At 43.6% G+C, this 144,179-nt stretch overlaps 3 protein-coding genes across 11 annotated transcripts in view; 1 reads left to right on the forward strand and 2 right to left on the reverse strand.

The window, feature by feature from the left end:
- Positions 1–30,078: 30,078 nt before the first annotated feature.
- CDCA2 (cell division cycle associated 2) lies at positions 30,079–50,026 on the reverse strand. Of its 8 annotated transcripts, none has more exons than XM_080982363.1 (16): positions 49,794–50,025; positions 49,272–49,445; positions 46,505–46,972; positions 44,389–44,516; positions 43,357–43,471; positions 42,049–42,230; positions 40,684–40,768; positions 39,409–39,596; positions 39,155–39,230; positions 38,806–38,924; positions 38,578–38,641; positions 37,796–37,866; positions 37,211–37,321; positions 36,109–36,289; positions 33,860–34,686; positions 30,079–31,532 (listed from the first exon to the last, which is right to left on the reverse strand). In XM_080982363.1, exons 3-15 carry the CDS (start codon positions 46,893–46,895, stop codon positions 33,887–33,889), a joined length of 2,511 nt encoding a protein of 836 aa, XP_080838489.1. In that variant the 5' UTR covers positions 46,896–46,972; positions 49,272–49,445; positions 49,794–50,025; the 3' UTR covers positions 30,079–31,532; positions 33,860–33,886. The 8 variants fall into 8 exon arrangements, with proteins under 8 accessions (XP_080838489.1, XP_080838486.1, XP_080838488.1 ...); XM_080982360.1 differs by having other exon boundaries at positions 49,272–49,404; positions 49,712–49,830; XM_080982362.1 differs by lacking the exon at positions 49,794–50,025 and adding an exon at positions 49,712–49,727.
- A 353-nt stretch (positions 50,027–50,379) lies between these two features.
- Positions 50,380–71,377, forward strand: KCTD9 (potassium channel tetramerization domain containing 9). 2 transcript variants are annotated; one of them, XM_080982567.1, is made up of 12 exons: positions 50,380–50,531; positions 53,961–54,082; positions 55,918–55,961; positions 56,059–56,155; positions 56,710–56,768; positions 58,291–58,419; positions 61,134–61,201; positions 63,856–63,951; positions 65,129–65,278; positions 66,152–66,257; positions 67,138–67,271; positions 68,246–71,377. In XM_080982567.1, exons 1-12 carry the CDS (start codon positions 50,484–50,486, stop codon positions 68,360–68,362), a joined length of 1,170 nt encoding a protein of 389 aa, XP_080838693.1. In that variant the 5' UTR covers positions 50,380–50,483; the 3' UTR covers positions 68,363–71,377. The 2 variants fall into 2 exon arrangements, with proteins under 2 accessions (XP_080838693.1, XP_080838694.1); XM_080982568.1 differs by lacking the exon at positions 58,291–58,419.
- Positions 71,378–98,577: 27,200 nt separating this feature from the next.
- The window catches only part of DOCK5 (dedicator of cytokinesis 5), a 148,170-nt gene continuing 102,568 nt past the window's right edge, over positions 98,578–144,179 (reverse strand). Inside the window, exons 29-52 of the mRNA XM_080982316.1 lie at positions 142,416–142,510; positions 140,619–140,697; positions 138,805–138,905; positions 135,853–135,911; positions 134,871–135,025; positions 133,045–133,130; positions 132,234–132,390; positions 132,112–132,152; positions 131,866–131,956; positions 130,062–130,181; positions 127,406–127,495; positions 126,370–126,474; positions 125,669–125,810; positions 125,401–125,482; positions 124,658–124,742; positions 123,685–123,771; positions 121,869–122,045; positions 112,613–112,696; positions 111,624–111,761; positions 110,266–110,432; positions 109,075–109,252; positions 106,842–106,980; positions 105,871–105,974; positions 98,578–104,024 (exon numbers count right to left, since the gene is read on the reverse strand). Coding sequence (XP_080838442.1) covers positions 103,923–104,024; positions 105,871–105,974; positions 106,842–106,980; positions 109,075–109,252; positions 110,266–110,432; positions 111,624–111,761; positions 112,613–112,696; positions 121,869–122,045; positions 123,685–123,771; positions 124,658–124,742; positions 125,401–125,482; positions 125,669–125,810; positions 126,370–126,474; positions 127,406–127,495; positions 130,062–130,181; positions 131,866–131,956; positions 132,112–132,152; positions 132,234–132,390; positions 133,045–133,130; positions 134,871–135,025; positions 135,853–135,911; positions 138,805–138,905; positions 140,619–140,697; positions 142,416–142,510 — 2,664 coding nt within the window. The 3' untranslated portion in view covers positions 98,578–103,922. The remainder of the gene's footprint in view (positions 104,025–105,870; positions 105,975–106,841; positions 106,981–109,074; positions 109,253–110,265; positions 110,433–111,623; positions 111,762–112,612; positions 112,697–121,868; positions 122,046–123,684; positions 123,772–124,657; positions 124,743–125,400; positions 125,483–125,668; positions 125,811–126,369; positions 126,475–127,405; positions 127,496–130,061; positions 130,182–131,865; positions 131,957–132,111; positions 132,153–132,233; positions 132,391–133,044; positions 133,131–134,870; positions 135,026–135,852; positions 135,912–138,804; positions 138,906–140,618; positions 140,698–142,415; positions 142,511–144,179) is intronic.

Below are 144,179 nucleotides of genomic sequence, written 5' to 3' on the forward strand. Positions count from 1 at the left end.
CCAGCCAAGCAAAAACACTTGGGGTGTAAAGCAGGGTCAGGGAAGGATGTGACCATGGAGACTTACAGGGGCCAGATGCAGATGTCTGGAGGGCCACATTTGGGCCCCAAGGCTGACATTTCCCACCCCCATTTCAAAAGTATGGGGGGGGGATCCTATGGAAAATGCAACAAAAAGCAGAAGGAAAGCCTTTTCTGTCCCATTGCTTACCTCCCCATGGCTACCTCTTTTTCCCCCTGCATTGCATCATTTTAAAAACTAACAATAAAGGATTGAGCAGAGCTCACCCAGTAACTCCCCCCCCCTCCATTTTCTTTTAACGTACTGTAATTTCTCAGGGAAACACTTTGTGAAAAGTAAGCCATATATCGCAGCCCAGGAATATGTAACCCTCTTTCCCGCAGCCATGCAAAACATCTGTGACCTTGTGCAAAGGTCATCTGTGTAGTCATGTTTCTCTTTACTTTTAAAGAAATGTCAGGCCATTTTTTACACAAGACTTATGACAGGGTGCTGTTTATTGTATCACAAAGCCACTATAACTCCGCCATAAGGAAACGGCTATTATTTGGAGAATATATATCTTTCTGACTAGCAGTAAAGATGAAAATTAAGAAGAGTCTTTTTCACTGAGGTCAAGAGTGTCTCCTTTAATAATTCTGACATCTTCTGCGGAGCTACAAGCAGATTTGTTCCTCTGGGCCCTGGTCAAACCAATTAAAACTTCAGGACTCTTAACAATAAGGGATGGGTCCCAATCAAATCCCTTACATTAAACTCTGACCTGCACAAACTTTCCAAGGTTTGAAATAAGAAAGCAGATCTAAGCTGCCTAGCCTGTGTTGGGTGGTTGAAGTTTCCAGGACAAAAAACAGGTATCTGAATTCCTCTAAATGTTAAGATGAAGATGACATCCCTCTTGCACTCATGTCTGAATGTCAGATCTAAACGTTCACATGACTGTTATCCAAATAAAACTGGGTTTGGATCAGATGCAGGTCATGTTGAACGCAGAATAAAAATCTGGATCCATAGGCGACTGTCATTGATTAGCTTTGATCTAGAAAGACAAATGTTTGACACTTGAAGTCTGCCACCAAATATTCAGCTGGCTCTTTCAAATCACTGTTGGATTATTTGCTTCTGTGCATTACCACCAATAATTCACTGATGAAAGTAAGGAATCTCGTTATAACACAATTTCACACTAAGGGAAATGAACACAGGATGCCCATAGATCCATCGAGTCCAATAATTTCCAGAGCAGAGGTGGGGAACCTCAGGCCTCAGGGCCAAACTTGGCCCTCTGGACTTCTCTATCTGGCCCTTGGGACTCCCCCCAGGCCACACACCCTCCTAAGCTGTGGCCCTGCTATGCACCTTCCTGGAGTGGCTCCTGGATGGAGGATAGAGGATAGAGAGGGATGTGCCTGAGTGTGCGTAGAAACTAGCCTACTGTACAAAGCTAAGATCTGCATTCATCAATCTGCCGGCTTTTGCCTCTGGCTCCTCCCACCACGGGCATGTGGGGGCCCCAGAAATTTGTCCAGAAGGGATTGTGTCTGTTAGGCTGCAAAAGCTTCCCCAGCCCTAATCTGCATTGACTCTCCAGTATTTCAGGCAGGCGTCTTTCCCACCTGTCAGGGAATTGGAGGCAGAGAAGGGGGAGAGAATGGGAATTTACCGAGAGAAACCTTCGTTAATTAGCAGCTGTTCTTCCTCGGACGAGGAAGGTGACGAAAGGCTGTCAGGAGGCAATGAATCTGAGAGGGGGGAGGCACTTCCGGGGCCAAGCCACTCTCATAAGAGAGGAAGGAAGGGGATTGGGCTTAGGAAGTGGTTATGCTGGGGAAGACCGAAAGCTCCCTCAGTCGAGGCAACTGACTCGCCATGACAGAGACGGACTTTCAGAGTTGATTGTAAATAGCAAGAAAGAACCAATAAACTTTGTAAATATGGCTGGATTCCCGGACTCTTATCTCTGCTAGCACTCACAACTCATCTGTGACACCACCCCCAGCAGGAGATGTGGGGACTGAACCTGGGACCTTCTGCTTGACAAGTTGCTGCTCCAGCACTGAGCTAGACCTTCCTCCTGCTGAGCTGCTCCCCTTTGGTGACAGAGCTGCCAGGAAGGAGAGGCTCGCTCCCAGTGCTTGATTGCCCTGCATTTGAATCATCTGAATTTTGGTTCAGCCAGAGTCCCCATCACGCATTATGCACATGAAATGAGCTCCACGGCTGGGCTGGCTGGTGCTGATGGGAGCTGTAGTCCAAAAGGCACCAGGCTGGGGGAAGATGCCTTATCCATTTTCTTCAAAGGACCTTGCAGGGAGTCCCTTTGGGTCATGACATGTATTACTTCATACATTTCAACATGTGGCACCTGGGGCCCCTCCTACTGATTCCCCAGGACCCCTGTCCCAAAGTTCTGCCCTGTTGCTGCCTCCTTACAGGGCCATTCTACATTTTTTACATTTTTCCACACTGTAACTCAATGTAGTGTACAAGGGTTTCTGGAACAGTCACTTTCCAGACCACATCTGGACCTGCTTAGTTTCAGCAAGGTGACTGCATCGTCTGCCTTTAAACCACCTGTGGCAAACCAATGGGCCTCCAGATGTTGAACTCCAGCTCCCATTATCCCTGGCTGTTTGCCACGTTGGCTAAGCCTAATGGGAGCTGGAGTCTAACAATATCTGGAGGTTCACAGGTTCCCTACCACTCCTTTAAAGCTTAGGCATGGCTTGTTCTTAGCTGGTTCTGGCCAGACAGCTGGGTGAGCACTTGCCATAGACGCTTTAGAGAAAGGATCTCCTGCTTTGGCAGTGCATGAACTAGATTATCCATTGGGCGAATTCCAGCCCTGTGATTCTATTATACCTAATAATGTTGGCACATTTCTATAATTTAGCTTTCATATCTGTGTGTGTGAAGATGGAAGACTAGAGTGCAGCTAGCATATGCTATGCTCTCCATTGAGGGCAATTATTAATTTCCCAATGGACATCCTTTTTTTTTTTTTTTTACAGCGAATGACAGAGTGTGGGTTTCTTTATTTGGGGGTTGGGGGAGAGAGAGCCAGTTATTGCTCATTCCTTTTATTTAAGGCACAAGTTGACGTCTTTATCAAAACACACCTGCTGTTTCAGGAATTGCCCAATGCCTGGCAGAAGCTTGCCACAGGAGACTCAAAGTGGGCCAGGCAGGATGGCGGGGGATTCAGAATGAGGAAGGATGGTTTGACTTCATGGAGGAGAGTCCACTGTTTGAAGGGCTTCACATCCAAGTTCAGTTTAAAAATAAAGAATCCTAAGAAAGGAGATCAGAGGTCTTGGTGTTGGAGTGGCCATAACAGCCCTCTTGGATCAGGCGAGTGGCCCATCTAGTCCATCATCCTTTTCTCACAGTGGCCAAGCAGATGCCTGTGAGAAGATTCCTGTCCATCAGCCAGCTATTAGGCAAATGAGGTCATAATCTCAGGTGGTGGATCTTAGGAAGTATCCACCTGGCTGTTCATTCAACAACACCCTCCAGGGTGAAGAACAGAGCTGGATATGCCACATGACTTGTCTTGAGTCCCACATGACTTGTCCTAGCCTCATCACCATCCTCCATCAGTCCCATTGCTTGGGATTCCGCTGCCAGTCCTGTCAGCTTCTGCAGACGGAATTGGAAAGGAGCACCATCATGCTCTTTGCCTTGGGCAGCAAAATGTGTTGGACCAGCCTTGCCATCAGCAGTTAGCATCTGGACAGCAGACTATGCAGAGACACAGTCTGATCACCATCTTCCCCACCCTGCATTGCCTTTTATTTAAATTATAATTATAATTTCTAAATTTGCATCTATACAGATCGATCAACACATGCAAAATGTTTGCAAATCTCTGCTATCTTTGTTCTGTTTTTTTGACAATGCATATGTGGTACCCAACACATGAGTGTCTATCTTTTAGACAGAATGGCTGGTCCTTTGGGAAAGTGATGGCAAAATATGCTGGAAAGTGTGGGATGAATGAACGATTAATAGGAATATGTGTAAACACCCCTAAGCAAATCAGGACTAATGTAGGATATAGAATCATAGAATCTTAGAGTTGGAAGGGACCCCAGTGGTCATCTAATCCAACCCCCTGCAGTGCAGAAATCTTAGCTAAAGCGTCCATGATACATAGCCATCCAACCTCTGTTTAAAAACCTCCAAGAAAGGAGAGTCCACCATCTCTCATGGGCGTCTGTTCCACTGCAGAACACCTCTTACTGTCAGAAAGTTCTTCCTGAAGTTTACTCGGAATCTCTTTTCTTGTAACTTGAAGCCATTGGTTCGAGTCCTACCCTCCAGAGCAGGAGAAAACAAGCTTGCTTCCTCTTCCATGTGACAGCCCTTAAGATATTTGAAGATGGTTATCATATCTCCTCTCAGTCTCCTCTTTTCCAGGCTAAACATACCCAGCTCCTTCAAGCGTTCCTCGTAAGGTTAGTTTCCAGATCCTTGAGCATCTTGGTTGCCCTCTTCTGCACACCTTCCAGCTTGTCAACATCCTTCTTAAATTGTGGTGCCCAGAATCGGACACAGGATTCCAGGTGTGCTCTGACCAAGGCAGAATAGAGTGATACTATTACTTCCTTTGATTTGGACACTATATTTCTGTTGATGCAGCCTAGAATAGTGTTAGCTTTTTTTGCTGCTGCATCACACTCCTGACTCATGTTTAAGCTTGTGGTCCACCAAGACCCCTAGATCCTTTTCACATCCCTAGTTCCTTTTCACTCCTAGATCCTGTTCCTTTTATATGCTCATTGTCATATAAATGCCTTGTGAAAAAATCAGAACAAATTTTCTTTAAGGGCCACCCATGACATAAACTTTCTGCAAATCAGGATGAATGCTGAATAAGCAGGTCCTCACCAGGAGCCCTTATACAAGTCCAGAAGCTTCTTTCGCCTCTTGTATTTTTAAGCGGCATCTCACTGCATAAAAGGTCAGAGCAGCCACTAGCGGAAGTTAATTTGAGGCACCATATAGCAGTGGAAACAGGGAGGGGGAGACAATTTGGGGATCTTCATCCAATTTTCCAACCCAAATTAGATTAAGAACTTTCATAATTAGTTTTTACTCCAGAGACTTCTAAGAAGAAATTAAGGAACTGGAAGAGCCACAAACTGCTTTCCCTTTTTCATTAATATTTTCTCCCAAATGCAGGCCAAATAAATCTAGCACAAGACAGAAGAATCTTTTAAACTAATTGACTGGATAGTGTTTGGTTTAGTTCACACCATCCATTCTGCACTCATTGTTCCTCTTTAACCTTTAGTTATCGTGTGGGGGTGCATATCTTTTGCCAAAAAAACCCCTTTTCTTTCTAAAGATCAGTTCTATTTTTCTAGAAAAAGAGGTACTGGAACTCACCATGAACACCTCCCTTGTTCTCTTAGAATGGCAATGGCACCCACCTGAGAGGTGCTGGAACTGAGTTCCTGTGAGTTCACCCTGGGGGGGAAGCCCCACTAAAGATGAAACATGGCTGGTTAGTTGGGTGGGTGTCTTCTGTTGCTGCTTGGGGGTGATCCACACCTCAAAATCCCGGTGCAGCCTACTCCAACCTTTCCCAAGCTAGCACCTTCCAGATAGTGTTAGATTACCACTCCCATCAGCCCCAGTCAGCATGGTAAATGGTCAAGGATGATGGGAACTGTAGTCCAAAATATCTGGAAGGTTCAAAATTGGAGAAGGTTGGCCTATACCACAGTTGGGGACCCTTGGCCCTCCAGATGTTGTTTTCTCTAACTCCCATCAGCCCCAGCCAGCCTGGCTAATAGTCAGGGGCGACAGGAGTCCAGCAACATCTGGAGGGCAACAGGTTTTCCATCCCTAGCTTGCAGTGTTACTAGTGGCCTATTTATTTCACTTGGAAGGTCTTGCAGACCCTCCAGTATTTCACTGATAAAAACAGGGACACACTTCTAATACTCCTATGGCCAAAACCTCTATTACATATTGCTGAAGCAGATGGAGATCTTCAGAGATGGGGAACTTGTGCCCTTCCAAATGTTGCTGGACTGTGCATGTAGAGCACAGGTGGAAAACCCTTGTTTAACCTGAGGACCACATTCCTTTCTAGTCTAGATGAACCAATGGTCTGACTGTCAGGCACCTTCCTGTGTATCTTCCTGTTCCCCTGCCCTCTGCGGCCTGGTTTTCCTGGGTGGTGACGATGAAACTCCAAGAAAACAGTTGGATTCATAGAGTCAAGATGGAGATACAGCATCTATTCAGCAAGTTCAGAGCAAGGAGGTTGCTTGCCAGGCCCTATTCTATATTCTGTTGAGACTTATTTGCTTCAGCTAAATAAGCCACTCAGATCTCTGTGTGAGGGGGAAGAGGCCCAACATCTGCTTTTACAACTGAAAAACAGAGTTATAGTTTAAAAACCTACCGCCTCCTTACACACAACCCCCATGACCCTGGCATCAATGGGACTACTCATGATTAAATGATTTCAGGGCTGCAGTCAGCATATTGGAAGGACACACAGACACACACATTTCACTGGTGAGAATGACTAAGTTCCTGTCAGTTTCCAAAAGCAACAAACAAACAGAAGAATGCAAAAGAAAAGAAGAGGAAAGTTTGCTGCAACAGATTAAAGTCCACCTGCTGGAGGCAGGAAATGAATTAGATTCTTCTCTTGGAAAAGGTTCTTTTACAGAAGGGTTGATGATGTCATACATTTCCTCTGTTTGCTTTACAGTAGCAAATCTAGCTCACCCCTCCAGCTTAGAGTCTGGGCCTTTTTTCTGTTCTTTCTTTTCAAATTTTTCAGGCGTCAAATAAGAAAAAAGAAAGCAAAGCAAAGCAAAGAAAAACTTCCCTCTCCCCCTTTTGTGGATTCATGTGTTATAGTTATTCCTCCTGCATCTCCTTTATAATTCCAGTTTTTACTAATCCTTGGTTATTTCTTATTTCAATTTTTAGTTACAAGTTTCACATCAATCCTGCTAATTAATTTAGTCGGTTACAATAATTTTTCAAATACATTATATACTTTCCCCATTCTTTATTAAAAGTTAACTCTTCCTGATTTCTAATTCTTCCTGTGAGTTTTGCCATTTTGGCACAGTCCATTAATTTTATCTGCCACTCTTCCTTGGATGGGACTGTGTCTTCTTTCCATCTCTGGGCTAGTAGCATCCAGGCAGCAGTGGTCGCATACATAAAGAGTTATTTCTGATCTGTCAGTATCTCTGCACCTAATATTCCTATATATTTTCTTCAAAAAATATATTTTTAGCATTTTTAAAACTAATTGTAAGTCATTTCCCAGAAGGCTTTTACACATCCACCACATGTGATAAAAGGGGCTCTCTTTCTCCTTACCTTTCCAGCATACATTTGATTTTGATTTATACACTTTAGCTAATTTACTAGGAGTTAAATACCACCAATACATCATTTTTGTATCCTTTTCTTTCCAAGTATAGAATGCTGTAAATTTTAAATCTACAGTCCATAACCTCTCCCACGCTGCTGTTTCTATGTTAAAGTCTCTTGCCCAGCGTATCATCACTGACTTGACCTGCTCATCTTTTCTTTGCCATTCCAATAATAGTTTGTACATTTTGGAAATTAATTTATTTTTATTTTCTAGAAACTCTTTTTCAAATTGGGATGTTTTATTCAAAAAACACTCTTTTTATCCAACTTAAATACTTCATTAAGGTTACTGGTCCTTTTATATCTTCAAACCTCCTTAATTTACCTCTTGATGTACTTCCATTAATAAATCTTGATAAGTCGTTTCTCATATTTCTTGTTTTCACGATATTGCCTCTGTTGGGGAGAGTCACCATATTATTTTTTGTTCTAATAAGTTTTTATATTTATCCCATATTTATCCCATACTTCATTTTTGTTCTAATAAGTTTTTATATTTATCCCATATTTATCCCATACTTCATATACCGTTTTCCTTATAACATGATTCAAAAAGTCTTTATGGGCTTTAACCTTGTCATATTACAAATATGTGTGCTGATCAAATCTATTATCTTGTCCTTCTAGATCCAAAACATCAGTATTTTCTAACGTTTTCCATTCTTTTAACTAGCAGACAGTGTGCCTCATAATGTAATCTCAAGTCTGGCAGGGAAAATCCGCCTCTCTCTTAGATCTATCTATCATCTATCTATCTATCTATCTATCTATCTATCTATCTATCATCATCTATCTATATCTATCTATCTATCTATCTATCTATCTATCTATCATCTATCATCTATCTATCATCAACAATTCATATTTTATTCTTGGCTTCTTTCATTGCCAAACCTATGCAAATTCCACAGTGACCCCATCATGCTCAGTCTATAGAGAGGTGCATGAAACACGTCACAGAGGCAACAGGCAGATTTTATACCCATGAGAAATGTGAGGGCTACATCAGAGGCCGAGAAGCAAGGCAGTGGTTGATGTCCCAGAACAGATCAAAGCAAAACTTGAAGGAACTTGTTAACTGATGCCATTACTTTCTAATGTTGTATGCTTAGTAGGATACGTTTTATGCAGAGAAACTAAGAATTTTATATCATTACCTGACATTTTCAGATGATAAAATTAAAATTCTTCGTTTTTTCAAGAGCAGTTTATGTGCTCTTCATTCAAACATAGATTTGCAAATCTAAATATTGTCCTATCACAAAAAATTGAATTCTTCACAGTCCAAAACACATTGTTAAGACAACTCTCTGAAGAAATTTGCAAAAATTTAGTTTCACCCCTTAAAGTGGCATGCCCAGTTAGGGAATGTTTCTTTCTTCATTTGTTCTGCATTTTGCAGCCTTCCTGTGTGCCACTATTTCAGTTAAAGATTTAGGGATGACATCATGAGGTAATTCTGCCTGTTGGGGCTTTTTCAGATCAGGAATCACAGGCAGCCAAGGAGGCTGCAGGAGGGAAGAACACAGACTCACCACCCTGGGCCACTTTGCAACAGTTAAGTTCAGCTCAAAATGCTGCGGTGAAGGAAATTCTGACGAAATTATCAAGACATGCTTGGGAAAAATCTGAAGTGCCCAGAGAATGAGGTGGGGCTGGGGAAATGGAAACCTTTTTCACACAGTCTGCATCTCTGTTGGAATTGTTTTTAGACGTTTAAATGGCTTTTTCCACTTGTGTGTGTGCTGCCCTGGGCTCCTTTGGGAGGAAGGGCAGGATATAAATTTAATAAATAAAACAATAAATAAAGCTTTTGAGAAACTGTGAGACAGGTTTTGGCACAGAATGACTTCTAGTAATACGCAAAGTAGGTCCCATAAGCCTGGTGCCTATAAATAGTGAAAACATTCTCCAAATTTAGCCAGACTCGCAACATCCACACACAAACGGAGAGTATCGACTGGCTTGCGAAACCTCAAGGTTTGCAGAAATACAACAACAAACATCCCTTGAGAACTTTCCCCCAGTCCATGAGGGAACATAAAAGCCCCGTGAGAACTGAGCACGCTCAGTGGCCATAACAACGATGAGTGTCCATTGGGGACTGAGGGTGATGGAACAGAAGTGAATATCCTCAAGATGGGGGTGTGACTAGCTGGCTGGGACCCTAGGCAGGCCCTCACCACTCTGCAACAATTCATTGCGGTGTCTCACTTGTAATGTTGCTACTGGTTATTTTAATTCTTTGGAACATCAGCAATAGCTTACCCTGCATGGACCAAGAATGCTGCAAAGTAAGAGCTGCACACAGCACGATTCCTTGTTTGCTAGAACAGATTACAGCCCCACAAAGAAGCGCCTGCTTCCCTCCATTTAACAAGCCATTTTTCCTTAATAAACCATCCCTAGCATTAAATTTCAGGCCCAGTGTTTTTGTGGATCTACGGGCTATTTCCAAGCCCAGCCATTACCAGTGAATGCGGTGACATTAATATGAGTAAATGCAGGAAAAAGGATGAAATAAAACATATCCTATTGAAGGAAATGAGAGCTCCTTAAGAAAGGAAAACACACATAGGAAAGATGTGGGCATATCAGAATACAAATGGGACACAGGGGAGTTCCAAATTCCAGAAGCATGATGTTATTGAAGTGTTTGATACCAGAATAAGCACCTGCAGATATGAATTACATCCTTGTTCAGGACTGGAGTCCTGACATCTCAGGAACTGCTTATGTTATATTTCAGACCCCGCTGCCAAGTGCACTGGGATCAAATAAATCAATCAAAGTTACAATAGGCGCTATCTGACGGACTCACAAATCCTAGAATGAGCCACCTTTGTCCTAAACAATGGTGGGCAGATCTGTGGATATGGGGATGCTGTCAGAAACTGTAGCACAGCAGTGGCCAACATGGTGCCCTCCAGATGCTGTTGAACTACAGCTCCCATAAGTCCCTGCTGGCATGGCCAATGGTCAGGGATGGTGGGAGGTGCAACCCAACTAGCTGCAGTCTAGGGGTCACCATGTGGGCTGTACAGGGATGTGCAAGGCACACACACCCCAATCTAGTGAGAAGCTTTAAACAGCATTATCTGAACATGCTTGGAAGACTCCTGAAAATGGCTTATCCTCATAAAAGGTTCCTGGTTGGGGGGGGGCGGGAATGGTCCTAAGCACATTTGGTCAAATTTATCTCTGGGGAACTTTGGGCTATGAAGAAAGCTGGGCAAAGACTTGTACAAGTGGTGCAAGTCTTGCTTCAAGTGAACACATAATCATGCCTTCTATGTGGTACTGTTGCTGCAAAGATGGACTATTGCCAAACAGTCCTTTTTGTCCCTCTACCTACAACTGGTGCCTGAAGCTTCCATCTCCCAAGGTGACCACTGAGAGTAAGTTTGCAATGTTTGTTTAGATTAAGCATAGCATTAATGAGACCAATACCCAGGCTAATGCATTGTTTCCATTTTGAACTTCATACTTGCTATTCCTTCACACACACAACCTACACACACATATATATCTGAACTTATTTGTTAACTAAGATACTTGATGGTCAAGCAAAAATCACATACAGTGGTACCTTGGGTTACAGATGCTTCAGGTTACAAACGCTTCAGGTTACAGACTCCTCTAACCTGGAAGTAGTACCTCGGGTTAAGAACTTTGCTTCAGGATGAGAACAGAAATTGCCCGCCGGTGGCACGGCGGCAGCAGAAGGCCCCATTAGCTAAAGTGGTGCTTCAGGTTAAGAACAGTTTCAAGTTAAGAACGGACCTCTGGAATGAATTAAGTTCTTAACCCGAGGTGCCACTGTATTCTGATTGTGGGAAATTTGTGACAGACAGAGTTGTGAGATTTGCAGTGGTTGCCCAAAAACTGAAGAGAAATTTTTTAATATGGCAAATTGCAAAAAATTAATTAGATGATTTAATTTGAATAGTTAATTGGATGATTTCAATGTATTAATTTCTTTAACCATTTGTATTTTATTATTTTTAAACTTTTTTTAATTGTTGTTATCATTGTATATTTTAATGCAAAGATATATTTTGGTTGACGCTGGTCTTTAACATTATATTAGCATATATATATTTTCTGTGGTTGATGTGATCATGGTGGTTGAAACAACAACAAACAATACTACTTTTGAATAACTGCTTGACTGAATTTCTGGGTTATACTGGTTTCTGCACACGCTCAAGGGATGGTTAACCTCCCAGGTGGCCTAGACTATACTTCTGGTTGTCAAAGAGCAGGAATAGCAGAGGAGAAACAGGCTGAAGTCACCCTGTGGGAGTCTAGGTTTTCAGATGGCTGTTTCTGTACTCTAGTGGACTAAGGCAGTGTGAATCCCAACCCCTTGCCCTAAGTGGCCCGTAAGAGGGTGGTGGCAGCAAAAAGAGAGGACTAGGAGGAGTTTTCTAGGGAGAGATTTACGAAGTGTGAGAGCCACTACCAATAAGTCCACTTACCCCCTTTTAGGGGTGTGATGGCTTTGTGGGACGACCCCCCCCCCGATGATTCAGGACTGTGTGTCGGGGACCTGTTGCTGTCCAAGTGTGAGCTTTGGCTTGAAATTCTGCTCTGCATCAGTCTGCTGAATTGGCCAATGGCGGGGCTCTCTGGGGGCAGGCTTGAGGGAACACTCAGGCTTCCCTCAGGTCTGGCCCCAGGAGATTTAAATTCAGCCCCACACCAGTCCCTGGCACCCAGCTCTCCCTTGTCGGATGAACCCACCCACCCACCCACCCACTCCTGTAATTTTGCATTTGCTCATTGAATTGATATTGCCAAGGCTGCAGAGGTCGCTGTATTTTCAGGGCTGGGTAGGAATTTGCCTATCAGGCAAATTCGCTATGACCTGGAGGTTTTGCCTACCTCGTAGCAATTGTCACAACTTCAGCGGTTTAGGCATTGGGTAACCTTAGTCTTGGTTGGAGGGGGGGGTTGTACCCTCACTTTCCCCTCCAGAGATAGGGTATCCCGTTAAAGGGATCCATGACAGAGTTGCTTCTGTCCATTTACCCAGATGGGGGACTTGGGCCTCAGCGCTCCCAGAGGCAGCAATCTCTGCAGAGATCCCCCTATTTGATGTAAGTCATAGGAATCCCCACTGCCGGGCTGACCCTGATATCATTTCCGGCAGATGGGCCAGAAATAAATGCTTACTCAATGCCTATGCCAAGCCACTTCATCTGCAGTCAATAAAGTTGTGGCCTGATTTGATCTCATCCAACTGTGTGGTCTCGTTTATCTGGTAGCTCATCTGAGCGGGGGGGCAGGGGTATGTGGCCTGCAAGGCATTGAGAGTTGGCAGTGGAACAGGTGACGCTCCTCTCACTCACTATTATGTGGGTGGCAGGGAGTCATTTCCTAGTCTTTCCATTTCATCTTGATGATTCCATAAGACTTTGAATTTAAAATGGTTGTCGTTTTCTGAACTCTTTAAACAAGATGACTCATCTTGTTATTAGTGTTTCAAGATGATTTGAATTTTAAAAATGATTATTTAACATAGCTTGGATGCAAAATTAAAATCAGAAGTAGCAAACCAACTAAAGGTAAAGATAAAGGACCCCTGAGAGTTAAGTCCAGTCGTGAACGACTCTGGGGTTGCAGCACTCATCTCGCTTTACTGGCCGAGGGAGCTGGCGTTTGTCCACAATTGCCCAAACTGGCACCATCAAGGCAATGCTATCTGCGCTTCAATCTGCAGTTCTATAACCCTTGGAATAGAGGTGGAAGGATTTCCAATTTCAAGTATCTTAGTTTCTCATTTTCCCAATCTTAAATTCATTTCTCTTGAATTCAAAATTACAGTTCATTAACCAATGCTTACAAGAATGCATTTATTAGGGGGAAAGGTGCATAAAAATGAAGATATTACTGAAAATAATCTCTTTGTTTTCATGCACACTTTCCTGTAATAAATGCATTTTATGTAACACTTTTCTCTTTTAAAAAAAGTGCATTTTTGTAAGAACTGGTTGGCTGGAGAGCCGCATCCCAAAATTTCAATAAGTGCTAATTACAAAGGATAGTTATGTATCTATTCCCATATTGTTTCAGAAAGTGTAGGTTTGAGATACAGTGGTACCTCTGGTTACATATGCTTCAGGTTACATACGCTTCAGGTTACAGACTCCGCTAACCCAGAAATAGTACCTCGAGTTAAGAACTTTGCTTCAGGATGAGAACAGAAACCGTGCTCTGGCGGCGCGGCGGCAGCAGGAGGCCCCATTAGCTAAAGTGGTGCTTCAGGTTAAGAACAGTTTCAGGTTAAGAACAGACCTCCAGAACGGATTGTTCTTAACCCGAGGTACCACTGTAGTCAACTTTAAATGAGTACTGAATCAAATTTCTCCCCCATCATTACCTAGGGGTAAGTCTTAATGGGACTCCAAGAAGATATTGACAGGCTTGCTATACTGGCTGGCGCTGGTGGGGAGTTGGAACTCCCAAACACTGGGAGGGCACCAGGTTGGGAGGAGGTGTACATTTAGCTACCTATTCCTTTCAATGGATACAACTGTTCTGCAGCCACAAAGAGATGCAAGCAAGGAATCACTCCTTCCAGGGGGGCAAATGAGGAAGCCTTGGTCAGTGAGAGAAAACTCAGTTCATACACTGACAATCTGAAACCAGTAGCAAGTCACTGGATTCAGCCTCTGATGCTCAACAGGATTGTAAGGTACCCTCCAATACATGCATGAGGTTGGCAGGCTTCACGCTTGCAGGCTCTACTTTGTTTTTAGCTAGACACCAAAGCCCTTTCTCATCCTCTCCCTCTGGACCCAGGTCCAAAATGGTGCACCCAGTGGCAGAGTTGATTACCTACTGAATAGGGTTGCCATATGTCCGGTTTCCCCCAGAAATGACTTCTTCTTCAGGCTTAAAATTTATGTCCTGGCGGATTTTTAAATGTGCAGTTTTTTTGTTTGGCGGTGCGTGAGCACTCACCTGCCCATTGGCAGCAAGGGCTCGTGGCCCACAAGCGCTCGTCTGTCCATCAGCATCCTCTAAGCCCCATCCCCACCATCCTCCAAGCCCTGTCCTTGGCACATGAGCGCTTGCCTGCCCATCACCAAGGGGGCTTAGCACTGCGCTTCCCAGAACAGGAAAGTGCAAAGAGGCTGGCTTGCTGGGCCTCGGCACACAGTCCTCTTTCTCTGCTGGGTGGCCCTCTTCCTTCTCACCAAGGCAGGTCACACAACAAGCAGACTCTTCCAGGGGCTTTAGGCACAGCAGCAGCCCAGCCTTCCCCTTGGTGCGAGTTCAGTGTCCAGCAAGGTCCGTTTCAAGCCTTCACAGCTTGTCCTTCATTGTATATAAAGGTTGCGAGAGAGGGAGGGAGGGGAAAAGAGAGGGGGGGGGTTGTGTGTGAAATGGGTTATGGGCAGCCACCACTGAGTTGATTTAAAATGAGAGTCAGCATAGCAATCTGTAGTTAAAAGTAGAGGTCAGCAAATGTGTCCTCTTTTTTGCTCTTCAAAATATGGTAACCCTACTACTGAACCCCTTGCACTCCTACAACATTGAGAATGACTGTGACACACACAAAAAAGTAATGTTCAGTGCTAATCATATTCAGAGTCAACCCATTGATTTTATTGTGTCTACTGTGAATATGACGGCCACCGCCCAGTGTTTTAACCACACCCTATGCTCTTGAAACCGATTCACCAGTTGGTGGGTTGATCTTCTGTTTTGCTAACAGCTACTGGCAAGCACGCGGCTGTTAATAGCGATATTTCAATTTCTCTGTCATTTTGAAATCATTCTGGTAGGATAACCAGTGGGTCCATTGATCTCATATCCTGTTTTACTTCTTTTTTTCACAGAGCCCCAATATGTTGTGATTTTCAGACAGGTCCAGAACATATGAAGCATACAAGCTCCATTAGAGTTGCACCTGCAACATTTTTCTTCAGCCTGGTTTAACCTGGAGTCTTGTTGCTGTTGCTGGCTAGACATCTCTTTCATTAAGCAGATGATGAGTTAATGGCTCAGAATGAGCAGCTGGTGTTTTCTCAGTGGGATCTCATGTTTGGGAGAGATCTAGCTGGAAAGTGAAGTCCATCAGCTTTGAGAAGCTGACTCATCCTTCCCACCCCCAGTTAAAAAGTGGGAGCTGATCTAAGGTCTGCATATCTTTGTTTGAACTAGTTTGGGGGCAGGGACAGTGAGCTAAGGCTGAAAACATCTTAAAAAGTGGGAGCTGATCTAAGGTCTGCATATCTTTGTTTGAACTAGTTTGGGGGCAGGGACAGTGAGCTAAGGCTGAAAACGTCTCTTTAGGGCAAGCACAGCCAAGGTGTGTGTGTGTGTGTGCTCCACATGTGTTTTGACTACAATCCCCATCAACCTTAGTTGCATGGTCAATGGTGAGTGGAGCTGTGGTCCACAACATCTGGAGGGCTTTAGGGAACAAAAGTGATGACATGAACCTGCTAACTGATGGGAGCATTGGTGCTCTCTGCTTATTCTCTACTTCTACAGAGCCGGAAGGGATCTTGGAAGTCATCTAGGCCAACCCCCTGCTTTTTACAAGAGCTGCAATGCAACATACAGGTGCAGCATCCATGCCAGGTGGTCCTCCAGCTTCTGTGTGCAAATAGCCAGTGAAGGAGAGCCCTCCGCCATCATCCCCATGTACATCCTGGCAGTCTGCTCCACAGCTGAACAGCCATTACCATTAGGACTCGCCTTCCCTGCAATTTTCAAATTTGTAAATAGATCAGATATTGCACTGTGTGTCACCTTCTCTCCTCCAAAAGGAAAGGAAACCCTAGTACTCTTGCTACCCTGGAACATGCAGTGAGGGCTCTAGCTAGGCTTTACCCAGGCAGCTGATTAGTTGTAGTGGGAAAGAGGCTTCTGGTCAATTCTTATGAAACCTAAGGCCCCCCTCTGCACTATATGTACATTTGGAGCAGTATCACACCACTTTAAACAGTCGGGGCTCCCCCCAAATAATCCTGTTAAGTGTCATTTGTGAAGAGTGCGGAAAGTTGATGGGTGACTCCCCAATTCCCTCATAGAGTTATAATTCCAAGAGTTCCTTGGGAAGGCAGATTGGTTGTTAAACCACTCTGGGAATTGTAAGGTTTTCAACCTTTGTGAGTCCATGACAAACCACATTCTTTCTGTGGCTCCCCTGTGGGATACAGGGGACTCCCCACTTACACAGGAGTTCTGTTGTGGGCCACCACGTGCATCCCTGGGACGCTCCCCTTCCTTTCTTGGTTTTGAAGGTTGCTGAGGAGCTCTGTCTTGCTAAGCTCTAACCCCTGACTGGCTTCACTGAATGAATGACACCATCAGTCACAACCATCAATTTCAATGGGCCTACACTGAGTAAGATTAACTCTGGATACAACCCAATATAAATGGGTTTTATCCTACTCAGAGAAGAGCCACTGGAGGCCAATGACCCCTGAGTCAGCCACATCCATCAGTTTCAGCAGGTCTCCTCTTAGATTTTACTATTACAGTTTATTGCCCGTCTATTACCCAACTATTTCAATGGGTTTCCCCATTGCCTACAATCCAAGAATAATGAGAATGAAGATGGGCTTTGCCTAGCAAAGTCCTGCACAAGAGTAGAACCCACTGGGGTCAACAGGTTGAGGCTGCACCACTTCCTTCCAATGGGTCTCCTGCCAAGTAGGGCTTACACTGGCCGCAGTCCTGGCAGGAAGACGTTGTCTTGCTGGGTTCAACCATTACCTCACTCTTACCACACAGGCTCCATGAACCTTCCACTTCCCTCCTCTCCTCTTCCTCCTTCCAGGCTCCCCTCATGTCCCCCCTCAGCAGCTGGGATCTTAGAGATGGGCTGCAGAGGCGCAAACTTGGGCAGCATTCTTTTGAAAGTGAGCAGCGTCACATAGCACAGTCATACATCAAAAAGTCAAGAGGTGCATCTCATTTGTCTGTTTGAGTAGGAAGCTTCCAGTTTTGTGTTGGAAGCCATGTTTTTTTCATCAGAGGTGGGAAGGGAGGAGGGAGGGACATGGGCCAGCGCTGCTCACGGTGCCCCTGTCCATCATTCAAGTCACTCCAGGGTGCCACGGCACACTGGTTGAAAACCCAGGAGTTAGGGGAATAGGGGTCTTCTAACAACTCTCAGCACTTTAGTCAAAATCTTAATGGAGGAAAAGGCTTAGGCAGAGATAGGAAAATGGTGGCTTCCAAGATATTACTGGAGTACAGCTGCCATCATCCCTAACCATTGGTAATGCTGGCCGAGGCTGATGGGAGTTGCCTAATTAAACAATTGGACTCTAGAAACACATCCTTCATCTACCACTGTAAATCATCCAGTGGTAGATCCCAATCTATGTTCTACCCAACTCCGCTCCAACACATGTAGCGAAAGTCTTTGTATCATAGTTCCAGCTTTAAATTTTCATGTTAATACAGTATTTCATCAGGGGAAGATGTAGTGTGCAATTTTTCAAATTAGCAAAAAGAAACCCCATGTTTTCTTTCCTGTGGAACCGTTTCACAAATGAGGAGGTGACGTAAGCAAGTTCCAGAACATTTTTCATACATTAGCAGTTCCATAAATCCACTCCAGTCCATTGCTCCTTTGCAGATCTATTTCCACCTCCCTGCTCCAGTTTAAGGGTTTGCAGGGAGAGGAGAGAGGAACTGACACAAAATAAAGAGTAAATTCCATGTTCCCAAGGAATGAACGCAGTGTAATTGTGATTTTGTTAACCATCATTACACACCTTCTGGTGTCAGTCTTACAATTCTATTTCATTTTCACAAGATGTGAGAAGAGGGGGAAACAGTGATGACAACCAAAGGAGTTCAAGTTTCCTTTTAAGAGAGAGAGAGAGAGAGAGAGAGAGAGAGAGAGAGAGAGAGAGAAATACCATCTTCAGCTGCAGTAATGTGAAAGGCTAAATGTGGACAGAATAGTAATATGTAAGCAGTTCCTAAGTTTTCTGAGGGGAATACTTAACAGCAGAAGTATGTTTCCTCAGGAGGACTTCTCCACCATTTGGTCCAATTTCTTACTCTGAGAACTGAACCAGTTCATGATGTAATGCTCAGGGGAAAACATTCCTCTCGAAAGTGTGTCTTCCTAGGGAGAAGGCTGCAGAAAACATCTTAATATTGCTTAAAGGGCTCTGGGTATTTGCTAGCTGGCTGCTTTGCATTTTAGAGCATGCAGTTTTCACTTAGATTTCAGTCAGTGATCTCTCCTGAGTTTTCACAGAGCTGATTTGTCCCTTTTCATCTTCTTTCTCTGGACTTAGTACAAGCCAAATCTATGGTTAAAACATAGAATAAAAGATATGGGTAAGGGTGGGAGAATATGTCAATTCTGGTTTCTCTCAGTTTCTCATTTCCCCCCAATCTTCAGCTCTCCACAATTCTCATAAGAAATTGTCAGCATGCTTACCCTGCCCAAGCCCAAAAAAGTATGAGAACCAAACCACAGCCAACCATCAAAATTTGCACTCCTCTGAATTTTCCAGTGCCGTTCTCTAGCCTAGGAATGTGCACAAAAATACTAATGCTAGGGTAAAGTGTGCATATAAATATATTTATTAGTGAAAATAGCATATATATGCATCTCTTTAGTGAAGACAACATATAAAAATGCGCAATCCTTTCTACAGCATCTCACACCCATCTTTGGATATAGAGCTGCCTCTTCAAATTCTCTGTTTGCTTCCTTCATCCACAGAAGCCCTGTTGTTAGTTTTAGATTGTTCACCCATCACATAGGTGGTCATCCCCTTGCGGTTGTTTTTTAAAGTTGTAGGGTTTCCATGTCAACACTGCTTTATTCCACTATATTAGAAGGAATTACTTTGCAAAAAATTGAAACAAGAAGTTCCATATTAGGGGGGGGGGAAATGCACTAAAATGCTGATGAGTTTTCACATGACTACTTTTTTAATTGCAAAGTGATATGGAAATATGGGGAACTGAACTTAAGATTGGAAAAGTGAGAAACTGAGTGAAAATAATATCTATAATGCATACGGGCATCAGCTCAGCTGATGGACATTAATGAAATCAACAAGCACTACGCCCCAACTCCCCTCAATTTTGGCCAAATCAGGACCTCTGCCATGACCATTTCCAAAGCAACATACAAAAACAAAAACCCCAGCAGCTCTGGTTGCTATCACAAAAAAGCAACAGCAACCTGTCCTACTATACTTGAAGCTTTGCCAACGAGACAATCACTTTTACTTTCATCACACCAGTAAGTGAGATGGATTTGAAGCTTGCAAACCCTGTCAGTTGTCAACTCCTGTGCTAGACAGGCATTTTAAGCAAGTTTTAAGCAATACTCTGGGAGGCCAACCAGCCCTTAGCCAACATTTTCACCAGGATCCCAAGATAGTCAAAGGGAGAACAGTTATAAATAAAAAGAAAAATAGACAACCTTAGGAGAATTTTAATTTTTCTAGTAGTCATTCTTTTCATCTAGTATTATCTCTTCTCCTTCTCCTATGTTGTTTTGGTTTTTAAAACCCTGTGGACTAAGAATGCCTTTTTCTGTCCTCTTAAACAGCCTTTTATGAAGCAAAGGCCTTCCAACTGACTAGAGTGACCAGGTGAGAAGGATGTGTCTCCTGTACCTTAAATATAGGTATAGCTTATTGCACAGGGATGGATTGGGAATAGTTGTTTGTTAAAACTCCTTCCTCCACACAACTGTTCATAATATCATATAGCATAAAACATGCTCACCATAGCCTTCAACCCAAAGATTTCAAAGGTAATGACTTTAAGAGGTAGAGCAGGAGTGCGCCCCACCACTCTCTACATGGTTAGGGGGGTTAGGCTCTCCCTACCACTACAACCACCCATATGGTTGACTGCTTGTATAAGCTAAGCAGCTCCTGATTCCCTGAATTGGCTGGGGCTGGTGGGTAGCACTGTGGGTTAAACCACAGAGCCTAGAGCTTGCCGATCAGAAGGTTGGCAGTTCGAATCCCCGCGACAGGGTGAGCTCCCATTGCTCGGTCCCTGCTCCTGCCAACCTAGCAGTTCGAAAGCATGTCAAGTGCAAGTAGATAAATAGGTACTGCTCCGGCGGGAAGGTAAACGGCGTTTCCATGCGCTGCTCTGGTTTCGCCAGAAGCGGCTTAGTCATGCTAGATACATGACCCAGAAGCTGTACACCGGCTCCCTCGGCCAATAAAGCAAGATGAGCGCTGCAACCCCAGAGTTGGTCACGACTGGACCTAATGGTCAGGAGTCCCTTTACCTTTACCACTACAACCACCCATATAGTTGACTGCTTGTATAAGCTAAGCAGCTCCTGATTCCCTGAATTGGCTGGGTGAAACAAACCACAGCCCACCAGAAAAAAAGAATCACATAGTGCCAAATCCTAAGGTCTCTTTTTCTTAGTTATAGCCATTAGTTTCTGCAGCTATAAACAGAACCACAGCAGCACCTGCTGACATGAAATAAGCATTACAATGTCACTTGAAGTGAAGGGGGGGGGGAATTGCAAATTATCAAGGTATCCGCAGCTATAAAAGGAGGTATTTTGACAGCAAAAAAGAGGAACAGATAACGGCACTCCCCCTCTCAGGTGCCCAGTGCCTTCCACCCTGAGGTGACTGCCTCAATGCACCTCATGAGAGGGCCAATCCTGTGATGCTTAACACTAGTCAACAGAGAAGTCCACACTATTGATGCTGCCACACAGAATGCCCTGCTCCTAGTGGTCAGATACAAGACTTCCAGGAGGTCAAGATGGTGTACAAGGTTCTCCTCTCCTCATAATCTCTACAACCCTGTCAGGTGGGTTAGGTGGGTTAGGTAGGTTAGGCTGTGAGACAGTGAGTAGCCCAAGGCCATTAAGTGGGCTTCATGGCTAAATGGCGATTTGAACCCTGGGCTCCCAGGTCCTAGTCCAATACAGACTCTTCAAGTGTCCCTATTTTCAGGGACAGTCCTGATTTACAGAATCTGCCCTGGTTTCTGATTTGATCCTGGAATGTCCCACTTTTCCTTAGGATGTCTCCATTTTCATCAGAGAAATGTTGGAGGGTATGCCAACATTGTAAATACTACACCACACTGGCTCTCAGTTGTAGAACATGCTGACAATTATTCCACGGATTATAGGATATCAGCTCCCTGCAGTCCCCAAAGTAACCTTGTTCTGTTACAATATTATTAAATGCATTGATTGCATCTAGAATCAAGCATTGTCTTGTACTAGAAAGCTTTGGAGATTGTAGATTGGTGGTGGTAGGGAGATAAATTGCACTGTTAATTTTTTTTACAATTGAACAAGAAGCTATTATTCATCTCAAAAGTGGTCACTCTTTATTACTTTCTGAAATAAGAATTTTCATGATATTCTTAACCATGTGTTTTCTTCAACATTGTTAAGAATTCATTTTTGTTCTCTTTATCTGGAAGCTATATATGAAAAAGAACACTTATGTTGCCGCAGTGACCTTGTAAACTGAACTCATCTAGTGATAAGGAAAATGGAAAACAGGAGCAATTTGCACAAATACTCATCCATTTTAACAAGATTTGACCAGACAAGGGGCTGATGAATTCCATCTAGGCTTCTCATATGTCATGAAAATTCCTTGAAAATTGAAAATTTGAAGTGTAAAAATGGCATGAGGGGGGAATTTTGCCAAATGTATTTTACCTGGATGTGTGGCAATGCCAAAAAAGCTCAACAATTTTGTGGGTGTCAGCAATTTTACTTTTTGAAATATGGCAACCCTAACTCCATCTCTTGTGTCTTTTCACCCTGACTGATCCAACAGGCCAAGTTCATTTTTTTTCTGTTGAATTTTATTGGTGAAATCATCTAGGATTTTTCATATTTTATTCATTCAAGCGGATCTTTCGTAGAAGACAGATTGCTATTTTTTCCACCCTATGTTTTTGGCACAGTATCCATTCTGACAGTTAATGGATTCCCCTCTTTCTTACATTACCTAAAGGCCTTTGAGGCTTTGTGCCAATAAATTTAAACATTATTATCAATAAATACAGTTGTTATGCAATAAAACCTGATGTTGCACTACGTGATGCTTCTTTTGGGGACTGAAAAGTACAAATGTTCACTAAATTGATTTATAAGTGGCAGAAAACAGCAGTTACGACCATCACAAGGAGGGTATTTAAAACCAAACATTTGTGGGATTGGAAAACAGTCCAGGGAAAGCTTCTGTCAAAGGGCTTACTGCAAAGTTTGACTAAATTAAAAGTGGTCTGCAGTTTTTAGCAGTATAGCAGAGTCCCTAAAATTTTAATCTTTGATTCTCCGCTTGATTTTATCACCCATCAGGGAGCAGCATTAAAAATGTATTTTGGCAAAGAGATGCCATTGGATGGGAGGCGCCCATTTTAGGAAGGGGGACAAAGATTATTACGCAGTTTGAAAGCATTCTGAATGTAGGCAGTAGCATAACTAAAGTTGCTCTACCTTATCTTTAAAAAAAAATTCACCTGCATGTTCTAAATATATTAAGCCTACCCACCTTTCCATATTTATTTTGGCTTCAACATCCCAACTGCACATGGGGCTAAAAAATTGTCAACCCAAAACCTAGCTTGAGTGCTGAGCTGTAACTACTGCCAGTTTTGAGTGGAGCGCACATCCAGGTTTTGGGAATACGCTGTGTTTGTTTTGGCAATGATGCAGGGTAGAACAGTTTCCATTCCATCCGAACAGTCAAACGGTTTTGAAATATGGCACAATAAAAGCCATTCATTATATCTGTCTCCTCTGCCTTCCAAAAACAAAAAAATGACTGACCAGTTCCAAATCTGTGCAGGGGGCAGGAAGTTGAGAGTCAAGAGGTCATTGGAAATAACCCAAAACTAACACCAAGTTTTTGTAGGTTTCAGTTAGGGAATATGTTCCATGCCTTCATTTCCATCACACACTGGGTCCCTCTCCCCAACCCCACTCTCCAAAGACTGGTTCAAGTAGTTAATTGCTCGGTTATGCACAATTTACAAGGCTTAATTACAAAACTAATACATTAGCCTTCTTGTCTAAGTGTCAAATACAAAGTTATGCCCTCCCTTAATGCCCAAAGTGCAATCAAATCCTTCTTTGTGCTTTGTAGTAGTTGCAAATTTCACTATCTGGAAGGATGGAGAGTTGCATACAGGGCTTGTCTTGGCACCTGGCATCCTCAGCCACAGTATCCCAGCAGGTGTTTGCCTTGGTCATCCTCTCAGGTACTCCAGTGACCAAGTACATTTCCCAGGTTGTCATAGAGTGATGCTATGTTGGAGATGCTCTGAGGTGTTGTGGGAAATCGCATCTCCGAACTGCTGTCACAGTTCTCCTGTGAGCGCTGCCACTCCATCTGAGCCATTGCTGCCTACTGCTAGATAAGCCTCCCAGGGTTCACAGAGTTCAGGGGAGATAAGAGGGCACTATACCAAGCCCTTCCTTCCAAATCTACAGTCAGGTCTGGTTGTGTGCCCCACCCCACCCTGCCTAAATACTCTAACCAGGGGATGCAAACCTTCTTGGACCCATGGGCACATTTGCAAACCAGAGATACTGTTGTGGATAGTATGCCTATAGAACCTGAAACCAAGCACGGCACCAACCTATTATATTGGGTAAAACAAAGCACTTCTTTCAAGTTGGGACAGCGGATTCTGAAGGTGTTAGGGAAGACCTCTGCGGCCACGGGAACATGTGTGCCTGATAATACCCCATAGCTAATGATTTACACACATTTGCGTAATTTATCTCAGTAGGCATGGAGGGGGCAGAGTTATGAAGGACAAATATCCTGTCCTCATGTAGTTCATTTGTATTGAACATACACAAAGCCATCATCCAGTTTGCAAATGGGAGCATTGTCCACATCTACCCAGGTCAAATAGTCACCACCTCTGCTGAGTTTCAGAAGAAAATGGGGGAAATCATGTTCTTCAACCTATGCATATTTTTTAAGCTAGAAAGTAAACCACAGGGCTGTTGGTAGAGCAGCTGATGCAAAATGCAGCAGCTAGTGAGCTGATAGGAGCAGATGGCTGACAGCATGTGACACCTCCACTAAAACATCTGCATTGGTTGCCCATACGCTACCAGGGTAGGTTCCAGGTTCCTGCATTGCAAAGCCCTGAAGAGGTTACCTGAGCCTTCATATCCCAGCTCAGTCACTGAAGATCATCTGAAAGAGCACTGTCAGTTGTCCCCTGTGTTTCAGAAGTTTGACTAGCTTCAACTAGAAGTCACATATTTAGGATCACAAGTATCATAATGTGGAATACTCTTCCAGCAGAGATTCAGCAGATATCCTTGCTGCTAACTTTCAGGCACCTCGTTTTTTATGCTGACAGGCAAATTCGGTTGTTTAAAAGAGCCACTCAATTTAATGATAATTTTGTATTGTATCTCCGACTTCATTGCACTTGTACAGCATCTCAATATCTTACACGGGAGGGAAGTTAGCAACTATTTTTTTATAAACTTGCCTGGCTTTAAATGAGTACATAAATAGAGGATAAGGCTATCAATGGCTAGTAGCCACAATGGCTCAGTTGTGCCTTCACTGTCGGGGGCAGAATGCCTCTTGCAAGGAATACCAGTTGCAAGGAATCAGAAGTGGGGAAACTGCTATTGCACTCAGTTCATTCTTGCAGGCTTCCCAAAGGCATCTGGGTGGCCACTGTGAGAAAGCACAGAGGAACATCTTCTGTAGGCATCCAACCTAAAGCAGCAACAGCTATTTGGAGTTATTTAGACATAGGCACCAGCTCCGGGGGGGGGCAATGCTATTTGGGCCCCCTCAATTATTATTTTTTGAGGGGCCACCCCCCATTGTTGAGGCTGAATGCAGATCCAGGCACAAAGCAACATGAGGACACTGTACATTGCATGTGCGACGTCTGGACGTTGCGTCGGGCCCCCTCAATGTTCTTTCGAAGATGGTGGCCCCGTATTTAGAGTATTGCTTGTTATGGTTGAACAACCTGGCCAATGCAATAGCTCTAAGATGCAACCTGAACTTCTGTTTCAGCAGCAGTGGGAAACCTTTTGACTCCATGGGCCAGATCCTTATCAAGATCAGCCTTGTGGGTCAAATTTGACAGGTGAGCTGTCTTCACAATGATCTCATGGGCAGTGAGGCACTGCTAAAATAGAAGCAAAAATAGAAGTTTTTATTTCAAGTTTTACCAATCATTGATAATGTTAAATGTTTTAAAGAATGGCAGAAGGCATTGTCTAAATTTATCTGGCAGGGGAAAAACCCTAGAATTAAATATAAATTACTTACAGATATAAAAGAAAGAGGGGGCTTTTCCCTACCAGATTTGAAGATATACTTTGAAGCTGCCGCATTCTGCAGGATTAAGGATAGGATTCAATTAGAGAATGATGATGTGTTAGACTTGGAGGGATTGGATAATCGTTTTGGATGGCATGCATATCTATGGTATGACAAGGTAAAGGCCCACAGTGGTTTTAAGAATCATGTAATTAGAAAGGCATTATACAATGTATGGACTAGATACAAAGATCTCTTAGTAAGAAAAACACCAAAATGGATTTCACCAATGGAAGCACAGGCCCCAAAAAAGTTAAATATGGAAAACAAATGGTTGAGGTCTTCAGATTTGTTGTTAGAGAATCAGGAAGGTTTTAAATTAAAACCATTTGAACAAATTAAAGATAAAGTGAATTGGTTGCAATATTATCAAATTAACGAATTATATAAGATGGATAAGAGAAATGGTTTTGCAACAGAAAAAACCAAATTGGAAACGGAGTTGTTAGATACTAATGATAAGAATATGTCTAAAATGTACAGTTTGTTGTTGGAGTGGCATACAAAGGATGAACAAGTTAAATCGGTTATGATTGATTGGGCAAGGGATGTGGGACATGATAGAATGATGGAGGACTGGGAGAGGCTATGGGGGAAAGGGGTTAAGTTCACTGCATGTACGATGTTAAAGGAAAACATTATGAAGATGATGTATAGATGGTACTTGACCCCTGTAAAACTAGCAAAGATTTATCACAAAAGTGATAACCTTTGTTGGAAATGTAAAGAAAAAGAAGGTACTTTTTTCCATATGTGGTGGACTTGTCCCAAGGTGAAAGACTTCTGGGAGAAGATTTATAACGAACTGAAAAAAATGTTGAAATATACATTTATTAAGAAACCAGAGGCCTTTCTCCTTGGAATAAAAGGTTTAGAATTGCCCAAGAAAGATGTTAAATTATTTTTGTATGCCACATCGGCCGCTCAAATATTACTTGCTAAAAATTGGAAAACACAAGAACTACCAACAGTGGAAGATTGGCAGATGAAGATGATGGACTTTTCGGAGCTAGCTGACCTGACTGGAAGAATCCGCGACCAGAAAGAAGAGGAGTTTCAAGAGGATTGGAGGAAATTTAAGGACTATTTGAACAAATATTGTAATATAAAAAATTTGAAATTACTTGAAAGAAACAAAAAGGCCTAGGATAAGTTATAATTAAATAAATGGGATTTAGAATGTTAAGAAAAGTGAATAAGATGACTATAATTGGAAATTGTTTTAGTTTAATAAGGATATTGGAAAGCTGTTACTTTTAATTTACAAGGAAACTCAGAAGGGAGGGACTTGAGGAAGTCAATTGAGATGTTTAAAAAGTTGGATTTGGGAAGAATTAAGTTTGTTTTTATTGTATATTTGTTTATTGTTCCCCCCTTTTCTTTTCTTTTTCTACTTCCCCCCCTTTTTGTTTTTGTGTATCATTTTGCTTTGTGGTTTGTGTTATTATGATGGAAAACTTAATAAAATTTATTTTAAAAAAATAGAAGCAAAAACATCCTGATTAGGGGTTTACCCCGAATTCTGCCAAACTGAGCAGGAACTAACTCCCTCCTCATTTGCTGGTGTGGGGCGGGGGGGGGGCGTGTTAAATACAGCTGCATTGGATGCACACTCCAGTAACCTCCAGGGAACTGGCCTGTGCAATCAACAGCCAATTAAACCTTACCCCTTTCCATCAGCTGACCTCATCTGCCTAATGGAGTGATGTCAGCCAGTGTGGCTTTATTAATTTGAAAAATGGCCTCACAGACCAACCTGGAACGCCTGGTGGTTCAAGATGCCTGTGGGTAAACTGTTCTCACCCCTGTGTTCAGCCTTGGTAGTTAAGCGCCCACAGCCTGCACCTCAGCCTTGCTCATATCATGGAGCCCTTTCCTCTTCCCCTCTACACCAGCTACAGGTGATTTGTTAAAGGAGTGAATTTTACAGTTGCTTCACACAAGGCAACCCGTTCAGTGATACGTCCAGTGTAAGAAATCTGCATGGAATCAGCAGCAATTTATCACACAAGGATATGCAGGTTTTCAAACTTGCAGTCAACAGGCAGAGTGAAATGGGACAACAGAGCATTTCTTGCCCTGAAAGCATACAAGGAATCTGCTGTATTAAAGTGAGCTGTATTGTCACCACTTTGTGCAACTGTTTGATGGTACTGAAAATGTCAAATATCCCATTAAAAAAGCCAAACCCTGATCTAATTTTAACGCATATAGAGTTATTTTGGCAGACAAGAGGCAAGCTACAGGACAGCTATAAAAACAGCACAATGCTGGCTAATACTGAGGGGTTAGTCCCTACAAAGACAGTCAAACATTGCAACAAGATCAGTCTTTCCCTTCCTCTGATCACATTGCCAGAATTCTGCAGCTGCCTGGGAATTTGCAAGAAAATCAGTGAGCTATTTTTTTTTTTTTATCATCAGGGAAAAAGAACTCTGTTGAGAGAAACCACAGCTCAATGGTAGAGCACATGTTTTGTATGCAGAAGTTCTCAGGCTCAATTCTCAGTATCTCTATTAAAAAAAAATAGCAGGTAGCAAATGATGGAGACAGCAGCAGCTTCCCAGCATCTCAGGTGACGTGGCCAATACTGTGTCAGATAGACAAACTGACTGATTTGGTTTTAGGAAGCTTCCTATCCAAGCCCTTTAACTGGAAATGGCAGGCACTGAGTCTGGTAACCTCCGTACTGAACTATGACACCTCCCACCCTTTAGAAGAAAAATGCAAACTGCAATCAGTATGAGCTTGTCCTCCCATTGAGAAATGCTGCAGTTGAATTATTTCAAGTTTTTCACGATGGTTATCAAAGCAGTTTAACACAAATAAAAGCTGAGCCTGTCCACTCTTAAAACAAAAAGCACTGCACACAAGTCTTTCATATTAAAGACTTTAAAAAAAAATCTACCTATGTAGCAACTACAAAATACATGAATTTAGGATTCAATTCAGGGGTGTGTGTGCCTGTGTGAAGTGGATCAAATATTCCTGCACCCATCCTCCAAGCCACTTTGACAGGTTGGGTGGGTGGGAGATGCTCACTGCCAATCATCTGATTCAACTTCAAAGGAGGAATTGAGCATACACTTTTAATGCACTTCTGACTTACATTCCAGCTGCAATCCTGAATTTGGCATGTATTTCTGTTGCTGTAGTGCAAGGGTTTAGTTTTCCCACCCAGGTGTCATATGACATCATGTGACAGAGAAGCAAAGCCACATGGCAAGCCAAACAGGGCTGATTAAGAAGTGTGCATGCACACAAAAGCTTATACCCAGAACAAACGTAGTTGGTCTCTAAGGTGCTGGACTATTTATTTATTTCGACTGCATCAGACCAACACGGTTACCTACCTGAATCTAGAGCTGATTATGTCCATGAGCCAGAGGTTCCCCACCAATTTAATTGTAAGCCAGGAAGAACTTAACACCTCTGTCCATAAGGACTGTCTCACAATTTATAATTTAATACACAACCCCCGGGGGGGGGGGCTGTTTACTGTAACGTGAATAGATGGATTGTAAAGTACTTGTGGCATAGCGAAAACAGGCTGTGGTTCACACAATGCACACATTTTCTTCTACGAAGACATCACTTCCATGTAGAAAAATAGCTGTGCAGAAAAGGTGGCAAGCAAAGCAGCCCTTTCAAAGTGTTGGACTAGAGCTCATCCTGGCAACTGTTTCAGATTTTCCAAACAGGAGGCAGGTGAGCCCCAGCTCTGCACTCCAACTGGTTGCATGATAACCACTTTAGCCGAGAACTGTGCCAAAGCTACAAAGTATACATTTCTTCACTCCTCAAAAGAACAGTGTTTTGCAGAGGCGTGTGGTCACTGGATGAAGTGTTTTACTTTACACACCGTTCAGAAGTGAGGAGCCCCTTGCCAATTCCTCTTTCCTCTCAAGTACAATGGTCCCAAATACCTCTTTCCCCTATAAGTGCTGAACGAGTCTCAGTTCACTCACTATTTACACTTCCAAGTCCTCAATTTAGATTCAGCCCTGGCTCAGGTTTCAGCTCCTAGCTTTGGATTACTGGAGTTGCAGCAACTACATGCTTGCTCTTAAAAAATTCCCATGAGCAACTTTAACCCTCTTCTGCATAAGCAACCAATTCCTATCAGCATCTGTAACCCAATCCATCACAGAGTAAAATCTGCCTGTTCCTCTCACCCCTCAGATGTTCTTTCTACTTACAAATAGGAAACCGGGGAGAAAAGCAACAGTGTCTATAAAACTGAAGCACACAAAGACAGAATGACAAGGTACTGCAGAACTCCAGATAATAAAAAGACTGGAAAGCAAAACCATTTTAAAAGATGACATTTATTTAATTCTTACCCCATAGTATCAATAAAATGCTCTAGATTGGTTTTTTTGTCTTGATGTTTTTGTAAGCTAACCTCCCCTTCACACAACCAATTAAAGTAAACTGAAACTGCAACCACCTTAAAAAAAACCCAGTCCTGAACAGGCAAAAATCAAAGGAGAGATATAAGAAATCTCTGAAGGCTTTAAGAAATAATTATGTCTGCACTGCTATGACATTTCTGAGCCTCTAGAACCCGAGGTAAACAGTTTCTTGGGCCACAGCTTGAAACAGATCTGCTATGCCTCATCCTCCTGATCTTATCACATGCAAATGGGCATTCAAAGTCACTCTTCTTCCATGGATCTGGAGAAACCAGAAGGTTCCATGAGGCTGAAGTTGGTTCAGGAACAGACAACACATTTTACCTCATCCTTCTGCTGAAATGTATTTGGCATCTTGTGACAGAATTGCAATACCCCTACATTAATCAGTGGGAGAAAAATTGTGCACCTGGATGGTACAGAAGATTGGGGGTTGAGAATCGGGAAGGAGTGGAAAGGAATTGCCATGGATAATCAAATTACCCCCAGACTCTTGCATTTATGTTCATAGGCAAGAAGCATCTATCCTTACCTTTTACAGGATATCCACTACATTTTGCAGTACAACAGCCATGGGGTAAGAACAAGATTGAGGTTCCAATGTATTTTAATGACACATTATGAAAATAAAAACTTCTACAAAAATTTGTTGCACACTTCAAACATAATAAAATCATTTCAGGTGGACATTTTTCTACTTCATGTTTGCGAACAAGAATCAATTTCTACTAAGCCTTTTAAAGTAAAAAAATTAAGCTTATATAGGTTTATATTCTTAATGTAATAATAATGTACAATACAAGAAGAGACACTCCTATGCATAGGTAAAAACACACACAACAGCACAATAAAGAATTCTTAATATTTTGAAGCATTTCATTCTATTTTACAACAAATTCCAATCTATAGCAAAATACAATCCTCCACACAGAAATAACTTTGTCAGGTTCATGTATGGAAAATGAGAAGTATCTGTACAAGACCACATGGGAAGAACAAGAACTGTGACACTGTTCCATGGAAACTACATGAAATAGTGACAGAGTGAATTAAACCATGTACTTATATTTCTCCCATGGAAACCAAAGGGGCTTGAACAGACTTCAAACTGGTTGGATTAGACAATGTAGCAAATTAGTTACAACTAATTTCCATTAATTTTAAAAGAACTAAAGTGAATACTAGTTTAAAATGGATCAGGCCCATAGCATTTTATTTTTTAAAATGTTTCTGATGTGTCTTAAAGATCGAGCTATATAGTACACAAAACAAAAGGCAACCTTATAAAATATGCTCATTTGTAAGTTATGCCATACTGCCCTCTTCTGATACACACAGGATACGGTCTCTGAAAAGAGAAAATGTGATACATTATCATTACTTTGTTTCTAGAAAGAAACATGATGCCCATTTAAAAATTTTAAAATGCTACAGAAGAATAAAATATAAGGAATGAAATTTTGAAAAAACCAAGGAGTCAAGCCATTAGAAAGGGCAATAGGATTCAACTATATAGCATGCTCTGAGTCTTTTCAGCTTTCTTGTTATCCTTGGCTAGCAGGGGTTACAAGGACCTATTGTCTCTTGAGCTGTCAGATGTTGCCACAAAAACCAATAAGGCAAAAGGCACAAAACTGACTAACGCACTCCTAGACAATGATGAAACTGACAAGCAGAGGGTCCTTATGAAGGACTGGACATCAGCACTCCTGGTAAAAGTGAAGGTATTTGCAGAGCTATTCGCTGACAGCACAAATACTGCTTGGAGAGCACTGTAATTACGTCTGGATAACCAAGAGCATGTCTGGAGAGATCAGATTATGAATGGAGCAAGGTTTGGAAGAAACTTCCTGTGAAGTCAGTATCTGTTTGAATTCAAGAGGCCACACTTAAGGTTTTATTTAGATGGCAATGGAAAGCTTTCCCACTTGGTGAGCATGGGACTCTTTTATATCTATTGTGCGAGTGTGCCTTAGGAAGGATCCATCCAAAATGGGATATAGTGTTCTCTGAGTATTTAACAAAACACAGGAATGTGGTTAGAGGACAGGTTAAACATGATCGATTTGTTATCACCCAATTTCCTTTTATCAGACCAGTAATGGGTCCAGCAGTTAAAGTGGTTACGGCACGTGCTGTAGAGGGGAAAATCTTTGGGAAAAGACAGGAGTTAAACTCTACACAAATCTGGAGCGGAGCCCCTAAGACAGTTGGATGGCATATTGTACACCTCCTTCCGGTAACTACTGCAGCCATTTGCCAAAAGGCCTAGGAGCCGCTCCTGAAGCATAGATGGCCACAAGATTGAGCAGGTCTCCTGCTTCAAATACCTGGGGGGGGGGGGTAGTCTTCCATTCTGGGGACTATGCTTGCTGCTGAAATTGCTCAGAGAAGCTCATCAGAAATTCTTAATTTTTAAAAAAACAAGAGGTGTCATTATATACCAGCAGCACTTAAATTATTTGAAGCCAAGCCAATAGCACAACTTCTCTATGGTGCCCAGTTGGGTCCCTTTTCCAATTCTGCACCACTAGAACTTGTGCAATCCAAATTACTAAGGTCAGTCCTTCAAGTCCCAAAATGGGTCTCTAATGCTACTCTGAGACTAGAGACAGGCTTCACAAAAGTGGAGGCTAGAGTGTGGGAGACCATACTCAATTATTGGCTTAAACTATCTTTATTTTCCCGTGGCCTTGCCCCACTAACTATGAACGATGATTTTCAATCCATGTGGAAATAGGAAGTGGCAACTAAAATCTTTTATATATCAACCTTTTTATGCTCTTCCACACCCGCCCAATGCTCCTATCCCTTTTTAGTTTCTTTTAGCTGCTTCTAAATTCTTCTAGACTTTTATATTCACCTTCTGTTTTAATACCTTTTACCTTTCCAAAACACTTTTCAGATTTTAAATGACTGTATCCCACCCTTTTATGCTGGTTGATGACCATAATAAAGATTTGGATTGTAAATACAATGAAGCTTAAGTTCACTAGCCCTCCCAATGCCTTCTTAGCCTAGTCCACTAATGCTTGGCAGTAAGCTCAATTAAACACAGCAGGAGTAAACATGCATAGGATTGCACTGTAAATGTCATAAATGAAACTATGTTGGTTTCAACGCTTCCATCATCGTCTACCATCACTAACCAAGGAGGTCAGCTTTCTGGCTGTGCTCCAGTGTGCAGTCTGAAATTTAGGGACTCCAAAAGCCAACAGTGGGTGGGGTTTACGAGCTTTATGCTGTCACGAACCATATCTTTATATTTCCAATTACTTCTGAAAAGAACCTCCATCTTTGAATTTCCCTATTTTTGTTTTTACATCAACCCACCTCCCTCAAAGTTCTCTCTCATGTTGTTTTTTAATTGTATTTGTATTAGGTTCATTTATAGTAATTTATCACATTATAATTTGAATTCTATGGAACGCTATTTGTAATGCACTATAAAAAATAAAAGCAAGAAAAAATACAATTAAATATAATATAGCATCTAGCATAGTGCATTAGAATTGCTACAACTTGCAGAAAAATTGGTAAGTGGTCCACGAAGACCATCAGCAGTTTTCAAGTGGTCCATGAGGGAAAAGTTTGGGAACCACTGATGTAAATCAACCAGCACATATAAACACTGTTTTAGCTTATATTCACTGAAGTGAAATCATAAATGTTCACCTTTCTAAAGGCACTTTAGTTTGACTCTCAAATAATTTTCTGATTTATGAGATCCTTTTGGTAGCAGCGATCACTTTTGTAGCCAAGGCTTCTTCTTCTGTTTCTCTGGTTGTGCAAGGTGGCATTTTGGTTTTCTTCAAGACTCGGCACACTGATGCTCTTCCTCCTGGATTCAGAAGGGCCCATTGCAACATGGGTTTTCTTCTGCCCTTCCTTCATTGGCAAGAGCATTTGGTCCCTAGTCCCTTGCTTTGGATGAAGTGGCTCCACTTCTGGACAACGGGAGGTGGACTTTCGTTTCCGGGCTTTGCCAGCAGAACCCAGGACAGCTTGGCCTAGGACATTATCATCAGGCATCTGAATCCAGGCAAGCCCATCATTTTCCGCATCTTTAAGCAGTCTCATGCTACGTCTCACCCTTTTTTTATTACTTCTGGTTACACTCCTGAAAGATTCCTCTATAGAACACTGTAAATTATCTAGGAGTTCAGAGTCATTTACTGTCCAAGGAGGCAGTTTGTTCACATTATCTCTAGGAACACTGGGATTGTTTCCAGGTGCTTTAGACTCAAAATCCTCAACACTTGGGAAATAGCAGCTCTTCGGTTTCTCAGGAGAGCTCTTTTCAAGTGGGTTCCAAGGAAGAGTATCTTTCGTATCATTTGTAGCCATGTCAAGAAGCTGCGAGGATGAGCCAGATACATTATCAGGTAAAGCATCTTCCATCACAAGATTGAGGCTGGAATGCAGACAGCTGTTGTCCTTACTACTACTATCTTGTATGTTAGGTTGGTTTTCTGCATTCAGGACACTAGAGCTGGAATCATCTAAGATAAATAAAGTTTCAATTAGAGAAGAAACTTGTTTCTGTTTTAATCATCAGGTGTAATACCAAACGGCTAAGAATACATAAAGTACGGTTAAGGGATCTTACTATTTTGAAGTCAGTGATATGCATTTTGTTCTAATGTTCACAAATCACAGGCATGGTTTTGAACTGCCTCTGGAGGTGACTGCACAAAACCATGCAGTTTTAAACTATGGACAGCACAAACAGTAGCTCTGCATGATGTCTGAACAGTAAAGCGCTTTTCACAGATCTTACTATTTTGAAGTCAGTGATATGCATTTTGTTCTAATGTTCACAAAATGAAGTACTAACAAGAATTTTTTCAATGCGTTATTTCTATCATGCAACAGCAAGTTATCACTCAGCTTTGGAACACATTTTTAAAAGAAAAGCCTGACTAGCTTTTCAGGTACCTTTTAACTGAATAACTTTTCAAAGAAATGCCTGCAGCAAATGATATTATAGTTTGAAGTGTTGTTTATTCTGTTATATTTTACTCCAAGAAAATCCTAAATAGGATTATCCTAAATAGAACCCAGTAAGGCAGACATGTCTGTACAATATAAATAATGTGATCCCATTGAAATCCCAAGGTGAAATTTTGCAGGTAGCTCTTAGAAATATTAAATAATCAACACAATTTTTGAACTTTTTAAACATATTTTTAAATCACTTTTTAAAATTTTCAATTTTGTAACTTACATTTAAAATTTAAAGTAAGTCCACCATGTTACATATTATCCCAATCCAATCCATATTATATTAAAGCCCACAAAATTCTGAAGAGATTGGTGTTTTTAGTTTTGATGTATCTCAATTCTGGGCTGAGCTTTAAGGTTTTGTGTTAAGGTCAAAGTTGTCAATTTTTTGACATTTCAAACCCTCATTAACTCACAAACAGGATGAGATAAAAAATAAAATTTTGAGATGTAAACTTAGTTTTGATCATTCAACAAGTGTACAAAATATTAAGAAAATTGGATGACATGAGATAAAAAAGTTGGATCACTTGATATGGAATGACCCAAAAGTAAAATAGTGGCCAATTTGTGTAGGATTTATTTTTGGTCTTCCAAAAGACTTCCAACTTCTCTCCTGAAATATTCTCTTTGACCAATTTCTCTGCTTACCCTACCTCTTACTTAGCTGCTTTGATGCCACAAAAAAGGGCCAGGCTATTAAATGCTAAATGAGACTTTAGATTCAAATGTCAAGGTCTGCTAGTAATTTTTGGCCTAGCCGTTAAGATTTTAAGTGACACCTTCAGAAGACTGAGCCGTTTCAGAACCTGCTGATAGAAACAAAAAACCCTGCTGTCAGCATGCAAAACTAATTAAAATGAACTCTAAATCAGCTACTAATTACAGAAAACAGAAAAGCAAACAACAGTTTTACATACCGAAGATAGAAACTTCTGACTTTGGTGTGCTTTGATAAGATGACATAAAAGAGAAATCTTCTGTCATCTCCGGAATTGGGCTCAAGAGAGGTTTCTTTGAAACAGTTTGTCGCTCCCCATACAATGCTTTTTCCTTCTTTTTCCTTCTTCTCCTCTTTCCAAAAACCTTGCTTCTGACAGCCTGGTGATATTTAGAAGACACAATGGAACACTCCTTCTCCTGACAGATAATCATTCACCTTTAACTTTTACCTTAAGGGACGTGGGTGGTGCTGTGGTCTAAACCCATGAGTCTTGGGCTTGCCGATCAGAAGGTCGGCAGTTTGAATCCCCGCGACGGGGTGAGCTCCCATTGCTCTGTCCCAGCTCCTGCCAACCTAGCAGTTTGAAAGCGGCGGGAAGGTAAACGTTTCCGTGTGCTGCTCTGGTTTTGGTATTTGGTTGCGCCAGAAGCAGCTTAGTCATGCTGGCCACATGACCCGGAAAAACTGTCTGAGGACAAATGCCAACTCCCTCAGCCTGTAAAGCGAGATGAGCGCCGCAACCCCAGAGTCGTCTGCAACTGGACTTAAGTGTCAGGGGGGCTTTACCTTTTAGTGTACTAGTGACAACTACACTGAACGAGGGTCGACAACACAGCACCCATGAAAATAATTAATAACCATGACACTGAAAATAAAATAAATAACTACCCTTGGAAAGTGAACAATAACATTTGAAGATTCTGCTAGAAACTAGGCTTCTAATTTTTATACTGGGCCACATGTAGGCTGAGCAAACTCCCTTTCCAACATTAATCCTGATTGGATACCAGCTTCCCTCCCTTTCATTCAGAAAGGGCACAGGAGAGAAGAGGGGACAGTGGTGACTAAGTGCACAGTGGCTAAAACATTTTCTTGTTTTCTTTGTGTGTGTAGGAGAATACTGAGAAACACTGGGTTCACGCCTTCACAGCTGGGCTAGGATTCCACCAATGCACGGAATGCTGCTTATAGGACACAATTACAGTAAGTGGCTTAAAAGTCTGTTTTTAAAAACAAACAATCTGTAGCCTATTTTTAAAGCATATGGGAGCGGTTAGTTTTAAACCTGTGTAACTTACTGTTCTCTTTTCAGCCGATTTCGTTGCTGCTTCTGCCTTTTGGAATTTGGTGGATTTTGGGAGGGGTTTTTTTGTAGGGTTAAGAGCCATTTCTTCTGCTTTGTTGATAGACTGGAAGGAAACACCAATTTTTAAAAGTCAAGAGGCTGCTATACTACAAAAATTACATAGGGCAATGTGTATTTAAAAAATGCAAAGTAGTATTAGGCAGCTACAAAACTTAAAAAAAAAATCTCATTTCACTGATAATTTTCTCTGCCAGTTTTTTTCAATTATGCAAGAGATATTAATTTATTACACATTCTAAAAGTAACTAGCATGTACAAAATAGCTGATGGAGGACTGAAAAACATTTCTCTGTAAATTCACAGGTGTGAGTATATCAAATCTAAACAAAGTGTTTTACACATATTTCTCTATGTATACATTTCTAAACTGTTCAACATTAAAATATACCCGAGTGATGTATGATATACAACAAATTATGCAATCATCAAGCACATAATAAAAAAGCAATATATTCACTTACTGCAATGTTAGTTCTTAAGAGAGAGTAACTCTGTGCTGATAAAGGAATAAACCCACCTTCCTTTTAGCAGATGACCTGGTGGTTCTAGTGGAAGTTGCCTGGAATTCCGGAGAACTATTTTTTGTTTCTAAAAATGAGAACAAGACTCAAATTACATCTGCAGGCTTGACACTATAGCTCAGCCACACTGATAGCTTGCTGCATATGCAGCAATGGGCTCCTTCCAAAAGTTTTAACCAGTAATTCAAACCTTTTCCGTTAGAATCCTTCCAGTGCTCATGCATTTATTATACACAAGGACTATGTTCTTAGGCATTTATTTTCTACTGAAAATATCCCAAGTCTATATCAACATGGTAATATACACTCAGGAAGTGTTGCATTTAATATAGGTGGGTCAGAACTAACTGGTGATCTCCAGTGTTTATCAGACTCAAGAGCAGATCAAATGAAATCAATTAATTTCAGTGGATCCATTCTGAGTATGACTTAGCTGGATATTCCCAATAATCTGGCAGCCTCACATTGTTTTTTAGTTTACCGTTCATTGTCGAGACTGTCATGGTGTGGAAAATGCTTCACCCTAGTTGTGTCCCACACCCCATCAGTAATATCTGTAAATGGAAACCTCACGAACCTATCAAATTACATAATTCCTTCACACAACAGTATTGCACCTCTCTGTGAGCCAGCAACATGGCATGAGGTTCATATTTAACATTCTGCAACACAAAACCACAGAGTGGCAACTCTTAAATTGCAGTGGTAATGTGTAATACATGAATTAACTCATAATGGTGAATAATTCAACTGTAAGAATACAGGAACAGAACTTCACCTTCCACATCAGAGTTTACAGCATATTCAGAAGTGGATACATCAGGTGATTGTTGAAGAAGCTCCTGTAATACAAAAGTAAAATTACAAACATGCTTTACAATAAAATGCAAATGTGTACAGTGCTAAATATGGCAAGAGAAGGGTTAATCCAGACAGATATCTGAACATTCCTGCTTCAAATATATAAAAATGGCACAACACAAAAAAAAGTGTGAAGCCAACTTACATTAACATAATCAAAGTTTGGCTGAGACGAGGGCTGCTTGTCAGGACTTTTGATAGAACTTTTTTCTCTTGAACCTGATGCACTGAACATGGCTTCTCTTCGTCTACGTAACGGACAATCTACAAAAAGGTGTCAAATATGTCAGATTCTAGATCATTGCTGCATATATTCATTTCAGCTATTGGTCCGGTACTTCTTTCTGTAATATTACTTGTACAAGATGAACGTTCAAGCTGTGTTGACAGATTCCTAAATAGTTTCATGCAACCAAGTTCAATTCATGTCTAAGGACTTAGGAATAAGTTTGAGTTCATGGTAGAGGAGTGGGAAGAGAGAAAGCATTTCAAACCTATTTGCAGTGTTTCAGAGTTTTTGCAATCTCGGAGCACTTCACTTCCTTCCTCCGTCCTTTTATCAAGATGTCCCTATAAAAGAGTAGTGTTATCAATCTTCAGCTGCTGAATGGGATTTTGTAGGTGGTCTGTTCTGTTTATGAAATCTAAACAAATGTTGACTTTCAAATATGTTTAGGTTTTCCCAATTTTAATGATTTTGCTACACACACAAAGCTTATACTACACAAATGATGGTCATATAACCAACCTTCATGTCTTCTGTGAACGTAGTTACTGGCGTTTTCTTCAAAGCAGAATGAAGAGAATTAGAAGGCAATTGTTCTTTTCGTATGGGGGTAATGGGTGGCTTGTTTCCATCAAATATTTCCAAGCTCTGTTTTTCTGCAAATCTAACTTTCTTACAGCTTTGATTAGATGTAGCATTGCTGCTTAATTCTGCACAGGTAGTTAAAAAAAAAAAAAGTGGGGAGGAGATGAGTAAGCTACAAACTATTTGTATTGCTAAAATATATTCAATAATTCTACTGTGTACATGTGTATGTGGCTATGTGAAAAATTCTCTCTAGGACATGCTAGTAGAACATTGGGCGGGAGGGAAAGAGAGCATGTTTCTTACAAATCTAGTAATATCACATTTGAGTCAACAGCAACACTGAAGTAGTATTTTCATGAAAGGCTACCCAACCCACACCAAAGGATCTTTCTTCACAGCAGTGAAATTGACAAGTTTGATTTTGGTTCAGGGGGACGATATAGATCCAATTCTATGCTTGCCAGAAAGACTTTCCAAGTGGTGTGTGGCAGCATTAAGCCAATGATTTTTCCAGGCCTTCCTGTACTATGTACATTATTGCTAAAATATTGTGAGCATTTGTTATAAAGGATTAAGCCTGCAATCCTATACATGTAAGTGTCACTGAACTAAATGAGACTTTCTTTCCATGCACAAGGGAGCAAGGAAAGATAACTGATTTTTACTTTATCAAGAACAACCATTTTTTTTATGTGAAAACAATACTTAGTGACTTATGATTTTAGCTGGACTAATTTTAGTTTTCAACTACCAACACTGTATCAGACCATCACAAAACAGATGGGAATCATATGTAAAAACATCCCCCCCAGTGGCTTTTTGTTCCATATTTCAAGAACTTCCCAAAATTTTTATAAAACCATCTATTTGATAAGCATAGTTGTTAAGCATCATTTCCTGGTAAGGTACGCTACTATCTTTCAGAACGTCGCTTAATACACTTGCATATTTGATCAGAAATAACAGTTTTAGATTACAATTTAAGAATTACATCCCACCCTTCTTTTTTATGATTATGATTATGATTATTATTGATCAGGGCAGCTTAAAGTAAGCTATTAAACCTTCCACTGCACTATTGCTATTGTCTTGTACAATATATATCAAAGTTACGATTTTAGTTCTATTTTCAAACATCGCATTCAAAAAGAAAACACTTACACGTTTTTGTTTTAATAAAGCCTTAATAACATGGATGTTAGTACTCACCACACCCAGCCTTTGACTTATCTGGAGTTGCTCCTAAAGGGATGCATCCAGATTCCCTAGTATCTGCCTGCAAGACTGGAATAACCTAGGAACAGCAGGGGATATTTGAAATGTCAATTTTTAAAGGACACATCACTTAGTTTACACAAGCCTCTTAGTGTAAACTTGGTTTACCATGCCTCATACCTGGCATTGTTAAGGAATTCTAAGAAACCAAAATTAGGCTTCCCGTTCTGGTCTGTGGCAATGGCAACGCCCCTCCCACTTGTGGGAGAGGTTCTGGGGAGTAACCTGAGGCAGAGTTGCTTTCTGGACCCCCTCAAGGGTATCAAGAGGAAAGAAAAAAGGGGCCACAGTCGGAAAAAGGTTGAGAAACACTGTAGATGACCAAATACTGACAACATTCAAAAGTTTGGGATACAAGCCGCCCAGAGTGGCTGGGGAAACTCAGCCAGATGGGCGTGGTATTAATAAATTATTATCATCATCATCATCATCATCATTATTATACATGCATACCAAAAAATGCCTTAGAAGGAAAATGGGGGTGAAATGGAGGTGGGACACAGACAATGGAGACTGCTGAGGCATCAACCAAACCACTGGTTTTGTCCAAGCATGAGCTGGTTTTCAGCAAAACACATCAAAAGCTGGAAGAGGAGTTATGGAGAAGGCATCATTACCTCCACTCCTGTGAAGAATAATGTGCCTTTTATCTAGCTTCAGTAGGGGAGAGGAGCCAGATCTTGCTGCTTTTGTGGAGTCCACAAAAGGAAAAATGCAGAATTTTCATCCTCTCTGGCAAAAGTCCACAAGAGAAACAGATTACAGCTGCTACAGCGGCAAAACCCATGAGACAGAGAAGGTTCCCCAAAATGCAGGGTCTCAGAAGCTTCTTCACAGCAAACAAAGAAAACTCTCTTTGGCTTTGAGAAGGTAAGAGACAATGCAATTTTTACAAAGCAGCTATCATCTTCTCTGCTCTGAGAAAAATTGTGGTAGAATGGTTTGGAAGAAAACAAGATCTTTTTCTGGCTGGTTTATATTGTGGCTTTCACCCCACCAGAAATTCCAAGTTCAGATAATTGGAATTGAAGCTATCAGTATACAAGTTGAAAAAGAACTTCAGAGATAAATGTTTCTAAAAACATCTGAACACTACTCCAAAATATTTTCTTCTCTTGTCAGTAGAAGTTCAAAGAAAATACTTACTTCCTAGTATTTTATGGGAAATATTGTGAATAGCCTGAGACTCTTGATAGTGCTTTCAATTTTATTTATTTCGAACGAGAGACATAGCTAGAGAGGGAATTTAATGTCACCAGTTTCAACACACACACAAGCAGAGAGAAAGAGAAAGAATACCTTAGAAACAGCAGTAGTGCTGATGAGATGTTTCTGTAATGAAGATACAGTACTGTCAACTTGAATATCAGCTGGGGTTCTTCCTCTACTGACAGATTTCCAGTGTCGATTTTCCTCAAAATCCTTACATTCTGATAGGTCCACTTTAGATTGCTCATGAAGACTTGTTTCAGTTTTCATAGCTGCATTTAATTCATTTATATTATTTATTTAAAAGCATTTCTTTACTGTTTTCCAGGTATATATCATATTTTTCCGTGTATAACACGCTCCCGTGTATAAGATGCCCCCTATTCTTGGGGACTCAAAATTAAGAAAATACACTCAGCACTATCTGTGTATAAGATGACCCCAATTTTTAAACATTAACATAAAAAACCCTAGTCTTATAAATGAAAAAGTACAGTAACCTCCCAAAGTGGTTTACAAGATTTCTGGCAGTTATTTCAAGCAGATGAGATAAAATATTGATGAAGACACTAGATACAGCCTACTGAAAACTATCTAAAAAGTACTATATTAGCCTGAATATAAACCTCATTTTTTTTTCCAAATTCCGACCATGAAAAGCTAAAGTGTGACTTAAATTTGTGACCTTACAAAAATTGGCTTTTATGATATCGCTGCTGAAACACATACGGTAAAAAGAGGGGGGGGGGGAAGCAATGTTTTATTGCCGATTTGTGAGCTTGATACTATTCATTTGCCATTTACGGGTGTAAGCGTCTGTGAAATTATAGCAATTGAAGAGCAATTTGCGATTTTAGTGACTGTACAGTAACTTTTGCAGGCTTGCAAGATCAAAGGCTTAAATTGGCTTGGAGTTACAATTACAGTGGTACCTCGGGCTAAGTACTTAATTCGTTCCGGAGGTCCGTTCTTAACCTGAAACTGTTCTTAACCTGAAGCACCACTTTAGCTAATGGGGCCTCCTGCTGCTGCCATGCCGCCGGAGCACGATTTCTGTTCTCATCCTGAAGCAAATTTCTTAACCTGAAGCACTATTTCTGGGTTAGCAGAGTCTGTAACCTGAAGCGTATGTAACCCGAGGTACCACTGTATACCAACCACAGTGATTTTCAGCCTGTAACCCAATTTTAAGGGAGCAGCTTATATTCAGGTATTGTCTTTTTTTCTTTTTCCCCCTTTAATTTTTAAGGTGCGGCTTATTTGCAGGTGCGGTTTACATTCAGGCCAATATGGTATTCAGTTTGAATTACGGAACTTAAGTTGCTTTCTTGGACTTGTTTGTTACGTTCAATAGCAAATATACATAATATAGGCTGAGCTTCGATTTTCCTTACTTACAGCTGCCAGTTATATGGATTGCACTCTCCTTGGATTCCTCAAGTGGTTTAAAGGAAAACTGGAAGGCAGCTATCTTGTCCTTTAGCCAAGTGTTTCGACATTGAAGAGGACTAGCCTGTTCAAAGATACCAGAAAAAAATCCAAACAATTTCCACCATAAAAACAAATGACTGTCTCACAGAACAGCCTTGCTTTTCTTCCATATCAATCATAAAGGAAATGTCAAGTTTAATTGCACCTAAATTATATTTCCTACATTGATTACCAGTTCTGACAATCCAAAGGTTTTTATCATGTTGCACATGAAGTGTACTTTGCACATTGTTTTCATTGTACTTGTTTTATAATTTTTAAAGTGAATGTAAGTATTTTAAGAAATGGTTATTCAATTATGGCTTCCGCCTGAAGAAGGGTGTGTGTGTCTTATTTGTAACCACCCATGCAATTTAACCCAATTTCCTCTGTCACCCCCTCCAAAAAAAAAAACCACAACAAAACTAATTTAGAAAGGCAAATCATAATTTAATTTTGTTGTGCTTCATTATATCTGACCTGGATATGGTCACTTTTTATTCTCAGATTTTTAAAATCTCTTTGTTTAAACCCATAGGCCACAACAATTCAGTAACATACTTAAAAAATAATATACATGATTTCCGTACAGGAACACTGACCCTCCCTATGCATTAGTGCCTCCAAGACTCAAGGTGACAGTGAGGAGTCCAAGCTCAACTTGGACCTGGGAAGGAGGCACTCCCATTTGTCATCAGACAAAACCCAGCCCTTGGCAGAGGCAGGATGGGTGCTGAGCAAAAGTTTGAGCTGATTATCAAAGCTATGCTTTTGGCCCCTGCTATGGGCATCCATCAAAACTCTATAAAACCCAGCACCCTCTTTGTTTGGTCCCAGAGGAAGCATCTACTTCACAACCATTCAGTCTGTAAGGCAGACTTTAGAAATGGATGTACATTCTTTGCAAACATCTGCAATTAACTGCCTCCATGTCCACATTACAGATTACAACACACCTACCAGAGTATCTTGCTTCTTTATTCTCTTTTGGTGAGCAATGTATTGGATAAGAGAATTATTTTCTGGAGAACCCCGTACTCCAATCGTAGACCGCCGTCTAAATTTTTTTAACAGGTTTTCTGAGTCCCCTAAAACAAAATGCAATCTATATTGAACATTCAATGAATAGAGAAGGAAGCGCAAGTGTCAAATCAGTGGTTCCCACATCTTTCTGTTCCATAGATCACATAAAAATTGCTGAGGGTCTTGGCAGATAAATTCATGCCCCCCCCCCCCGCCCGTTGCAGTAATTTTAATTCCCTATCTTACTTGGTGTCTCTCAACAATATTATGTCAGGGGTGTTGAAGAGGAATGGCTTCTATTGCATCAAGGGGTGGTCATTCAAGGGAGCACCATGCACCTGATTCTATGCAGAGGTAAGCCTAACCAAAATCAGTGGTAGACATGCATAGGGCTGCAGTCTCGGAAGCTTGATCCCATGCACCTTAGATCAAAAGGTAGTCTGTATTTTATATGGTACTTACTTGCAAGCATTGTGGTTCACAGCCTGGAAAACTTCATTGGTTTTATCCCTAATTACCTGGCGTCTCTCAACACCACTCACATTGAGAATTTCCAGGCTGTTGAGGAGGAAAGGAGGCTTCTACTTCTAGGGTGGGGGACATTAAGAATGGAGGGAAGGAAAGGAAGCGTGACGGGTATTAAGAAGGGAATGACAGCACTTGTGATAGAAATGAAGGTCTGTCAAGCCCTCACTTGTCTGACTGGCTCCACACCTGGACAGACCCTTGGCATGCATGCACAAACAGCAAGAGAAAGCACAGGAAAGGCCCTCAGATCTGACATCAATCCTGACAAGAACACTGGCTACCTGCCTTCTGTATCTGGGTAAAATACAGCGAAAGGACAACAGAAATGCTGATTGCTTTGCTATATGGAAGAGAAACAACATATACTGCAAAGCCCAGGCTTAGATAACAATAGAGCAGCACAGCCACTGTCTCTTCAAAGACACGTCACCAGTATAAAGCTCACAAACCACTGCTTTGGGACCCTCTGCTCCAAGTCTTTCGAAGCAACAATGCCGGTGTACTGTACCTTCATTTCCAGAGCCGCTTAAAAGTTGAAGACTGCCTTCTTTACAAGTAAGCAAACATTTTACTCCTTTACATCCTCTTTCAAAAAGCAAAACAAAAAACCCCCAATTTTCTTTATTTATATCTCTACTGAAAAAACAGTAGATAAAATAACACATTACAGAAAAAAATGCAAATTTTTACTGGCCTTGGCAGCCATAACAAAACCAGTCATTCTAGATTCAGGTAGGTAGCCATGTTAGTCTGACGCTGTTGAAATAAATAATAAAAAAATTGTCCAGTAGCACTTTATAGACCAACTAAGTTTGTTCAGGTATAAGCTTTCGTGTGCATGCACACTTCTTCAGATTAATCTGTGATTATCACGGATACTGCTCTTTTTCTGAAGGGGAGGGCTCTTTCCTATGGTATCACCTTGTGTTTGGAGTACTTCCATAACTCTGTTGTGGGAGAAAATTTCAGTGCAATTACAGGAGTAGGTATCACCTGCAACTGGTAGTGGGAAAGGGGCTTGACCCCACTCCAAGGTTTAGTGCAGAAGAGCAGCAAGAGAATCTTTGAGCACATTGGCTCAAATTATTTGTTAGAACATAGGAACCCAGCAAAAGCATGCTCATCATGACAGAGAAGGACGCCCACCATGAGATAACAAGTTTGTTTATAGACTCCTGGCATGTGTGTGCATGCATGCATAAACGCAAAGTTCCAAAGAATTTTTGTGACAAATGCCTGTCACCTGAACCTTTTCAGACCCAGTACCCATCCTTCAACCTAGACATGCATTTATGGATCAATTTTTTAAAGTTCTTACCTTATAACTGAATGGTAGCAGCGCTGCTGTTGCAACCAACCTTAGAGCAGGCCATGGCAAAAACTGGGTCCTGACCCACCAGAAGACAGCCAATGTCCTAACAATTCATGCCTACCATTTACATATTTCTTGTAGTGTAAATGATTCAGAATGCTACATGTACAAGGAACATTGCATAAAAATATTTCTGACCTCCTCAATCCTTACCTTTATTTTGTTTCGTAAATGACTTTGGTGTGATTCCAAAATCAGCTGCTGTAAGAGCAGAAAAGTCTACAGGAGGTGAAGCATAGCTGCTTGATATTCCGTAAGTTGAATCAAAACCATTCTTGTTTGGTGTCAAATAGTCTGTATCCCCCAAGGTGGTGGGGTGATCCTCTACCAGATGGCTTCCTGCATTGCTGTACATGGTAGACATGTCTACTATTAGAGCATCTGATGAACAACTGTCTGCCTTCTTTGTACTGTCAATGCAGTTTTCAAGCCCCAAATGTAGGTTGGTTTGCACATTAGAACATTCAGAAAGCACCTTCCTATTACTCCGAGTTTCCATTGGAAAAGTCTTTACGGCCTTTGATTTATAAGTGATGCAAATCATTCCTTTGCTGGGAACACGGATTCTGTCTCCAAACCACAACTTCTGCACCAAGATACCATTGCAAAGCCGGAGCTCTCCTGTTTTTGAGACAAAAGCAAGATATTAGCCGATTCCATGCTGGAATGAGGACTCAAAATAGTGTCTGATGTGAGAGAGGGCTCAGAGACTGGGGTGGCGGATGAGATTCAGACCTTGATGAGGAACCCGATACAACAACAGATGTCTCTAGCAGAAAAGCCTCATTCAGTGCCCCAACCCAAACAAGTGCCTGTTTGCTTGCCCAATCCCAGGACTCTTAACTGCTTGTCAAGCACCTGCCCCACTCTTCAAAAGGAAGGCCTAGCTGTGAGTGTGCCATGTGTTGGATGCTTAGCCATGTATCTTACCTAGTATTTACCTCTAAATCTTGTAATGTAGTTTGCCTTATGTAGCAATCTGATCTGAGCATTAAAGACTTTGGTAGAACAAGAACTGGAGTTCTTTGTCTGGTGGGTAGGGGTTCAGGATACAGATACATGCATGCCTCTTCAAAAGTCAGTCCAGAATTTAAGGCTTACCCCCCAACCAAATGTGAAAAGAATAGTGGCCTTTATAAATTAAAGCTGTGAATATATGCACACTTCTCTGGGAGTAAGCCCCATTGAATGCATAGAGCTCAGAACTAAAACACACATTCAAAGCACACAATCACAATTCCACATGCATATTACTTACACAGAAATAAATCCCACTGACAACCGTAAGTTTTACTTCAGAGTGAAGATGCAACCTGCAGGCTTACTTTTCTGGGTGCAAACCCCATTTGAATACTGTGGTACTTACTTCAGAGTAATTACATGCTAACCCTTCATCCCCAAGAAGTGTGGAAAGAAAACCAGCTTCTAATACATCTGTTAAAAGCTGCAGTCCTGGGAGTAAGCCCCACTGAGTTTTCTGAATGCTTTAGTTCATAATAAACCTATGCAAGGCTTATAATACATAACTGCAACCCTTGAATTTTGTTTCTTTGTCAGTAAATTCTACTTAAGCTAATGGAAAAATAGAGTCAGAAAAATATAGTTATAGATGGAAATAACTAGAAATAAATGGTAGGATTTTGATGATTTGGGATGTGAAGGGAGAAATGCAAACTGAAGAGGAATTGCTGGGCTGGCCTAGACAAAACCTAGCCAAGCTAGGGCCATTGAGAAAGAAAACACAGCCACTGAAAATGCAAGAGAACTGTCCCGTCCCCCCAAAGTAAGAACAGAGACAGGGGTTTGGAAGGTTGCCAGGGTAACTGTGTGTTTAGAGGTGACAGGAAAAGGGAGCTTGGTAGCAAGGGGTTCTGGGAAGGAGAAAGAAGGTCTGGGATCCATATCTATGCAGGCTGGCTGCAGAGGTGCTGCACTGCTGTGGGGTACCAGCCCCTCTTGAAATGACTATGCTGTAAGATATGGAGTCCCTTCATGCAGACCAAAGATGTAAATAGGTGAATAAACCATATTTCTTAAAGCTACAACAGTCTCTGCCTCAAACTAGGACCAGAGACTCTGGGTGAATGCCTAGAACCCATGGGCTCTTGCCATCATGCGGTGGAGGCACATAACTTTTCTAACAGTACATTGTTGAATGCCACCCTAATCTCCAAGTAGTGCAAGATTCCAGGCGCTTACCCAGGATTTGATTTCCTCAGAATGAGGGACAGCGAAGACTGTGGTGTCTTTAGGATATATGGTTTATTTACGCACACAGGCGGCAACAATTTTGCATTTGAGTTCTGTTCCTAGCACCCACGTGCATTAACAGTGTGCATATAAGTGGAGCCCAGAACAGTGTCCCCTGCCCTGTTCTGCCGCCTTCTATGTCCAAATGGACCCGCCCATCAGCAATCATGCCTCAGTTGGATGTGCCTAAAATGTTTGATGCCTGAGCCTCCAATGGAGGGGCTGATAGCGTTAACACCCTGAGAGGGTCTTGCTTCTCTCATAGCCGCAGCCTTGGATTCCAGCAGAAATCAGGCATGGTGTTGTGTCCCAGCTGCCCAGATCAAAGCCTTGCTTCTAGCTTCTACCTCCCACACACCTCAATTCTGGCCTTTACTCTTTCTAGCTACCAGCGAGTTGAGGTAGGGAGGCCTGCCCATTTGCTATCTGGCAAAGAGTAACTTCCTTTGTTACCTTAATAAACCATACTGGAGAGGGCCATTACCTCCCCAGGAAACTAGAATTGAATCCGTCCTGGATCCAGGAATCAGAAGGGGACTCGGACACACTGCCTAGCTCCCCTCAGTCATAACCAGTGCTTTTCTTCTAGAAAATACGGCGCCGATACTGCATACCACTGAGTACCCCCAGAAAGGGGAAACTGATTAGAACTATATATACATATACATACCATGTATCCGCCAAGAAGCAATACTTCAGGACTATTTTGTTTCTGACCAGATCCCAGAGATCCACCAACCACAGTTTCGAATTAAAGAATCGGGAGCCAGGGAATTTTGTTTGCTGGGAGTCTCACAGTTCTCCTGCGCAGAAATAAACTCCTGGTTACCCCCTTCGCTTGTAGCTATAAAATAGGGGGCGGAAAGTGGGGAGTAGAGAGGATCGTTTAGCTGCTGCCACTGAAACAATTTGGGAATGACACATCTACTGCAATCACCCAGTGGATCCCGATCACCCCAGTAGATCTCGATCTTCCTCCCCTCCCCCCACCCCGCCAAAATTCAAAACTACTCAAGGAGCTCCATTTGAGGCACCATAGCGGAGACGCGTTACTCCAGATTAATTAACTGGAGAGTTAATAAGGGGCACCTGCATTTCCCGTTCCTTTACCTTCACTTCCCCTCAGCTGCTGCCCAGTTCGAGGCAGGCCCAGCTGCCTCAGCGGCGCCTCAGCGGCTCCCCAACGCCCGACCTGCTCTTGCCTCGCGCGCCCCATTCAAACCGACGACCAGGGCGAACCACGTATCCCTCCGCCGTCAACACACACTCTCCGATGCCTTTTCTCTTCCGTCTCGGGTTGCAGCCGCGCTCCAGCCTCAGGCGAGAGGACGTAAGGAGCTGTCTGAGGGTCTCCTCAGCCCACGCAGGCCAGAAACCGTCCGCATCTCGGGAACTATTTTCCGCCCCCCCTCTCCTGACGCGCGGCGGAAGCTTTAAATGCTTAGTAAAGTTAATCGTGAAAAACTAGACACGGCCGTGTTTGCACACCACGTGGTACTAGCTTTGCCAATCGGGAGCCACGTTCGCATCTCCTGTATATGAAAAGCTAAAAATCCGGAGGCCTCCTGCTCAGGGCGTGGTGCCCCGCCCCTCTCGTCCTCTCCCGCCTTTGATAGGTTCCTACTTGAGACTCCGCCCCGCTCGTTCTGAGGAGAGCAGCCGGGGGCCTTTGCCCAGACGAGAAGATCCGCCCATCGCGTCGGCTTTGGTTCCCATTGGATGAAAGAAGGTGAAGACAGGGGAAAAAATTCAGAATGAGTGGCGTGGATTGGTGGGTGGGCGTGCCAGTTGGAGAAGCGCTGCTTCCGGGTTTGTCGCTCGGCTGGCAAGAAGTCCCGGGCGCGGCTTCAGGCGCCTCAGTCCCTCCGGGGTGGGGGAGGCGATGAAGAGAGTCACCCTGTTTGTCAATGGCAGCCCCAGGAATGGAAAGGTGAGTGAGGGGCGCTTTGGTGAGAAGGGGCTTGAATCATGAGGAGATTGACTTTCATTTCCACCATCCCAGTCATGATACAAGGCAGGGCAAGAGGCACGTAAAGCGACAGAGCCAAGTCTCTGCTCCCAAGCAGCTTACAATCGAAAACGGGCAGTGAAGTGGCTAGATCTCAAGGTCTGATTAGAAGTCTACGGGTTTGGGGTCCCCTCCCCCCTTTCCCTACTGTCCTATACCAGTTTACCTGGGAGTAAGACCCATTGGGACTCACTTCTATGTAGACTTTCAATTTTAGTCATCTGATTTATATGGCATCCTTTAGAAACGTTTCTAGGGCGAATTTAATCCCCGCCCCGCCCTGCCCCAAGATAATATACACAGATTAAAATTATACTGAACAGCAGCATTTATTTAATAAAAAATAATAATAGAGGTCACTGAGCAGGATTCCAGCAGTGCCACTTCTGAGAAGACATCTTGGTGATCCTCTTTCTTAGAATGTCACACGGAATAAGTACTGTAAATCCTTTTTTTAAAAAAAAGTTAAGGAATTTATGCCCTGCCTATTTAACTATAAAAGCCTTAAAGCAAGAAGGCTCACCATATATATTTACTGATTAAAATGAAAATAATCATGTAATTATATTCGATAAAATCAATCACCCAAGATTGATCAGCTTGGAAAACTGGCAACAACTCTGTTTGACCCAAATACGTAAAATGAGTATTTGTTAAAGCAAGGCACACGTGTATTAGAATGTAATTTTTTTTTATAGTGTATATTTTTAAAACTCTGAATCTTATTTTGAAAAGAATTAGGCTACCTTGTTCTTGACATTTGATTTTATTGATAATATACACATAAATATATAATATACACATACACAAATTTATGTAAATTGTTTTGAGAATTTTATTATTTAAGGGATATCCAAATAAAATAAATGCAATAAATATATGTGGGGGAGACAAAGGAGAGAGTGAGTGGGTGGGTAGGAAGTAGATAATAATTACTATGGAAAAACAAGCTGGCAGAACGGATTAGACTTTGCTGGGTTGTGGAAAGAGAGCAATAACGTTACCAGGTGAAAGTGCCTAGGGAAGCTGTTGGATTTGAGACTAATAAAAGCCCTGCTGGATCAGACCAAAGGCCTGTCTAGTCCAGCATCCTGTTTTGCACAGTGGCCACACAGATGCTTAGCAACCCCCACCAGCACCTGGAATGGAGAGATCACCCAAAGTTGCTGGGCTTCTTTTGGGAGATAGCCCTGCAGCCCCCATCCCATGTTTCCAGGTGCACCCTCTCACATCTCTGCCTCCAAAGGCTTGCACAGCTGTTTGTTGCAGCAGCCCTGGCTACAAGCATCTCCCTTTGGGGGCAGCTCAGAGACCAGGGATGGCAGCAGCTGACCGGAGGACTCTCAAGGAGAGGAGGAAACACTCCACAAAGGAGGGTGTTCAAAAATGGGTGAGAGGCTGCCAGCTCTGCAGGCAAGGGGTGCCACAGAAAGAACTTGGTTGGTTGAAAACTTCTGCCCTAAAGCAAAAAGGTTTCACCTGGTACTCAAGAGCGAGTCAGAAATTAACAACAGCTTAATATATAATAATTTATTATTTAGACCCCACCCATCTGGCTGGGTTCCCCCAGCCACTCAGGGCGGCTCCCAACAGAATATTAAAAACACGCTAAAACATCAAACATTAAAAACTTCCCTAAACAGGGCTTCCTTCAGTAGCGATTCTGGGTGGAGGGCAGGGATTTCTACATTACCCCCAAGTATGGTGATGGGTTGCAAGTTGTGTCCAAAACAAAAGGTTGAGTAGCTTATTGCCCATCATAATTAAAAATAACACTAATAACATGACATCCTTCCAGTAATTACCGCCATCCTTTCTGAATTGGATGTATGCAAACAGCTGAATTTTCCAGTTTTCTTTTTTTCATGTTAGTAAATTTCACTCGGAGGTTTGTTTGTCTCTGAAACCTGTTCTTTTAAAAAAAATCCTTGATAACTGTACATGTAAATTGGTTCTGAAGACATAGCCATTAGCTGTAGACATAGCCGTTAAAAGCTCTAGGTGGCTTTGGAATTTAGTGAAACATAGGTAAACATGGCATTCCAAAAATGGTTTTATTTATTGCCTTTGGAAATACTGAACAAGTTTAGAGATGGAGCAGATGAGTCATACAGGGCGGAAATTGTTATTTGAAGTAGTTGTCTGTGAAACTAGTAAATACAGTAAAAATGGACCTTGACTGTGTCTCATGGTTTGTAAGGGGAGAGCTAAACCACAAGTCACAGTTAAGATGGCATGCTCAGCCAAACCTTGACTTAGCTAAGCATGGCTTGGCAGTAGAAAGGACCAGGGGGAGCAAAGCAGCTGTGAGCTTTTCTCTGAGCCCACTTGCTTGCATGGTCTGGCAAAGGCATAGTTTGACTGACCATGTCATGTGAATCAGATCAGTCAGTTTTGAAGTTGTAACTTTTTTTGCAGGCAACTATACCCAAGAAAATCACATGCATAAAACTCTTGCTCTCTTAGTAAGCTAAAATTAGTATGCGGTGCCTGCATTCTTTTTGTTTAATGTTTTTAATACTGTATAAGGAAGTGTACACTATTGAGTTGTATCTGGAAACATTTACAAATGTCTTCCTAAAAAAAGCTCAGTTTGTCCTGGCTTTTACTTTTTGAAATACGGTAATGTCAGTACTATAATACAAAGCGGACTTTGTTTTTGTTGTTTTGTCTTAAGTAGTGCAGAAAGTTTGGCTATTGAGCAGAGGCTCAGGTGACTTTTGACATGTTAAAACCTACAATGGCACACACTGTTTTGTTGACTAAACTGAAGACAATCATGGAAAACCTGGTCTATTTTAGGGTTTTGGGTGGGAAAGTCTAAAAAGCTTTCTAATTCAAAATTTTCCAGAAAAGCCACTTTGCTGGCTTTCATTTACAGTATTGGCCGTCATACATCCACAGAGGGACAGAGTAGAAATAGCAGCATTAAGCATAAATTTAGCAGGTGCTCTTCCTGTTGCTGTTTCTGCTCATAATCAACAACAGGCAGCCGAGCTCTGATTAGGAACAAGTACAGGAACCATAAATAATAAACTCTGTGTGTTTGGAGCAAAGCATCTTTTCCCCCTTTTCATTCACTGGAACCCCATGCACCTGTAGCTTGTGTTTTGTGAAGCTGCTGACTATTCAAGATCTTGTTTGAGTTATGAACCTCTGCTTTAGCTGAATGAAAACACATGACAGCTGCATTTGAATGTGCCATAATGCAAATGGTGGTGAGGTTTCTGGCATTTCCCCATCTATGTCTGCTATTCAGGTTGGACAGGGAATTTAGGTTCATAAAACAAAAGTGGGGGCCCTAAAACATTAACCACTGTTGGGCTAAATACTCACCTTCTCTTTTTATAGGTTGTGGCTGTTTATGGGACACTGTCTGATTTGCTGTCTGTAGCCAGTAATAAGCTTGGAATAAAAGCAACCAGTGTGTACAATGGGAGAGGTGGGCTCATTGACGACATTGCTTTGATAAGGTAAGTTGGGCGTGGATTTGATGTTCACATGATTGGAACTTTCTTGCAGAAACTAAAAGGAACCAGCAGCTGCTTGGAGGGAAGGGGGTGACTGTCAACTGTCTGTTAGGATACAGTGACCTCATTGCACTGGAATGTGCCATTGCTTTCTGACCTTCCAAAAGTGGGGTAGCTGCTCATGAGGACCAGTTCAAAACTGCTGGCCAAACTACACCTTGGTTTTGGGGAGCATGTTGTGGATTCCCTCCTTTTCCCTCCTCCATTTCCCGGTTTGGAGGAATCAGAGTTTGTCGTAAAGAGCACAATCTGCCTGTATACCAGAAATAAGCATCCATTTTAAAACAGTTTTCAGTTCTAGTAGGGTGGTGAGCCAGGGTTTGTAGTAATCATAGTTTGCCTGATTCAGAGATTATTGTGGACTCTAATTCAGCATTCGAAATTACCAGGCACTAAGTGCATTTTGCAACTGGATGGAGCTGTGCACTTAGCACCTCCACTTGCCTGGCTGCAGTCAGCTGGTCTGCCGGGCACTGCGGAAGCAAAAGACACCAGGTGATTCACCCAGCAGCAAACTCTGTCTCTTTATATATAATTATTAATATTTACTGTCAGACAAATCACCTGGTCTGCGGAGTAGTGTGGCAGCAAAAAAAAAAAAAAGGGCACACAGACATTTTTTGGCTCCCACAACTCAGGAGCCACATGGCTCCTTACTATCTAACACTGCTCTGATATACTTATTACCTTAAATAGTTATTGTTATGTATTGGTTTTGTCTGATGCCTTCAGAGGCTGGAATTAATTTGTTGGGAAATAGACCTCAAACAAATTCTCATTCAGATTTTCTTGCAAAAATCTGGATCTAACTTGAACTTTCTCCAGTGCCCCCAATTGTGAGTGTTGTTGCATTTTTTGGGTGACTGGATCAAAATGAGGTGTACAAGTATTGGATTGCAAAATTGAACACTTAAGTGTTTACTGAAAGTTAACTTTTAGAAAATACATTCTGCTATCAGTTTTTGAAGACAATTGAAACAACTGTTCCAAATTTGGCATTAACAAAATATTACTCTGCTCATAGAGTAATTGTGGCTTGTATTGCACCATTGACTATGACATGACTGGGTGTGCCCAAATAACTTTTCCTGTGAGCCCAGAAAGCCTGCCTTGTTTGTGGGAAGTAGTTACTTCAGACACACATGCAAAGGAGAGGGAAGAGCTTAACATATTTGAGGGTGGGATCAGAAGTGGATGCTAGGTTTCTAAGAGAGGGTCTACACCTTCAGAAAAGCATCATGGTGCAACCCCCCTAGGACAGTGCCCGAATGCAGGTAGGAAATAGCATGCCAAAATGCTCCCCTGCATCCCTGGCAGGTTAGCTCATGTGCACAGTGAGTTTTTGATGGAACACATTCAGACATGCAGTCCTCTGCCTGCATTCTGTAGTAACACAGTCTTAGAAGGGTTTAACCAAATTATTCATTCATTCCTTTATTTCATAAAATTTATATACCATTTGATCGTAGAAAACCTCAAAGCAGTTTACAAAAAATATTATTACATAAAATTATCTCTAAAATATTTACAACCATACTTTAAAGCATGCATAATTTAAAACATGATGATTATTGTTTTCCATCCTCAATTATTTACTGCCTCTCTGGCACCCAGCTAATTATCCTGGAACAGTTCCTTAGCTTTTAATGCCCCTTAGTTTAAATTTAAAACTTTAGAAATTGAAGTTATGCTTCTGGTCACTGTTGCCCTAAACCGAGTTATTTACTGTCTACTTGCACATGGAAACATTTGACTCTCTTTCTCTCTTCCCATTTCAGGGATGATGATGTCCTCTTTGTATGTGAAGGGGAGCCATTCATTGGTAAGAATCCAGAATTTTGCTCTGTTGCTTTTTGTCTTGTGAAATGGACAAGTTCACGACGGCACTAAAAGTGTTCATGTACATTCCGTGCTTACAGATCCCCAGAATGATGTAAACACTCCTGAAGCATTAACAGGCTCTCACTCAGACTGGATAACTCTCAACGTTGGAGGGCGGTACTTCACAACTACCCGGTAAGAGCCTGTCACTTTGTTGCCACAAGGTTATTTATATTTGCAAAATGCTTCAACGAACTCAATGAGTCAGCAGACAAAATCATTACCAACATTGCAGAAATTTACTCCATCCCACTAAAACTCAGGCTCCAAATTCTAGGCAGTACCTATTGGCTCCAGTCGAATGCCCTTTTAAAGTAAATAAATTGTGCTTGTTGGTTTTCTAAATGATGATTTTGCTATTGGAGCAAAGGGAAGGAACGGCATAGGAAAAATAGGAAGGCCATTGGTTCATCTACCTCACGGTTGTCTGCACAGACTGGCAATGGCTCTCCAGGGCTTCAGCCCTCCCTGGGGATGTGGGGAATTGAATCTACGGCACATGATGTGCAAAGCATAAGCTCATCCACTGAGCTCTGGCCCTCTTCCACAAGGTTTACAGTTAAAAGTACCAAACACAGAGGGAAATATCTCTAGGCAAAGCAAAACAAAAACCTACACAAAACCTGAACATCATTCTAAAAATCAAAGCCTTGAACTTATTTGTTAATACTTCTCCTTTTTTCTCCTAGGACCACATTAGTTAGTAAAGAACCTGATAGCATGCTGGCTCGCATGTTTAAAGATAAAGGTCAGTATGCACTAAAATTCAAAACCCCCCCCCCCATTTTTAACACTTTGTTATGGGAGCCTCTCTCAAAGCAGACAAATAGTTTATCGAAAGGTGCACTGCATAGCTTCATTGGCAGCTGCCCCATTGTATGACAAGTTGGCTGTTTCTGCAAGCAAATAAGCTTTGTGTCTTGTTGTTGGATTATTGTTCATGTTGTGTGATTCTCCATTTTTGCTTCTTCCCTGTATTAGTGAGAAGAAGAACCTAAGAAGCCAGATTCAAGCCTGGCTTCCTCTAACAAATGAACTTGAATTTTTTCCCTGTACAGCAAGAGAAAAAGATGCCTAATTAATCAGTCTTACAATACAGAGGAATAATCAGGATTGCAATCTTAATTATGCTTTAAATCACCGTCTTGAATTCAGGTTGGCAAGACAAAGGTTAATTGCCCCCCTTGAGTCATTGTGACATCAATTGATTGACAAGTGGGCAGTCCCACCCACCCTTCAAAAATGGCCCACAGGGGCTGTGGGAGCTCAGGATCCGGCCCACCAGGTGGATTCTGTTTCACACCCCTGTACTATAGGAAAGCTCAGAGCAGTATTTGAAGTTAGCCCAGGCGCCAGGTAGAGGGCCTTCTCGGTAGTGGCCCCCTCCCTGTGCAACACCCTCCCTTCAGATGTCGAGGAGATAAACAACTATCTGACTTAGAAGACATCTGAAGGCAGTCCTGTCTTAGGAAAGTTTTTAAGGACTGATGTTTTTACTATGTTGCTAGATATGTTGTATGTTTCCCCACCCAGAATGGCTGGGGAAACCCAGCCAGATGGGTGGGGATTTATTTATTTATTTATTTTGCAACTGGTGCAGGTCCCATTGTGACCCTGTGGTGAGCTCTGGATGCCAGGTTGGCAACTGAGGAAAGCAGAATGTCACTTAGAGAAGTGTCTGAAATATTTTCCTTGAAGCTTGAATTAGTTTTATTCTGGATTGTTTTATTTGATGTTTTAGTGTGTTGTAAATCGTGTTGTGATTTTTTCTTTAAAATATAAAGTGGTATAGAAATGGAATAATAATAATAATTATTATTATTAATAATAATAACAATAATAATATCACATCGGGCAAGGGGGAATGGCGCCTAGACATTCCATTGTGGCAACCATAGCCCAGGTTTATATAGCTGAGTTTCCAACACGGCGTCAGAGACTTCTCTGGAACCCTTAGTCCAGAATTTGAACTCTGGTCTAGCTGAAAGGCCATGACTGTAATCTGTATCTCACCAATTCTCTTTTAAGTAGGATGGAACTGTTAGAACAGCCCCTGTATTTGGTCTTTGGCTTGCTTTTTCCTTTGTGACATTTTGAGTTGAAACTCTTAAGAGGACTTTTGAAAATTGCTCCCTCTCCCAAGCTGTCTGTTTTTAAATAACTTCCTTGAGCTAGTGCACAACTGGGTTATTACAATAATAAATCTGATTTTTGAAGGCTTTCTCTTTTTGTGCACTGAATTTTTGTGTGATATTTCCTGTTGGAAACAGATGCCTGGGGGAATAAGCAAGATCACCGGGGAGCCTTCCTAGTCGACCGTAGTCCTGAGTACTTTGAACCAATTTTGAACTTTTTGCGTCATGGACAGCTTATTGTAAATGAAGGCATTAATTTGTTAGGTATGTATTATTGGGGTACCAGTCATGTTATCATTTTGTTGTTGTTTGCTGCCGAACTCTTATTCTTAGATGAGCCTAAAGAGGCTAGTGGATGGTGCTGTAAAAAAACTAATTGTTGCTTAGTTTGGTTTTTCTTAGCAGGGGTGGGGAGGAGCGCATCCTGCAGACTTAAGAGCCAAACATATATGGGATTCTGAAGATTGATTATTGAAGTATTAAAACAAAATGGAACAAAAATAAATTGCAGCTGAGAGAGGTGGACTCTACTCAGAGGAGATCCATTGAAATTAGTAGACCAAAGTTACCAGTGTCTACCTATTGTTAGTGGGTCTACTCTGTGTAGGACTAGCATATTAGAATGCAAACATCCTGCCACTGAGGGAAGGGTTGCTTATCCTCTTTTCCCCTCACACTGTTTTCACACTCCAAATGCCGCTCCTGAAGCTGTTAAATCATTTGGGTGGGAGTGTGGAGAGGTCTCTTTCCCAGTGGTCTCCTGGCAGCTTTGGAGGAGAAAGGGAAGAAAGCCAATCTTCTTTCTTTCTTTTTTGAAGGAAAATAATGATAGAAAAAAGGGGTCAAGTCTTCTTCCCTGACCTAATTCAGGGCCACTTTGGTTAATTCTTAGCTTTAAAAAAGAAGAAACATGTCAGAATATATTATCGTAGAGCTCACACTTTACATCCTAGCTCTTAATTGATTGGAGCTAGAGAAACTATAACTAACACAGAATACATTCTCAGTATAGTATGTCAAAACTCCCCTTGGCTCAAGTGGGACAAATACTTCACCCTAAATATACTTGTTGCTGTCAGCTTATTAAAGGCTGGAATAATCGCCGTTTTATTAATCAGAAGTGTGTGAGAGGAATTTGGGGACATTGCATCCTGTGCTCTTAAATTTTATTCACCTCTTTGCATCCCCCATGGAAAAAAACGGTACTTGTTTTGGAAGCATACGCTTCCGAAATTGGATAACCATGGGGCCCTTTGGGCTGGAAATCTAATTCTCCTTTCCTCCATCCCCAGTTACATCCAATATAAGATGTGTACGACCGACAGTTTTATTGGTGTGTGCTGCTCATAGGAGAGAGAGTTTAAAACTTTTAAGCAACCTCATTCTCTTGCCAAGAGAAGAGGTAACCTCAACGGGTGTGAAGCTGAAATACGCAGTCTGAGTTGCTGCAGTCACAGGACTGGACTGGGCCCTGTGCACACGTAATAGTCCAGTGCTTTGGCTGCAGAGAGACCGGAGTTCAAATCCTCACCCAGCCATGAAGCTATTCTGTGCCATTATGAGCTCAACAGAAGAAAGGGGGATAGAATTGTGTATAATAATGATGATGATGTTGATCTAATCAGGATTTCACCTAATCACAGCTAATGAACCTTTGCAGGATTTTGTGTGCTCGCTGTCTCTCACTCACTCACACCCCTCTGCTGCCCAGGTTTAACCCCCTTATAATTTCAGTTAGTACTGATTAGAAATACTGTAGGGTTTTGGTTGTTTCTTTACATTTTACTACTTATGACACTTCTTTTAAGAGTAATAGTTAAAATAACAATTTAAAAACACCTGCCCCACACCAATGGTGGTGGGTATGGGTGTTGTTTAAGTTAACGCTAACCATGGTGTGTTGTTGACCAGTTTTGAAACTGTCTTCAAACCCATATTTCAAGTCCTGCTTAACTGCAACTATGGTTAATGCTCATAATGGTTAAAATGGGTAGAAACATCTTCCCACTGGTGCGAGGGCTCCGTTACTGGATGCTGTGCAGCGTGCATGTTAGCGGGAGCCCATTTGCTGATCAAGTGGGGCGTTGCTTGTACTGACATAAGCTAGTTAGAGATTAGATTCCGTTTGACTTCCGAGGTACTGCATAGATTGCCTTGAGACATATACAGTGGTACCTCTGGTTACACACACTTCAGATTACAGACTCTGCTAAACCAGAAATATTACCTTGGGTTAAGAACTTTGCTTCACTTTGGGGAAGAAGAGGAATTTGTGCACAATCTTGTGACTGGCTCCTGCAACCCCGTTTAAGGGAACAGGATGCTGAGCATGTCTGAAACTACATGGTATGTCATTTCTGTGCAGGTTTTCACCATTTTTTTTTAGCTGTTTTTATTATACAACCTTGGTTGTTGAACGCCTTGGTACTCGTATGTTTTGGCTCCCGAACGGCATGAACTTGGAAGTGAGCGTTCTGGTTTGCAACCATTCTTTGGAAGCCGAATGTCCAGTGAGGCTTTCACAGCTTCCGATTGGCTGCAGGACCTTCCTGCAGCCAATCAGAAGCCACACCTTGGTTTCCGAATATTTTGGAAGTCGGACAGACTTCCGGAGCGGATTCCGTTCGACTTCTGAGGTACTGCATAGATTGCCTGGAGACATATACAGTGGTACCTTGGGTTACATACGCTTCAGATTACAGACTCCACGAACCCAGAAATATTACCTTGGGTTAAGAACTTTTCTTCAGGATGAGAACAGAAATCGTGCAGTGGCAGCACAGCGGCAGCAGGAGGCCCCATTAGCTAAAGTGGTGCTTCAGGTTATGAACAGTTTCAGGTTCAGAACGGACCTCCAGAATGAATTAAGTTCTTAACTTGAGATACCACTGTATGTGGAAGGTAATTAATTAAGAATAATGATAATCGTAATTTATAGCAAGGATACCGTACATTCATGTTCTTTTCTCTTGTGCTAGGGGTCTTAGAAGAAGCCAGGTTTTTTGGGGTTGACTCACTGATTGAACACCTAGAAGCAGCTATTAAGGTAATTACAGTTTTTGCAACCACCTCATTTTCTTGCCCAGTAAAAATGTCAGTGATATTGGGCTGAACTTTCTATTCATGTCTACTCAGAAGCAAGCATTATAAAGGCTGGAAATTAACTGGAGCACATCTCACTGAAAACAACAGAAATTCTGGGTAGACACATAGGATTGCACTGTAAGGGGGGTTTCTACACTCAGATAATTTGCTTATTAGAAAAATGTTGAAATAACTATGTGGTATGTTAGATTAATATAGACATTTTATTATTATTATTATTTCTCTTGGATTACAAAACAGCTGTAAAATAAATGTGCTAAATCACAATCCATATGCATCAGAAATTTTCTCCCACTTCAGAATTTTTCCAAAATCCCAACATCACTGAAAACTCTTTTTTTAAAAAAAATGATATTTATTGAAAATTTTTGAATTACAAAAGAAAACAAAGAAGAAAAAGAGAAATAAAAAACAAAGAAAAAACAAACCATAGTCAAACAATACAGATTGATAGAAATCAAAATCGAAAAATATCACAACACGCTCAAAAAACAAAAATATACCACAAACATTTAAAAACAAATCCAATATTCTCAAATCCTTAACTGTCATTACCTTCTTTCTTTGACCTCCTCCTCCTCCCTTTTTTTTGTATCCTGGTTATTAATTGTCGCAGCAAATCCTTTCCATATTTCATAATATTCTGTCATTACTTTACCTTAATCTATTTTAATCTTACCTTACTATAAAAACCTTAAAGCTTAAAACTTAAATCTTATTTTTACCAATTTCTCATAACCATAATATTCTTACATAATTCTTTAAACATTTTTGCTAAAGCCAAATAATTTTGTTCCAACATTTTCCTAACATTCATCAATTTTATAAAACAATCCTAATAAAACAACAACAACAAAAAAACCAATCCAATCTTCATCCAGCGTCTCTTCCTCCTGGTCCCGGGTTTTGTCAGCCCTTTCTATCTCATCAATCTAGCGCATTAACCTGGCAATCTTATGTCCGAGGCCCTTAAGTCACTTCCATGTCCCTTCCACAGCTCTTCTTCATATTTATAGCTGTATTTTCCTTTATCTCCTGCTCCTTTCACTCTTGGGAACTCCAGCTTGACAATGCTTTTGACCCTTCTCGACAAATCAGCCCCTTTTCCATAGTCCAGACTAAGCTCCCTGTGGTATTTAAGAACATGTTTCAAAATCCCTCCAAAATTAAGAGCCCCCACAACCCCAAACTTCTCACGGCCCATTGCCAGACTTGAAAAGTCCAAACCTCCCTGCATAGGGGGGTCTATCCAACCCCCCATTTCCAAACCAAACCAAACCAAACTTTATCTTTCCAAATCTGGCTTTTTCCAAGTTCATTTGTCAAATCCAAGAATTCATGTTCCTGCTGGGCCACAGCTCCCTCGATCTCTGGCGCCCAAGATTCAGAAACATCCTCTTCCCTCATCTGTTCTGTCAGGGCACACTCCTGATCTGATTCCTGGGTGGGCTCTACATAATTTCCCACTGCCTGTCCAAAATTTCTGATCGCATCAGTCATAAAATCCGTCTTCTAATGTAGCTGTTCCAGTAGGGCACTTGTTTTACAGAAAGCACACAACAGAGCTTCTGAATACATTGTCCTGCAAGGTCAGAAGTCTATTCCCACGATCGTAATCTGTGACAGCTGCAAGCTCCCCGATTCAGAGTTGGTTACAGTTTCACAGGCTCCCTCTAGGGGAAGAACTTCTGTTTGTTCTTTTCTTTTAAAGACAGATCTAACAACAAAATTTCCTTTTTCAAATATTTTGTCAATATTTGTTCCTTTAAAATGCGAAGGGGAACAATGGAGTCACTATGTTTCTCTTCTTTTAGCTATCTGTCTCTGGTCAATGAGCTTCAAAAAACATCAGTCCTGACACACACCCCCACTCCAGGATCAAGACAGTGGAAAGTTACTTTGCTTTACACTCACTTCTGCAGGTTTAAACAGTCCGGGGGAAAAAAATCCCCCCTCTTTTCCTGCTTCCGAAGGGGGTTCAACAATTTAAAATGATGGAAAGTTAATCCTTTACAAGCGATTTTCAGAACTCTAATTTGCCATGTCTTTGCTTTAATCTATCTACAAAGGAACGGAAGGCTGACTTCCTGTTTAGACCTTCCCGTCAGTGCCAAATTAAAATAAACTTTTAAGTCCAATTTTCCTTTCAGCTCACAAATTCTTATTTAGAGTCCAATTGTCCAAAATTTAAGTACTCATGGGTGATTGTTTTAAAAGCCAAATTGTCCCAGGAAAAAGGCAGCGCTCTCCGGCAACGGCTGTGTGGCTTCACTCCACGGAAGAAGCAGTTGACTCTCAGCACCGCGCCACTTCCCCCTCTTCGCTCCGGAGCCTGTTAGTAGGTTCCTTTGCGGGTTGGGGGGGCGCTAAAGGTGCCCGCCGAGTCCCATGGTCACAGGCTTCATCCGCCTGTGATTTTTAAAAGGGTCCCTGCTTCGCCGTAGCGGAAAAGACCCGTTTCCCGTGGAGCTGGTCCCTCCAAATCAGAGGGAGTCCGCCATTACCGATGGCGCCACGCCGGAAGTCCCCAACATCACTGAAAACTCAACTAGTAGTTGAATGTCATTTTTTGCTGCTCTTCTTCTTTCCCTACAGAATTCACAACCAGCTGAAGATCATTCGCCAATCTCCCGAAAGGAATTTGTTAGGTTCCTACTTGCGACTTCAACCAAATCTGAGCTACGCTGTCAGGTATCAAGAACAAAGATTGTTCTTTGTTAGTTAGGGTTATTCTATAGGTTATCATATAACTCCTAAGGCAAAGTGGGGGATCTGTTTCAGCCTGAGGGTCAGGGCCAGAACTGGCCTATCCTTTGTGGGACATTTCAGGCCAATGGGCAGAGCCCACCCACCGGTCAAGTTTCAAGCTGCTAGGTGGCGCAGGAAGCTTTTGATGTGGAGCAGAATTTAAAAATGTGTCCCCATGTTTCTATCTGAGATGGTATAAGAGCCTGCTGGAGGGTGTGTCTAGTCCAGCCTCCTGTTCTGGCAGTGGCCAACCAGGTGGCTCTGGAAAGCCCTGAGTGAAATAGCACTCACTCACTTTGGATTCCCAGCAGCTGACATTCAGAGGCATATTGCTTTTGACAGTGGATCTAGAAGAAAGCCGTCATGAGCAATAGCCGTTGATTGGCCTCCGTGAATTTTACATTCTTTTGCTTCATTTTTGGACATTTCATGCCGGTAGAAAGACTAGCACAGGTAGGACTGTAATCCCTCTGTAAGAAATGCTAGTTTTTTAATTGAAGGAATTCTTTTGCATTTTTACATGGGGAGCATTACAAATGGTGTTCCGTCATCCACAGTTTAATGTGGTATGGTCTACTCTCCAACCACATTCTACTGAATGTGTAAATGAAGGGTGTGACTACTACCTACTGTTCTGGTAACTTAATGAAACAAAAATAAATAAATCATGATCCAGCCATATCCCACAATGAATTGGAATAATTTGATCTTTTACCAATGAAAATCCCTCTATAGAAAATCCCCCCATCTTTCTACAAAGCAGATAATTTGTTTGTTCTCTTGATCAGTATAATGCCAATACAGTCAACAATTACACAGAGTTGATTAATTCATATTCAGTGATGCTCTTTTTTGTTCATGACCATGCAACAGCCAGTATTGTTAACTGGGTAGTTCCAAAATTAAATCCCATCTCATCCCCACACACAGTCTGTGGCTTAAGGCTCTGGACACGTTTCTTAGCGCCAGTGCTGCTTCTATAGTGTGGGGGTGCCACCATCCTCCCCAACGGGCTTCATTGTAAGGGATTCTTGAGATCATGTAGGCAAAGTTTGTTGAGTGCTCTGAAGTGCTATACAGGCAGCAAGTCTTTCCCCCCTCCCTTCTCCCAATTTTTCAGGGTTTAAATTTCAGCGGGGCAGATCTCTCTCGTTTAGATCTCCGATATATCAACTTCAAGATGGCCAACTTGAGCCGATGCAACCTGGCCCATGCCAACCTGTGCTGTGCAAACCTTGAACGAGCAGATCTCTCTGGATCAGTTCTAGATGTGAGTGTTGTTTGGAGTGGGGCTAAAAACCAGCATACATTTGTCTTTAGAACAAAGTTGGGTACATTTATGCAGCTGGCCTGATTAACTGAATAAGGTTTCTTTAATAGCATGACAACTTAGCCCTGAGTCCAGGAGTGGCGGACCTCAGGCCTGGAGGCCAAATACAGCCCTCCAGTCCTTCCTAGCAAGCCCTTGGGACTCCTGCAGGCCACACTCCCTTCCCAGCCACACCCCTTGCCCAGGACTTCGTCCTATTTGCATGGCAAGAATGTGTCCTTGAGCTCTGATAATGCCTCTTGCCTGCCTGCCTGGAGGATAGAGAGGGATGTGTGAGTATGTATAGAAACTAGCCTAAGGATAACAGCTGCATTAGTTTTCCTGAAACCCTGGAGAGCTGTTGCCAGTCAGTATAGACCATAATGAGCTAGATGAACCGGTGGCCTGGCTTGGTATAAGGGCAGCTTCCTAATTTCCTAATTCCCTAATTTCCCATCCTATACATTCTTCAATACCTCTCTCCACCACCTGGATTCACCTGCAAAATACACAAGAGGCATCGGAGCTGGAACAGAAGTGTCCTTGAACCATTGCCTGAAGAGAATTGCAGGGTTTTTTACCCATCCGCTGGGACAGGACCAAAACCAGTGCTTTTGGAATACTAGAGGGTAGATGTAGGAAAGACTTTTGGAAAATAAGAACATTGTAACAATTAAATAGGCTACCAATGGGGGCTGTGGAATTTCCATAAGCAAAGGCTGGTCAGGCATGTCTCAAACATAGAATATTCACATCTGGACCAGTTAATACGTTGCACATCTTCTGACTCTGATTCATTTTAGCTCTCTCTCTCTCTCTCTCTCTCTCCATCAGTGTGCCAACCTCCAAGGAGTAAAGATGCTTTGTTCTAATGCAGAAGGAGCATCCCTGAAAGGGTGCAATTTTGAGGACCCCTCTGGCCTTAAAGCTAACCTAGAAGGTAAAAACAAAAACTTGGTGCCTTTCTGCTTTTATATGACACATGCTGTAGTGACAGGGAAATTCTGAAATAGCTTGGAGGATTACAGGCATCTCCCCACTTATGTGGGGGTTACATTCAGATGCCCTGCATGCATAAGTGAAATTGCATAATATGGGGAGCATTCTTTAAATGCCCTCTCTGACACTCTCTCTTCAATTCATACAAAAAATACTGTATCCAAGAGTATACACAACTAGAATTGAAGCTCTGGGGCCGGCAGGAGGCTGGAGGACGCATGGGAAAGTGGCTGTGGCTGCTGCTGCCCTACTCTGCAAATCAGCTGTTAGGTGGGGAGGCTGAGCAGTGTAAACAAATCACCACTGTGCCTCTGGCCTCTTTGGGGCTTCCTCCACCCTCACTGACGTCTTCTTTGGGCTCCAGGGAATGTCTCCTCATGAGCCACAAGGACTCAGCTCTCCTGCCATTTCCAGGTTGAATTGTATTATTTAAATATTTCCCAGCTCCATGAGTTCATGCAGCCACACGCAAGTAATTTGTGTGTAAGTGTGGGGGGACGGGACACCTGTACTAAAGCCAAAATGAGCTCATCTGCTGAACTCACAGTCTCCATATTACTCTTGGATAATTCTGAAGATGGATTGCTTCATAAGTGTGTTGGTTTGGAGTGGGGAGGCATAGACGATGGCACCTCCGTATCAGGCAGCTGACGATGGGAAAGAGCCTTGTCTGAGACCTTTAACTGCATTTCATTAAGAAACCAGAGCATCAAGCTGCAGAACTAGGGTGGTTGTTCTCAATAAGAAGGTCAAGAGCAGGCGATGAGAATGAACTCATTCACATTTTTAAACTGGACTTAAAATGTTATTTCCTACTTCAGGTGCTAACTTGAAAGGAGTTGATATGGAAGGTAGTCAGATGACTGGAATAAATCTCAGAGTTGCAACTTTGAAAAATGCAAAGCTAAAGAACTGCAACCTGAGAGGAGCAACTCTTGCAGGAACTGACTTGGAGGCAAGTTACATTTTCAGCTTTTGATCAACAGCTGAGCATTTACAGGGTTTCTGTTAACACTTTTCACAAATCTCGGGTGACTTTTCATTTAAAAGGGTCTTTGGTTCTCAATGCTACTGAATACATTTTTGTATCTTTCCATGGCTAGCTACCTTTTGGTTCGCTGTTGGCTCCAACAGTAAGGTATCACCTTACATTTGTAAAAAATTATCAAAAGTGTTTGCCTATGAAGGTGACTCAGAAACTACAACTAATCCAGAATGTGGCAGCTAGACTGGTGACTGGGAACAGTCGACGGGACCATATAACACCGGTCCTGAAAAGCCTTTAAATGGCCTCAGCCCTGCATACCTGAAGGAGCATCTCCATCCCAATTGTTCAGCCCAGACACTGAGGTCCAGCGCTGAAGGCCTTCTGGTGGTTCCTTCACTGTGAGAAGTGAGGTTACAGGGAACCAAGCAGAGGACCTTCTTGGCAGTGGTGCCTGCCCTGTGGAACGCTCTCCCTTCAGATGTCAAGGAAATAAACAACTATCTGACCTTTAGAAGACATCTGAAGGCAAACCCTGTATAGGGGAGTTTTTAAATGTTTAATTTTTTATTATGTTTTTATATATGTTGGAAGCCACCCAGAGTGGCTGGGGCACAGATAGGTGGGGTGCAATTATTATTATTATTATTATTATTATTATTATTATTATTATTTATTATATAAAAACACAATTAACAACTAAAAGGAGCATCCTCTTTAATATCAAAATAAACATTGCACATAAAAAGCAGCTACAAAACACAAAGAAAATTCACAAGCATAGTAAACGAATGTACAAAATATCCTCTGAGCATCAGGAAGTAAAATGCTGCAAATGGAAATCAACTAAGGTGAATAAATTCAACCTAACTTAACAAGATGGAAGCTGTTAGCTTTGCGTGTGCGTGTTTTAAACATATAAAAACGTCTCTCTGCCATTTCAGAATTGTGACCTGTCGGGCTGTGACCTGCAAGAAGCCAACCTGAGAGGGTCAAACGTGAAAGGAGCCATCTTTGAAGAGATGCTGACACCGCTACACATGTCTCAGAGTGTCAGATAGGCTGTCCAGAAGAATGGGAGCTTCTTGCTGCAGATCACCTTCGTTCCACCCTTTATCCTTAATAACATAGGAGCAACAATTCTTCCATGGCTTTGAGTTTCTCTGTGGTTGACTAAGGAACTGCCTCAGATCACACATATGTGGGAATTTCCCTTTCATAGGCGTAGAAGTAGCTGTTGAACCAAACCATGAAAGTTGGAGGGCTTTGGAAGCAGAGATGTTGCTGTTTGCTCTGAATACGTTGGCACTTGTGCACCACCTCACTCACTCCAGAATGCATTTTAAGAGATTTGTTAATTTATTAAAGCACAATATATGCAATTTATATTTATTAAATGTCTAGTAGCAGTATGGATCATACACAGTAGCCAAAAAATGAGGTTTTGATTTGTTCATGTTGCATATTAATTAGCCCACTTGCCCCCTTTCAGGTACCACTTTTGTTGTGACCAAATAGGTCCTTTTAATCTGTTTAGGTGTTTACATAAATAAGACCCAGTACACTCCAGGGAAGGTGCAAGTAAACCTCAGACAACCAATGTTGGATTTTCTCTGTAATACTGCTTTATTGATTAACAAACGTGACAAGACAGGAGACATGCACTTAATCATACACACATCCATACTCCCCACTCTACACTGGATTGATCTGACCCAGTAAGAGGCACGGGTGGCAAACGACAGCTGTCAATGCACACAACTTGAGGCTGGAGGGCTTTGATATTTATACACCTTGTCCGTTCATCTGATGCCTGGCAACTCCTGATGCTTACACAACTCCTTGTCGTTGGCATGTTTTCAGCATCTCACATCCTTGTCCTTGACAACATCTCATCCTTGTCCTTGGCATCGTCTCACAACTCTTATCTTATCTGACTGTTTTGTAAAGCTGTGCAGCCCAATATCAAACCGCCTTGTGCTGTTCTGTTCCCGCACACACAGTTTTTGCCAAAACATCAAGATGTTTTCCCCATCCGTTAGCACTTATACAACACAGTTCATGAGCAGTTCACTGACAGTTCAAAGACATTGCATCCATTTTGTGGTGGTGTTCCGCCTTTCAGGCCCACGCAAACTATACCATTCGCTACACTTTCAAAGTCATCTTTGTAGAACGAGAATGGCTGCTAACTAGAGTATCTACGTGTAAGATAGGCTTCACTCCTGTGAGCTCAGATTAATTTATTCACTGTTTCAGAATAACGAATGATGAAGGGCCATCTTGCTCCCGTCCCTTAACAGAGTGCTGGGTGTAGCAAGAACTTCCTTTCATGGTGCAGACCCATTCATCAGTCACATTTGGAAGTGTGAGAGAAGTTGTGTGCTCTGGTCTGAACATCCCCTGCTGCTTATTATAGCACACTTTGAAATTGGATACACTCAGGGTAGAGGCTGTCAGCCCCAGATCCCAGAGGTTTATCCATTAGGAACATAGGAACCTGTTGATAATATGGTAGACCCATTAGTCCATCTATCTCTGTAATGTCTGCATATGTCATATGTGATACCAGGTGTGGGGCAGATGGGTGTGGTTTGGAGAAAACTGCTTTGCCATTCAAATTGGGACCAATGCTGGGCTGAATTTTGACCACAGGCCCAGCTGCTCCCCAGAGTTTCAGACAGGGGATTGAACCTGGTACCTTTTGTAGGCAAACCACATGCTCTGTCACTAGGCTATTACAAGTGTAGCTGCTTCAAATGTTATGGAAGAAAGATAATAGCATAGTTTGTAAGTTACAGCTGGCTGAGTGTGTCTTGAAACCTGTAACAGGCCAGTATGGTTGCAGACTTCTGCCACTGTGACGAATGTATCTCATTTCTGTCTGGCCCATTTTTACCTTCTTTCCTGTTAGTTTTTTCCAGGCCAAATAGAAAGTTGGATGGGGAAGCTAAACTGCCTAATCCCAACTTCTGCTATTGCTCAGAAGTCTCTTAGCAGGGAGTGATCAGAAACAGTGCAGCCTAAAATACGTCTTGCCAAAGATGCCACAGAAAAGAGGTCCAAGCATTTGGACAGCGAAAAACTTTCTCTGGGCAAACAATGGGAAACACTACAAGGAAGTCTAATACACTCTGTACAACAAGTAGAACCTTGGGATCAGAGTTGCTCCCAGTTGCTCTTTCCCTGTTGTCCATTTCCCAGGAACTTTTCAATGTGTCTGCATCGAGAAATAGAAACAACCATAGCAATGCTCCACTGGAGCAACAAGGTTATTTTTTGTTTTGTAATGCAGGAATGGTGAGATTCCCAATTTCCATCAGCCCCAGCCAGCATGGCCAGGAGTGATGGGACTCAGGGTCCAGCAAAATCTGGAGGTAAAAGGTTCCTCATCCCTGATTTGATAAAATGTAGGCACATAATTAGATTTACAATTCCTGTCTGCCCCCAGCAGCAACTGAAGTGAGGCACGCAGGGTCTTCTTGTTCTCCACTATTGCTTCTAGAGGAGGGGTAGCCATTGCACTGCTCTCCAGATCTTTTGGACTAAAACTCTCATCATCCCTGACCAATGTCCATGCTGGCTGGGCCTAATGGGAGTTGAAATCTGCAACAGTTGGAGGCCAGCAGGTTGGCTTTCCCTGGGCTGCAGTTACATGTTCCAACTGCAACCTATGCAACTATCTAGCTCATTTATGAAAGTGGGGAGCTAAGGCATCTTCCTTTGTGGGTGACCAAAATAGCTCTGGTTAAACCAGCATGGCAAATGTTGCACAGCCCTTTCTCCCTCCTCATTGAGCTACCTGGGCTGAGGGAAGTTGTGGTCCAAAATACCTGGAGGACAGCAGGTTGGCAAAGTGTCTTGTACCAAGAAGGACATCATGGACTGTAGGCAGCATAAGTACTGAGCAATTCTTCCCACCAACACGACTTTATCCCAATGAGACTTTGTTCCACTGTAATGACAATGCAAAAGCTTTTTCTCTGTATGTCTTTGTGTTTTCTGTACCTACAATAGAACAGGCACATGTAGAAACTTTCAATACCAAATAAAAGCTGGGTGCCAGCAAAAATGGATACCTCAGGTGCTGAATTCTATGCAACTCAAAAGACAGAAATCAAAGGGGTGGACGCTGCCCAAAGGAGGTGGTGATCAACAACATGCATCTCTCCCCTCCTTGGTGAGACTAAACAACTGTGCAGACTAGTCTTTGTATAATGAAGACGGCATGGTAGGAAGCCAATTTTACCCAGGCTCATTCATTCCGTGTGGGAATGCTTCTGTCCACCATGTGATACAAATACTCACTTATATTCCTATATGCACACTTCTTCACAAGTGAAAATGTCATATGCTGTTTTCTGTCATGGTGACTGTCCCAGTAGGAAATAGCGTGTCTGAAACACCTGTAATGAATTTTAAGTTAATGTACCCACCCAAGCAAACAGACTCCAAGTGAACTCTGGTTTTAATGGTGAACTGGTTTCATAGATGAGGGTTTGAAGTTTCTCTTTAGCGTGATAACTTGAACCACATGTTGTAAGTGTAATGAAACCTTTGGCCTTCATTTTTGAAATTCATTTCCTTCTGCCGTTCACAAATAAAGTGCAACCATTCTTTGCTGTTTCACACAGTTGCAGTTTCAACTTAAGTAGATTATTTGCTTCTCAATTCCACGTTTAACCAGGGAAATTGGGACCTTCAGTCACCTGGATGAGGTATGACAGGTAGAGTGCAAGTACATTGATGTGGGGTTGGGGCGCCATGAAATTCTACTGCAGGAACAGGAAGCAATATTCTTCTGTACCGATCCTGATTCTAAATCTAAGAACAGGAGTGGGGAACCTGGGCCCCTGCCCAGATGTTGCTATGCTTCAGTTCCCATCACCCCTGGCCTTGTTGACTGGGGCTGTTGGGAGTTAGTGCCCATCAACATCTGGAGACACACAAATGATTGAGAATATTGAAGAATACCATGGGTGATTTCAACCAAGTATTGGCACAGAGGTTGGAGCAGAGCTACTTCATAGAAAGTGATGCTTCTTTCAGGGTGCCCAGCCAAGGACTTCACATGGTCTTTCAGGTCTGAAGAAATCAGTTTAGCTTCTCCCCTCCCACCTTGGATCTTAACATGTTTGTATCAGACAGTAGCAGTAAGATGACGTGCTGGAGAATTCTATTTTCCTAACTGTATAAATGATACTCATTTCGCTGAAGTCCTATTTCTTGAGAAATCACAGCATGGTTCACTTGCATAGAAAAGACCTCCACTGCTGCAGGTGAGGCGCATCTGGCCTTGTCAGAGAGTGTGGATCACACACTGCTGTACAGCTGCACCAATAAAAAATATTCAAAGCTTGCAAGAGTCCTGCCTCTGAATTGGAAAAGCGAACCATGCAATGTCATTAACACTGGGAATCTTGATTTGTTATCTAAGCAAGGGACATCTAGTGTGGCAAGGTAGAAAGCCATATTAATGTGCCTCTGGCTCATGTGCCCACTCCCTGGTGCACATGCATGCACTCCTCCAGCACTGTTTGCTCATGCAATGCCACTGGCCCTGTTGCCTCTTCAGCTTCTGACACCTCCTCTTCCCAGTCTTCTCTATCTTTGTTGTCCCATCACCACTCCCCGGGCTCTGACCTTTCTTCTCTTGGTGGTTCTCCACCTGGTTCCTCCCACCGTTTCTTCATATCCAAACAGTCCATGACAAGTACTATTGTGCCAAAGTGGTTTTGCTTGGGATAGAGAATACAGAACGGGGGTGGTGGGGGTGGATTTTAAGGAATCGCTGAAATGATATACAAGTACCTGTGCGGAACATAGGAAGCTGCTTTATAGCATGGCAGACATCCGGTCCATCTAGCTCAGAATTGTCTACAATGACTGGCAGCATCTCTCTCAAGGTTTCAGGCAGGAATCTTTGATCCAGGGACCTGCATGCAAAGCAGGTGCTCTAGTACCAAAGGGCATAGGAAGCACTACAGCAGGCTTCCTCAACCTCGGCCCTCCAGATGTTTTTGGCCTACAACTCCCATGATCTCTAGGTAACAGGACCAGTGGTCAGGGATGATGGGAATTGTTGTCTCAAAACACCTGGAGGGCCAAGTTTGAGGAAGCCTGCACTACAGGAAGGGGGAATTGGAGCCATACCATGTCCTGTCATGACTGCAAAAGTCCACCCACTTAGCCAGTTTTTCAGTGTCCACTGTGGCAATGATGACTTAATTTCACCTGCCTTGGAACATCCAGCCACCTTCCCTATTAACAAATGCTAATAAAAGTGCTTGATTCCTGGCCATCCCTGCAGGAGGTTCACATTGTTCCTTCCCTTCAAGGTTGTTGCAACCGAGGAGACAAAAGCATCTAACCTTTTTAATTCTCCTTGATTATTTTTAGCTTTAGCAACTGCTTTAGTTCACTAATATGCAGGGAAAGTGGGGAAGAGAATGTGAATAAGGTAATAGAAAGCTGTGTACACAGGAATGTATTCCATGTAAGCTCCAGTACACCATTTTTATACAGCTGTCTAATATTTGAGCAGCCTTCTAATAGCTGAGGGTCAATAGAATCACCAGATACTGTTGTTGTTGTTGTTATATCCTGCCCAACTGGCTGGGTTGCTCCAGCTACTCTGGGTGGCTTCCAACACATATAAAAACAGAATAAAACATCAAACATTAAAAACTTCAGATGTCTTCTAAAAGTTGTGTAGTTCTTTATCTCCTTGACATATGATGGGAGGGCCTTCCATAGGGAGGGCACCACTACTGAGAAGTCCCTGTGCCTGGTTCCCTGTAACTTCACTTCTTGCAGTGAGGGAACCGCTAAAAGGCCCTCGGAGCTGGACCTCAGTGTCTGAGCTGAACGATGGGGGTGGAGACGCTCCTTCAGATATACAGAGCCAAGGCTGTCTAGGGCTTTCAATGTCAGCACCAACACTTTGAATTGTGCACAGAAACATACTGGGAGCCAATGTAGGTCTTTCAGGACTGGTGTTATATGGTCCCAACAGCTGCTTCCAGTCACCAGTCTAGCTGCTGCATTCTGGATTAGTTGTAGTTTCTGAGTCACGTAGACCCACGTAGATTGCATGGCAGTGGTCCAAGCAGGAGATAACCTGAGCATGCACCACTCTGGTGAGACAGTCTGTGGGCTGTGCCTTCTCCCTTCTCTGTTGAGAAGAGCTGTATCTTGGGGGTGGAGCATCTGTCTTGCCTGCAGAAGATCCCAGATTCAATCACCGCCACCTCCAGGTAGGACTAGGGAAGATTTCCTGTCTGAAATCCTGGAGAGCTGATGCCAGTCAGTGTAGAAATAATGCTGAGCTCAATGGGCTTACCTGGGGTAAGGCAGTTTCCTCTGTTCCTAGACTTGCACAACTTCTGCACCACCAGCACAGCTCTGAAACAAAGTTATTCACCCAAGCCACATAAACAGGGCATAAAGACAACAGAACAATCCCATTTTCCCCTCCCCTGCCATCCAGCAGCTTCTAGTCCTGAATAGATTTAGTTTGGATCGCATTTAATGTGAACTCACCCAATCCATACTTCCTGAAAAAATATGCAAACCAAAATACAGCTATCCTTCAGAATTTGATTTCTCTGAATTTCTCAATTCGATTCTCCAACCAAAAATTGTGTTAAAATTGTATATATGGAGAAAGTGTGTATGAATATGTATATAGTGGTGAAAATTACACGTTGCTTTGCATTGCTTTCTTTGCAAAACACTCATTAGGCAAAACTGCACACAAAAACATACAGTGGTGTACACTAAGATGCTGAAGACTTTTTAAAAAGTGCCAACTCATGTGGAAATGTGCAGAACTGAATTTTAGATTGGAACAATGAGAAATTGAGAAAAACTTGTCTATAAAATTATAGTAATACCCTCCTTGAAAATAGGGAGATTATTAGCCCTGAGTGCTCACTGGAAGGACAGATCCTGAAGCTGATGCTCCAAGACTTTGGCCACCTCATGAGAAGAGAAGACTCCCTGGAAAAGACCCTGATGCTGGGAAAGATTGAGAGCACAAGGAGAAGGGGACGACAGAGGACGAGATGGTTGGATGGTGTTCTTGAAGCTGCGAACATGAGTTTGACCAAACTGTGGGAGGCAGTGGAAGACAGGAGGGCCTGGCGTGCTTTGGTCCATGGGGTCACGAAGAGTCGGATGTAGGAGTGCAAATATCCAGAGATGTAGTGATCAGGTGGGATTGCTATGAGGAATTATAACAGATATAGAGTAAGCCATCTGTGTCAGCAATGAAAGCATTGTGTTGACTGGGTTTAAACTATTTTGATATGATTCTTGATCAGTCTACACCTCTGCATCTCTGGCCATTTCCTCTACTGCCCATTTCTCTTGTCACATACACAGCAGTTGCTTCGCCAGGCAGGCATCCTGGGCCATAAAGATAGTGGGCAAGTTTCTTTTAAGTAGCCTTTCTGATAGGATGTTAATCTTAGGGCCAGGAAGCAGATCTCACATTAAGGGGATAATGGTCACTGTCCTCCTGGCCATCCTTCTTATCATATGTATTGCTTGTTTATTACCTCCGGGGTTGCCAGATGCTCTTCTTTGTAGTTCTGTTCTTTGTTTACCCCAGAAATATTTGTGCTTAATTAGTTTTAGTGGTTTAACTTTGTCCCCACGTGGGTTTGTGGAAATGCTCAGAAGAAATCTGATTGGTTCTTACGAACACTCTGTAAAGATCTTTTGTGAATAAAAACTACCTGGGCCAGGGGGGCTGCAGACACAGACAAGCACAGAGAGACACGATTATACGCACCCTTCCCAGAGTCTTGCTGGTTCAAGTCTCTGTGTGTATTCTTATTAATCAGAGTTCAATCCTTCCTTTACTTTGCGAACGCAACAGTCGGACACGACTAAACAACAATTCTTAATTCTGTAGTGATCTGCTGCTCAAAAGACCCAGATTGAACTTTGTGTTGTTTTTAGCAGCAGAAGAGATTGACATCCAAGACCTGAATAGGCCACCCTATGCTTTTTAGAGTTCACCAGTCTTCACTGTCACAAGCACTTGCAGTTAGGAAATCAGAAGCCAAATTAAATCTAAAAGCTTGTTCCAAATAAGAATATTTCAAAGCCATTAAAATTAGACAAAAGATTTCAATTCCTCCCTGCCCTCCCTGAAAATAGCAGAGTCACCTGGATCTTAATCTGCTTGTTTTTAATTTCCTCTTTCTAAAAAATACCTGCTGCTACCTCTGAGGCTTTCAAAGGGAGGAAGATCAGCTGTGTTTATCCATTAGAGAGGAAGGCGCTCCAATTCCTTCCTTCCTTCTTCTCACTCATTATGACTTAAGACTGCAATTACAGTTAGCATGAGAGAGAGGGTTTGCGTGGTCACCTGGAGGAGATGCTTCAGTGGGGAAAATGGGCATCTATAAAAGGTGAGAACGTACGACTCAAAGGAGGCGCTAGAGGCAAATGCTCTTCCTTTCCTTTCGTCTGCTGTCAATCAGGTAATGTACTTAAATAATTGCGATGCATTTTGCATGCACAGGACTATTCTAGGTAGATTACTCCATTTTTAATTTAATTTTTATTTTGGATTTTTGCAGAATGGAGAAGATTGGGATGCTGTTTGCCGGTTTCTTCCTGTTGGTCATATCCTTGACAATCTGCTCTGCCCAGCACTGGTCCTACAGCCTTCAACCTGGAGGAAAAAGGGATGCTGAAAATCTGGTAGAATCCTTCCAAGAGGTAAGCATGCTTCAGAAATGTGCATTACCGATTGAAGATAAGGTCAGGTCCTCTGTAACTGTTTTTGTGTGTGTGTGCATGTGTGCACATGTACAATGCATGCAATATAAACACGTAAATCAGAATTCCGCACCCAGGTCACAGAAATTCTGCAGCAACAAAAAACCAAATTCTGCAAGCTGAATAAAGCTACAGTCAGATACATACTTCTATGGGAGTAAATCCTATAGAACTCAGTGGGATTAAGTGTTTATAAGATGTCTACATATAATTTATGGGTGGATTAGTGTAGGATTGTGCTGTAAAATTATGCACCCCAAGAAAACTGCCATGATTGTTCTTACCCAACTGAAGCCAATAAAGCTTACTACTCAGTGGACAGTGTTCTCGAAGCTACAAACATGAGCCTGACCAAACTGCAGGTGGCGGTGGAAGACAGGAGTGCCTGGCGTGCTCTGGTCCATGGGGTCACGAAGAGTCGGACACGACTAAACGACTAAACAACAACACTCAGTGGACATGCATAGGATTGTGCTGTTGATGTATATTAGATCCATACTTTGTCATTGCTAGAGTACACCTACTGACATCAATGAGACTTGTCAGTCATGACTTATTAATAGTGGTTAGAGTATTGGACTAGAACCTAGCAGACCAGGATTCAAATTCTCACTTAATCATGAAGCTAAGTGGGTGACCTTGGGCCCAGGAGTGCCAACTTGGTCCTGTGGGTGCCTGGGGCCGTAGGTGCCATGCAGTGCCACCACTAGTTGCTTTTCCATCCCCTGAAGGTGGTGGCAAATAGAGAATGGTCCCCAGCAAAGAGCCCTAGAACTGCATGCTGTGATGCTCTGAGACTCTCTGCCTGGAGCTCCTGCTAGCTGGGGTTGATGGGAGTTGGAGTCCATCTGGATGGCCGCAGGTTCCCAATCCTTGGGAGTGGGCGATACTGGCTCACATAGAGTCCAAAGCCCCCAACAAGAAAGCTCCCATGAGGTCCTGCTCCAGGAGATTGCCCCTCCCCATGTTCCATTCCATTTTTTTCCTTTTCTGCGACACAGATCACAAATGAGCTGGGTAAACTTGGAAAGCTTGCAGTATTTTCATTGTAATGTGCCGCGTCAGCGCCCAATATTCAGAAGCCTAAAAGCTGCCCTTGTAAGTATATTTCCCCCTCCTTTTCTCCCTTTCCCAGGGGTGCTGACTGCTAGTACTGACAAACAATTTCTCTTGCTAGCTAATCCTAACACCAACACTAATAATGGGTTGTCTCCAGGGCTAGACATACTTAGAATAGACTCAATGAAATTAATGGACACGGCTTAGTTCCATTGGGTTACATCCAATACTAGTCCTACTCAGAGTAGAGCCTTTGAAGTAAATGGCCATGGTGACTTAGGTTCTTTCATTTCAATGGGTCTGTTCTAAGTAGAACATATTTGGTTGCAACCCATTAATTCCAATGGATCTACTTTCAGTAGAGCATACTTGGCTGCAACCCAATGCCAAAAAGCAATTAAAATAAATAAATGATGCAGCCTGGAGTTTAAAAGCCTGTCTCTATGTTATCTAGCCTGGTGAGAGGGCACCTCCCCTCTAATCCAGGCTCTTTGGAGTGCAGGATACTAGTATCAGAAACTTTATTGTCCGTGAACTCTTGTTTTGCTTTGTATCTATGTACTTAAACCTTGATACTGAATTTGTATGTGTTGGTTTTTGTTATTTTGGAATTTACTAAATTTTCATTGTGGAAAAGCGGGCTATAAATAAACTTAATCCACCTAATCTGTAAATTTATACATTGAAGATCTTCCTAGTGAAATAAATATTTAATTGCCTCCCCAAGGGCCCCCCCTCCTCAGGAGAAGGACCAGGGCCCCGGAAGGAGCGCAAGTGAAGGCTCTGTACCGGTCGGGAAGAGACAGAGACCACACCAGGATTGGAAAAAGCAAAGCCTGATCTTTATTGAAAGAACAGAAAAAATAACACAAAAAACTGTTGCAACAGGGTCCCCGCTCACGCAATGACACGGAGTCAGAGACCCTGAACAAAGGGACTGCCTTGATTCTTATACCTTTTGATTTTCATTCAGATCAATAGCAAGGAGGTGGGGGGAAGCGATATGAGGGGTGTGAAGAGTGGATTAACATAAGGTAAACAGGATGTTGAAAGAGTTTCTGGAGGTGTCAATTTGCTGAAGGGCTCAGGTGGTATGTGTTGATCTTTGTGTTATTTAATTTTGGATCTGCTTAAAATGGCTTTTCCTTTATCTACAGGAAAACCTCCGCAACTGCTGATAATCAGCATGCAGGTGTGAGGCTGGATGTTTGAGAAGATGTTCAGGAAATGACTTAAATGTTAATGTGAAATCCTATTCTGCATTGCTATCAATTCGGGTGATAGCCTGATGTTTGCATACTTTTTGGAAAATAGGATTGCTTTATTTTGAGCTCATATCTGTGTGTATTCATGGTATGGTTTGCAGACCCAGTAGGAGGCAGTGTGGTGGATTGAGTTTTGGCAGCCTTTTGGATACAATATTGAGTCAAGTATATACATTTTGAAATATTTAGATTGTTACATTATTTAAAAACCACATTTTGGATACATTCAGAAAAGTACAGCAAACTATATTTTGGATACATTCAATACTTTTTAAAAGGATAGCTTCATGGAGAAAGAGGTACACAGGAATGGCAACAGGCACGTTACGTTAAGATGATGCATTAAAAAGGCACACATTATATTACATTCAAAAAGACACAGTAAGATGGCATCTTCCCAACAATGCGTTCTTTAAGGCACAGTTTATTATTATTGTGGGACTTTGGGGTAGGATGATATCATTAGGATCATTTTACCTTTATTCCCCTCTCTGACCCTGATTCTCTTATGACAATTCCCCTCTCTGAGGCTTAATTTTTTGGAAAAAAAATTATTGCCTCACATCCATTGCTACATACTCTCCTTTTCCAAGGTGATACATGGGCAGGACCTCGGGAAGGGTGTGATCGGGTTGCAAGGGTGCAAGAATGGGAGTGTGGGGTAAGGGTGAACGGAGACTGGACATAAGGATAGGAATACATTGTCCGCAGCAGCACAGGAGACCAAGGAAGACAATCAGGGAAATGAATGTAATCAGTATGCCTCTTGCTAATTCACGGAGCCAAGAGGTCTGAGGTAGCCATGACCAAGGATCCCAATCGGAAAGACCTTCATGGGGGATCTCCTTCAGAGTATCAGTTAGGGAATCTATGGAGTCAAGGTGCCCAGTGATATTGAGGGTCTGGTCTGACACAAAGGAACAGCATTCTGTCCCAATTAATTTACAAGCACCTCCTTGGGATGACAATAAATAGTCCAGACATAAACGGTTTTGAATGGACATTTTGCGCATTTCAGTGAGCTCGGTAAGGACAGAACGTGTAGTGGCTTCTGACTCTTTCATGAATTGTAACAGGACATCAGCAAGCCTAAGAATGTCTAGGTGATTTGAGAAGGTTCCATAAGCGGGGAGGAGAGCTCGGAGCCACGTTTCCCCATTTGGTTTTGGCTGTGGGCGTGTCGTGGGAATGGGGGATCGCCTGTTTCTCAAGCGGCCGTCAGGTAGAGCTAGGGTAACTCTGAACCCTGGGTGAATGTGGCCGAGGTAACAGGACCCCTGCATATGAATAGAGACCCACGTATAAGCTCTTTGCGCACAGATCCAAAATAGTCCTCCCAGTGGCTTTTCTATACGTCCAGTGTGGAAGGCAGTAATGAGGTCTGGCATAGGTTTTTCTCGAGTGAAGGGTATCAGTACTGCAGTCAAAGCATCACTGAGAGATTTGAATGAGCGGGTGTGGGAGTGGTTGCGAACCAGTGTGGTGAGTCCCTCGGGGTTGGTTTTGATGGTAACATTACAGGCGCTGGAGCCTACATGGTCTCCAGTTCCCGAGAACTCCTTGCACACTGGTCCAAAGGTTTGGCCACTCAGATAAATATATTGGGAACTGGGTTTCAGGAAAGTTAGGTTGCGTTGAAGCAGGTAACTAGATCTGTATTGATCTAGTGTGAGGGGTGTGCTTATGAAGGGTATCCCTTCGTCAATGTGTGACGGGGCGTGTGCACAGATCCAGCACTGTGAAAGATTTGTGGTTTGTACTACCTTCTGTAGAAGTTGTACATAAGAGTTTGCTTGCCATGACGATAGTCTGCGGGCTGGGGGGGGGGGAGGTGTTATTTCTGAGAACTTAACATGTCTCGGGGCAGTTCCTATGGGGTGGACAGGGTCCTGGGACTTGAGGAGCATTGGGTCAGTTGCTATTCCTCCACATCGCTGCGGTCCCTCAGGATCCCATTCCAAGGTTTTCCCCCCACCCACAGGATGCAACCACCCTTCAAGATACGCTTTTCCTACCCAGTCAGAAGTTGTGTGCAGGTCCCATATACAGCAGAATCTTCGGACGCAAATACCTTGGTAGGTGGAAGTAGCCATTTGATTGGTGCAATAAAATCCATAAGTCCAATGTTCGTAGTACATGGAATCTGTGTAGCTTTCCCAAAGTCCTTTGCCGATTTCAGAGGGTTGATAGTGTCTGCTGACTTTTCCCCATTCAGCTTGGATGTAAGTTCCATTGTGACAGGCCAAGCGGATCCATGGATCTTCAAGGGTGTATATGGCTCGTCCCAGGATGGCATAGGAGGCACTTCTGATGATAAGTTCCCAGGCTTGGGTGTTTCTGAGTCGTGGTCGGAAGGCGTGGGGAATCAGGTTCCTAGTGCCGGACAGGCAGAAGTCGAAATCTCCCAAGGCGTTGAAATCGTTGGTGTCAGTAAGGTCGCGATCAAGGTAGAAGTGTTCCACGGGGGTGTCTCCACACTGGGACCCTGGCGGTACACTGGTGGCAACTGGAAGGAGGGTACAGATGAAGTACAGGGATGTCAGGCAGGCGATTCTCCAGGGAGTCATAGTGGTGAACCTGTAAAAAGAAAAGAAGACAGACAACACACACAGACACACACACAAGGAGGGGAGGGGTGACAAAAAAAGGGGGGGACAAGGGGGAGAAGAGAGATTATCCAGTGTTGGAGCTGGGTTTTTCTTCCTTCCGGAACTGCATTCTGATGGGGGCGTGGTCGGGGTCTTCTGGGCTAGGATCGACAAGTATCCTCGAGAGCCACTTTTCTTCAGAACTCTTCCCTGGTTCCTCTCCAGCTGCTAGGGGACTACGATTACCCCCGCTGTCATCAGTTGGGCAGTTGTCAGGCAGAGTCACGTCCGGCGGGGGGTCGAGGTCTGCGTTGGGGAAGCTTGGAGGATTGGACGTCTTGCAGAAGGTGTAATGGATCCAAGCACTCCTCTCTGATATTTTAATTGCGGTGGGTGTCGTGAGAAGGATCTGAAAGGGGCCTTCCCATGACGGCTCTAGAGTGTCCTTCCTGAATGATTTCACTAGGACCCAGTTCCCAGGTTGAAAGGGATGGGCATCCACATCCAGGGGAACATTTTGGTTTGCTGCAGCATATTGGTGCAGCTTCTTAAGGTGTCGCTGTAGTTGTATAACATAATTAGTCAGTTCGTTTTCTCCCACCTCAAGTTCAGACACAGGAAGTTGAGTGGTGTGGGTAGGGGATGGGCGCCCAAACAAGAGTTCATAAGGGGAAAGTTTCAAGGTTCCTCTCGGTTGACTCCTGATATTGTGTAATACGATAGGAAGGGCATTGATCCACTTGAGACCAGTGGCTGCACATATTTTTCCTAACTGAGTTTTGATTAGTCCATTCATGCGTTCAGTTTGTCCTGACGATGAGGGATGATACGGGGTGTGCAGCTGCCATTTAATGCCGAACGCTTTTGCTACTGACTGCACTATTTCCGCAGTAAAATGAGAGCCCCGGTCGCTGTCTAAACGTCTAGGTACCCCAAACCTGGGAATGATTTCTTGTACCAGAATACGGGCCACAGTTTGTGCAGTTGCGCGCTTGACTGGATATGCTTCGGGCCAAAAGGACAACTGATCTGTTATGACAAGTATGAATTTATAGCCTAAGCATTTGGGAAGTTCTGCAAAGTCCAGTTGCAGGCTTTCAAAAGGGAGGAAAGCCCATGGTCGAGATCCAGGGGGCTTTTTGGGTTCCCTCTTTGGGTTGTAGCTGGCACAGATAGTGCAGTTCTTTGAAACAGCCTTTGCATGTTGGTGAGCGCCTGGGGCGTACCAGTGTCTAAGGAGACTATCGGCCAGTCTATTTGCCCCCCAATGCGTGCATTGATGTAGGATACGCAAGTGTTTGGGGACCCATGCTTTGGGCATTATGAGGCGCCCATCAGGAAGTGTCCAGGTTTGACCAACTTTATGCCCCCCTATGTCCTGCCAATGCTTAACTTCCTCAGCCTGGGCTGAGTTGTACATACGTGCAAAATCAACATCTGAAGGCACTACAAGAGCCTGGAATTCATTTTGAGGCTGTGAGGAAATCGCGGCTTCCTGAGCTGTGGTGTCGGCGATGCGATTTCCGACAGAGACAAAATCAGTTCCATTAGTGTGCGCTTTGCAATGAATTACAGAAATAGCCTCAGGAAGATGTATTGCATCCATGAGCCGCTTTACAAGTGGTGCATGTGAGATTTGGGTCCCTGCTGCTGTTAGAAATCCTCTTTGTTTCCATAGTATTCCTGTAGCATGGACTAGACCAAAACAGTATTTGGAGTCTGTATATATATTAATGCGCTTTCCTTCACTTAATTCGCATGCTCTTATTAAGGCAATTAGTTCAGCAGCTTGTGCACTATACCTAGGACTGATAGGCGCTGCTTCCAATATACTCTCATGGGTGACTACAGAATATCCTGTCTTCCGTACTCCAGAAATGGTTTTTGAACTCCCATCTGTAAAGATGGTGAGATCTGGGTCCTTTAATGGTAGATAATCTAAATCATCTCGTGGTTTTTCAGCCAGCCTGACAGCTTGGGTACAATCATGGTGGGGGGTGCCGTCATCAGGGAGTGGAAGGAGGGTTGCGACCCAGATGGGACTTTTGGTTACCCGGATTCTGGAAACGAGGAAGGACTGGTTATCCAGCGCGCACCAGGCAGTTTGCCAGGAGGAATAACCAGTCTTCCATCGGTCCCAGGGTCTGGAAATAACTGGAGTTTCAGCGGGGCTAACCAGAGGAAGCAATGCTTGATCAGGCCGGCCTTAAACAACCAGTCAAGAGATCGTGGGATCACCAGGAACAGCGCATGCGGAAGTGAGTATTAAGTAGGAAACATGGGTAGTGGGTTGGGGTCTCTAAACCACAGCAACCAAAATTCTTGTAATTCTTCCTTTTCCCTTCAAATCTAAAATTTCTACTTTTTTCCTCATCTAAAAATTGCCTTCTCCTTTCTGTCCCCTCAATCTCAACACCAGCCCTAGCCCTTCGGAGTATGCCCAGGCAAAAGTTGTGTGTGACTTCTTTCATTTCCCTTCTACAGTCTATATGCCGACCTATTCCTTCGGAGTTTTGCCCAGAAAAAGGTCGTGCTTTTTCTTCTGTACTGAAAAACTATAACTCCCAGGTGCAGCCGCACCTCTGCCATGGCGATCTTTGTTAGAGATGACCTGTGAGCAGAGAAAGCAAGGGCACCTGATTCCTTTCCTTCTTTGTTATTTCTGAGTCCCAATCTGGCACTGCGCTACGCAAGCGTCCAGTAAGGAACTCTCAGGTTAGATTGTAAGAGGCAGGAGGTTGCTGTGGGCTCCCTGGCTGAGTAATGACCAAAGGGGGGGGGTTTGAGATCGCTGACCGCACTGTTAGCTTAGTAGCCAGGAAAGGCCAACAGCTGTACCAGCCTAGTAAGTCAGGCCAGACGAACGGCGGTGTGTCACAGTACTAATTCTCGGAGTTGTCCAAATTGAGTGTACTGTGGGTTATTTATTGTGTTTCCTGAAAAGTGGGGATAAAACCCCGACTGCAGTATAAAAGTAAAAGCTAGCGCTATTAAAATTCTTAAAATGGGTGCACCTCAATCAAAAGAAATGAACCCACAGACTCCTGATGGGAAAGAAGCCCAGTTGGTGCTTACTTCCCGCCTGGACTTTAAGAAACGTTTTTCCTGTGTTTAAATTGTACTTAGGTAACATCCAGCAGCTGCTTATCTTAAATGTGCCATCTAAAATAAAAATGCAAGCTTGCTCCAAGTTCTAAATCTAAGGAAGCCATGTTGAACCTTATCAGTCTTAAAACAAGACAAAATGGAGAATGAAGTGTGCAAATGTTTGTTATTTGAGAGAGGCTCTAAAAGAGAGTTTTCCTCCCAAGTGGTAAAATCCTGTATACGTGCTACTTGTGTTCTGAAAGGAGGATTACCCCACCTCCTTCCTCCAATTTAAGTGAGGAGGGTAATTTTAAGTCTAATGGTAAATGATGTTGTGTTGTAACTTTTGAGTTTGTGAGTACACCTGTGTTCCAGTCTATCTTGGAATGTGAAGTTAACCTAATGTTTCTGCTGCAAAAGCCTAGTTGAGCCAACTGCTCTCTCAAGCTAAAATGCAGTGTATGTATTTCATTAAGCATATGCCTATGAAAGTATGGCGTTCCTTCTAAGAAAAATATGTGAGTCCAGTTTTAACTTTGATTTGGTTGGACAGAAGAGTTATTGTAAGGCTCCTGATATCAGTCTCTATAAGACGTCCTGGCCTCTTTTCTTAGAAAATGCCCCCCCTTGTTTCATTCTGTCTCTTTCAGGTTTTTTTTTCCTTCTCCTTATTCTGTGCCAGGTAAATTTACTCCCGAGTAAGCTTCCTTTAAAGGAAACTGCAAAGGGGGGGGGGCATAGATTAGGCTTAGTATTCCTCTGCAAGTTCAGGAAAAATTGTTCACTTTTGTATTCCTTTTAAATCAAATCTATGGCTGTTTTAATTATGGGTACTTTTATTTTCCTCTTCCTTAGTACATGATAGGCGCATGGTTTGTGATAGGCGCATGGCTTGTGATCTCTTCCCCAGTTGTGTCTGTGTACATAAGTATGTGTGTGTCTCTCTGGTAGTACAAATCTTGCTATGAACCCTGTATTTTAGGGTTGGACTAGATGACCCCAGGGTCCCTTTCAACTCTCCCAATTTGTGGCTGTGTGGAAGGCCATGTGTCTGCAAGCATTGGAGGGTAATTCTTAAATTCTGGTGAGGTGATGTGTTGAAATTCAGCCCAGATTTGCTCTTTGTTTTTTAAAAGGTGTGAGGTGAAGCCATGATGTTTGAAGCAGAACTGGTGATATCAGGCATTTAAGTGATTACAGTGTTTATCGTTTTGTCTATTATTTACAAAAATCAGACTTAAAAGTCTACTCAAAGTTTAAGCACATACAAATGAATAATCAAGTAGAATTAGCCTTGACCAATCCTGTAAATAAAGGGCAGTAAAATTTGTCTGCAAATGGTAAGGCTGAAATGACTGAGAATGTTAAAAAAATAAAATCCTATGAATTCTAACTCTCTGGCCATTTTTACTCATAAATAAGAGAGCGGTTGATTGTTCCGCGAATGACCAGATAAAATGACCAATAATGATAGCCCTTTCCTGTACATAAAGGAAGCACTCCTTTTGCTTGGGCTGAAATTGCTAGCTTTAGTGAATACTTAAATTGCTGAGTTTCTCTTTTTTGTTTTAAAATCTAACCCTATTTTTAAAATCTACTCCTTACCTTTCCCTTCCTTATTCTAATTGAGCCAAAAGATGCAACATTTCAATGGTATAAAAGGTTTGCTGAGACATGAACTCTGCACATGCACAGAGGCTAGATCAGCTTACAAAAAAAAGAGAGAGCGAGAGAAAGGAGGGGGGAGAGAGAAGGTTTGGAGAGCGTGAAACCTATCCAAATTTCCTTATGTAAAACTTGGAACCATTGAGGGAAATCACCCTTAATGTGTCTTGCTCCAGGGGCTAAGTAAGACAAAAGGTTCGCCTCCCAATGGAATTTAAATTTTATAAGTTTTTTTTTTTGGTGTGTGTGTGTATATGCCTATGCATTTTAGGAACAGCATTTCCTGACAGACCTCTCACATGAAATAATTTTCCCTTTTAACAGAGTGTCCTTTCTTTTCTCCCACAGCACAAATGATAATGAGGGGATGCAAACAGTGATTTAAATACTCTATAAAAAGTAATTGCATTTGTTTTTCTTTTTGTCTTTCTTCCCTTAAAGGCAAACAGTCACTTTCTTTCTGTTCAGCAAAACAAGTCTGAATCCCTGCTATATTAGTGACTTCCCTCTATCTCTTTGTGGCTTTGACATTTTTTTTAGGTTACAAATAATCTGTTTTCGTTTATTAAGTTCGTTTTATCAGTTCTTCCATTATATATATGAAATTAATCAAAGCACAACCAAACATTATTTATGGAATTGTATTTGTCTACCATTTTGCCTGAGCATTTCTTATTAATTCTGTCATTTTGGCTAGTGCAAGGTACTTGCACAACTTTAAATTGCCATTCATTTTTCTTGGTATTAACTCATTTCCCAGTATTCCGCTATTAACATTACAGCCGATGTTGTCACATCAAGAAACACTCTTTTATTTTCATTTGGGATGTTAGAATGCCAAAACAGATTACTTCAGGTTACTTCAGGTTGCTTATTAATTGTGTGTCTTAGCATTTATTTATTTTTGGTTCCTCATAGGTCATTTTGTGTGTGTGTGTTTTACTTTGGGGACATGTTCATCACATGTTGAAAGTCAGTTTCATGAAGTTCTTTTATTGGATAGCACATGGTGAATTTTAAGTTTTCCCCATTGTTTTCCCATTTTTTTTTAGTCCAGTAGTAATCTGTGTGGTTTTGATAATATCTTTGTACTATTTAATAATGGTTCTTTTCTTAATCTGATGTCTTTGTGTCAAGTCCGTTTTCATCTAACTGGTAATCTAATTTTTTGCTTTCTTTTTAATTTTTAACCTTTCTTGTATTTTTTACAGTTCTCTTTCTCTACATGTGGAGTAAGTTTTTATTAAGTGAAGGAAAGCAAACAAACTTAGCAGATAATAACAGTAATTATATGGAAATGTGATAATGAATAAAATGTTTAATCCACTAAGATTGTTATTATTTGCAGCTTCCCATGGAAACTGGAGGACATCCTTTTTGCCTTTTGCCCCTTCCTTGTCTAACTGTGTTTTTAAGTCGCCCCAAAAACCCTGCCCCTTACAGGATATCACTTCTACAGATGTGCAATGATGAAAAGCAGCAACAACCCCTCAACTCAGTTCTTCGCCATCACAAGACCTGCAACACCAGAGTTTTCAAAGTGCCCACAGCTATCTCTTTCAAAGGATATAGACTGATGGGGGAGTGGGGCTGACAAAGGGGGGAGGACTTGAATTGCAAGGACATTTTCTCACTTTTGAAACTCAAGCCTCTGTGCTCCAGGATTCAAAAGATACATACGTAAAAGATCACAATTGTGTCAAGATATGCAACTGATATTTAATTAGTTTGTTTTGTATTATGTGTTATTATGTAAGAATGTTGAAATGTGTCTGACAGTGTGATTTCCACAAAGGGGGCAATTTTTGTGTGTAATTGTTTTTATGTTTAATGTCTTATTGCTTACACACCAATGGAGAATTCTCATGCATTTTATACTTTCTAATAGCTCACACTATTGTGTAGTCCAATGTTTAGCTCAATTTATAACCACATTTCATTGTTCCACCTGGCACTCTGCCAACTTTCCCTATCCATTTTAAAATGTGTTAAACCTCGTTTTGCCAAGGACAAACTTCTGGATCCATAAAACACCAGGTACATGAAGGTGCATATGCTTTGGTTTAGCAGGAATGATCCCTTATAGAGTTAAATTGACTTATTTGGACAAAGTGCCCTTTTAAGAATGGTTTTCTTTTAACAGATTGGTTTGAAAAGTTGAGAACCATGGGGCAAGATAAATTCAAATTGGACTCAGTTTGAATTGGGCAAGTGTATCCAGGCTGCAATTAGCTTTTTGGTCCTTTAAGTGCAAGTGAGCAACTTCCCATGAGTGCAAGACCACAGCCTATAATGAAATCCCATAGAAAGGCCAAGGCCAAGGCATCTTCCTCACGAGATGCCCAAACCTGTGCCAGCTATGGTGAATGCCAGGCAACATGGTTAATTGAAAGCCCTGAGGGGATTCAACAGACAGGATGTGTTGCTGTAGCACTGTCGGTGTGAGACCACAAAAGAGCTAGCTTGACACCTGAGAAACACACAAAAATGGCGAAGGACAAAACACCAACTGCATTTTTCAGTCATTAGTGGACCTTCCTGCTAGGGGTAAAGCATAGAACACTATTGAGTAAATGGTCTCTCCCAATGTGTTAGAATGCCACAAGTAATTTAGTAGCAAAACGCAACATGTGTTATTTTTATGATATATTTATACAAAGACATCCATTTACAACATACGATGTTATTATTTGTGGGGCAAAAATTTTTAAGAAAAATTCTAGCCCCAAAGGGGGGAATAATGTGATAGGAATTTTATGGTTTTAGATATATGGCAACGTTCATAACCACACGTACGTAGATCAACACAGGAAGACCAATCTGGAACCATTTTGATTCCTAAACTGACCAAATCCTGGAAAAGCCTCCCCATTGTCTCTTTCCTCACAAATCCTGTCTCAAGGATATGTCTGTTTGAATAAGGTGTGAGCCTGTGACCTGGCCCAGGAAATAAGTATTTTACCACTACAAAAGAATGGCCAGGCTCCCCAGGAAATCCAATCAAGTAACCTGCTAGACAGGAGATAAACAACAACAGGAGAAAAACAATATTTAAATTTCTGTGATGTAGGGGGATGTATCTGAGGGGTGGTCTTAGGTTACACCCCTTCTGTGATGTATGCATAATGTTTCTGGGGGTGGTCCTGATCTAGAGAATGGGAATTTCAAAAGTCTTTATAAGGCCTTGCATGCCATTGTTCTGGGTCCTCTTCCTCTCCTGCGTGTGAGGGGAGCACCCTGTTGCAACAGATTAATAAAGATCAAGCTTACTAGCTGCTTTGCTTCTCAATATTCTCTGGTTGGCCTCTGTTATTTTCTCCTACCAATAGGGAACCTATGTAAGGACTCTATATGGGCTCTTGGATACCCCATAAGGGAAAAGGGCATATTTTTATTTACAACACTAGTCTGCACAATGAACTTAAAAAAAAAATCAAAGCATTTTTACTGTAAAACAAATAATGCAATACAATAATCATGTAACAAGATAAGTAAACCTCGAAACAATTAAATAAAGGAAAACAGAGGGGGTAAAAGAAAGAAAAAGCACAGACAAGTTGACAAATAACCCAAAGGTTGGACAGGGAGAAGGGACGGAGGGATATCTGGAGGAGCAGAATGCAACCCTGCATTTTGAGTTTGTTGCTGAATAGAGTCTTTCCAGAGGCTCATACAGGAAGATGAAAGAAGCTGTTTCTCTTTGGCGTCATGGATGAGAGATAGAAGAACCAAGCTGCAGCAATAGCTTTGGCAGAGTCTGTAGCAAGCTGGATGGCGTGAGTCAGTTTCTCAAAGCAAAGCTGTGCACCAAAAGTGCCTATCAGCCCTCAAGGGTAAAGTCTGAGGCCAACAGCCCATTACTCCTACTGTAAATACAAGATGTTTGTGGTAAGGGCACACTGGGTGCTTGCAAGTCTTATAAAATCTAGAAAACAAATAAGGTATCGACAGAGCGCTGGGCTATGATCTGGGAGAGCAGGGTTCAAATCCCCGGTCAGCCATGAAGTTCCCTGGGTGACTTTGGGCAAGACACTGCCTCTCGGCCAAACCTACCTTGCAGGGTCATTGTGGGGATTAAATGTGCATGTGTACACCGCATGTACGCCACCTTGAACCCCTTGGAAGAAAAGGTGGTAAAGAAATGAATTCAGTATAACCATTATAATGTGAGGCAGGGACTGCCTTATCTTTTAATATCTGTAGAGTGTTTAAAAATGATGTGTGTTGCCAGGCTACCTAGCCTAGTAATTACAGCAAGGAGCAGACAATAGGTTCTTTGGGGCATCCAGTAAATGGAGGCCGACAGGCTCTTAAAGTAAGGTTACCAGACGTCCCCGTTTCCCGGGGACAGTCCCCGAATTTACAAATCAGTCCCCTTACAAATTCCTATCATTCCTACTGAAGTTGAAAAGTGTTCCCGGATTCATTAAAAAAAAGTCTGGTCACCTTATCTTAAAGGAACAGGCAGAAGCTTTTATTACTTTAAGCAGAAACAAGATAAGCACAATAAGCAATAAGCAAAATAAGCAGTCTAACGTCTATGTTCCATACTCACTAACAAGTGGCACTTAAGATACAAGATCAAAAGGATATTAGGGACATAACAGCAAAGGTGAAGTTCATGGTTCATCTCATTTGCTGCGGAGTCCCTGGGAGAGGCAGATTCTTCGCTCAGTTGACAGGACCGACACTGACATTGACTGGTAGGACTTAGTGTGAAGACTCAGAAAGCTGCTGTTACCCAGCCCTTATATAGGCGCTTGTAAGCATGATCTAATAGCCAGTGTGCTCATTAAGTTCTGTCTTATCTCTGCAGTTGGCAGTGTGTCCATCCTCCCTCTATTCCCAGCGATGAATCAAAGTTAATTGTCAGTTCCATCTTGGCTGGGCCAAGAGGGACATGTCCACTAGTTGACTTCTCTTCTCAGTTTGGCTGTCTAGACCTTCTGATGGGTGCCAAGTCTTAATTATTTTGACAGATGCAAGGTGTTAATCATACTGACAGATATATAGCTTTGATTATATTGACATATTTATAGCTGCAGCTAGCTCATTATAACTGCTCATTATAAGTTATATATAACAAAGCTGTGTTGAAACCAGGAAGCAACAGCCATATCTGGCCTGGCAATCCATGATGGTGATAGCTTTACTATTCAAGATGATCTGAACATTTTTATAAGTTGCTTAAAAGAAAAGCAGTTGTCCTGGCTCCTTCAGATGGAGGATGAATGACACCCTATTTAGAGATGAAGAAGTTTATAAAAAGGCCCAAAAAACCTTGAGAGACTATTTTGAAATAAATATGAATACTAATGTAGAAAAAAGAGTAATCTGGGACGCAAGCAAAGCGGTTATGAGAGGGTTTCTGATACAACAGAATGCAATAAAGAAGAGAAGTCAAAATGAGAAGAAAGATAAAATTTGGGGGAAAATAAAAGAAAGTGAAAAGAAATTGAGAGCAAAACCAAAGTCGCAGGAGATTTTGAGAGAAATAAAGTTATATCAAGTACAATATATGGAAATGAATCAGGAAATAGAATGGAAAATTAAACAAATGAGACAAAAAACATTTGAATCAGCTAACAAATGTGGGAAATTGCTGGCCTGGCAAATGAAAAAAAGACAAAAATTAAATACTATTACAAATTTAGAAGTGGAAGGAAAGAATATACATAACCCAACTAAGATTAGAAATTGTTTCCAGAGGTACTTTAAACAACTATATACACAAGGGCCACAGAAGGAAATGGCTATAGACCGATTTCTGAAGACAAATGGATTACAGAAAATATCCCAAGAAAGTAAGTTAATGCTGAACTATAAAATATCTGAACAGGAAGTAGAAGGTGCCATTCAAAATATGCAATTAGGCAAATCTCCAGGACCGGATGGGCTGACTTCTAGATATTATAGATCTTTGAAAGAGTGGTTATTACAACCTTTAAAGGAAGTCTGCAACGAAATATTGGAAGGGAAAAGGGCACCAGAGTCTTGGAAAGAGGCGTACATTACACTTATACCGAAGACAGAGACTGAAAAGACTCAGCTTAAGAACTACCGCCCCATATCGTTACTTAATGTGGATTACAAAATTTTTGCTGACATTTTGGCCAAGAGATTGAAAAAAGTATTGATGGAAGAGATTCATAAAGATCAAGCGGGCTTTCTCCCGGAAGACACTTGTCCGATAATTTGAGGAATATAATTGATATTTTGGAAAAACTAGAAGTGAACATAAATACTAAAGCAGTTTTGATATTTGTGGACGCAGAGAAAGCTTTTGACAATATCTCTTGGAGTTTTATGAAGAAGAACCTACAGGGGATGGGGGTAGGCCAAGGTTTTGAAAATGGTATAAGTGCAATTTATTCAGAACAAAAGGCTAAACTAATTGTAAATAATGTGGTGACGGAAGAATTTAGGATAGAAAAAGGGACAATACAAGGTTGCCCAATTTCCCCATTGCTTTTTATATCGGTCCTGGAGGTGCTGCTGAACATGATTAGAAGGGTTAAAGGTATACAGGTCGGAGCCAAACAGTACAAATTGAGATGTACTGTTAGTATTGATGACTTAGTATTGACGTTACAGGAGCCAGAATCTAGTACTAAAAGAGTTTTAGAACTGATTCAAGAATTTGGTCAAGCTGCAGGATTTAAGTTGAATAAGTTAAAGACCAAGGTTTTAGAGAAAAATTTAACACCAATGGAGAGAGAGAGGTTTCAGAATGAGACAGGTTTAACAGTGGTTAAGAAAGTTAAATACTTGGGGATTAACATGACAGCAAAAAATGGGAATTTATTTAAAGACAACTATGAAAAATGCTGGGCTGAAGTGAAAAAAGATTTAGAAATTTGGTCAAATTTGAAGCTTTCACTGCTGGGCCGTATTGCTGTGGTAAAAATGAATGTATTGCCTAGAATGTTGTTTTTGTTTCAAACATTGCAAATTGTGGACAAAATGGACTGTTTCAAGAGGTGGCAGAGAGATATTTCTAAATTTGTCTGGCAGGGCAAGAAGCCTAGAATAAAATTTAAAATATTAACAGATGAAAAGGAATGAGGTGGATTTGCCCTGCCAGACTTTAAACTTTACTATGAATCAGCAGCTTTTTGCTGGTTGAAAGAATGGTTGCTTCTTGAAAACACTGACATTTTGGATCTAGAAGGGTTCAACAATGTATTTGGATGGCATGCATATCTGTGGTATGATAAGGTCAAAGCACATAAAGCATTTAAAAATCACATTGTCAGGAAAGCATTGTTTAATGTCTGGATAAGATACAAGGACTTATTGGAAAATAAAACTCCAAGGTGGTTGTCACCGATGGAAGCAAAAGCCCTGAAAAAGCTCAATATGGAGGCCAAATGGCCGAAATATTGGGAAATTTTGGAACAAGACGGAGATAGACTGAAATTGCAGAATTTTGAGAAATTAAAAAACAAAGTGCGAGATTGGCTTCATTATTATCAGATAATGGAGGCATATAAGTTGGATAAGAAAATTGGTTTCCAGGTGGAAAAATCAAAATTAGAAACAGAACTATTAGAACCCAAAACTAAGATTTTGTCAAAGATTTATAACTTGCTGTTGAAATGGAATACTCAGGATGAAATGGTGAAATCTGCTATGATTAAATGGGCACAAGATGTCGGACATAACATAATGATGGCTGACTGGGAACAGTTATGGACCACAGGTATGAAGTTTACGGCATGCAATGCCTTAAGAGAGAATATTATGAAAATGATATACAGGTGGTACATGACCCCAGTCAAGCTTGCAAAAATTTATCATTTGCCCGATAACAAATGTTGGAAATGTAAAGAAACTGAAGGTACATTCTTTCACCTTTGGTGGACGTGCCCAAGGATTAAGACTTTCTGGGAAATGATATACAATGAATTGAAAAAAGTATTTAAATATACCTTCTTGAAAAAACCAGAGGCCTTTCTCCTGGGCATAGTCGGTCAATTGGTGCCAAAGAAGGATAGAACTTTTTTCATGTATGCCACAACAGCAGCAAGAATACTCATTGCAAAGTATTGGAAGACACAAGATCTACCCACTCTGGAAGAATGGCAGATGAAGTTGATGGACTATATGGAACTGGCAGAAATGACTGGCAGAATCCGAGACCAGGGAGAAGAGTCGGTGGAAGAAGATTGGAAGAAGTTCAAAGACTATCTACAGAAATATTGTAAAATTAATGAATGTTAGAACGATGTTGGATAGAAATTAAGTGGTTTCCAGCTGTAATGCTTTAAGGGAATATGAAAAATGGGTTGTTAAGAGGTAGAAATCTAACGTTACTATTTTAAGACCAAAGATTAGGACAAATAAAGAGGGTAAGGATTTGCTGAACCAACAAACTGAACTGGAATACAAAAAAGGGAGGTATGAGGAGGTCCGGGAAACAAGCAAATGAAAGATAAGTGATTGAAAGACTGAATTGTTTTTAACTATTTTTATTTTGGTTTTTTTTTTAAATCATATTTATTAAAGTTTCCAAAGATATAGAAATACAAAGAAAGAAGAAAAGGAAAAAAAAGATATTTAAAACCTTACTTTCATTGCCTACTTTCTTGGACTCCCCCCCTCCCCCCCGACTGTATTCCCCTTTCCTTAATTTGGTTCTACAAGCTCTCACTCCCAATTTGAAGCTTAATTTGTTTAACCCACTATCCAAATTGAATTGTACAAATCTTACGCCGTCCCACATCATTAACAAGAAAAGAAAAAAGATTTCCCCCAAGATCCACCCCAGTTCCTTCCACGAATTCCCTTTTTTTAAACACGTCCAATCAAAATAAAATGACATGCGTAAGTTATATAAAGAAATAGAAAATAAGAGATATAAAAAAAAAATTCAAAAGATTGTTACACAGCCTTTGGATTCCAAATCTCCCCCCCCCCTTCCCCGGTTTGAATTCCCCATGTCCATCAGTCTATACATTATCAGCCTGGAAGTCTCAATTCATGGCCAAATTTCTCCCCAATTCCATCTTGCCGGTTTTCTTTTAATTTATTAATTTTAATGATATTTAACTTCATGTGTCCAATCTAACAAAGGCCTTTAATTTCCTTGATCTTTACCACTCCTCCCATTGTTCTTTCCGTGTCGTAATCAGTCCTTTGTTCTTCTTATTCCTCACTTTCTCAGGTTTCTTGTCCTGTTCAGCTGCTAAAACTTTCTTATTCAGAAATCTGGTATCTCTACAGAGGTTTGTTATTCAGGAACAAAAACTTACGTCCAGTCCCTTCCTTTCTTCAATAGAAAATTCTATTGTCTCCTTTAATGTAAATACCTCTGTAGACAAAATACTATTTCAGTTTTGCAGCTTTCCCAGAAGATAACAAGTCCTGTGCAAATCCCGGAGTATTTTTCCACTTACGACCGTTCTTGTAATGTCCCAATACCCCTCTAGGGGGATTATAATAACTTTGTATCCTCTGATCCAAAAGTCAAATTGTTGTTCCTTATTTTCCAACAGTTTGTATCCATATTATAACAAAATGTAACAAAATTAACCAGCAAAATCCTCGTAACAAAGTCCTCTTTATATTCTCCAGCTTTGACAGCTACTTTGACAGCTGTCAAAGTCTCCGTCTCTCTTCACCAGGCTCCGCGGATCGCCCCGGTTCCCAGGGGGGGGGGTTGCATTTTCCTTCTCCCCCTCCACTCTTCTCCTCCAGCACAGTTCTTATAATTTCCCATCGTGGAATTAATGATTTTTATCAAAAATATACTTCCCTTTGGACCTTGGTTGCTCAGTCCTTGTTTTGGAATGCTTACAGTAGGGGGGGGGGATTGACTTCCTTTTTAAATCGCCCCCGCTCGTGCCAAATCCGAAATTTTGAACCCGGTTTCCCAATTACTCACGGGTTGTTGTTAATAGTCCAAATTTTCAATGGAAGAAGTCAGCGCTCTCCGTCGAATGGCATGCGGCTGCGCTCGGCAGGGAAAGCAGAAGACTCAAAGCACCACACCGCTCCCCGGCACCCGATCCGAAGCCTTTAAAAAGGCTCCTTCACGAGTCGGGAGGGCGCTAATGGTGCAAGCCGAGTCACCCATGTCCACGGACTCCGTGCCCGTGGTTTTTAAGGGTCCCCGCGTCGCCGGCGCGGTAGGACCCAGCCCCTGCTGAGCAGACTCCCTCCGGAGCTCGGAGGGAGTCCGCCATTCGGCGATGGCGCCAACCCGGAAGTTGTTAACTTTTTTTTTTTTGTATTTTTCTATTTTCTTTTTCTATTTTGTAATATTTTGAAAATCCTAATAAATATCTTATAAAAAAAAGAAAAAGAAAAGCAGTTGTAAACTTATTGTGTCACACAGGCACGTCTGACTGAAGGAGAGAATGGGCCAAAGAAGATTTAGATATACAGAAGAGTCTTCACCAAGAAAAGATGAAACCACCAGATCTGTGGGCTTCACTCTGTTGCAGAACATGCAGAAGTATCAAACCAGGGTCCTGGGAGTGGGGGAAAGCACACCTACCAACATTAATGGAGCCACTGCATTGCTGAAGCCCCAATTAAAAATTAAAAAACCTTAATTGCTTGACAATAGCCTCATATGGCACATTGTTTCACACTGACAGGATGCAAAAAGAAAAGTGTGTTTTTGCTGGTTGGATTACTTTAACTACTGTAGCTTCCCAAAAGGCTTCTAGATTTTCTGGGGGGAAACAATCCTGAACAGACTTTTGCAAACATACATAAAACTATTCACTTTCCTTTTGTGTCTTATTGCTGTTTTGATCTAAGAGCCACACTCAGCAATGGGTGAGTGTTTAGGGCGAGTGTATCTTCTCAGATTAAACACAACAAGCCAACCATATCTGATAGAACTTGGTTGCCAAAACCTCTCACCATCCTAGTCACCCTCCTCTGACTTGCAAGTGATTCTGGTAATAATAATCTGGCATAAGAAGGAAGAAACAGCAACCCATGCAGAAGTAAAAGGGGGTGCTGCTAGGCCATTTTTATTGTGTGGGGGGGGGGACAGTAGATGGGGCAGGGAGGAGTCTGCTAAGAAACAGAGGGTGCTTCCAGATAACCTGTTTACTGGGCATGCATACTTATTGTCTGAAGGGAAATTAGACAACTTTGGCTATTTACTGAGCATTCATTCTGATTTGTTGACAGTGAGGTTAGATGAAGCCAAAGCAGGTGTTCTCTTTCTCCCTTTCTTCCGGTCTCCTTATATGAAAATGTTCAATCTTTTGCAGAGGCAGGTTTGTTGCATATAACCTCCCAATCAGCAATAATTATGGAGCCTGAATTTGCCAGTATGTGATTGAATCCCACCCTTACAAAGTAACAGTCTGGAAGCTGCCATAGACCACTGCAGCTTTCAGACATATAAGGATGCAATTTCTTCTAGAAAAATATATTATTTTCAAAACTGATGTGGAAAACTAATAACCTGCCCTAGGTTTGGGGATACTTGGGGGGGGGGGGATCTACCTGTTAATGAGACATAGAATGGGATAGAATTCAGTGGAGTTCCAGCTTTGTTCTATCTAAGAACAACATTGTCCCACCTTTCTTTTTACCTTCTGGAGGTCAGCAAGACCATTTTGCATGGATGTCAGGGCTGATTTGCCTGGCTGACTTTCCTCTCTTGCCTTTGGCATGCGCTGCAAAGGGGGTGAAAGGACCAAGTGAAAAGCAATGCACTGATTTCACCTGTGATTGCTTCCTCCTTCAAATGAATTCTGGAGCATGCCCTCTGACAGAGGACTGGCTCCACATGTCTATGCTTCCCACCATCGAACAAAAAGTACAAAGAAAAGAGACAACACTTCAACGTATAGATAATCATGGTTTTCTCTTTTAATATTTTCATTTACAGTTATAAAAATAAATAAGGCAGGTCAGTCTGGTGCAATAATTCCTGTACTGAAAATAAAGTTTTAACTTAACAATACTTCAACAGGTGTGATGATGTGGGGTGTGGTGGGTGGGCAAACAAAAATGGGAACAGCATTTAGCAGTCATTAACAAATCTGTGGGTGTACCCTTTGCACTATAAAACATCTCTCAAAGGAAGTCCTCTCAACTCAAGTTGGCCTTCATACACACTGCTTAAATGGCATAACAGTTTGCTGGTGTACATATAACCGTGCAGAGAGAGAAACCACCTTTAGCAATAACACGATCATTCTGCAGTGTGGAATGCAAGATGTGCCACCTGTTGCGTTCCCAAAGATTCCCTCCACTGCGTTAACACAGCAAAACCTAACTCACAGAAGATAATAAAACAGAGCCAACCCTGGCATGCCCAAAACTCCAAGTGCATCCCTGGAGAGCACTGCCTATTTATTGATACCCTGCATTTATTCCACGATGGGCCTGAAGTACATTAGGTTCCCAGGTGGTCTTCAATTCAGACCCAAACTTGAGGCATCATCTTCAGACCACAAGCCCTGCTTTATTCTCTTCATCATGCTCTATATCGCACATGAGAGGCTAGTCAGAAGGCAGGGCTGCGGTGAAACTGATGCAGGTGATGCAGGTAGCATCAACACTGTTTTCTTTAGTTTGTGTTTCTTTTTAGAGGGACAGAGATAGAGTGAATTGGTTCAATGGAGTAATGGTTTAATGGGTTCTTTGTTTTTAATGCTCTTAAAAACAAAGGAGCTATGTGGTTCCTAAAAGAGGAGAGAAGGAAAACAGGCACAACGGATAAAAGATTCCAAGTAAGTTCATGAGAATGCAGAGAAGAGGGCTGCATCTTTGAGTCTGGGCTACAGTTTGATAAGGACATGTTTTGTGTGCTGAAGACCCCAATTTCAATTCCCAGCATATCCAGTTAAGGTGGTGAGGGGGACACACACACCCTGCTTTGATCCCTGGAGAGCCACTGTTGTTGCAGGCAAATACTGAGCTACAAAGACCAATTGACTGACTAGGTATAATGCAGTTTTGTGTGTGAAATGTTACAGTTTGGGATTAAGTATAGAATCCTGGGACTGAAAAAGATGCAGACTAAAAGTTGCCACAGAGGACAAACCTTAAACCATGAAAGGCAATATTGCACATTTAATGAAATGGAACCTTGCAGACAAAAATTGCTTTTCAAAGTTAGCAGTAAATTTCAGTTGGTGAAGGTGGCTCAGGACTCTGAGCTTTTTTTGCCTCGTCCAGGGAAGACTGGAAGACAGCAGTCAATAGGATCCAGGTTCCAATTCAAGAACTATATATATATCTAGGCACATTAACACAGAGCTGGCGCCATCTGTCATGCACCCTAAAAGGGGAGTGAAACATGGCCAGGATGTCCCCAGGAAGATGCACCAAGCTTTCCCCATGGGGCTGGGGAGGGGGGCTCTTAAGACACTTCCATGTCGCCAGCACAGCTGGAGCCTTATGCAGTGGGCCTTTGAAAACATCCAACACTTGCTTTGTGATGAGAATCTGCTATGAACCCTCCCATCCCCCAGCCAGCGTATGCAATCTGTTTCCTGGAGGCACCTGGGCAGTAAAAGGAAGGCAGCCTTTATCTAAAGTCAGACAAAAGTTGGAGAAATTCGCTGGGAAAAGATTAGATGTGGCAAGCTCAGTCAGTGAGAAGAAGAAGATGCAAAAAGATTACCACCTTATGGCCTTGGAAGGGTAACAGCTTTGCAGAATACACCAGCTGCATTTGCACCTGATGTGAGAAGCAGCCTGCTTATACTTTAGGCACAGTAAAAAGAAAAGATCCAGTTATGTAAATGGATGCAGGTGCCCAATTTGCATATCAGGTATAAATCTTAATCTGGTGACCGAAAAGAGAATCAGACTTACATGAGGCATTACACCTGGTCAAACCTCAAGCTCGGTTGGACAATTGGTCCATCTGGCCTTCGGCATCATCTATCCTGATTAACAGCTGAGCCTTAAGCAGCAATTCTTCCAGTCACCTTCCAAATGTATTTTTAAAAAGCTGAAGAGATACTGTGGAGAAAACCTGGGACCTCATGCTTGCAAGGTGTGTGCTCTGCCACTGAGCTATGGCTCCTTTGCCCAGTTACTGTGGCTCTTAAAAGAGGGAAGCGCCTTGGAAGAAAGGTGGGAAAGCCAAAGGCAGACTGAAGGCTACATCTTTAAAAATGGAAAAATCATTATGTACAGTGGTGCCTCGCAAGACGAAATTAATCCGTTCCGCAAGTCTCTTCGTCTTGCGGTTTTTTCGTCTTGCGAAGCACGGCTATTAACGGCTTAGCGGCTTTAAGAAAAAGGAAAAAAACTCGCAAGAACTCGCAAGACGTTTCATCTTGCGAAGCAAGCCCATAGGGAAATTCGTCTTGCGGAACGACTCAAAAAACGGAAAACTCTTTCGTCTAGCGAGTTTTTCGACTTGCGAGGCATTCGTCTTGCGGGGCACCACTGTATAACCCTAAAGTCCCCACTTCAGCTGTGTAGCCACTTTTCCCAGGTTGGATACATGTGACTTGAGCCACTGAAGCTGAAGGAAATGCAAAGTGGCTTTTTGTGTTTGTGGGGAGAGATGCTGAACACAGTACACCAAGTTAGTCTTTAGAAGCAGAGCATCTTAACTAACTGCTGGTGGTTTCTTGAACACACAAGACAAAACTTAGGAATGAAAACTGATGCTGTAAGCACACAAGCACACGCCACTCATTCCCAATTTGGATCCAAAACCCAATCATCATGCTTTTAGTGTCTGGAGTGACATCTGACAGTTCCAATTTGTTAATTACATGGATGTGCCCCCTGATCAATCAAGGGCACGCATCTGTGGTCTTCTATCACAGACATTTTGAATTCTTACTCTTCCCTTAATTATTTTATACAATCTCTGCAAAGTGCAATCTTGGGCTTGACTATATGAGAAAGCCTTATGTCTTATTCCTGAAGTGGGAACTACACAGAGATCAATGCAACCAAACGATTAGGAGATCAGATTAAGGCTGCCCAAATGCACATAAAATAGAAAATGATCACTTACACCTTTGTTTACCCTGTGACTACAGGGTAAAGCTAAAGTGGACGAACATTAAAACTTTATTTGGACTTTCAATTCCTTCACACAATTAGAACTGCACAAGGAAGAGAAGGGGGCTGATGACTGACCCTTCCCCCTCCAACCTGCCCTACACTCACCCCAGTCAGTGCAAGGAGACCTGCGCCAGCAGTGGGAAGAGGACTTACCCTCACTGCCGTCTTCAGCACTTCCCTTTGGTTCTCTCCCCTGGGGAAGACAAGGAGCAACAAGCTGCAAGCCATCTAGCCAGGTGAGAGGACCTCTTCCCTCCAAACTGTTTTTGCTGAGGCTCCTTGGAATGAAAGAAGACCTGCATAAGCAGGTAGGACTTTATTGTTACTTACTTGTTTACATCAACATTATTTCTTTTGTAATATTGAATTTATTCTGTGTTTGCTAAATTTATGGTTTTTGCCCTATTTTAATTTATTGATGTTTTGTAAACAGACTTCTCTCCTTCACCCCAATGCTTTGTTCTTCAACGTTTATTGCAAGCCACTTTGGGCAAAGCTCACTGTGGAAATGGAGCATGCAAATAAACTCACTCACTCACTCACTCAATCAACCAACCAACCAACCAACCAACCAACCAACCCCCACGTATTGGAAGAGCCTGCAGTGGAGAGCCTGCTATATCCTGTGTGATTTAGGATCTTGCTTGTCATGAATGGTCACCCTCCAGCACAGGATGTGAAAGAGAGAAGTGGTGTTAGCCAGCACCTACTCAACTCACCCTCTTGTAATTCTAGTTGCCTGGGGGAACGGAAAGTCTGAATATGACTAATCCAACAATTTGGATTAGTTCTGGAATATATCTGAGTCTCTCTCTCTCTCTCTCTCTCGGGTTAGGCAATGAGCCTCTGGTACAAAACAAGGAAACACGGAAGCATTATTTTACAAAGTCAAAACAAAAAACCCATGAGTGTAAATACATTACAGGCCTAGACACATGGCTATACATACATCTGCAGCTTAGCAAAGAATTCAGTTGCTAACAGGTCTTTGTTTACAAATCTTACTTTGGGAGACCAGGAAGCACCATTGTCCACAATCTGTCCTCTGAATTCTCAAGGATAATTACATCTTCAAGCCAGTCTTAAAGGCAACAAGCTATTCGACAGAGGAACCAAAAAATGTACACCAACAATTTCGGTAAAAGTAAGAAAAGAAGTTGTAGTAGTGTACTTAACCCTGTTTGTGTGCAAAAACTGGATAAGTTAAGACAAAATGAGGAACTGGACAGTATAAATGACAGCACTGGCAAAGTCCTGAGAGAAAGAAATACTGAGAATTTCTGCTCTATACCAGAACTGTACACAGTGGAACAAAATGGGTCTCATGGGGATGGTGGCCTCTCTTCATCGACAAGAATCTTCTGAATAATATCCATGTACTTGACAAAGTAAAGCATCTAGGAAAGGTCACTTGAACTTGTGGAGCTTGTGTGGAAGACGGCAGCTTGCTCTGTGGATACACCTGTCTGTTCCAGCATCGTCTTTGCCTGGGTGCAGATGAACTCCTCATGAGAATCCATTGCAGCCTTGATGGACGTCAAAGGACACCTTCCATGCTACAGTGCTTCCCTCTTGCTTTAAAGAGGATTAGACAAAGTCACGGAAGAGAAGGCTGTAAGCGGCTATGTTCCATCCTCCACTGCTGGAGGCAGCAGGATTCTTAAAACAGGTTGCAGGAAATCTCAGGGGGTGGGGAGAAGATGCTGTTTCCCACAGGCAACTGGTTGGCCACTGTGAGAACAGGATGCTTTGGCCTGATACTGCAGGGATCTTCTTATAATCTGTTTAAAGACCAACAATCACCAATAAAGTGCAGAACTCCACAAAGGAAAACAGCTTTAGCACAGCTGCTGCCTTACAGGCATCAGAAGAAGAGGGTTGGAACAGACAGATCATTGGCCAGCTGAACCTGTCAAAGCTCAGAAGCAGGCTGAAGGCCAACATGTTCATGCTTGGTGCCTTGATGTGCAATTGGGAAAATCAGAAGCTTGGGAATCAAACAGCAAATCACTGACACAGATTAAACGGCTTATTTTTGTATGGCTGAAGAGGGTGCAGCTGTTTGTCCAGAAAGAGAAGAAAAACATATACATGAAACAAGACAGCAGACATTTCATTCAAGGGTGGGTGGGGGGTCTGGCCTGGAGTTTTCATTGCAGTCCTGGATCTGAAGAAATGACACTGGATTTCCTTGCTTTTGGAGGGGGAGGGGGAGGCCTGACTTCCCGCCTGTTGGGCAAAGGTGGAGCGACCTGTAACCACACAAACACACACACAGATTGGCAAGTAAACAACAAGCACACCCATTCTCTGTATTGCTTCCCAAGGTTAATAGGACCCTGCTGGGTGTCAGGAACTTCTGGATTTGCATGCAGCTGCCCCATGTGGTGAAATCATTGAACTGCAGCCAGCAGCCTTCTTGGTAAAGAGCCTTCGGGACTGACTCCATCCACCCAGTCTGGCCACTGGATCCTTCTAGGAAGGAAGCAGGGGGGCCAACTTGAATAAAAAATGGGGGGGGGGCAGATAAGCCCTGTCCCCACATAATCAATCACATGACAGAGTGCACCTACACCATTTGAATGGCAATGGCCATTGACTTTTTGGGGGGCCCGCCACCTCAAATATTTTATTGGGGGGGACCTAAGGGACCTCAGAGCCTCTAGGAGCTGGCTGCTATGGCAGGAAAGAATATCAAGGGCTTCCTGTTCCAGCTTCCTGTTCCAACTTGAGCTATGCTAAGATATTTGCCCAAACACACAAAGGGTTAAACTGTGGACACATGTCCCACCCCCAACTGCTCTTCAGTTCTTCACGCAATTAGACTGAGTTTCAAAAAGGGTTTTAAAGCATGTTCAATACAACACACTTAGAAAGCTCCGCTCAAACAGAAACCCTGGCTCATCAAGGTTTCCAGTCACAGGGAGAGGTTCCAAGTGTGTTCAATTACATGTGCTTTAAAACTCTTTCCAGACTTTGATGTTTATTGTGCACAAGGGTTTCAGGAGCAGCTAGTGCACCAGGGAGAATTGGGAGCTGGAGCTTATGTTCATTACCCTCCCCCATTTGACCATTTGTGGGTTCAGGTAAATGACTATTGTCTGCACCGACCGACAGCAGCTTTCCAGGGTCTCAGGTAGAGTTTTTTCCTCATTACCTACTATCTCAGGAATTTGTGCTGCTTCAGATATTGTTAGGTTGCATCTCCCACCACACTGTCTGTTGGCATGCAAGGGGGATAAGGCTATCAATGGTTACTAGTCATGATAGCTATATATTACCTCCAGGATCAGAGGCAGTTTGACTCTGGATACTAGTTGCTGTGGAATGTAAGAGCCCTGCTGGGTTAGACCACAGGCCCCTCTGTCCAGCATCCTCTTCTCCCAGGGGCCAGCCAGATGCCCATATGGGCAGCCTGCAAACAGCTCTTTCCTCACTTACGATTCCCAGCAACCGGTATCCTGAGACATACTGCCTCTGATGCCAGAGGGAGAACATGTCCTTCACGAATTGGCCCAATCCACTTTTACAGCTGCCCAAGGGGGTGGCTATCACTACTCCTTATGGGAGTGAATTCTATAGCTGGACTGCACTGTGCAAAGAAGTACTTCCTTTGGCCTGTCCTGAATCTTCCAACATTCAGCTTCACTGGATGTCTAACACTGGATGAAGAAGAGCAGAAGAAGAGGGGTACTGCACGGGTGCCCTCGCTTGTGGATTTCCCAGAGGAATCTGGCTGGCCATAGTGAGAACAGAATCCTGGACCTGATCAGCACTAAACTGGCAGGGTGGGGGTGGGGGAGAGACTCAACACAGGGCTGCAATTTTCAGCAGCAACCCCACATCTTTGCAACATTCAGTGCCCAGTGAGAGCAGATATTTCCTAGGCAAAAAAGAAAAAGAGAGAACTGTATACTACCATCCCCTTTCTGAGTAGAATATTTCCAACCACTCTGGTGGTTCCAGGAAATGAGCCAATGGCCTAGCCAAAGACACCTTTTCATGCAGTACCACCCTAAGAAGCCCCTGGGGAAATTGGCACTGCTGCCACTATATCACATAACTCAATCCAAAGTATGTCACTTTCCATTTCCTTACCTCTGCGGAGTTCCTTGAGCTGCTATTGCATTTGGGTGGAGGTGGGGGTGGAGTGCTCTGCAAGTTAAGAGTCGCTAATCCATCTGCCTGCAAAGAAGGAAAGCCTAGAGACAGAGAGAAGAAAAAGACAGACGCGTTTAAAAAAAGGCAGTGGGCGAAAGACAGGAAACTGCCTTGTGCTTTTACACACACACACACACACACACACACACACACTTTAGCAGGTGATTCTGGACAGATGTGTCAATTTGGAATCCCACTTGCAATTCCCCAGCCCTAAATGTCTCAGAAGTTTTGTCTGTGCTCGTCAAATGAATTTAAGCGCATGTGAAAAATGCACACCTGGGACAATGGGAAAGGAAATCCAGAATGACACCAGAAATGTCCAGTGGGGGTTCCTTTCTCATTGGACTTCATCCCTCACAGTTTCCTGAACTCTAACGCCTAGTGATGGAATGAGAATGTCATCCAAACTTCAGAAAGAAATTATGAACATCGTTTCAGTATTTGCAGCAGAGGGTAAATTGAATCAGGTCTGGGCTGGCCTTTTGAGTTTATGGTTCATTTTAAGAACCATGGAATTAGGATGGGCTGGGTGGTCCCTCTTCTATTTAGCTTTGGAAGACCTAGGTTTGCTGGTGGGGGAGGAAGCAGTTTCTAGCCCTCGTGGCTAGAGAAACATGTTTGAATTTGTGATGGTAAAGCCATGCCAAAGTGGTTCCCAGTGTTGAGCAACTTGGTCTGCAGACAGGGATGGGGAACATGTGGCCCTCCATGTGTGGCTGGACTACAACTCCTATAATCTTGGACTACTGGCCATGCTGGCTGGAGCTGATGGTCCAACATCTTGGGGGCCACAGGTTCTCCATCTCTGGTACAAAGAGAAGAAATGTGTAAACCCCTTGAGGGGGAAAAACTCATTTTACCAACACTCTGCAAAATAAAACACAGATGCGATCTGCACAACGTACTTTGGGTTCTTGGCGTTTTGGGAGTAGTTGGCAGTGGGCTGAGAGGTGTGGCCTGCTGCAGTGATGAGCCCTGAAGTAGCGACAGTCTGCTCTCCCCCAGTTGGAGACTCTTTGGCCTTGGTGCTTTTCCTGATGCATTCTGCAGTGGCGGAAACAGACCAAACAAGCAAACAAACAAAAAATTGTTGAAGGTGCTGGTGGCGACACTATGGGCATCATGATGTTAGCTACTCCCTGTCAGGAAGGCTTTGCAATGGTCTAGGAAGGCTCAGTGCACCAAAACGGGCTACTGAGGGGCAATATATCTTCAATAGGCTAAGGATTTGCAGCCTATTAATCAGGGATGGGGAAACCTTTTTAGCCCAAAGTCCACATTCCCTTCTAGGCAATGTGTCATTGGTGGGTGAGGTTCAGTGTCTAAAAGTTGGTGCGGCAACTTATTTAAATTTTTACATTTGTAGGGTAGACTACAGTCTACACCAGTGTTTCTCAAATGTGGGTCTCCAGTTTTTGTTGGACAACAACTCCCATCATTCCTAGCTAGGAGAACCAATGGTCATGAATGACAAGTCTGAGAAACACTGGTCTAGACATATTAAAGTGAGAGGTTTCTATACTCACCACTTTCTATCCTCTACCCAAGTAAGCAAGAAGGACTATCATAGTTCAAGGACACATTCCCATCAGGCAAACGCACTTGAGTGGGACACAGAACAGGCCTGGTGAAGGAGTGGGGGTGATCTGGGGAGAGTCCTAAGGGCCAGACAGAAATGCCCCCACACCTGAAGTTGCCCACCTGCCATCCTACAGTATATTCACAGTAGACAGTAACAGGTCTTCAGAACATTCAAAGCCAGGCAACTGAGGAACTAGGAACAACGGAGCTATGGCCCTACAGATGTTTTTGGACTCCAACTCCCAGAGGCCCCAGCCAGCTTGACTAATGATCAGGGATGATGAGAGTTGTAGTCCGGCATCATCTGGAAGGGCCACAGGTTCTCCATCCTTGGACTGCACCAAAGAGGAGAAACACAGAGAAACCACAACTGAGAAATTCAGTCTATCTCTATTTGCTGTCCGGATGACTGAAGATCCAGTGCAAATACCAGTGGTGCAAATTAGGTTTCCATGATCATCCAGTTAGTGATTGTATCCCCAGAAGTCTTGCCTGGGAGTTCAGTACATGCGATCAACCTCGTGAGAGGCAGGAAAGGTTCACTGCTACGCCCCAGGCCTCCCCAACACTATAAATGCATTTGGGAAGATGTCTTCAGCATGGCAGCCTGCCAGCCAACAGGTTCTTCCTGTGAGTTGACAGTCTGAGTGCTCAGGGTTCCAAGCTTACACTGGACAAATTACTTGCAATCCAGCAGGGTTTCCCACTATAAATACACCCCCCCCCCCAAGTGCAGACAACACTGGAGAGGTTCTGGCTCAGAGTGACACTTTTCAGCATCCCATGATGTTAAACATGGGGTAAAGGCAAAATTACAGAGTATGACTTTTAACAAAAGTTTACATGGTTTTTCTTTTAACTCAGTGATATGACAGAGAGCAGCTCTGCATGCTGCGGGAAGTAAGGAGTGGGTGTTTTTCATGGGTAACACATAAATGGGCAAAACTATATACTTCTAAGTGGGTACCACTTGTGCAGCTTCCCATGTGGAAGGTGTGAAATTTCATCTTAATCTCAGAAGCTGGAAAGGCAGAGGTGTGGTTCATTTGCACCTGCCTTTTGGGCACTTCCTGTCACACCCAAAAGCTACAGCCAGAGAGCTGGATTCTGATTGGGATTTGCACATCAGAGAGAAGGATGCTAACTTGTCCATCTCCCTGATGTACCAGAGTTCTGTGTGCAGAGATTTTTATTACTGTGCTTTTGTATGGAAGAACATTCAAGCATGCAAATTTTCCATCTGCAGGCTAAAGTGGTATAGTGCAATGTTAGTGAGAACTGAGCCTGAGTTAAGACTGCTGAAATTATAATGGCGCTGCTTGATACATAAGAGTGGTATCTGAGCACAGGTCATGGTAATGTAATTTGCAGCCGTGTGCTCAGAGTGGCCAACACAATGTAACCAAATGGAAAGCCTTCCTTAATGTGATCATCAAATCTTCCACTATCTGAGCCTCTCCCGGTTTTTAACCATGACATAAGCAGCATGCACAGCTAACAGAAAATGACAGAAGCTCCCAGGGGGAATTTCATCATAATTATCACTCATTTATTTACCATGTTGGAAGTCAGCTCAGCCTCTGGCTCCTTCTCTGCAATGACCTGAGATTTGCTGAGGCTCCAGTCCTTCCGCCTGAATTTATTAGTCCGGTTCTCGCCATCATCCTTGGCCGGGAGCTCCTCCATCCTGGAGGATGTCAAATTCCTCCTTTCCACCAGTGGTTCAAGAATAGATCTGTAGCCCATATAGGAAAAACAAGCACAGATTATCCTATCTCCTCTTGTCAGCCTGAGAAAACATCACAAGTGTCCCCTGGAGACATGAAGCACTGGCAGTTTTGCCTTCCTACAGCCTAGATGGCAGATTTGCCAAAGTTCCTTTCAAGGACAGAAGCTGTCCTTGTGACCACTTACAGCAAAAGTTGCTAATGTGGTGCCCATGAGTTTAATGGGACCCTTGAGGTCTTCCCCTGGTGCCCATCAACTATCTGACTCCCCGCCAATTCAATGCACTCTTTGTCACGAGGTGGCGAGAGGAAGGCAGCCCTGTTTAGGGAAGTTTTTAATATTTGTTGTTTTATTGTATTTTTAACTTTTTGTTGGAAGCTGCCCAAGGTGGCTAGAGAAACTCAGCCAGATGGGCGGGGTATAAATAATAAATAATATTTATCTATTTCTCCCTCTTAAAATATAGAACTGACAGACAAAGTTTGGAAGAGTGTAGCTCTTCCCTGCTTCCTTTTCCTTTGCTTTTCAATGCTCTAATTCTGTTGAATCCTACTTTAATGAAGATCCCTTGGGAAAGTGAATTGTGTGTGCGCACACTATATTCCTGTCTCTCAGGGGGCTGATCCTGGGGAAGGGGTGAAAGAAGTGACCAGAGAGGTGGTACCCATGGTAGTCCTAGAAAATCCAAATTTGCCCATGAGCCTAAACTTGTTGGTGAACCCTGATTTAGTGTACTAAACAGCATCTCAAGTGTTCTTCTGTCAAAAGATAGGAGAACACTTATTTTATCCTCTTATGAGGTGGTTTCCTGGTCGTCTTAGAGACCTTTTTGAGTTTCTTCCTTGAGGATAATAATAAATATATTACTAAATAGGTGAGTAAATATCTCACAATTGTTTATTCAAAGCTGGTGATTAATAAAAAATTACAATTCTGAAGCTGTTAATTTTGTATTTTATCTATTGGTGGATTGACCCTAATAAATACTAGATTGGATTGATTTCCTACACGTTCACTCACCCATCTGATCCTGGTCTGGAGGAAGTACTGTCTGATGAGGTAGAGGATGTTGATCCCACAGAGGAAGTCACAGAGGTCACCGAGAGCCTCCTCAAAGTGGAGGACATGATGTAGGGCAAAACCACTGACCCAGACCTGCTCTGCTTTCTCTCCGTCAGCGAAGAAGGCTGTGGTTGGAATATAAAGGGGAAAAGTGCTGACTGGGCTTTGGAAAGGAGGGAGGAAGGTGTCCTCCTGGCTCAGTGCCCTCTGAGGGGGAACTGGTTGCGCTGCCCTAAATCCACCTCTGTTGGAAAAGCAAGTCAAGTCCTAAGCACAGGAGAGAACTTAATTGGTCTTTTTGTGCTGACTCCACTTGGGGCTAACTGGGATGAAAAGAGCTTTTAAACATTCTGCCTTGCTTGCCAGGCAAGACCTGCTCAGGCCGACTCTGGAATGCTCTTGTGGGAAAACCATCGACTTCCTGCAAGACTTTGTGCAAGCATCTTGAGCCTTAGCTGCCCTGTGCTCCTGTAGGGGGAAGGGTGGACTATAAACATGGTAAGTAGCTCTGCTTGAAAGGTCAGCTCCATTGGGCCTCCTATTCCTTGACTGTCATTTGGTCACAGCTATTCCTTAGGCTGCCTCAGGGGGAGAGGTGAGAAGCAGGGCCCTCCCACTAGCATGACTGAAAGACCAGCTCAATCAAGACTTCCTGTCCCTGAACTATTTCCATTCCAGCTGGTTATTATAAGAACAACTATTTGACTTTTCAACAACGATGTCTGAGTTTGGTTTTTTCCTTTTCCCTCTCTGGCCCTTTCGCCTCGTGTTTCATGTCTTTTAGATGGAAAGCCTGTAGGCATGGGGTTGTCTTATTTTGACTGGTTGTGTGTTACCAGCCCTGCAAGCCTTTTTTGGCTAGAGAATGGGGTGCAAATTTTCTAAAAATAAATAGTTAATAAAAATAATAAAGAAATAAAATAATCCTCTTTTGGAATTACAGTGGTACCTCAGGTTACAGACGCTTCAGGTTACAGAGTCCGCTAACCCAGAAATAGTACCTCAGGTTAAGAACTTTGCTTCAGGATGAGAACAGAAATCGGCGGCGGCGGCGCAGGAGGCCCCATTAGCTAAAGTGGTGCTTCAGGTTAAGAACAGACCTCCGGAACGAATTAAGTTCTTAACCTGAGATACCACTGTACAGCTTATTTGCACATCTCTCCAGTGGTAACTGAGCTATCTGGCTGAAGGCCTTTCAGCTGCACTTTTCTATACCTAAATTAAAAATAAGCTGGTAGCTAGGCACTGGGATTGTGACGGCTTTCCAGGCAGACAGGTTTAAAGGTTGCCTTAATAAAACAGGATGCACGAGTTACCAGAGTTATCACACCATAGAGCTTCTCCACTTTCTCCCTCAGTTCCTTGAAGCAGGAGGTCAGTCTGTCATGAAGAGGCTTCAGCTGTTCTGTCAGCTTCTTCCCATGAATCCGGATCCCTTCAGCCAGCAAAGGCATCTGAAAGAGGGAGCCAAACACATTGGATGCCCACATTTAGATGTCAGGAAGGCCACTCTCATTTCTCAGCCCATACCAAGTCAGCCCATTAGCATTTCTAGCCCAGTATTGTCTACTCTGACACTGTCTGAAACTTTGGAGAACCCCTACCAGTCAGTCCTGACCTGGGGTGAAGAACCTTTTTCTTATAAAGGGCCACTGATCTCCAGGGAGGACTGCAGAGCTTTCCCTCTCTTTGTGCCCCCACATCCCTTCTTTTTATCTTACACACACACACTTGTGCAAAGCAGAAGAGGAAGAGATTCCATGAAGGCCCAGACAACAAGTATGTAGGAGAACCAAATTTTGCTTAAAAGGGTAAAGGGACCCCTGACCATTAGGTCCAGTCATGACCGACTCTGGGGTTGTGGCGCTCATCTCGCTTTAGTGGCCAAGGGAGCCGGCGTTTGTCCACAGACAGCTTCCGGGCCATGTGGCCAGCATGACTAAGCCACTTCTGGAGAACCAGAGCAGCACACGGAAACGCCGTTGACCTTCCCGCTGGAGTGGTACCTATTTATCTACTTGCACTTTGACGTGCTTTTGAACTGCTAGGTGGGCAGGAGCAGGGACCAAGCAACGGGAGCTCACCCCGTCGTGTGGATTCGAACCGCCGACCTTCTGATCGGCAAGTCCTAGGCTCTGTGGTTTAACCCACAGCGCTGCTTAGGACTGCATAAAATTAGGCCAAGGGGATTATGCAGCCCTTGGGCTAAAGAGACTCCACCCAATACATAGACAATACTGAGCTAGAAGGACCAATGTCCATGACTTGCTATAAAGTAGCTCCCTAACTGCTTCCCAGCAGGTACCTGTAAAGCAATCAGTTGCTTGAGCAGTTCAATCTTATCTTGATCTTCAGGGTGTTCTTGAATATATTTCTCTGTGAAAAAGGCCTGAAGGGAGAAAAACAAAGAACAGTTGAGATGTGAATCTTAATCTTTTTTCCTTGGTTTAAGGCAACAGGCTTTCAACCTTTTTGAGTCCATGGCTCCATTGACCAGCTACATTCTTTCTGCAGCAACTCTGTGGGGAAACACGCTCCAAGCCTCAGAAGCCCGGTTATGTCACCCCTTGCCTGTAGAGTGGCCAGCCCCATACCTCTTAGAACACCCTCCCTGTGCAGTGTTCCCTCAGCCTCCTCTCCTCTCCCCTCTCATTGGGAGTCCTCTGGGCAGCACCCTTCCCCCTGCCCCAGAGAGAGCTGCCTCCTCATGCCACCCCACAGGGGGCCTGGAAAGAGGATGCTGCATAAAGAAATAAGTTGCCTGCCTTCATAGGGATCTCATCCCCAGTTATCACTAATAGAAAAGCATTAGTTTTTGGAAATGTGATTTTAAGAATTCCATTGAGCTCATCATAGACCATCTCCCAGTATCTTGGGGCATGTTTGCAGTGCGACCACATAGGTATGAAAGTTCCCTCAACCTCCAAACATTTACAATACAGTTTGGACCGACTTTTGTACATTTTAACAAGTATACTGGGCATCAAATACCACCTGTAAAGCATTTTTTGTCTATTTTCCTTTATCAAATAGCAAGCCAAAAAGCTGATATTTTTGTTCCATACTTTTGTCTCCCAAACTGAAATTTCAGTGTTGTGTCCAATGTCTGCAGCCCAGTGTCTCATTACAGCCTTGACCCTTTCGTTCTTGGTTTCCCATTCTAGTAAAATTGTATAAAGTTTGGATATTATTATTTTTTGTTTCCCAATTTCGTTTCCACAGATTCTGATCCTCATTCCAAAAATCATTTTTCTTTATCTTTTCTGAAAATCTCATTTAATTGAAAATATTGAAACCAATCTGAGATCCAGTTTTATACCTCTTCTTTAATTAGTTCTATAGTACCCTCTCTAAGCTCAAGGAGGTCCTTGTTTGTACCTGTGATGGCCTGGGATTCCGATTCTGAGAGTGAACCGGAGGAATCCCAGCCGGCACAGGAGTCCCCGCCTCCAGGGCCGGCTGAACTGGGGCAAGGCCTAGATTCTGAGGAGCCTGCACCTGTGCCAGATCCTCAGGAGCAGGCACCAGGTGAAACCATTCTGGCCCCAGAGGTGCTTGAGGACTCAGTGTCTACAGGTGAGCCTTCCCCGGGGCCCAGTAACCCTTCGGCCTCTCCTGAACTGCAGAGGCTTAGGGCAGAGAGGCGAAGGGAACTGGTTTCTCCCAGGAGGAGTGCTTGCCTTAAGGCCAGGAGAGGCGGGGCTCCTGGGGGCCGGGACCGCCCCTGGCCTTAGAGAAGATAAAGGGCAGTCAGCCCGGTCCCAGGTTGCGGGAGCAACGTCGTCATTGAAGAGCTGTTTTGGCCAGCATCCAGTCCTGTTCCTCCAGTGTTCCTGTTCCCCGCCCGGCTACCTGCTTCTGATCTTCGAGTGTTCCTGTCCCCGCCCGGCTCCCTGTTTCGGACCTCACCTCGCACTTTGTGGACTATCTCCAGGCTAGTGACTTAGGACTGAACTTTGACTACGGTAACAGTAACCTTCCCCCCGGGACCAGCACAGTTTGCTCCCGCCACACCCGCACTCCCCCTTCGTTGGGGTGCGTTCGGGAACAGCCAGAGGCCATGGTTGACCAGGCAGCTGCGCTGGTGGCATTGGCCCAGGAGAACCAGGCCTTGACCCACACCGTTCAGCAGTTAAGCGATGTGGTTGCGGCGCTTCAGCAACGGTTGGAAACCTTTACAGATCATGGGGCCGACGCCCCAGCTCCAGGCAAGTACCCAGTGGCTTTGCCAGAGAAATTTGATGGGACCCTGGCCAGTTTTCCCATGTTCTTCGCCCAGGCCAAGTTGTATATTCAGGGGCGAGCCCGGAACTTCCCTGACGACCGCACCAAGGTGCACTTTCTGATCAGTTTGTTAAAGGACCAGGCGGCCAAGTGGGCTTTGCCACTGCTCCGGCAAGACTCTCCTTTGTTAACGGACTATGTGGGATTTTGTAACCACTTAGAGACTGTGTTTGGCAACCCTCTGAAGGAGAGCCAAGCCAATCGGGCGATTCGTCAGTTGAGACAGGACAAGTCCACAGCCGCCGCCTACGCCACAGAATTTCGGCTGTTGGCACAAGACTTGTCTTGGAATGACTCTGCACTACGGGACCAGTATCTGGAGGGACTGTCGGACGAGATACTGGACCAGTTGGCCATGATGGAGCGTCCCACCACGCTGGACGCCCTCATTCAGCGGAGCCTGCAGATAGACGATCGGTTGGAGGACCGTCGCCAGGCCCGGGACCGCCAGCACCCCCGGCTCCTACCGCCCATCCTTCCCAACAGGTCCACGCCCACAGCCGAGTTGCCAGTCGAGCCAACGCAGCTCGGGGCTGTGCGACCTCGCCTCTCCCCCTCAGAGAAGACGCGGCGTCGGGAGGGAAACCTGTGTCTTTACTGCGGTGGGAGTGGACATTACGCCCGTTCCTGTCCCAGGAAAATGCCAGTCGCAGGAAAACCACCAACCTCTGTAGCCGAAGGCCCTAGCAACGTGGGGTCCCAAACCATGCAAGAAGGGCCCTCACCAGTGGAGTTGCGACATCTCATGGTTCCAGTGCGTCTCTACCCTCCAGGTGGGCCCTGGATTCTTACCCACGCTCTGGTAGATTCGGGGGCAACCCGCTCCTATATGGACGCTGCCTTTGCCGCTCATCATCAGGTGCCACTTCAGAACAAGCCAGAACCGGTACAGGTGGAGGCAATCGACGGACGGCTCCTGCGTTCGGGTGCCGTCACTCGGGAGACCCAGCCCTTGGTCCTGTGTCTCCAGCAGCACCGGGAGGTGCGAACTTTGGACATTGCCTCCATGCCCCGGTTCCCCCTGGTGCTTGGAATGGACTGGTTGGAGGCTCACAATGTTCAGATTGACTGGGTTAATCGGACTGTGCACTTCCCAGACCCATGCCCCCATGCTCGGTCCGAGATGCTAGCGGCCGCACCCACTGAGGAGGCAGCACCCACGCTCCCAGCCGTGTACCGGGACTACCAAGACGTGTTCGAGGAACGGGGGGCAGACCAGCTGCCGCCGCATCGGTCTTTTGACTGCGGCATAGACCTCCAGCCCGGAGCGCCCCTGCCGGTGAGTCGCTTATACTCTCTAACAGAGCCAGAGCGCGAAGCTTTGCAGGACTTCCTGCGCAAGAACCTGGAGCGTGGGTTCATTAGGCCTTCTACCTCACCCACCGCTGCGCCAGTACTCTTCGTTAAGAAGAAATGTGGGGAGCTTCGCCTTTGCCATGATTACCGGGCCCTGAACAAAATTACCATCCCGGACCGGTACCCCTTGCCCCTTATTTCGGAGTTGCTGGAGCGGGTGCAAGGGGCGCAGATGTTCACCAAGCTTGACCTCCGGGGGGCCTACAATTTAATTAGGATCCGAGCCGGGGATGAGTGGAAGACAGCATTTGGGACCCGGTACGGGCAGTTCGAATACCTGGTTATGCCCTTCGGATTGTGCAACGCGCCCGCTGTGTTCCAACGGTACATCAACCACGTGTTCCAGGACTTGCTGGACAAGTACGTGGTGGTGTACCTGGATGACATTTTGATTTTCTCCCGTGACCCGGCTCGCCACGAGGGTCATGTCCGGACCGTGCTGCAGCGCTTGCGGGAGCACCGCCTGTATGCGAAGCTCAGCAAGTGCGAGTTCCATCAGCAGACAGTGGATTTTCTGGGTCACCGACTCTCTCCAGATGGGGTGCAGATGGATCCTGGGAAGGTGGCAGCGGTTCGGGAATGGGCGGCACCTCGGAACCGCAAGGACCTACAGCGTTTCCTGGGGTTCGCCAACTATTACCGGACCTTCATTGCGGGTTACGCTCGTCGCACTACCCCATTGACCCGGCTACTGCGCCCCAAGACGCCGTTTTCCTGGGACAGCGAGGCAGAGGAGGCGTTTCAGGGGTTGAAGGCCTGTTTCCAGAGAGCGCCGATCTTGCAACATCCGGATCCTTCTCGACCCTTTGTGGTAGAGACTGACGCCTCCAGTACGGCTCTCGGTGCCGTCTTGTCTCAGCAGTACGGACCTGATGCGCCACTCTTACCCTGCGCCTTTTATTCCCGCCAGCTCCTGCCGGCGGAGCGTAACTATACTGTATGGGAGCGGGAACTACTGGCCATCAAGGTGGCTTTTGAGGTCTGGCGCCACCATCTTGAGGGGGCACGACACCCGGTGGAGGTGAGAACCGACCACCGGAACCTGGAGTACCTCCAGACCACCCGCAAGCTGAACCAAAGGCAGATCCGGTGGGCGTTGTTCTTTTCCCGGTTCCAGTTCCGGATCCGCTACATCCCTAGCTCCCAAAACCAGAAGGCGGATGCCCTGTCCCGGAAACCTGAAGACAACACAGACACGGTACAGCAGGCAGTACCCACCACGATCCTACCACCGGCTGCATTCCTGGCCACCCAGGAGGCTGAGCCACTGCAGGCTCGGGTGCGGGAACAGCAGCGGGTCGACGCTTGGGCCCAGGAACGACTCCAGGAACTGGCCGAAGGGTCATGCCCTCAGTACCCGGGGCTGGTCCTGCATCAGGGCCTTCTGCTGCACCACGGGCGCCTGTACATCCCGCCAGGGCTGCTGCGGGCTGAGGTTCTCCGGATGACCCATGATGCTCCAGCAGCAGGGCACTTTGGGCGGTATCGGACCACCCATCTGGTAAGCCGTGAGTTTTGGTGGCCCCGTCTGAAGGCTGACGTGGCTCGCTACGTCGCTGGTTGTGATGTCTGCCGGCGGGCCAAGGGGCCTACCGGGCGACCCCCCGGCCTTCTTCAGCCGTTGCCGGTTCCACCACGTCCTTGGCACACGGTTTCTCTGGACTTTGTAGTGGAGCTACCCCCGTCTCGTGGCTGCACCTGCCTTCTAGTTTTCTCTGACCATTTCACGAAGATGGTGCACTGTGCCCCCTGCCCATCCGTACCCTCAGCTAAGGAAACCGCTCAGCTGTACCTTCAGCATGTCTTCCGCCTGCATGGCCTACCTGAGCGTGTGGTGTCCGACCGTGGCGTTCAGTTCACGTCCCGGTTTTGGCGTGCTTTGCACCAGGCCCTCGGAACAGAGGTCTGTCTCTCATCTGCCTACCACCCACAGACTGATGGCCAGACGGAACGGGCGAACGCGGTGCTGGAACAGTACCTCCGGTGCTACTGCAGCTACCAGCAGGATGACTGGGTCGACCACCTAGCATTGGCGGAGTTCGCTTACAACAATGCAGTGAATGCATCCACCCAGCAGACCCCGTTCCAGGCCAGTTACGGTTTTCATCCACGGTTGTTTCTGGATGTGCTGCCGGCATCTGCGGTCCCTGCGGTGACAGAGTGGCTTCAGGAGCTCCAGTCCCAGCAACAGCTGTTGATGGAGCAGCTGCGCCAGGCCAAGGAGGCGTACAAGGTCCAGGCCGACCGCCACCGCCAGGTGGGGCCGGAACTCCACGTCGGTGACCTGATATGGCTCTCCACTCGCCACCTCTACCCTTCTCGACCTTCGCGGAAGCTGGACGCCCGTTTCACCGGCCCGTTCCCTATCGTGAACCAGGTCTCGCCTGTGGCATTCCGTCTCCAGTTGCCCGCAACCCTGAAGGTTCACCCGGTATTCCACAGGTCCCTTCTGAGTCCGGTGGCCCCACCCGACGAGTTCCACCCGGACCGTCCCCGACCGCAGCCAGTTTTGGTTCAGGGAGAGCCTGAGTACGAGGTGGAACGCATTCTGGACTCCCGATACCGCAGGGGAAAGCTGCAGTATCTCATTGACTGGAAGGGGTATGGGCCGGAGGACCGTTCCTGGGAACCAGCGGCCAACGTCCACGCGCCTGCCTGCCTCCGAGAGTTCCATGCGGCGTACCCCAGCAAGCCGGGTCCAGACCCTCGATTAAGGGGGGGGCCTGGGAGGGGGGATGGTGTGATGGCCTGGGATTCCGATTCTGAGAGTGAACCGGAGGAATCCCAGCCGGCACAGGAGTCCCCGCCTCCAGGGCCGGCTGAACTGGGGCAAGGCCTAGATTCTGAGGAGCCTGCACCTGTGCCAGATCCTCAGGAGCAGGCACCAGGTGAAACCATTCTGGCCCCAGAGGTGCTTGAGGACTCAGTGTCTACAGGTGAGCCTTCCCCGGGGCCCAGTAACCCTTCGGCCTCTCCTGAACTGCAGAGGCTTAGGGCAGAGAGGCGAAGGGAACTGGTTTCTCCCAGGAGGAGTGCTTGCCTTAAGGCCAGGAGAGGCGGGGCTCCTGGGGGCCGGGACCGCCCCTGGCCTTAGAGAAGATAAAGGGCAGTCAGCCCGGTCCCAGGTTGCGGGAGCAACGTCGTCATTGAAGAGCTGTTTTGGCCAGCATCCAGTCCTGTTCCTCCAGTGTTCCTGTTCCCCGCCCGGCTACCTGCTTCTGATCTTCGAGTGTTCCTGTCCCCGCCCGGCTCCCTGTTTCGGACCTCACCTCGCACTTTGTGGACTATCTCCAGGCTAGTGACTTAGGACTGAACTTTGACTACGGTAACAGTAACCTTCCCCCCGGGACCAGCACAGTACCTGTTCTTATTCATGTTTAATTTTTTTTAACTGCCACTGCCCTAATGGGGGATATCCACTGGGGGGTCTTCCTTTCTAGGTGGTCTTCATATCTTGCCCAAACGCTGTATAGGTTCTTTCTTATGACAGGGTTGTGGAATCACTTGTACACTTTAGTTTAGTTATAATATAGGTAAGCAAGCCATCCATACACCATATCAGATCCTTCTAAGTCCAGAGTATTTACGTTTTTCAGGTCCACCCAATCTTTCATCCAACACAAGCAAACTGCCTCATAGTATATTTTCAGGTATGGGAGCCCAACCCCCTCTTATTTGCACCTATCAAGATTTTGCATTTGATCTGAGGCTTTCCCCCCTCCACTAGGGAAGAGCTTATTGCTTGAACACAGAGCTTGAACACGGAGAGGCAGTCTGCAGACATGCTTAGAGAAATGTGGTAACAACAGGGACCCACATGCATTTGCATTAGCAAAAGGATCAAAACTACTTCTACTAGTGCCACCCATCAGTATTTCCCTGCTTTTTCTAACCCTCTTGGTACAGGGTTATTGCAAGCCAATCTAGAACAAATTCCAGGAAGATCTAAAGTGATTTCTCACAGAGATACCAGGGTCCCACAGCAAGAAGCAGCAGCTTAGCTCTTACCCCAAATGTACCCCTTTGAGTCCTCTCAGATATGGGGAAAATTTGCTATTTTCTCCTAGATAGAACAGTAAAGTATAATGTTTTGGGGAAGTGTTGTCAAGGGTAAAGCCTGCAATATTCCACTGACTATAAACCTAAATTGGGAGCACGACAATGAACAATCCATCTTTAGACACGCATGTGATGAAAAAACTGGCTTTTTGCTATCGTTTAATGGTGAGCAAGGAGGGTGATCTGCTCCAAAGGTTGATTCCTTGTTCCCAACATTAAACAAAGGGTTTAGATTATGATGATTATGGCAGCCCACAAAAACCGCACTCGCTCCGCAGAGCCAGCTGAGAATAGGAAACTGTGAGCAAACACCCTGACGACTTCCAGATGTGGCCACAGCATTTCAAAGCCTTAACGGCTTTTCCACTTCTGCAAATCTGACTTCCATGCCTAAAATAGAGTAGAGCCAGCTCAAAATACTCCTTGGTTGAAAATGGATTTTAATCCCATTTTAAGCATCTGAAGACTGTGTCTTGCTGCATTCTTATCCGAGGACATCTGTATTGAGCTGCACTGACTCCAGCACATTGTAACTAGAAATAGCTATAGCACTCATTGGGGACTATGGACTTTCACAATCTATGGAGCATCATGACTGCTACTTTTGATCCCTACAGTGGTACCTTGGGTAACAAACACCTTGGGTGACAAACACTTCGGGGTACAGACTCCACTAATCCGGAAGTAGTACCTTGGATTAAGAACTTTACCTCAGGATGAGAACAGAAAAAACACACACTTTACCCTAGTATATACATTTTTGTACTCATTGCCTGGAGATCTGCACTGCAAAAACTGAAAAAGTGCAAGTCAAAGGCAGCTATAATATAAGAGAGAACAGAAAAGTGCAAATTAGGTAAGTCTGCATTTGAATTCTAACTGAGTTAAATTTCTTCACCATCCTACCCATGACTAATCTCTACACCTTTCTAGCTTCCATTATTTTTAGTTCTTGCCAAAATATTCAGAAAAACCTACAATACTCTATACTTATAGCCCACTAAGTTATTTTTATACTAAAGTACATGAGCTCTTTTGCTCTCCAAAGTGTAAATCTCATCCCTTGATTCTCACTCTAAGCTTTTTGGTAGTTTACACCATGGTCCCTTTCAAGTTAAATAGCTTTTTATCTATTCTGTATTAATCTAATCATTCCCTCAATTTTCAGATGTTCCGGTTGTAAGTACCATTACTTATATAGCCAGAGGGCAAAAGGTGAAGTAATCCCAAGGTGTGCAGAAACACACAAAAAAGCTTTAGGAAAGGACTCTTAAAGGGGAGCTCTTTTTGGGGGGTGGCATTGCAAAATGTGGGGAGAATTGAATGCAGCAGCTAGAATTCCGAACAGCAACATTCTATACTGCAACATTCTTGTTGTTACCCACAATAAGTGTGCATAGAGCAAAAATACCATTTCTTCTCTCTGTTTTTCTTCTTTCAATCAGACAGTGACATGGACAGATTCACCCATTCCTGCTGCAAGGAGAGGGCAATTTTGGTTTCTCTCACCTTCTCATTTTTAAAAATCTTAAATTCAGTTCCCCACATTTTCACACCTCTTTACTAGTCAAATGAAAGTCTTTATGAAAATGCACCAGCATTTTAATGCGAATTTCTTCTTGCATATTTGTATGCAATCTTCCCTACTGTACATTTCCGCAAGGCAAATGCCTCTGGATTAATGTGCTTCTGTAGACATTAACTGGGTGAAGAACTGCACTGCAAATTTTGGGAAAGTGCAAATTTTGAAGGATAGCTGTGTTTCAGTTTGTGCATTGTTTCAGAAACTGCAAGCTAGGTATGTTGGCTCTTAAATGCAAAATGCACTTCACACTAATCTCTACTCTGCAGCGACAGCTGACCTTCTCATAATTGGTGTATCCACCCATGACGGCCGGATCGACAATGCCATTCAAGAGCATAGAGAGAGGGTGAACAGGCAGGGTGCGGTCCCAGGCGTGCTGTTGAACACAGTTGCTGATTTTCTCATTTGTTAGCTCCATCGTTTCAATGGCATTCTCCAAGGGACTTATTTCCTCCTGAGAAATGCAAATACAGGAGAGTTAAGGCCACATCTAAAATGAACTCTTCAGTGCAGGTCAATGCGTGCCCAACTTTCCAGATCCATATAATACGCCATGACTTTTTCCTGAGTGGTGTTGTCCACACTATGGACCATAACTGAACCTCTTTGACATGATACAGTGATCCATATGGGAAATCATCCCAAAGTAAAAACTGCAAAAATTATCACATGGAAAAAGAGGGCAGTATTTTCAAGCCCATGGGGTTTTTGTTTTGTTTTGCACTTGTCACAAAAGGTTTCAATTATCAGGAGAGGAAACACCTAATAATGTGAAACTTAGGCAGCATAGTTTCAGCTTATGGACTGTATCATCTCAGGAGGACATGCATGCACTGGTTCTTAAATGCAGTGGAAGGGTGGGACACAGGGTTGACACCTTTCCCAGCCCTGTTCCCTCACTCAGAGTGGTAGCCAGAATGCCAGATTATGGAGACGTGAATTCAAGTCCCTTCTTAGACATGCAGCCCACAGGGTGAACTAGGGGCAGGCATGCTCTCTTTCTGCAATTCTCTTCTCTTTATCAGAGCCTACCTCACACACTTGTTGCATTACTAAAAATGAGGGGGAAACCACTTTGAAGAGGAGTGCACAGGAGGTTCTGCTCCTAGTGCAGAGCTTTTTGCTGCATTCTGCAAGATATGGCTTTGATTTTGAGGACCACTAATCCTATGAAATCCTAGGTACAAAAATTGAACAAAGGTCCTGCAGAATGTATTAGAAATCTGATGTGGCAATTCTCTGCAGGCCACCTTATTTCCCTCACTTATTGAGTAGGATGGAACAATTGATCCATCATGACCATGATAAACATTATGTATACACAGAAGACAGGGCTGACCCAAGACATTTTGGTACCTGAGGTGGACCCTAAAATGGCACTCCTCCTCCCCATCAGAGAAGAAGGGGTAAGGGTAAGAAGATCTACATCAGGAGCAGGTGAAGAAAGACACTGGGATCTGCTGCCCCTGGGGATCCTGCTCCTTAGGCGGTCACCTCACTTTGCCTCATGGGTGGCCTGGCCCCTGATAGGGGAGATTAATTAAACATACAGCCAGGGAGAGGGGAGTTCCTTGTAATTTTCAGGGCAGCTGCCTAAGTTGCTGAGGACAATGACATAAACAGCAGGAACAAATGGCAGGGGGCCTGATCTAGACCAAGACCACAGTGGGAGTGGGACAAAAGATTTAAGTCATCTAAATCTCCATGCCAGGGTTCCCATTCAGATCCAACTCACTCACCCCTTTCTGTGCCTACAATTCACTTTCAAAATATTGACTGCAATTGCCAACTGTGTGAATAGTTTGGCCCTTGGATGAAGAGGGATGAAACCTTCCCTTCAGTTGCCGGTTGTGTCAACTGTCTATTCAGATCTTGAGTGCCAGCATGGCACAATGGCTTAGCGTTGGACTTGGTGCCTGGGAAACTAAGAGCCTGGGCCAATCATTAAGCTTTCCATCCTTACCCACTTCACTTAATTGTCACAAAGAGGACGATGGTGGGGAGAAATCATGTGTGCTACCCTGAACCCCATGAAGAGGAAGGATAAAAATGCAGTGAGGAAAAAATTAACATGCATCCTCTCAAAAGCTCACCACTGCAACTTGTTTGACTTCAAACCACTTGAGGATTCCTGGGAAGGAATAGGCAGTTGTGTAGGTGGTCCTCTCGATCCACATAGTCTGGAAAAAAGCAAAAGTCAAAGTGGAGGCAGTTACACTTCTAGCTGGGTTTTTTTTGGAAAGGAATGTAGCTCAGGGGTAGAACATGCAGTTTGCATTCAAAGCACTCTAGGCTCAATCCCTGGCATCTCCAGGTGGGCCCGGAAACCCTCTCAGAGGGTAGAGGCATTTGTAAGCACTGTGGACCTGGGGTGGGCAACCTTTATTCTGTTGGGGGCTGTATGCTGGCTGTGAGTACGGCGAGAGGTGGGTCCAGCTATCCCTTTCCTTCCCTCCTCTCCTTATTCTTCTCTTTCCCTCTCTCCCCATCCAGCAAACTGCTGGGGAAGGGACAGGTGGCTTTTGCCAGAGGTCTTTAGTTGATCACTTGCATAGGGCTTTGGAAGATGACATTAAGCTGAGAGCCACAGGCAAACCAGGGTTGCAGCTGGCCACCCCTGGCGAAGACAGCACTGAGCTAGATGGACTCAGCATGGTCTGCCACAGAATCACAAAATTTTAGAGTTGGGAGGGACTGTGAGGATCGTCTAGTTCCACCCCCTGCAATGCAATGCTGAATATGCAGCTGTCTCATACGGGGACTGAACTTGCAACCTTAACACTATCAGCACCATGCTCCACACTTTCACTTGTCCCATGCCTAGAAACCATGAGTCCAAACTTCTTTCCATTTGCTCCACCACTTCCCCTGAGGAAACCCAGAGTTTTCCTCAGAAAAACTGACAGACGTTTGTTCTGATTCAGCAGTAAACAGTGGGTTTTCCCAGGGAAAGCAGTGGGGCAAGTGGAAGTGTGGATGAGAAGGTAACAAAACCCAGAGCAAGGTAACAAAACCCAGAGAAAGAAGTAGAACCTCAAAGATTGCTCCAAAGGATGAAGGACTTACTGCAAATTCATTCTCAGGATCTTTTTCTCCTTTTCTGAATGGCCGGGAGTATCTGAATTGTTGCACTTCATTGGATCTATAGAAGCTAAAGCAGTAAACAAGCAGATCAGCTCAAATCAAACCACAAGCTGCATTTCCAGTCACCATCCAAAATCAGGAGGTCTGACACTATTATTTATTTTCATTATTGTAACAATTTATTTCTACATTATTATTCTGTTTATTTATATCCAGACTTTTTCCGTGACAGGGACTCAAGACAGTTCACAGCATAAAATAAAAACAGTTAATGGCAACAACTTGGTACCAGGTTACCTCCAGGAACCTTATATACTCCTGCTGGGTCACTTCAATCATCATGAAGGACACTCTTAGCTGTGCCATATGCTCCAAAGTTTCACCTTATGTCCACTAAGATCAGGGTGTTTGCTGTGATAGCCACAGAGCAGGTCTGGATTAGCCCTAAAGCAGTGGTGCATTTGAACCAGGATTGGGGGAATGGAGGCATATAGCTCCACAGGTAAGAAGAGGAATGGAGAGAGGTTGGTGTAAACTGGAGCTTTACACAGCATCACAATGTGGCACGGGTCTTCTAAAACTGACACAACAGTAAGTATTGAGCTGTTGCTGTACTTCAGAAAGAAATCCAAAGTACAGGCAAGCCAACCCATGACTGAAGCCCAGTAATAGTACTTGTTTCTAGATGTGCAGAAAGGGTTGATTAGTCAGGAAAAAGTGGTTACTTTAGAATCTGCTCTGGAACAGGCTTGTCCTTGTAGTTTGGTGGGAGGTTCATTACAGGTTTCACTATGAAGCACTGGACATCTGTGTGGCGTGCGTTAAGGACAAGAAATAAGAGGAAACGTTTGCTGAGAGCAAGGGTGTGTAAAAATGATTGCTGCATTTTCAGCTGCTAATGTGTACATAGCCTAAGACTCCTACCTAACTCCTATCCCTACCCACTACTTTATACCCAGCTTAGTCTCTAACCAGACTCCCCACAAAAGATACACTGCTTAAGAGACGTTTTGATCTCTTCTGTGGGTGGAGCAGTGCTGCTCAGCTTCTCAGCATTTGGAAACTGGGTCAGTAATTTCAGGTTGAAGTCTTCCCTCCTTTCATATTCCTTGCCACGGTAGATGAAGATCTTGTTCTGTGACAAGGATCAGACAGGAAATACAGTAGTGCTATTAAAGTTGCTAGTCTGGACAAATTCCCATGGCTCTAAATTGAGAACAGAACATACCTGGCAAGCCAACAAAATGGACACAAACATAAGCAATACTGCAGAAGGTCCAGATTTAAAGGACTTATTGATTCTGGTTTCATAGAGCATGGTTATTTCAGTTGCTCCAATTTAAAAGAAGGGACCTTGGATCCAGCCCCCATCCCTACATCACCACTGGAACGCTCCTTTTCAGGGTCCCTCCACCAGCTAATGGTATCAAAAAGCCACAAGTAGTAGATCTACATCTGCAGATGTATCTGCAGGCATAGCAGAAGCCTTTGTTGTGGACATGCCATTCCACTGGTGAAGTTCTTCGCTGTCAGGGAGATGCACCCCCTCAATTCCAACTCCTTCCAGCCAGTGGACCTGAGGGTTAAGTCTGCTCTGCTCACTGTAATCTAGTTTGCAGTCAGCAATTCAGATATCTGGCATATTTTAAAGGGTTATTATGGGTCCATCATTGAGACCCCCATATCATTCTTACCCGCAAAAAGGAGGGGAATCCATGGCCAAAATACCCAACAGCAAAATACTCTGGTTGGGGTCTCATTGCCTTCATGATGTTCTCATAGAATGTGGCCCGTTTTTTCTGTGTATTAAAAAGAAGAAGGGTGGGTGGGTGCTGTTATACAAAAAAGTAACCCGATCAAGGAAAAGTGTTCAACCACATTTCAAGTTTAAAAAGCCACAGCCCACAAAGCTGGAAAGATCACCTGCTCCTCTGTGAAGCTGCCTGTCTTAACATAATCACAGGGGCTACTGGCATGAACATTTAGGAGGGTGGCAACCAAGGTAAAGTTAACGGTATCCCAACTTTGAAATACTCTCCACTGGGTTGTCTGCCTGGCACCTAGTTTAACAACTTTGAGGTGCTAGGTTAAGGCATTTCATTCATTCACCCAACTTTTAGTGATTAAGAGGTATCTGTTGCATGCTCTTCTGCTCTTTCTTATAAATTTATGGGATTAAAAAACCCAAAAACCCAAACCCATCAGAACAGGTTAAGCAAATAGGACTAATTCTCAAAATGCCAGTTGCCAAAATGCACAATATTCACAGCAGGGGAGAGAAACCTCTGGTCCAGGGTACAAATTTGGCTCTCCAATACTCTTTGTCTGGTCCTTTGGACTTTCCCCGGGCCACACCCCTTTAGAGGTCTCATCCTCTTTCCAGATGTGTTTCACACCCTTCTTTAGTATTTTCCTTTGGCTGAAATGTATCCAAATGCCTCTTGCTATTGTGCGGCCCTCAGAAGCTTGCCCAGAAGGGAACGCAGCCCTGAGTCTCAAAAGTTTGCCATCCCCATGCTAAAGAATGAAATGTGTGTGCGCACAAGCATTTTAGCTCCCTCTTGCTCTTAAAGCCTCAAGTACACTGACGCTTCCTGTGCCCTTAATCTGCAGCTGTTGTAGTCAGTCAGGGGTACAAGAACTCTCCCAGATCTCCCTCCCCCCCCCCCAAAAAAATAACCCACAGCAATCCTCCCAACCCAGCAGAGTACAAAAACCCAGCCATCTTACCAAGAGATTGCCAAGGCCCTCATAATCGAAAACTTTGTTCTCATACATGTCAGCAAGTTCCTTGCTTAGCTGGATTGCTTTCTCCCACATCTTCAGGAAAGTTTTTTTTTTAAATGAGAAGAAATATCTATTAGCACAGATGATACCCAATGGACCAAACTTAATTCTGAGAAGTTAGGCTTCTAACAGATGCCAAGGATGCTAATAAGAACTACCGGTAAATCCATAACACACACACCTTTCTCACACTTAAGCAAGTTAACTTGCATTTCCCACTAGTCATATCCAGCAGCTAAATTCTCTGCATGGAAGCAGAGGTTCATGATTAGCAAGCCAGAAGGCGGCAAATTATATGCTTTGGATTTCCCAGTGATAAGACCAGCTCCCAGCTAAATTCTACTCAGAAATTAACAGATGCAAGTTTGCCATGTCAATTAATTGCAATGGATCTACTCTGAGTATGACTACCATTGGATATAAGCCTCAAAGGGGATCTTACACAATTTTTAAATAGTCAGAACTGGTGAAACAGTCCACTACATAGATGAGCAACAATTCTCATTAAATTGCTCTTATAAATCCAGTAGCAGTTAAGAAATTAAAGCTACATGCTATGTTGGGAGTTGGCGTTAAAAGGTGAGTCCTGGATTAGAAAAGACTTAAGGCTTGCTTCAGACAAGCACCTAACCCACTCCCTCCTGCTCCTTTCCATACAAGACGAGGAGAGATAAAACCTCTGCTTTCACTTTGGAGCAAACCAGAGTTTTGGAAACTGTGGTTTGTTCCAATTTTAGTTAAGTTAACAAACCAGGATCTCAAGACATAGTTTGGCTAGAATAGTGATGGGAAGCCTCAGGTCATATGTGGATCCCCAGGTCCCTGTATCTGGGTCTCATGACTCTCCCAGGCCCGGGGTGTAGTGTGGGTTGCCAGTGCCCAAGGCAAGGCAAGTATTGCGCCCAGTAAACCACGGCCAAGCACTACTGGGGTGCATGCTGGGGAAGTGAGGAGAGCAGTTGGCTTGGAGCAGAGGCAGGCAGGTGGGTGGTGACCAAGTGGTGGCAGAGGGAGCTAGCAAGGACTGGTGCCATAGCTCTGTATCTCTCTCTTGCCCCAAATCTGCTTTTCCTTCTCCCTCTCTTCTCTTTCACTTCCCCCTTCCCTCCATCCTGTTTCCCTTCTCTCGTTCTCCTCCTGGAAACAGCAGCCAGTGGCTCAGATGGTTGGTGCTGGGGCTTGGAGCCACAGCCCAATGGGTAAACAGTAGAATCTAGAATGAATTGATGGAAGTAATGCTCACGGACGCTGGGTGGCAGCAAGCTGCCCGGGGGGGGGGGGGGGCGTGCAGTGACACAGATCTGGCACCAAGGAGATAAGGAAGCATGTGTGCAGGTGCCCTGGATGGACTGAGGGAACTAACGTCAGGGCAGCCTCTAGCTCTGCTCACCCTCAGGACCCGAGCTTGCTCATTCTCCCTCTCTGTTTCTCTTCTCTTCCCCTTCTCCCTTCAGGCCCAGCCGCCTCCCCCACCCCTTTCCTCCCCACCCCTCTCAGAGGTGCCCTGCAAAGCTTTCAAGTCAGCTGCCTCAGCCTGTCTGCCCGCCCAGCCCCTTGGTTTGAGAAGGATACAGCACTCAGTGGTGGGGGACAGGATGGGACGGAGAGAAGGAAAGCCTTGCTGTGGACATGGAGTTGCTGTTACCATTTGTACTGGAATGCTGCCATTCGAGCAAGAGGGAAAGAGAGCACTTGCAGTGGTGGTTCCTCTTTCTCTTCTTCCCTCCCCACGGGCCTGGCACATCGTGCAGTGCACAAGGGCGAGCTGGCCCAACCCTGCCTCTTGGCTGGCCATGGGGTGGGAAGTGCATGGGCATCCCTGAGCTGGTCACAAGGAGAAGGGGGGCTGGGGTGCCTGGCTGTGCCTTCCCAGAATTTTGTGCCTGGCACAACTGTTCCCCCAGCTCCCTCCCCATGCTATGCCACTGTCCGGGCCACACCCCTCACTGGTCTGCTTCACACTCTATTGAAGAGGACTTTTTGCTTGGCTTGAATGTGTCCTGGAAGTATAAAAATTACTCTTGCTTGCCTAGGTGAAGAGGCCTTATTCCACCTGCCTTGCACCACCCTCCAGTCTCTGCTTCTCAATTTGTATTGTATTGTATTGTATTGTATGCACTGTGGCTTGCCATTGTTTATTGATTGTAGTTTAGAAATTATTTATTGAAATTGTTAAGAGTGAATTTCTGTTTAATTTTTATATGCTGATATTATTATTATTATTCTATACTATTCTAGTGGTTGTTGAATGTTACATCTTTTATGTAGGATGCTTATTTTAAAGTTATGTTTTATTATCATGTTTTTGTATTGCATTGATTGTTATAAGATGTACATTCCTTGTTTCTGCAGCTTGTAAACCGCCTTGAGTATTGTAAGATAGAAAGACGGTATACAAATTAAAAATGATGAGGATGATATATGTGTGCACATCTATCTATCTGGCTTTTGTGTGGTTTGCACACAAGAGGCAAGTCATATAAAGGTGAGAGTCACATCCATCATTCTGCACTTCTTGAGCCACACCCACCACTACCATGAGGCCAATTAGAAAACTGTCCTGGAAATTGTCTGCCTCATCCTGCTGTGACAGACTCACCTTGCCTTTGTCAAAGAACACAATGATTTCTTGATAGAGTTTCTCTTTCAATTCCTGCTGCGAATAGACATAGTAACTGTCCCTCTGAAGCAGATGTGGAGCACATGGCTTATCAGACCACTAGGATAAAGGAAACAACAAATCAAAGAGTTAACACATTCATTTTTCCTTTAATGGTTCTGAGGAGGGTATCTGAGGGATGATATGACAGCATTCTTTAAAATACCAAGAGGTATGTCATACAAGGCTTGTTCACACGTTACATTGAACACAGGTACAAGCTGTTGCTACCAATGTACAACTGTTGTTGTTTTTTGTGTGAAAGGGTATACAGTTTATAAATTCAGCTGATATGTACACCTGCTGAATGTAATGCTTGAAGGAGTTGGATATGTTTAGCCTGGAAAAGAGGAGACTGAGAGGAGATATGATAGCCATCTTCAAATATCTCAAGGAAGAGGGAACAAGCTTGTTTTCTCCTGTTCTTGAGGGTAGGATTCATACCAATGACCTCAAGTTACAGGAAAGGAGATTCCAAATAACATACAGGAAAAGCTGACAGTAGGAGTTGTTCAACAGTGGAAGAGTCTCCCTGGGGAGCTAGTGGACTCTCCATTCCTTGGAGGTTTTAAAGCAGAGGTTGGATGGCCATCTGTCATGGATGCTTGAGCTGAGATTCTTGCATTGCAGGGGGTTGGACTAGATGACCCTTGGATCCCTTCCAACTCTACAATTCTATGGTTCTATGAATGTTGCGGGACGCGGGTGGCGCTGTGGGTTAAACCTCAGTGCCTAGGACTTGCCGATCGCATGGTCGGCGGTTCGAATCCCTGCGGCGGGGTGCGCTCCCGTTGCTCGGTCCCAGCGCCTGCCAACCTAGCAGTTCAAAAGCATCCCCGGGTGCAAGTAGATAAATAGGGACCGCTTACTAGCGGGAAGGTAAACGGCGTTTCCGTGTGCGGCTCTGGTTCGCCAGAGCAGCTTCGTCACGCTGGCCACGTGACCCGGAAGTGTCTGCGGACAGCGCTGGCTCCCGGCCTATAGAGTGAGATCAGCGCACAACCCTAGAGTCTGGCAAGACTGGCCCGTATGGGCAGGGGTACCTTTACCTTTACCTTTATGAATGTTGCATGTAAATAACTGTGCAAGTGTACAGCTCTACAGTTGTGTATACAGGTTGTACACTTGTTAAATAGGAGGGCAGAGTTCTTATTTGCTGCCCCAGAAAGCAGAACTAGATCTAAAGGGTTTAAATTACAGGACAGTAGACTTGAACATTAGAAGAACATTTTGGTGGTCGGAACACTTTGAGAATGGAAACAATTAATGGATGTCTTCAGCAGAGCTATTGGGGATGCTGAATCTCTGGATCTTCTGCACAGTGAAAGGGGCAAGGCTAGATGGTCAGCAAGATCTTGCCTAATTCTATCATTCTTCTTGGGAAGCAATTCCACAACATGATTCTTCTAAGCAATGAGAAGTTCTCTTCTGAAAGCTATAGATATAGCCATATCTCCAAAACATTCCATTCATTGATACACATCCCACATAGAAATCCCAGACAAGATGAGCAGTGAGTTTTGGGGAACTCACTACTCCAACAAGGAGGCAGGGTTCAATCTGCTATGGATTGGGTTACACTTCCCTTAAGGATCAGGTTTCCAGTTTAGGGTGCTTTTAAGATCTCACTATTACTTGAGGCACCCAGGTGTCTTTGGACAGAGGTAGCTGGATTATCCGTGCTAAAAACAATCCTGACTTGGCTACTGCTACGATGCCACCCTTTAGCACCTAAGACACTTACCTGGAGCAACTCTGCGTGAAGGAGAAGTGTGTATGCTGCCTCGGTGTAGTTTTCAGAGCCTGTGTGTAGGTCCCGGAGTTTATACAGGTATCTAGAAAGGCAAGAGAAAACAGATTATCATGGAATTACATGCACAGAAGCTGTTCAAATATCATTTAACTCAGCCTGTTGATCTAAGGCAGAATTCTCTACACAATGATGCCTTAATACCAAAAAGCAGTGAAGCCTAAAGGTAACATGGCCTACCTGATGTAGATATCCTCTCTCTTCTTTTCTTTATAAAAATTCTACAAAAGTAAAAAAGTATGGTTGTGAATAACTGAACTGATTTTTACAAATAAGAATAATGCAAACCAAAAGGTATATACCAGCACATTGACAGTGCAGCTCATGCGGTTTTCTCTACTCCCGTCATGCATGATGGCCCGATAATCCAAGAGGTTTTCCAGCAGGCTGCTAACCAAGAGAGCAAACACTTCGCCTGAGCTCGAGAGGTATTTGTGCTTCCGACAGTGCTCCAACAGGCTGCAGGGTCATGTGTGTGGTACAAGGGAAGTGGGAGACAAAGACAGAGAAAACCAGTAGTTTATAATTAAGTTTTACAACAAATAAATAAAACATTATGGGTTTTATCCAATGCTGGTTATACCCTGAGTAGACCTCTTGAAATTAATAGAAATTGCTAACTTGGCTCCATTACATTCAAAGGGCCCAGTCTACTCTGAGTAGAGGTTAGTTGGATTCAACCCTATGTTGTGTTAGGGCCAAAGTCGCACTAGTGGAAGTCTGCACTGGGGAGGCACTTTTGTGCTAGAAGCCTTCCAGTCATACAACTTTTGGATCCAATCAATTGAAGCACAAAAAGAAAATGTCACATCTTAGTGGAACTTTATTATTGTTAATAATACCAATGGCAGACACCGCAACTGCATAACGTTTTCAAAAAATATCAATGAAAAAGCAGCTTTTTTAAGCTCTTTAAAAGTTTTTTAAATAATAAAAAAACTTTTTAAAACATTAACAATCATTGATCTCAGGGTCTCCAGGAACAGTGCCTTTCAGCCATGAAATGCCAGGGTAAATAGGGAAATATCTCCTGAAGGGACCAAGGGAGACAAGTCACCTCACCAGGGAGAAAAGGGGTTCTAGAAAGGCAAGCAAAAACACTCACACACTTACAGTTTCTCCAGCAAAATCTTGTATTGTTCATCCCCACGACCACCTTCAACTTCCTGATCCAGTTTTGTTATCAGCTCATTTTCAAACTACAAGTTGACAGACAAAAAAGCAAAAACACACACAGAGAGAATGATCTATTGTTGTTCTACTGCAGGAGTGGGCAGAGGATAGATTGAGATCTACCAGCGGAATGCTGGGTGATTTGCAAGATATTGGCAAGCATTTCTGACTCTGAAATGTTTAACAATAGTAGCAGCAAAATGCCTTGTTTTCACCTCAATTAGGCAGCTGAAATAAAGAAAGCTAACTAGGACTGGACTTGTGTGTGAAAAAAGGCCTACGAGTTCAGTTCTATTCAGGTGACGGTGAAGGGACCCCTGACCATTAGGTCCAGTCGTGACCGACTCTGGGGTTGCGGCGCTCATCTTGCTTTATTGGCCGAGGGAGCCGGCATACAGCTTCCGGGTCATGTGGCCAGCAGGACTAAGCTGCTTCTGGTGAACCAGAGCAGCGCATGGAAACACCATTTATCTTCCCGCCAGAGCGGTACCTATTTATCTACTTGCACTTTGATGTGCTTTTGAACTGCTAGGTTGGCAGGAGCAGGGACCGAGCAACGGGAGCTCACCCCGTCACAGGGATTCAAACCGCCGACCTTCTGATCGGCAAGTCCTAGGCTCTGTGATTTAGCCCACAGTGCCACCCGCGTCCCTAATCTGTTCAGGTACTGAAACCAAATATCTAGGCTCAGAATGTGGCTCAAAAGGCATCCTGTTCTTTACTTCCAGCAGGATGCCAGATGCAACCTGACTCAGGTAGATTCTGGGTTCTAGTAGAAAATGAAGCAAATCTGACAAGCCAGAAATCTGCCAATCCTGTTCCAACGCACACTTTTGCAACTAACGAACAATGGCAAATATGGCAGGCATTTCTGAACTTCCTACATTAAAATATGTTTGCCCAACAAGAATATTTCCAGATAATTCAATCAAAACACAAAATGATGCGTATTAAGGTATGTGTGATGTGAAACAGTAACATTACAAAGAATAACTAATTCTGTTTTGTCTGTCTTTTATGATTATTCCTGATATAATTTCCAACCCATTTGCTTGAGCTCATCTCTCTTTGCTCTGAAGTAGAACCACACATTTCCTGCTGGTCCCCATGCAATTTTAGACCAGGAAGATGGAGGTTAATGCTGGATCTGTGCCACAACTGAGGGTGAACTATGACGCCATCATACAGAATGGACCCTATGATGTCATCCCAGTATGTTGCCAGGTATGCAAGGAGACCTAGAGCCTCTCAAAAGATAAATGACTGGAACATACCAAGATGAGAGTGGAGGAGGTCCTGCAGAGACCACAAGATGATCCCAGCCACCTAGTCACTGCTGGCAGAGTTGGGCACCCCTAAATACAATATCATCTACTCTTGTCAACACACTCACTATGTAACTTCTTTACATATATCAAACAAGTAAGGGGCTAAAGAAGTCAGAGCAGAGAGCACTGTGCTAGATAGACAAAATATTATGACCTGCCTTAGAGAACTTCCTATTTATTGAAATCCCTGCTAGGAACCTACAAGGGGAAACTCTTTCTTTCCTCTCCTCAATAATCCCACTTAGATCAACCTTCTGCTAGAAACCAGGCAGCCACCCAGTTGAGACAACCAGCTGAAGCGTGGTTTGATGCTGGTTGTTTATCAACTCTATCCTTTGTTCTAGAAACTCTGCTTCAAAGTGCCCAAACCCAAATTCTCAATTTCCCATTGCCTCCACCTTCCCTTATTTTGCTTCCCCCTTACAAGCTGGCCCATACCATATGGAAGTTTCTGCTGCCGCTGAAGTTAAATTCACATTGCATCATGTCAAAAAATATAGGGATGGTTGCTTTTCGCAATTCGGGCTCAGGTGTCAAGGTCACCTCCAGGATCGAGCCTACCATAGAGGGGATGAACTTGATCTTGTGAGGCCCTGAAAACAGAAAAAAGGGATTAGGCGCAAAGCAGATGGCTGCTTCGCCTGCTACAGGTCTCCAGGGCAAACACAGGCAGCTGCTTCCCAACCACTAATCGCCTCCTAGTCTTTCATATGCAAAACACACAATGGAAGCATCTGCTGCTTGACCACTCCCTTTCCACCTCCCCTAGTTCCTGCAGGGGACTCTAGGATTAAATGCTTCTCTGACACAGATGCACAAGATGGGTGGGTGGGAGAAGGGGAAGGGGAAACACTAGGGGAAGCTGACCCCTGGAGACTGGATTACTTCTACAATTGCATTGATATCAGAATTTGTTAACTGAGCTTTATCTCAATTATTTGGAGAAGTGCTGCAACTCAGTGGTACAGCATCTGCTTTGTCTTCAGAAGGTCCCATGGTCAATCTTTGGCATCTCCAGGTAGAGCTGGGAAGGGATTCCTTGCATGAAATCCTGGAGAGAGGATGCCAGTCTTATAAGGATATGAGAAGAGCCTGCTGGATCAGGCCAATGGCCCATCTAGTCCAGTATCCTGTTCTTAGTGGCCAACCAGAGAAACCCTCAAAGAAGTATATGAGCACAAGAGCCCTCTCCCCGCCTGTGATTTGCAACAACTAGTATTCAGAAGCATCGCTGCCTCTCAATTGTAGAGGCACAGCACAGCCATCCTGCCCTGTAGCCTTCAGCAGCCCTCTCCTCCATGAATTTGTCTAAACTGTCCATGTGGATAATACTAGAAAAACCTCTGCAAACTCTCTGCAGTTGGTCTCTGAGATTCTCACAGCTGCTTCCCCAGGTCCTTAGGTGATGCATGAAACTTACCTAGATTGTACCACATGTCCCTTATTTTGAAGCCAATGTCCTTCCTCATGTCCCCATATCTACAAGGAAAGTGTGTGTGAAAGAGTGAAGGAAACACCCAGGGAAAATCAGTCAATTAATATATATTCAGAGAGCACATCATGGCTGCTTCATTCTCCTGCGCTGAGGAAAGCCATGCCATAGTATGTTGTCTGAACTCATGCTTGTGCTATAGCTCTCTCCAGACTACTACTATTATTAGACTTATTATTACTACCACTATCACTAGAATTATTACCCCTCCCCTTCACAATAAGGCAGGTTACACCAGTATAAAAGACAGTTTTAATAACAGTTTGAAACAAATTGCAATCACAGCTACAGTGAGGCCCAAAAATACATCTCTGAAGTATCAAACGCCAGGGTGAAAAGGCATGTTGCTGGCATATGATGAAAACTGTACAAGGAAGGTGCCATGTGCACCTGTGAGGGGAGGGAATGCCACAATTGTCACATAGAATGGCTTCTCCTGGGTCACCACTCTGGGTCACCAGAGAGCCAGTATGGTGTAGTGGTTAAGAGCAGTGGACTCGTAATCTGGGGAACTGGGTTCGCGTCTCTGCTCCTCCACATGCAGCTGCTGGGTGACCTTGGGCCAGTCACACTTCTCTGAAGTCTCTCAGCCCCACTCACCTCACAGAGTGTTTGTTGTGGGGGAGGAAAGGAAAGGAGAATTTTAGCCGCTTTGAGACTCCTTTGGGTAGTGATAAAGCGGGATATCAAATCCAAACTCTTCTTCTTCTTCTTCACTCCCTAAGCCTCTGAGGGCTGTGGAATTACCAAGAGGGGCCTCCTTCTGCTTATCTTAAGACCCAATAGCGAAGTTTTTCAGACTGTAGTCAAGATTCTTCCTGTGGTTTTGGCTGGGCTAAGCCCAGGTTTGGATGGCACACTAAGCCAAACTGTAACTAAGGGCAGCAGCAAAAGAACCATTGGAGGAGCAGAGTGGTCTTGATCTCACCTGGAACCCATGCATATATATCAAAACATGCTTACACCAGTGTGGCATAGTGGTTAGAGTGTCAGACTAGGACCTGGAAGGACCCTGGTTCAAAATCTGCACCCCAGGACAAATCTCACTGGGTGACCTTTGGCCAGTTACTGCCTCTCAGCTTAAATGGGGCTTAAATGAAGACAGGGAGAACCATGTGCACCACCTCAAGCTCCTTGGAGAAAAAGCGAGGTCCAAAGCAATGAATGCAATAACCAGGCCACATTCACTTTCCAGAAGTTGCTGGACTCTGATATCCATCAGCCCAGCCATCACAGCCAATGGTCAGCGTTGATGGGAAGGCTAATCCAGCAACATCAGGAAGGCCACATGTTTCCCTCCCTGCCATGAAGCACAGATCTTCAGCTTGTGGGCAATGAGCCCATTGCTAGGCTGTGCTCCTACTCAGGTGTGATGCACCATGGTCTTGCTATTACTTGTTGTTAAAAAAAAGGGTGAGTAGAAAGAGAGCAGAAAGATAAAAGGAGAAACGCTCCACGCATCTGATGGAGGCAGATTCTAAGGGATAAGCTTGATATGATGCCAAGAGTCTCACTTGATAGGGACAAAGAATAGGAAAGGTGTGGATGGTGGAGCAAGATACTTCCATTAGGACTGTGGTGCATGGGGTGTTTAATCTCTTCCTTGCCTGCTGTGGCTCTGAGACACGCCATTCCCACCCTATATAGCTTTCCTGACCACACCATCTAGTTATTCCCTGATATTTGAAAGCTCACCCTGCAATAATTAGATAATCTTAAAGTGTCACAAGACACTTTGCTGTATCTTGTATTGATTATTATTTTTTTAAGCTAAAAGTGAACCCCAGGTAGCAGTTTGGAGTTAAAGGTAGGACTCCAGTGGCTGTTGGTCCCAACTCAGTCTCAGCTAGCATGGTCAATGGTCAGGCATGATGGGAGGTGTTGCTCAGGAACATCTGGAGGGCCACAAGTACTCCAGCCCCACTTTAATCAATCTTCTCCTTCCTAGTGCCCTCCACATGTTTTGGGCAACTTGCATCATTCCTGACAATTGTGTGTGCTGCCTGGGGCTGGTGGGAACAGTACCTTCAAAACACCTAGAGGGCACCAGGTTGGCACCAGGCACCCCCCCCCCCCATTTTTGGATCAATTCAGATATGTACTATCTGCAGACAAGCCATTTCTAAAAACAAACACTGCTTTTACTTGTAAAAACTGCAAGTGGCAGGTGGCGTTTTAGAAGAAATATTACCCCTACTTCTACAAACACAGGAAGAGAATGCCTCTTCTAAGATGGCACTTGCTGCAACATAGGCAGACACCAAAAGCAATGTGAGCATGTGTTTTTTCTTCAAAACTATTGCAGTCATATGCAAATGTAGACAGATTTAATCAGTGGTGGCTGGTTCATTAGAGGAAATGGGGCAGTGCCCCATCAACCTCAGCCTGTTCTCAGCCAGCCCCCCGCCTGTCTTCCTACTGCCAACCAGGATAGCGGGTGGCCCTGCCTGGCAGCTTGCGCCTCATTCTCAGTTTTGCCCATTGTAAAACTCAGAAGGGAGGAGAATGGGGACAAAATGACACTGCCTGTCAGTGGCCCAGGCTCCACCTACTGTTGCTCTCCCTGTCCTAAAAGCACTGGTCATTACTGGATTTAATTTTTAAAACTGATTTGATCAAGTAAGGTTTGTGTATCCTGGATCCAGAGAGAGAGGAGCAGTAGAAAGTGGAAAGCAATTACCATAAAGCCTGAAGGCATGACTTGTGCTTATAAAAACCACAGCGGATACACATTGGAGAGTGACAATTGGACAAAGATCCCTGGGACATATTCGCCACACGTTTATAGATACATCTGTCTCCTTCAATACATGCAACTGAAAGTGCAAAATGTGTCCCCAGTAAGTTCAACAGTGGGGAGAAACTCACATGAAAACTTACTTCTTGACTATCTTGCTCCGTTTAGCCTGGGAGAAGCTCTCCAACTGGAGAGATTCGTGGGTAAGAAAGGCCACTGCCAAGTGAAAGTAATTATTCCACAGCTGTGGAGGAGAGGAAGAACATGGTTGAAACACTGCACAGGACAGATGTCACAAGTCTCAGACCTTGAGCAGGGATGGGGAAGCTGTCAGGGCAGCCATATGCCGCTTAAGCACAGCTCCCATCATTCCCAACCAGCGGTCATGCTGTTTGAGTATATTGGTTTATAGCTGGTTGCGAGTGTGCTGATAATGTAAAGATATGCTTGAGTGGAACTGAGCAGCATTTTAGTTGTAATTAAATTGTGTTTATTGTTGTGTAGGGGCTTGGAAATATAAAGGGATTGGCTTGTTCAGCTGAGTGATTGGTGGGCCAAAAAGAGCAAGTTATTTTTTCCCTTTTGCCTAGTTGTTAATGGCATTATTTTAAAAAGTTGATATTTCAGTTGTTATTCTTTTGTGGATTTGTTATTTACATTGTGCTAAAATGTGGGGCTTCCACTGTATTTCTTTAGAATCAATTCTCATGTATATTCAGAGGCGGATTTAGGGCAGTGCGACTGGTTTCCCCACACAGGGCACCGGGGCCATGGGGCGCCTTCCCGTCTCCTTCCCAAAGCCTAGTTAGCACTTACCCAGCTTTGGAAGGAGGCAGGGGGCTCTAGCACCCTGCCAGAGCCTCACGCCTCCTTCCCAAAGCATGGTGCTTCCCTTAGTTTTGGAGAGGGGAGGGCTGGAGGGCATCAGATTTTGGCCTTGCACAGGGGGCCATATTACCAAGGTCCGGCCTTGTGTATATTGTTTTTTTCCTGATGCTCCATTTAGCTGTTATTTAGTTAAGAGTCATGGTGTAGTGGTTAGATTGCTGGACCTGTGAGATAAGAGTTCAAATCTCCACTTGGTCATAAAGCTCACTAGGTGGCCTTGAACCAGTCGCTGTCTCTCAGCTTAACCTGCCCCATGGGACTGTTCTGCTAATAATATGGGGGGGGGGTGGAACCATGTGCACCATCCTGAGCCCCTTGGAGGAAAGAAGGGGTATAAATGTGGTAATAATAAATAAAATAATCATGGTTTTCCATTATGCGGACTTTTCCTGGTATTTTTTTATATTAGATCTTTAAATTTATGAAGTTTTAAAATAAGTTATATCCTGCTTTAAACACACACACACACAGATGTACATGCATAGAAACTGTCTAAATAAATACAATATAAAAATACACATTTTGCTATGTTTTTGAGCTGAAAACTGTATCACAAAAGTTAGAGGTATGAAATCAGAACTAGAATTGTAGAGTTGAAAGGGACCACAAGGGTCATCCAGTCCAGTGTTTCCCAACCTTGGGTATTCAGCTGTTTTCGGACTACAATTCCCATCATCCCTGACCACTTGCTAGCTAGGGATGATGGGAGACCCAAGGTTAGTCTAACTCCCTGCAATGCAAGAATCTTTTGCCCAATGTGGGGTTGAACCCACAACCCTAAGATTAGGGTACCAGCTGTTCAAAGTCATGTATTGGTCTGGGAGGTGTGAATTAGGTCAGTCCCATTTAAAGATCTGGACAAATCAAAGTTTTCCTCCATCCCTACCTTCAGGCAGGTGTTTCTTTCTGAACCAAACAGCTAAATATCATCCAACCTTTCAACCTTGGCACCTTTTTTTGATTGAGAATCCAATTTCAAATGGCCATCGCCAACATCTTTTACAAGAGGTGTTTGCAGGTTCAGACTTTTAGCATTCATGATCAAAGCAGGACTGCATTTCATCCTTACCTGTAGTTCAAAGCTTGCCTGATCAAGAAAGAAGCGGTTGAGCACAGAGGTGTATTGGTTTATGGCTCGGAGGAAAATCCTGGAAAAGTAAAGTCAGCACAGATGAGAAAATGTCAAAAAAGAGAGGTTCAAATCTCTCTCCCATCCCTGTAAAAAAATAATAGGTGGTGGCCCACATGGCATTTGCAAGATATTTGATGTGATTTGCCTTACACATTTTCCCAAGTAATGGTGTCAATCAGTCATTTTTATTTATTTATTAAATATATCTATATATATATATATATATATACATACACACACACACACACACACACACACACACACACACAAAGGTAGTTTTACCTTTTAAGTTGAATAACTGAAATAAATGAACTTTTCCACAATATTCTAATTTTTTGAGTTTCACCTGTAAAATATCAGTGTAGCATGCACAACCTGCTCACATTGCTCACCAACCCCACCTACTCCTCACCCTCCAGCTGAACGTCTACCCCCCCCCCCGCGGCAATTCCACCTCCACCACCAATTGTGGCAAACCCCCTCTGCACACTCTATAATCACCATGGGTCAACTTGTAGTTTTTGTGTGAGGTAAAACTTTGATACCTGGAACACTCAAGCAGATGAACATGTAACAAAGATTTATTACGTAGAACAAAGCTGGAAAAACAAATGCTGTTTAAGGAGATAAAATTATTTCGGGGAACAGTTAACTTACTAATAATTATACCAAATCTAGTGGATATTACAGGCTTCTAAATAAGGTAGTAAATGCACAACTTCTTTTAAACTTCAGTTGCTTATTTTAAGTTATTACTCCTCAGATGTTACAGGTTTCTAGACTGCATATTTCCAGTTATTTCACTTCAGTTTTTAACTTAGTTGTTGTGTAGATGTTACAGCGTAATACATTGGTTCTTAAAGAAGGTGGAACCTTCTGTCTGTTCCCCAAACTCTTCTCACTCCCGCTCCTGAGGTACCTCTAGAGGTATAACAGGATCTCCCCCACCCCTTGTGACTGGATTTGGATTCTTCTCTTCCTAGAAGATCTCTCTCCTCCTGACTGACATGAGACCCAAGGAGACGGTGTCCTCACAGCTTCTCCTTCCCCAACTCAGTCCCCCAGTTCACTCCTCTCTGAATACTCTCCCAAGACACCACACAATGTCTTCCTATCTAAGTTATGAGGCTCTTTTCTCTAACTGGAGATATTTTTCTCAGAGTGGCTGTTGCATAGAGACCAGAACTGACTATCCCATACTCTCCTTCTCTCCCTCAATCCACCTCCCCATCTGAATCCTCTCTCACAAATGGCTCCTTTTATTCTCCCTCCCAAAGCGCTGGCTCCACCTCCCCTCTTGGTAGCCAATCAGAGAGAGGCTCCGGCCCTCTGGTGGAATTCCGAGGCACTGCATCACCAGATTCTGGATTGGCTCAGCTGTCCGTCACCCCCCTTGCCAAGCCCCACCCACTCCCTTTACACCTCACCCCCCACCCCATTGGCTCACAGCTCCTTCAAGCCCCACATATCCTCACAGCTCTTTTATGCCCCTCCATCCCTGACTTAGTCAAACCTCTGTGAGTGGCAAAACGGCGACATGTGGCAGAGACATATGAGAGTATTCTTAAGTTCAGATTAAATCTTTAAGCATTTCTAACATGGCTTCTATGAACGTGAAAAAAGTCACAGCTTTATGCGCTGCGCTAAACGAATAAATTAAAGCCCCATGTTCCCATCTTGGGCGGGGGGGGGGGGGACCGACATCTAAATCAAGTATGGGAACAGACTTTTTACCTGCTCTGTGTCATAGTCATGACCATCCAGTCATTTGCATAGACATTCTTGCCAATCAGATCCTTAAACATGATGAAGGTTTCCATCAAGAAATCCTATAAAGCAAAGAAAACAATAAAAAAGAATGAAGGGAGTTATATAAGCCCAGCATCTATACCAGCGGACAAATTCCTGTACATCTCAAAAGAATGGAGATGAATCCAAATCCAGGAAAAGACATCGTGATAGCAAATCTAGGGAAAGATGTCCTGTAAATCTCTAGGTTTTATTCCACAGACCTGTCTTTCGGTCGAAAATAACAAAATTACTTTTTAATAGTAGTGACATGCTTGTTGTTATGATGGGCTGGTCAATGTGCAGGAAAAAGAGCTTGCGTACTTCAAGGTCCCCCAAGGAGATGCAAGGTGTGGGCTTTGTGGATACATTTATGCGTACTTAGGTAGTGGGGCCTGCAGCAAAATGTTGCAGCATGGAGTGCTTCTGTTCAGTATTCTGGTCAGCTGCCCATGCTCTTATACAGGATAGTCCATTTTATTTCTCAACCCCAAGGACCTCAGAACAGCCAGTCCCTCTCAGCCAAAACTACACAAGAGTGTTGTGAGGGTAAAGGGAATGGGACCCTATACACTACCCTCAGCAATTTGCCACAAAAGAAGATTTTTAAAAAGTCAAAGATTTTGCACTGCAAACTAAACTGGATTTCATGCCATTAGGAAAGGTGACTGTCTTCAAAATAAGTTCTGCTTAGAGTAGCCTCACTGAAACGAATGAACCTAAGTTAGTCACGTCCATTAATTGCAAGCGGCCTATTCTGAGTATGACTAACACTGGATACTACCCAGAGACTCCAACAGTAGTAGGGACACTCCCTGTAGTAAACTGACAATTTTGAAATAAATCAAAAGACAGCTGGCTGCCTTTGCCTACTCCGTGCCAAAACAGGAAGATCACAAAAAGTCTCCATTTGTGCTCCTTAAGATCCCCAGAGCAAGGGCACACCAAGCAGGATGCCTGTAAAAAAGGGAGGGTTGTCTCCCAACACTGCCAAGCACCACACATTTGCAAAGGTCACACAGCTGTGTTCCAGCACGCTCCCCTGGGTGCCATCAACGCCAAACATGTGACCAGGAAGATGCCCTCCTCTTGCCAAGCAATTTCCCAATATTCCTTGCCCCAAGAACTAAGGAGGAAAGAGGAAATGGCCGCTTTATCTGTGGCACTGCACATCTGTGGGCCAAAACTCTTCAGTCAGGTCAGAGTCAAACATCTGCACTGCCACTGGGTCACTGTGGTGCATTGGGAAAAATTTTGCTTGGTTTTAAAACGCAGCGGAGATGGGGCTGTGCATTGGTCCATAACAGGAGAACCTCAGCCAATTTCCCAGCCCCGACTCCTCTCCCCTTGGGTATGTGGGCATAGGCACCTGGGCAGGCACCATGCCAGGCCATTAGAGGAATGTCGGGCCTGTGTGCGCCTCTCTTAGATGTGTGCATCTAGCCAGCACCCTACCCTTGCTCAAGGTCAAGGAATACAATCTGAGAGCTTATATTCCTTGACTGGAGAGAAGGACTGCATGGGAAGGCAAGAGGCCCCCACAAGCCCCACACTCCCAATTCTCTCAAACAGTCTGGTATATATATATGGAGTGAGCATGTGGGGGGCGGGAAGAGAAAGGTTCTACTAGGCCCTATAGCATAGGTGTGTGTGTGTGTGTGTGTGTGTTTGTGTGTGTGTGTGTGTGTGTGTGTGTGGTGTGCATGCATG

This window comes from Podarcis pityusensis (genome assembly GCF_964106645.2).
Source record: "Podarcis pityusensis genome assembly, chromosome: 15".
In the NCBI taxonomy this organism is placed as follows: Eukaryota; Metazoa; Chordata; class Lepidosauria; order Squamata; family Lacertidae; genus Podarcis; species Podarcis pityusensis.

Coding starts and splice junctions, on each gene's coding strand:
- CDCA2 (XM_080982359.1), bottom strand. CDS start 49,817: ATGGGGCGCGCGAGGCAAGAGCAGGTCGGGCGTTGGGGAGCCGCTGAG. Junction 40,769..42,048: donor GCACTACTGCTGTTTCTAAG/GTATTCTTTCTC, acceptor TGCTGTTCCTAG/GTTATTCCAGTCTTGCAGGC. Junction 36,290..37,210: donor AATCGGCTGAAAAGAGAACA/GTAAGTTACACA, acceptor AAATATCACCAG/GCTGTCAGAAGCAAGGTTTT.
- KCTD9 (XM_080982567.1), top strand. CDS start 50,484: ATGAAGAGAGTCACCCTGTTTGTCAATGGCAGCCCCAGGAATGGAAAG. Junction 50,532..53,960: donor GCAGCCCCAGGAATGGAAAG/GTGAGTGAGGGG, acceptor CTCTTTTTATAG/GTTGTGGCTGTTTATGGGAC. Junction 66,258..67,137: donor CCTTAAAGCTAACCTAGAAG/GTAAAAACAAAA, acceptor TTCCTACTTCAG/GTGCTAACTTGAAAGGAGTT.